Here is a 144179-nt window from a genome sequence, read left to right on the forward strand (position 1 = left end):
TTGCTTGTGTCAGATTTTATGCAGAAAACTAACACTACTATTCTGTAGCCTATTTGATGAGCCTTACTCTTTTCAATTCTAACATTTATGCCTTAGGCAAACAATTTGTACTATGAGCAATAGAATATTCAAAACTATTTCCTTACAGATTTATGTTCTGTATCCTCAATTCAATATCCTAACTCACCATACACTCCCCCAAGGTGCCACCCCATCTGAGTAAGAATCAGTATGTGCTATGACTTGCCCAAAGCTATGTTAATATCGGTATGTATGTCTTAGTCACTCAGCTGATGCAAAATATAAGCTGTGTATATATATGTATAATGACTGATTTATTTATTTTTTTTAAATTTGTGAAAGATTGATTTACCCTTTTGGCACTTCACCAGGTGAACCAGATGACTTCTTGAGGTCTCATCCAACCAGAATCATTTGGTGCTTCAATAGTTAAAATTAGTTTACCTTTGGACATTTAATCTGTCAGAATCATCCAGCTGAATGATTTTGCAATTCAATGCTGGTTTCAAATTTGGCTAAAACTGGCCAGCATTTTCAACTATTGTAAGGCATGGAGTAACAGAGGCACAAACTGACTGGTGGTGACTGTGTAATCCTTGCTTTCTCAGATCAGGCTACCACAGCATACTTAGCAATGGGCTGTGGCACTGGCACTTCAGTGTTGCTAGCCCAGGCTCTGCTTTTCATATTACCAAGGTTTACTTTCAGCATCTGTTCTACAAATCTGATCCATGCCTGGCATTACTGAAAGGAAACTTGGTAAGACTGTGATCACCTGCTAGATTTTAGCATGATGTAACATGATGTAACATACATAACACAGGCCATTTCTCATAACAGTATTGTATATTTGCTTTAAGACTGCAGTCTTGTTTTCTTTTACAGAGGAGCAGGTCATCTGCAGGAATGGTTTTATTAATGGCTTCTCATGTGCTTGTCATTAATTATCAGCTGACACCTTTTCCAGCCAGTCTTTATTCCTAGAATTGCGTCATACGACAAACACATCTTAACATTCTTTGCTGTTGATGCAAGAACTAAAGAGGTCTGAGCTGTCATTGAAGTTCCTGTTGGTAAGTTATTGTCATTGTCCTGTGGCAAATCCCTTCTGCTTAATTGTACCAAAACTATATTCTGTATGTTTATTCCTTTTGGAGATATTCTGGTTGTAATAGTTATCAAAAATACAAGATTAACTATTCAAAACAAGGGACAGAGAGATCTTTGGCTAGACAGATACAGCTGGGAGGAAAAAGTATTCAAGTATTGTTATTTGATTTAACATAGCAAGCTTATTTATACATTAACCCCTCAATTTTTGCTTATTTAAAATATCACTGATTATTTTGCAATTACCAACTGCATTCTTTTTAGTGCTTCCTGTTTTCTATAAGGCTTTAGAATAGATTGATGGACTTTAATCTGTGTTCCATCCTTTGGTCATTTTCAGCCAAGGTTTTGAATATGTTTGCTGATAGAAACCAGTATACTGAAGATTTTCACTTGTGAGTAAGTCATGTCAGCTGTAAGATACTCTGATTTTATTAGATATGTCAACGAAGTTCAACATTTCAAATAAAAAAATTCCATTGCCTCATCTTTTGTTTACCCTTGCTACAGTGAGATGCGTATCATTTCCTTCTGAGAATGGAGGTGTTTCACTGGCAACCTTGCTGGTTAACAGGAGAGTCCCCATCTGGTGCCTTTGTTCATCATCCCTTCATTTCAGTTTCCCAAATTTCATTTGGAAATTTCCTGAGGACTCTGAGTACTACCAAGTGTATCTTATAATTTTATATAGCAATGAAAACAATTTTTTTTGTTTATTTGTTTTTGTTTTGTTTTGTTTTGTTTATTTTAATTGCAGGGTCCTGTTTTTACTTTGAAGAATTGCAAAAGCTTCAATCATCATCTTTCAGTCATCAAAAGTTTAACTTCAGTGTAGGTGATTTATAATTCCTTATTACAGCTATTTGAATGTGAGTACCCACCGTCCTTCAAATCTGCACTGTTATTATGCTAATATCTTTTAGACAAGTATGTGCTTAACTTCGGTACCCTGAATTATCTCACTGACTTAAACAGAATATCTTCCATTCCAAGTAGTATGGCCAAGATTTCACGTAAGCTATTTGTCTGAACAAGTTTGCAGTCAGAGGAGGCACTAAGAAACAGAGGAGGGGTTATGGGAAAAGTCAGGTACAAAAAGGGCATAAGCATTGGGGTCACAGTTAGTGGGAAAGTTTCTGTTGGTAAACAAGTTGTCAAGAGACTGGCTTCAGTGTGATTTGACCACTAGTTTGAAGTGACCTCTTGAACAGAAATCAGGTTAGGCTATCTGGGTTACATGGGTTCAGACATTGCTATTTTTATTACAGAAACAGTAACCATGTCTGGAAAGGACCTGGACAGATCATGCCAAAGATCCCATTCTCCCAGAACATAATATACTGCCAGATGTCCCTGTCACCTCCTTTCTGAAGTGTCCAAAAATGGAGATTCCTCTTTCTTGTTCAGTGAACTATTGCAATGGCTAGTTTTCCTTGCAATGGGAAAGTGTTTTCTGGTGTCTAACTTGTTTTACCTTCTGCAGTTTCAATATTGGGTGAAGTCCTTTGGCTTTATATTGTCTAGAACATGTTATATTAGTAAAGAATAACAGATTGGGAATGGATGGATATTTAGAAGCCTGGCTTGCTTAGAGAATCTTTCCGAGATTCAAAGAAATATCAAAGAAATGGACATGCTGCCATGGCTGCTGAGACCAGAAAGGAGAGCCTTCTGAACTGAAATGGGATGACAAATCATTGTTGTAGGCCAGAACCTTGAAGGCAAGAATATGAATGATTTGAACTATAAGAGGGCACTCAGTCCTCATCTTGTCATCGCCAGAAATAGTATGTTTTCTCAGGTATCAAAAAGATTATGTCACCGGGAATAAGCAAAGACACTGGGGTCTGGCATAAAGGACTGCCTTTCAGCTCAGTAAAGGAATTAGTGTAGCAGCAGCACTTTCCTGGGGGAAGCGGCAATGACTGGGGCTCCTAAGTCAGTAGGGATGAGGAAGTAACCCAAGGAGTGTCAGCTTGTAGCAGTGAGAGGAGAAGCACTAGGAAGAAGAAAATAATGAGGAAACAATGGCACAGTGTTTATGGAGTCATTGGTGGGGGATGGAAAGATGATAGTGACATCCTGTATTAATTAGAAGCTTTAAGCCTGTTTTACTGGAACAAATGAGTCAGGAAGGTCAGAGGTATTTATTTACATGACCCACTGTATAATACTAAGTAGTTAAGGTCTGGCCATTCAGAGACAACCAAATGTATTTCAGCAAATACCCACATCTAAAAAAGCCAAGAAGTTTTAACATTTGTTAGCCACAAAGAAAAGTAAAAAAAGAACAGGGAAAATGGTTGAGTGAGATTTTAACCACATATCTTACTTCCTTCCTCATAGCTGCAGTAGTGGTTGCTGGTTTTGTTTTGTTTCTTATAAGGGAAGCTGTTGTATTTGGCAGTCTTTTAGCTGGTATTAAAGATGATAATAACTGCTCTTTTTGGATGAAGAAGAAATTAAAATGATGAGCCAGAGCTGCTGTTATTATTGTTGCAGTAAAAGCCTAAATCTGCCTCTTCAATGACAAATTAAGGCAAGCACCCACAAAAGAATAAAGGGGGGGGGAAAAAAGGCCAAGTTAGAAAGTGCACCTTCTGTTTCTGCTCCTGACTTTAATTTACAACGTTGTTGCTAGAGGAGACTGACCACAGCACACAGTAACTCCCAAGATTTGGCTAACCTTTATAAGCACTGAGCTGTTTAAAGGCATTGCTTTCCTCTGCCTCCCTGTTTTAGACTTGCATCGGTGCTGCCAAAAATAGTGATCTGGCCAGCTAAGACATAAGCTGATGGCATAGGGAGAGGAACAGAAACAAGTAGATCTACACTGGGGAAACAAAAGGGCGCAAGTGAAGAGACGTGACAGGAGGAGTGCAAGTTGTCTTCCAGCCCAGTGTTTGCTGAAGCTGGCAGAAGAGGCAGTGTCATGCACGCCCTCCCCTTAGGCACACCTCTTGTCAGGATGTTCCTTAGGGCTGATGAAAGGAGACCCAGTGGTGGGTCTATTCGTTTGTCACACAGTCTTTATGGTCCTTGGTGGGTACCTGGAGACCTTTCTAGCTTTAATCTTTTCTTTTATAAATAATACTGTTTTACATCTTGCTGCCTCTGTTCAACACTGATGTTTCCTGGCTGTCTTTTCTCAGTCTGAGCTTCTTTCAGAGCATGTGCCATTGAATATCAGATAATCTGAGATGCTGTTCCTATTACAGTTTGACAGCCATGCATTGCTCTTCAAATACCATAATTTACCACGCTACTGTCTGTGTTTTCCTTAAGGAATGATTGCACTTTTCTATGAGCTGGAATGGATACAGGGTAAACGTTAACTAGCCCTTATTAAGCATTTTCTTCCTTAACTTGGGAGGAAAACCTTATTTTGTAAGGAAAGGTTTGTTTGTTTGCTTTTAAGTTTGTTTGCTTCTTCTTTTTTAGGATGATCCAGATGATCCCAGTGTTCAAAACAGTTGGTCTGGCTGGGCTTCCACACGGCAGGTCAAACCACTGTGTTTCTCCTTATCCAGCAGCACACGTTCTCTTAACCTACACTTCATGATATCCTGCCATACAGTCTACTTTGTAGTTCCCATCTTCACCATACAATTTCAAATTAACTCTGCATCTTCTTCATACTGATAGCATTGGATATTTTTTTCATTTGGACAATCTGGGATGTAAGTTTCTGCCTCTCAGCCCAGAAGCTGGGCACACCTTTTTGCTTGCAGGCAAAAGGATTTGAAGGAATCAACAAGATTTAAAGAAAATCAGCGCCTCTCCCCCTCCCAACCCCCCTCCCCCCCCAACAACCTTTTTTTTTTTTTTTCATTTTTGGGTTCAGGAAGAATTAGTTGGTGCCTGGATAAGGGATAAATACTGTTTGGTTTGGTCTTGGAGCACCTTGAAAGAAGCAGTTTCTCCAGTTTAAACACATGCATCCATTTTACCATCACGAACTTTGTCAGCTTGAGGAGATGCAGCCTGGAAGGAAGTGGGAGGTGCAGCTGCAGAGGGACAGGAAACTGCTGGGTGGGAATCTGAAGTGATGAACTAGTTGCAGACAGACTGATGGCACAGCAGCGCACTGTAAATAACTTTGATGGACTGTCATCAATGATGCAGGTGTGAGGCAAGTCAGGAAAAAAGGAGGTTGAAAGAATGTGGGGTATACTGTGAGGCAAATGCATTCTTATGAGGATGCATCTCAACAGTTGTGAAACACTGAAATCCTTGGGCAGGACACTGTAAGTGTAAAAGATAAGTCAGACATAAAACCTTTCAGAGCACTGGAGCAAGAGGTAAGCAGTTTGATTCATTCTTTCTTACTGTTCTACTTTCTCTGCTTTTGTTTCCTTTCTAATTTGATTATTGTTTTCCTCTTTCCTCTCCAACTCCATCACTTGCGTTCTTGTTGTTTGGCCTTCTCTGGATGCCCCAAATAATACCTAACTGCAGTTTTGGATTAAGAAAACAATTTTTCTTCTACTACATTCTCCTCAGAAAACCTAATTTGACTTAAAACCCTTTTGGTTTATGACAAAAATTTATTGAAATTTTGACCCTAAAATATTTTTTTCAAAAACTTCAATTCATTTTCTCCCTTGTACATGAGTGTATGCATTATAAAGATATTTTATTTTATTACCTTCTTCCCTCTAAAATTATTACAATTTAAATCAAAGCAATAATATTTGTGCCTTTATCTTTGGCTGGCTCTGCTCTGCATACTTTTTACTTCCATTTTCTTTCATTTTGCTATTGGGACTTCTAATTGCAAGTTGTTTCTGATTCCTAGTTACAACTCCCAGTTGCTGTAAGACCTTTTGTAGCCTCTTGATTCTCATGTGGAGGAGGCACCTCTAAAAAAAGGAGCATCATTTACAACTTCTTATAAGTTCTTTCAATAACAATAGGAGGAAAATAATATTCTGAGTATATTCCAGTATTCAGCAAGTACATAGGTTTGTACCTGAACCAAAGTGGTATATGCAGTACACAGATACCCTGAAATATAATGTAATATGTGAGTCCAGTTGAATCACTATGTTATCTCTTCTTTTTTACATCTTCTTTTGTGTGGCAAGGGAAGTCATGAATATTGTGTAATTGATTTGTAATATATATGTGGTATATTTTCTTTTCCAATATGGTGATTTCATTCAGTAAGAACTTCTACTGTTCTCATTAACATTGTTGGTCTGTGCAATTTTATTTGCTTTCTAATAGATGAGACAAGGAACAAGCAGGCCGGAGAAGGACATCTGTCTGTCTGCATTCTGGAGGTATTACTTGGCTAGAGAGGGCACTAAGGAGGTTCTCTCTCATCAAAACTGAATTGCAACCCTTTTTTTTTTTTTAGACAACAGTTTTATATAAACATAAGCTGCAGACCTGGCATTGTGCAACTATCATAAATCAAGTAGCTGAAGGCATTACTTATTTCAATTTCAAAAGCATACACCCAAAACCAAGAAATTAAACTAGTTGCAGATACATTCCAGATAATCTTCTGATTTTATATTTTAGTTCCAGTTCCTGTACAGCTTCCCAAATTTTCTACCTTTATGTTGTTTTCCTGTTTTGGCGTGAATAATTTTTGAGATGAATCTTGGGATATTTCCTGTAAAAGAAGAAACTGAAAATGCAGTTAGGTGTTTTTTTAATGCAATCCAGTGCTTTTATAGAAGCAGAGCGTATTTCTCTGAGTATATTTGAATTCAAGTAACAGGAGCAAGTTTCTCTATTCTCAGTTCCAAGCCTTTTTCAGCACAGGCAGCCCCAAACCTCTTGCTTGCTCTAGTTTTTGTTCATGGTCACATTCCAGCTGCTGTTTCTCTGCTTGGGTCTTGCTTTTTTTGCTGACTTGTTTGTATCAGCAGAGTTTCTCTTCACTGCTCTGTTTGTTACACATGTATACATATGCGTGCATATACAAACGCATGCACGCACACACACTGTTCTGCATTCAAATCAATCCCATACACCCGTGTTATTTCCCACACACGGGGAGAGCCCATGGGACTGTGCAGCTCAGTGGTTGCTGCGGCCTCCGCGTGGCTCAGTCCCCAGGTGACTGATTTGCTCCTATTTTAGCCATCACCAAACAAAGGGGTCCCTCTAAATTGTTTCCTCAAATAGGCTGAATGTAAGATAATTATCATGCCCAGAAACTTCAGCTAAGTCATGCAATTGCCCACAGATCAAAGACATACTCATGGGGAATTTAGCTGATAGAGAGAGATAGATCATCCTTTATGGCTCTATCGTTATGCAGATGGCACAACTTGGCACTGAGCAATATCTGTTCCCGAAAACCAAGGTTTTCATTTTTACCAGAAAACATGTATGGTTTCTTGTGTGTGTACCTTCAGTCACTGTGTTAACAGGAATGCTTTGAACTGGTCTGTCTTTAGGAACCCATAATGCTTGTGAATGCAGGGTACACTGAAACACCATTTTAGGGGTGTGCATAGAAAACCACATAAAACACATGGGCTTACTTCTACTTTGGCACACACATTTTCTGGAAATGTCCTCTTCAGTGAGCACTAAGTTGTTTAAATTCCACCTATAGAAATGACATTTTTAGTAAAAATTTCAGCTTGACTTTTTTAGTTTTTCCATCAGGTATCTAGTGAATCTGATCAATATTGTCCTTATTTAAGTCTGAAATTTTTATTGGAATGCAGGTAGAGTGTCCAAAGATAAAACTTAGGGCCCAGACTGCCAGTGTGGTATTAGTTTGCAGAGATATAAATGTGGTTTCTGTGTTTTGAAACTGAAGTGCAGCATTACCTTGAGATTTGCTACAGGTGGTCTTGCTCTGGCAGACTCAGTTACCTTTGCTTAAAGTTTCAAAAGTCCGAAATCTCATTGTTAATTTGTGTTTGTTTGTTTGTTTCCTGCTTCAATTTTAAATTTAGAAGTGATATCTTAGACAGGAGGAAACAGTCTCAAGTTGCACCAGGGAGGGTTTAGAGTGGACATTAGGAAGAATTTATTCACAGAGAAGGTGGTCAAGCATTGGAAAAGGCTGCCCAGGGAAGTGGTGGAGTCCTCTTCCTGGAGTTATTTATTAGATGTGTGGATGCAGCACTATGGGACATGGCTTAGTGTTGGAACTTGGCAGGTCAGGCTGGTGGTTGAACTTGATGATCGTGAAGGTCCTTGCCAACCCAGATGGTTCTATGGTTCTGTGATTTTATGAACTTGTAGGTTCTTTGGTGGATCCTGTATCTGCCAGCTTTCACTTGTGACACACGTTGGAAAAGTGTGTAGAGAGTTTTCGTTCCCTGACAGAGAATACTCATCATGACTGTGTTTACCTCTTCATTTGTCTCTCAGAACAAGAAGTACTTTTGTCAGTACAGCTTACCAGTTAGTTTGAAACTATTTAGACAAGAAGTCATTTAAACAATTTTATTTCCAGGGGTTTAACAATAAGTATAAAATGCATATTAATCCTTGGAGCAGATCTTACTTCTTTTTGATAAAAAGCAGCTCAATTTATTGTCGTGAGGGTCCCAAAACTGAAGACAGTGCTCAAGGTGCGGTCTCACCAGTGCTGCATCCAAGGGGACAATCCCTTCCCTAGGCCTGCTGGCCACACCATTTCTGGGGCAGGCCAGGAGGCCGTTGGCCCTCTTGGCCAGCTGGGCCACAGCTGGCTCACATTCAGCCAGCTCTTGACCAGCATCCCCATGTCCTTTTCTGCCAAGCAACTTTCCAGCCACCTTCCCCAAGCCTGTACCACTACAAGGGGTCGTTATGTCCCAAGTGCAGCACCCAGCAGTTAGCCCTGTTGCATGCCACGCGACTGGATGCAGCCCATTGACCTAGCCTGTCCAGATCCCTCAGCAGAGTCTTCCCAGCCTTAACCAGATCAATGCTCCTGCACAGTTTGGTGTGCCATTAGTATTTCTAGGCTAAACAGATAGTGATTTAGGACAAGACTGTGGTCTAGCCTGCTTGCTTGTGTGAGAAATACAATAGGGTTTAGGATGCCTTCCTTATTCACATTTTTTCCTAGTACATGAGTGGATGCAGGTGATAGTAGCAGATGGGAAGAATAAGAGGACTATGGATGTCTGATGGTGTGGTTCCCAGCCTGTTGGTGGAAATATGTACTGTTCCAGTTGTGTAGGTTGTGTCAGGGTCACAACTGTCTTCTGCTTCACTAAAAAAATAATTCAGAAACAGGGATGGAAATGGACTTTCCCCCAAAATAAGAGAAAATTTCTAGAGACCTAGACCCTTTGGTGACATCATGGTTCATGTTCTTTTAGCAAAGTAAATTGTGCTCAGTGCAAATCTTGTCTACTTTGATCTGAGACCTCCAGGGACTTGACCTATCCTGAGCAGAGGAAGGATTTTAGAGGAAGCTTTTATGTTGTCCTGAGGTGTTTCAGCTACTGGCTCTCCTTTGGTCTGTTCCACATCTCAGTGTGGCATAGACGTCACATCCCTACTGTCCAACTATAGCAGCCCTTTACTGACTGTGGACTTCTATACAAGGAAAATTATTTCTGTAGTGGTGATTCTTCCTGGAAACACATAAACATGTTGTAGCGGCAAAGAAACATACACTACTGAGTAATGAGACTGCACTGTGGATTATCATCACTTGCTTTTCTGTTACTGCATTCAGAAAGAAAGATGTTAAATACTGATATACAAGTGAAAACACAGTGGAGAATTGGTTATGATTGGCATCTGGCTCTACAGTCATTATACTGTGGAATGGAAGGATGCAGGAATGTGAGGAAAAATAAGTAAAGAACAAAATTTTCCAGATGAATTATGGTGCTTTCTTGGAGGGAGTGTTCTCCCATCAACATTGAGGGATTCAGAATTGTTTCCATCAGTTCAAGTGCAGAAGGGTTATTTAATTGTTGAGAAGTCTCCAAATGGATCATCCTCACAGGATGCTTCAGCTGATCTATCAGCTGGCTAGTATCAGGTGTATGGGGACGTGTTCATTTTCCTAAAATAATTTCTTAGGCATCTAAGCTTTCACTGGGAAGTTTGAATATATTCTCCTGTTCTTAGCACACCTAATATAAAAAAATTATCTAAGATTTTGTTTTCATCCTTTTCTTTAGTATCCTAGAATATATTTGCTACATTTTCTGCTCTGTTCTGTCACTGCAGCTTTTAAGTCCCCAGTCACAATCAGTAACAGGCACTATCCCAAAACATATCAAAACAGTCCTGAATTCACTCACAGGACTCCCAGTGCTGCGAGGCCATTTGTACAGGCAGATATTTGTGCCAGCAGTAAGATTCTTGCAGGACTGTGTCCTTAGACAACAAGTAATATATCAAGTAGAATAAAATAAAGGAACCAGTGAAATATAAACAGTCTTACCATATATTTGTTTCTATTGTTAATATAGATAGATGGAGATGTTCATGGAATCTAAAGGACTACATTTTTGGCTACAGCATGGCAAGCTGCTTTATGTATGAGCTGTATGTAATTATATTGAAAACAAACTTTGCTTCGAGAACATTTTTGGCTCCACTCTGCAATAACACAAAGGGCCTTTGTTTTGCTCTCAGCAGAGTTATTTATGTATTACAAAGGACTTACTAAAGGGCACTTTCATCTGATGGTATTCATCCACTAACTCACATTTAAATATTGTGAGTTGTGTTCATACAGACCTAATATGATCAACTAGACAAAGATCTCTGAAACTAGAAATGGATTTGATCTATAGAATCAGACCTCAAACAGCAGTGCAGAGTGGGGTTTGAGATCCAGGGCTTTGAGTCAGCCAGAATGGAAAATGTGACAAGAGGCTTTGCATAATTCACATCAATTATAATCATCTTCAGTTGAATTGAAAATAAAGCTTTTGGTCTCTTAAATGGAAAAAAGGTCGCAGAGAAGAGAGGGACTAACTAGCTGTGGGGAAGAAAGGCGTCATGGGGTAAAATGGGTGTGTGAATATCTGCCAAAAACTTACAAGACCTTAGGAAGCTGGATAGAGGAGACTGCACTTTTCTCTGGCTCACCTAAAATTGTCATTACATTAAAGGATTACTTACAGAACTACTGCTTCCCCAGAATTATTCCTGCTTGACCAGCAGGACTTGTGAAACATCTAACTACAGCTGTCTGTTTTACTTCAAATAAAGCATGACCATGAAAAAGCTCTTTAGGGCCCCATTCAGGCCACTTGCTCTCAGTACAAACCTTTGGTTTTGCCACTGCTGAGGTATCCAGCCTTAGGAGTGCACACAGCAATTCAGAACACTGCTTCTACAAGGCTGGAAGACCCTACGGCACTGATGGAGGAGTCGTTTGTGATAGTGAAGTTAATTTTGTGAATCAGTCTGAATGTAGCTCCCATTCTTTCTTTTAATTTGGTTTCCCATCTGTGTTCAGTAGTTATTTGCCTGGCTGGATTCTTGTAAAATCAAGCACTTTATGAGAGTACAGAGCAATGAGATGCTGCAAAAAGGGACGTTATATAAATATAATCCAATTACATAAGCTTCTTCAGATGAATTGCACTTTCATTACCATAACCCTCTGCTACATCCTTGTTGTTTATTCATGCTATTAGTGGTTGAAGAGACTAGATGTTATTTCAGATGAGGAATCCCAGCCTTATTTTCTTTACTTGGTGAAGAATTTTGTTTTGAACACATGAACTGCTTGCAGGTCACATTGCTTCATTCTGTAGCTGCAAACACTAAATGTTTCTAAACGTAGGGCTTTCTGAAGAATTTCAGAATTTCTTTACTACAGCATTTCCCTCTGTGCCATTTCCAGGATCAACTATGACCTCTAGCTATAATCTAACTCAAAGTTCATTGTCATTCTATGGGAAATGACAACAAACACTGGAGGGAAGAAGGTGCATGTGCTAGGCTTAGTAATTAAGTAGACCAACAAGACATCATGATTAGTTCTGTTTACAGGCTATTCCTTGACATCATGCTATTCTTAATTTAGTTATTAACTACAAGCTGTGGATTCTAAGCAGGTCCTTACTGTTCTGAGTGATTGATGGCATTGTTCCATTGTTTCTTTTAGAAACCAGTGAGGGGCAGCAGGTTTTCACATGGAAAATATTACTGTCTTTCATGTTTAAGGAAATATGGAGCTGTGAGTATCACACACTTTATTATTTTAATGAATTCCATGCATCACCTCATTGAAGATTAATACAAATGTCACTGTATGCTCCTGTAAATGAATGTGATTTTTTGCTCTTTTGTAGAAGCTTGATGTACGTTCTATATAGCTAGGGAAAAAAAAAAAAAAAAAGTCCTAACAGATGTGTCTGAAAAGCTGTAGAGTGCCTGTAGGATTGGATTCATAAGTAAATCTATCACATGCACAGCACATATTGAGGCACTACTTTTAGAAATGAGGCCAGAATATTAGGATAAAAGAATGAGAAGAGCTTTGATTTATTAGCTGCAACTAGCTAGCTGAGTAACTGAATAGTCAATGTTAACTCAGAAATCTCTTTGTGCTTCAGAGAAATAACTGCTTGTTAACCAGACACACTATTAAAACAGGTACTGTTTCAGCCAGACTATTAAACGGAGCCATAAACAGTAAAAATGTACCTAACAGTGAACACAGCCCATTCTTGCTTCTGTTGCCTCTGCTGCAGTGGACTACATGCATGTGGTCTGTCTGTTGCCTTGATCCTAGCTACTCAGTTATGCCACAGGGAAGTGACCAGCCTGGAGGTCTGGAGCAAAGCATTTTGGTCTGCCAGCCTTTAATGCTCACCTGAGTGATAATGTGTGGCTATTAATAATCCAAGGGAATAATGATTTAAATCCATAATTTTTTTGCTTCTGTTCATGAGAACAGAATAGCTAATCCATTTAAAGAGGATTTCTCCATGGTTTCTTCATGAAGCTTTGAACCAGGGGCCAAATCCTTGTTTGGCGAGACAATTTTCTGCATACCATTTGAAAATACAGCTGGCATTTGCCATTTGGACACACTCCTATCTCCTTTCTATCCTCAGCTGAAGACAACTTTCCTGCACAGCTTTTCAGTAACATCTCGGTGTATATATACAGTAAATATTTTGGTAGAAATTACAAGTGAAAATTAAAAGTCTAAGTTGCTATGCTGTTAAACCCTGTGCAGCTGGTAATAACTCTCTCCAGAATGAATGTAAGGAATAAATAGATCATAATTCTTTACTTGTAGTCCTATGCAACCCTCTTTTCAAAGGCTTACATGACAAAACTGATGAAGTATTTTAATTTTCTAGTCAAAGGTAGATGGAGTGTGAGTTATTGTGGCCATGCTGTCACATCTTTGGAATGTTCCATATTCCCACAACTGGGAAGAAGCTGGTGGTAAGAGTCACACATATCATCTTTGTGCCACCCAAGGATTGCTTAGTTTCCAGGCAAACACAGCTAATCCAGTTTCCGTTCCTTTGTGCTTTCATATCAGTGTTAACAGAATGGAGCACATACACCTTCAGGTCCAAAAAACAAATGCAAATCATCTTTCAGGTCAGCAGTGAAAATACTAATTATCTTTGAGTCCTGTCTGCCTCATGAAACCAGCAGAACCAGTCATATTAAACATAGGTGTAGCAGTAGCAAAGTAGGGTGGAATAACAAAGATTTGTCTGTGAAAAGAATTCATAAATGAATAAAAGCATCAAGAAAGACAGTAAGAAGGTTTAAAGAATATGGCCTCCATTTGCTGCTCAGTCACAGGTCTGTCTTGCCAGGACAGCAGACAAACCTGGCAAGTTCTAGCCTTGCAGAGAGCAGTGGCTTCAGTGGATGTAGTACTGCATGCCTGTCAAGTCAGCTAATTTCTGCCCCATTGTGTGATCGATACAGTGTCGAATAGCATTTAATATTACACACAGTATCTCTTTGCCTAGGTATTCCTCATTTTACAGGACGAGCACACAGACAGAGTTAAGGGTGTCTGGTTAAATTTCTTAACTACTAAGAATTAAACTATGTAGAGAAATCTGCATTTTTAGTAATGTTTGGACTTCACAGTAATGCTAGAGGGGAGGTAAGGAGAAAGCAGTGTTTAGATATATTTTAGGTTTTACACTTGTTAACTACCTTCTATTTTCATGTTTTCTCCACTACCCTGTTTCATATAATTTAAAATATTTGTCTACATCGTATTCCGTATTACATTCTCTAACATTTCAAAATAAGAGCCAGCCTGAGCATACTTGAAGTAAAACTCCAGCTCTTTCCTCCTGGCAGGAAAATAAGAATGAAATGTTGCACAATCGGGTGCTTAGTTATCTTTGACAGTTCTTGTGAAGAAAAAAATTCCGTGTTAAGTAACAAATACAGGTGTGATTAAGTCTGTTCTGAAGTTAGATACAAATAAAATGCTCTTCTGATTTCTGTGTATAAGCCTGAGAAGCCATTTGAGATTCCCCCATCCTGTAGCCATACAGTGAGTCGCCAGGAGGCAGCATTTACACGTTTCAACAAGCCTCTGTATTTAAATTGCAATACGATGACATCTCATCACACAGAAAAAAAGTTTATGCAGGAATTAAAGGGTAAAAGCCAAGATTTTAAAAAAGCTTTAGCCGTAATAAGACATCTGTTTGATTTTTCATGAAGTTGTAGTAGTGTGATACTACTAAGAAATGCCTTTTTACAGAAAGGTATGGAGGAAAAGGTAGTATCTTCCAGCAGGCCAACTAACAATAATAAAAAAATAAATAAATGCATACAAGCCTTTTTTTGACTTCTTTTTTCATAAGTACACTGTAACTATATATAACGCATAATATACAGAAACATATAACTTTTTCTTTTTTTTTTTTTTTGGAAACAATTACATTTTACTAATGTACTGATCACTGATCAAGGAAATGAGTTGGCAAGTAGAGGCATCATCTGTATGACAACAATTATGTCCGGTTTCATGAAATGCAAAAACAATACCACAGTCTTTACTTTCAGTCCTTTGCTATTTGATCAAAATTCCTCTATTAGAGAGATTTAAAAAAATAAAATAAAAAAATAAAATAAAGGCAGCTCCAGAGATTCAGCAACTTTAATGGTATGCATCAGCAAATGCATATGGATTTAGCTTTTGCTTATCAGAGATTTAGCTTTAGATTACTCTGCAGGTAGCCTTTTACCAGTACCACTGTTTGTAACTAGCATTTTCAGAGCGACAGAATGTGTCTGATCTTTTAAAAATGTCTAAAAACTGCACCACACTCAGGATAAGTAACAGCAAGCTATTAAGAAGCCATAGCCTGAGGTTCTAAAGCATGAGGGTCCCTAAAGCTAAATGGGACCATAAAATCTTGGGGGAAGGGCTGGTACAGCTATGGCAAATCAGACTATGGAACTGTCTATGGAACCCAAGATATGAGGTTTTCATCTTTGATGGAGAGCCATCAACAAGATATGTGGGACTTGGGATAAGGTAGGTCGATCAGGGAATAAGAATGTTCTTCCTTCTACACTCCACTGCACACCTTTTGCAGAAAAGACTTCCCTTCCTTCCCAGTGTAAAAGAACACTGCTGCTTGACTCAGAAATAGTACAGTTTTTTATTCTTGATCTTCCATGTGTCAAACTGTCCTGCTTTTGTTCTTTGGCTGAAAATACACCAGCTATAAAGCTTATTAACCTGACTGCTAAAAGGCAGTGACTGGCGTACAGGGCTGAACAGGTTTGGTCTCTGGATTTGCTAGCAGATAAGTTGCAAAGTAGGGTTTATTCATTTTTCACCATTTTCCTATTGTATTTCCGCTGCCAGTTCGTCTCTTTCTTCCATTGCATCGAAATGACGACATGCAAATATTTGCAAATGAATGCTACAAAACACTCCTGAACCACCAATTGATAACTGGTAATGCCTGTAAAGCATCTTTTGCTCAATGCATATTTGCTATTGCTCTGTTAGTCATGAGATAGAATTATGCTTCTTCTCTTTATTCCAAATATACACTTCTTGAACTTGCTTTGAAATTCTTTTGTTAGCTACTACCCTCTGCTCTGAATGCCTCAAGTCTTGTTACCCAGAATTTATTTTTCTTTTCAGTTTTACGACTTTATTGGATATAGAAGCTCTGAGGTGAAGTTGACCAAAATATATTGAGTTCCATCTTCTGATTCCTGAATTTGGGATGTAATTGATTACTGTCTGTCTCAGGAGCTGTGTGTGTACAGATCACCCACTGTTGACCAAACTGATTATCATAATTCCATGGAACTGCATGTAGGTGGAGCTCTGTAACCTCTCTCTTTACAAAACTTACAGCAGAAAACATCTGTCCATAAACATGTCAATAAGTGGAATATAAAGAAAAGGCAACACAGAAGAATTTTTTCTAATAAAGTGAGATACTGAAAATATATTTTATGATAATCTGTTCATCCTATTTCAATAGTATCTATACCTGGAATAATTTAAGACATTGCAGGATGAAATTAGATTATTTATGCTTGATATTTTATCAAGTCAATAGAGTAGAACAAGACAGATATATGAACTGACTTTTTTTTAATGCTTAGTTAAAAACTGTCACTGAACCTACCATTGCAGTTGTGGATAGAATTGAAGTAGGAAGGCATGAGCCACAAACTGCTTTTGGAAGAACTTGATGGTACATAGAGATTTCTGTTTCAATAGGATTCCTATAAAACTCTCCTCCAAAAGCAAAAGGAAAAAAAAGTGTTTTCCGTGATTTTGTATCTTACTCCAGAACATCCTACTTTACAAAAGAAAGCAAGTCTTTGCTTTCCTGCAGTTTACAGATAAATCAAGCCAGCCAGCAAGATGGATGAAGAGACGTGATTGTAAAACTGAAATTTTTTAAGCCATCAAGCATTCTTTGCATGGGATTCCTGAAAAAATTTGGAGCTCACTGAAAATGTAGTTATCTTCTCTGTGGAGCACAGTGAGCTTGTAGAAAGTTTCCAAAGCTTATTTCTTGTTCAAATCCCTGTTGTCCTTACATTCATCCTAGTTAGCAAAAGTTTGTTCTTTACATAGCAAAGACTTTGTATTTTCACTTCTGGACCTAAACTTCCAAAGTTCAGGTCATTTCACTTCTGCTTCCGTGTTAAAAATACTAAGACCTAGGAAGCTCTGGTAAAAGATCTGATGGAGATGATCTCTGGGTTTGTGATGAATCACAGACACAGAAGCCACAGAGAAAGAATGGACAAACAGGGTCTCTCAATCAGAAGAGAGAAAGAAAGAATGTATATGAATCTTCAAATGTATAAAAGGCTTCAGGGAAGACAAGGGGAATAAATTCATGTCTATAATGATCTGGAAAGAAATAATGGATTAAAATTCCATCATGGTATATTCAAATTATATCAAGGAGTATTCAGATTAATCACAGAATCACAGAATGGTTGAGGTTGGAAGTGACCTCCAGAGATCATCTAGTCCAACCCCGCTGCTCAAGAAGGGTCACCAAATTAAGAACAATTTCTTAAGACAAGGGAAGTAACCATATTGGGTGAGGTTGGCACAGAGTCTCTATGGTTAGGTGCCTTTCCAAACAGTTGATACAAATGTATCCTATGAACAGCTGATCCTGCCTTAGGGTACTAAATAGAGCCTGTGGCTGCCTGAAGCCCATTTCATTTCTAATTATCAAAGTTTTCAGACAGGCTTCCTAGGGAAACAAATTTCCTAGGATTGTGCTCTTGGTCCATCTTATTTCCTTAACTAGTCATATAATAAAGCATTAGAAAGCTTTAAAAAATCTAACAGCTCCTTAACCCCTCACTCAGACGTTACACAGAAAGAAATGGGAAATAAAACTTTGTTGGCTTTTCTGCAGGATTTTTGTTTATGTTTGGTTTTTGTCTGTTTGTTTTCCTGTAGAGTTTGAGGGTTCTGTAGTGATCAATAAAGCACCTGGTCAATTTCTTTCTAAGGCCAGTTTGAGATAACAATCAAACAGGCATCATGCACCTTTACCCTTGGGCCAGGTCTCCTTTTGAATGGTTTTTAAACTCCTCAGTGTTTCTCATCATCATTACTGGTTATTAAAATTTGGTCCTTTTTAAACTGGGTATCTAAAAGTAAGTCCTTAAAATAATATTTGATTGTTATCTTAAATCTTATGGTTCTTAAATGTTCTATATTGTCAAGTCATAGAATCACAGAATCATAGAATATCCCAAGATGGAAGGGACCCACAGGGATCATCCAGTCCAACTCCTGGTTCCACACAGGTGTCCCCAGAAATTCAGACTATATGACTGAGATCACAGTCCAAACACTTCTTAAACTCTGACGGGATTGGTGCAGTGACTACGTCCCTGGGGAGCCTGTTCCAGTGTGCAACCACCCTTTCGGTGAAGAACCTCTTCCTGATGTCCAGCCTGAACTTCCCCTGTCACAGCTTGACTCCATTTCCTCAGGTCATAGAATCAGAACCATTAAGGTTGCAAAAGACCTTCAAGATCACCTGGTCCAACCATTGCTGGTCACCAGAGAGAATAGATTGGTGCCTGCCCCTCCGCTCCCCCTCATGAGGAAGCTGTAGGCTGCAATGAGGTCTCCCCTCAGCCTCCTCTTTTCCAGGCTGAACAGGTCCAGTGACCTCAGCCGCTCCTCATACGTCTTCCCCTCTGGGCCCTTCACCATCTTCGTAGTCCTTCTCTGGACACTCTCCAACAGTTTCACGTCCTTTTTGTACTGTGGTGCCCAGAACTGCACACAGTACTCGAGGTGAGGCTGCACCAGCGCAGAGTAGAGCGGGACAATCTCTCCTCTCAACCGACTAGCAATGCCGTGCTTGATGCACCCCAGGATACGGTTGGCCCTCCTGGCTGCCAGGACACACTGCTGGCTCATATTCAACTTGCTGTCAACCACAACCCCCAGATCCCTCACTGCGGGGATGCTCTCCAGCATCTCGTCACCCAGTCTGTACGTATAGCCAGGGTTGCCCCTTCTTAGGTGCAGGACCCGGCACCTGCTCTTGTTAAACTTCATGCGGTTGGTGATTGCCCAGCTCTCCAATCTGTCCAGATCTCTCTGCAAGGCCCTTCCACCCTCGACAATTCACTCACTTCAATACAAAGTTTTGCATGTTTGGGCTTTAAAAAAAAAAAAAGTCAGTCCAGCTGTTCCTATACAGTATGATGGTCAAGCTGCATCTTTTCCTACGGGAAGTTCCTAAACTGGTAATGATTGCACAAAACACTTCCTTAGCAATTGTAGCTTGTATTTTAGCCACTTCATCATGCATACATTTTTAATGCTGTGATCATTTTGGTGGTGATCAAAGAGATGGCTTTTTTGGTTCATAGATTTTGCATAGTTGCATTTTCTGCAGGGAGAACTTCCAAAAGGGTTTAGGAAGGAAAGGAGTTTAATGTAATGCACATATATGTAAATGGATGCTTTCCAAAATAGTCTACATTTAAAAATATTCACTTTCTTGATTTGTCTGCTTTTGGCTTTTAGCCAAAATTTCCAGGTCGCATTTATTTCAATCTGCTAAAGACATGGTGAAAGCAGATGACTTTCTCTAAAATTTGCATGCCAATAACAGCCTGAAAAATATATTTGAAGTTTCCCAGTAAAGTGTTGCATATTGAAATGTTTCTTGGACTTCTGAATATCAGCATGGATATAGAAATAATGAAATAATCTTATACATAAAAAGTAGCCCAACTAAGGCTTTCAATATTCTAACTTCAAGAATATTTTCATAAAGGAAGGCAGTGGCTCTAATGCAGGATGGGTGGGAATGAGATTTCAGACAGAACTCTCAATTGTGTAGTATTTCACAAAAATAAACTATGGAAATATGTCCTTCATGGTTTCCAAGCATAGAGATACCTTTCCTAAGAAAACCCTTCTCAGCAAATTTACCGCTCAATTTTTCTTTCCTTTTTTTAAACTTATATGGATGATTCTGTTACCTAACAGGGTTTTCACACCTTCTTATTGCTAATGTTCTATAGAATACTCGATTTTTAATAAAACCAAGTGTTTCAAATGAGATATCCAGAAATCAGCTGGAGCATTTGACAATGACAGTTGTTTACTTGAATTATGTTACTCTGTTTGAGTTCATATGATTTGAAGTGTGAAGATAATACAGTACTATTCCGTCATATTATTTTTAATTTATTCATTTTTTAATATATAATTTCAGAATAATCTCTTATGCCTCACAGTCTCCAAAGGAATAAAGTTTTGTGAACATGATAACTTAGGACAAAAACAATGAATTATTTACTTGTCATTTTCGCATCCTAAGTTTTCTCTGAACCTTTCTCCTGCATGTAAGAAATTCCTGCAAGATCTCATTCTTATCTTTTGATTCCATTGTAAGATATATTTTCCAATATACTTTTGTTCTCTTTAAGTAAAGTAAGTGACTACAGATAACTCTGTCTGAAGCACTGGCAGCTTGTGCATGCCTGAAGTGGCCTTCAGCAAACGCTGAGGTCTGAGAAAGCTCCTACATAATTCCAAACAGAAAACAGTCTCAAGAGTGGAAGTCCATTGATAGTCCATTTAGAGGTGGCTTTCTCCTTTATGCACAGGCCAGTTGAGCCAATTATTACTTTCCGTGTATTTCTATGTCTACCCAATAAGTGACACCTAGCTAACAGAAGCCCAATTGTTATAAGAATCCAAATCTCCTTCTAAACTATTTGACCAGAGAAAGACTTTATTATCAAAGCTTCATATATTTAATCTATAATCACATTCTCTATGCATTTTGTCTCTTTCATTACATGTTAACTGATAAATTAACAGGGTATTCATCTTCATAGATTTTCTTATGAAGCATGAGATGTTCTAACATCCTAACATTCAGACAACTGCAGTGGATTAGAACTTCTGTTTCTGGAAGAGCTCCTTCAACTGCTGTTCAGTTGTTGCTTCTTTCTGCTGCATCAGCTCCTTGGCTCCTTTGGTCACTCCCCAGCCGTCTGGCTTTGACAATGAAGGACAATATGGCCTGCCTGAGGCAGGCCTCAAATTCTCCCAGTACTCTTTTCTTGCCCTAAATAAATAAAAATAAATATAGTATTTGTTCCAGCGCCTCACAATACTAAAGGAACTGTGGCTTAAATCATTATTACAAAGGGTCATCTGACTTGCACAGGCTGATTTTGTGTTCAGATGCAGAAAGATGAATTAAAGCATGCAAAGAAATGCCACACATCTAAAAAGTATCTTTTCACCCTCAAAAGGAACACTGTAAGCCACTCACCATTAGGAGCTGTTCTACCATAGTCTGTTAGGTTTCCATCTTAACTTTCATGAATTACTTTCACATTAATTACGACCAACTCTTCATTTTAAAGGGGGTGTGTGAGAACTTCTGGGAATCTTCTGCTGCCCCTGCACCTCTTTCATTATTCCCAGATCAGATTTAATTCCTCCAAATTATTAACATAAAGAAAACCTCCGTATCAGTTAAGCCAGTCTGCTGCATGGACAAATGTAAGCCTAAGCAAGGGTTGTGTTGGTGTACTTTCCAGTTCACATATACATACCTTGCTCTGACCCAGGGTTTGGTATGCATGCTCAGACTATTGCCCCAGCTACCATGTTTCTCAGAAGCTTCTGGCAAAAATCCCCTTTCAGGAGCCAGTTCCTCAGCTATTGCTCGGATGTGGTATGGCTCAAATCCACAGCAGCCTCCAATGTAACGAATGCCTAAGTCATAGGCCTTTCTTGCATATTTTTGAACATCCCATCTACTGACAATTCTTGGCTCCAGAGCTGCAAAGACATTCATAGTTTAGGCATCCAGCACACTCCATTTCTGCAGTTTTTCAGTAAGGAATCACATTGTTGAAACACTTGCACACTGTTTGCAAAAGTGGCTGTAGATGTTTGAACTGTCTGAGCTAAAACTGATGATGCAAATTTTTGGAAGTCTAGATTTTAGGTTCTGTTAAGCATTACTGAGCTATGTTTGTTCTAAGCTTTTTTGCTCTTGCAAAACAGCACCTCACGTCCTCTGAGACTGACCAAGCCCTGGGCCTCGTGCTTGCCGTTCTGCTAGAGTTCAGAACAGGAGTATTAGAGCACTTTCAGTGTTACATTTTCAGTGACCTATCAATAAGTGGGAAACCTGATTATTGAACTCTAATCTGTGAGAGGAGAGGGTACTGGACTACCTGCAACAGCAATAAGCTTGCTTGTTATTCCTCAGGAGTGCTTACTAAATTTTTTTTTCCACGATCAGCTAGTGGCAGCCAGTTGTTTCTTAGCCCATCCCTTAATTAATTATACTCCCATCCATAAGCAGTTTGCTGCCACATGCCACTTCCTTCCTTGTGGAAAATCCTCTGTGTAGATGACACATTTCTTTTGAGCCCCTCGCCCAGTGGTGAGCAGAATGGAGGGACAACAGAGCTGAGAGGAAAGACTTGTGGAAGGAAAGCAGCAAACAGAGGATGAAAAGAACAAAGAAAAGCACACCAGAGTGGGAAAGAAGCGCAACAAGTGGCAGAATGGAAAAGAAAAGACCAAGGACTGGAAAAGGAACTTGGAGGAGTAAAAATACAGGAGGTAAATCCTCCTGCTTCTTTATGCACACCTGCAGGAAATTAACTAGCAAGGTTATGAGGGGAGAACAGTGTGATGTCAGGCCACAGAACACTCCCCTAGGCAAACAAGCTGTGGAGAGGAAGTAAGGCTCTGTCACCTCTGCATAGAGGTAGGATTCTTCTACCTACACCCTGTCCCAGAACTGCCTAGCAAGCAAGAAGCTGACAAAAAGCAGAACTGATTAAAGTCCAATGAGTAGTTAAATAGGGGTCAGAAAATAAGAAACAGAAGGAAAAAAAAGTGTTTTTCAATAAAAAGGTAGTCTCACATGGAGGGGCTGGACAGAGGAAATTAAGATAGTCTAATAGTGAGGAAAAAAAAAAAAAGCAAATGAAACTATCTTAGAAAGCTTTTCACATACATTTTGTTTGTGTTTTCACATACATTTTTGTTTGTGTTCAGTCCTGTCAATGATTTCCTTGTCTCTTATATATCATTAAAAAGCAAATGCAAAATTGATACAAAGTGATGAATGGTAAGAATGCATCATCCTTCATGCAGCTGATACATGTATAAGCAACTAAGCTCCAGGGGAACAGTATAGAATGTTTCACTGTTTTCTCCATCACCCACACTGTCAAAATCAGTCCTTTATGCATCGTAAGCATAAGGACAGCAAGAGCCTAACCTCTCGAAACATGGATAGAAAGAAACATGGATAGACCCCTCTGTACAAACTGGCTACTCATGTGGTGGAATATGATGATTAAAAGCAAACAATATTCAATGAAAAGAAGTTTCCACATACATTACACATCATGTTTTGTTGTTGTATTTTTTTACCCTCCCGAAAATTGTTTAACATTTTATTTTCCACTCCTGTCATTTTACAGAATTTATTTTCTTGGCTTTACTCAGAGTTGTATATCCCTAGCTTAACAATTTGGTTATATATGATAAAAAGAGATTGAAGTTTTCATAAACTTTGGAATGTGAAGATTGTAATCAGTTCCTAGATTTAGCCCCTCCATGTATCTAGTTATGAGATAACTGACCAGCACATTCCTTTCTAAAACACTGTCATTCCTTAACATTTGAGGGCAATTACAGTTAAAAGGAAGACACAGAAAACCGAAAAAATTGCTAATGATAAACAAATACTGCTGGCAGCTGACGCTGGAGTTTGCGAATACAACATAGACAATTCTTTTCTAGAAACTGGGGTTTTGGTCTTTACAGAGGGTATGCATACTTCAAACATCTAAATGCCTCTTCTGCACAGTCTTTCACACACACACACAAAAAAAAATGGGTTAGTTTAACAATCATTTATCAAAGTGCTTATCTGGCATCAATTGATCTGGGTATTGAAAATATTCACAGAACCAGGCTTTTCCAACTGAGTCATGAAATTTCTAAAAAATTGAGATCTCATACAGACTGCTTATACAGACAAGCCAAGAACCACAACAAACCAAATAGTGAATCCTTCAGTTCACTTGATTACTTACTGCATCTGTTCTATCTTTTTTGCTTGCAATCAGAGGAGTTATATGAAAGAATGAATAGCACAAATGAGGTCCTGACACTTTGAAATATTCCAGAATATTTTCAGAATTTAGACGCATTATTATCATCTAATGAAAGCCTCAGGCTTCATTCTTTCTTTCCTTTATTTAAAGAGAGGAAGTCAAAAAAAGAGAGAGAGAGACCAAGAGACCTTCCTAAAAATCTCATCTCTCTCTTAGTTTTTGCTACAAACTCAAGTTTCAATTGTTTCAATACGTTATGTTATAGACTGATCTTGAAAAGAAGGGTGCATGGTACTTGAAAAGAAAGGTATTTTTCTAATCAAAATAAAAATGTTTTGGCTGATTTTGTCCTCTCATCTTAGGAAGATGTGATCTTCTACATCCCAGGTGCAAATAAGCTCGAAATACAAAACTGAATGAGCCTTTCAGTCTCTGTAGAATTTCTCCTGAGCATAACAGTGGTGAATCCATCTCCAAACTGCTAACTCATTTGTTAGCTACATCTAGGAAAACATTGTTTCCAGTTTCTCTCTAATCTCAAATTAGATAGTTTGCAAGACTGAGTTGCAGTAATCATTCACCTGTACTAATGATCTATTTCCATGTATGTGCTGGACATTAAATTCTTATAAAGATAAACATTATAGGGCTTGTGGGATAGATGTCACAAACCAGAACATGGGGGAGCTCCAGTTCAAAGGTATTTGAAGTCCGGAGCTTGTCCATTTCTTTGAGCTGTTTTACAGCTGTTCTGAACAAGGCTCTATAGCATGAGGAAGAACTATACTTTTAATGGCATTTAGGTTGTGGCATCTGAACAATTTTCATTATAATTTTACTGTCATTCACATACTATGATACTGTTGAAGTACTTTCACTATGTGGATGATCTTTCACCTAACAGTACGCTGCAGTTCCTCTAAGCACAGTGCTAGACAAGATAATAGGGACTAATACTATTGTACAGGAGGATAAACTGCAGTTTCAATTTTTCTAAAAAAAAAAATAGAGAAAAAAGAAACAGCCAATAAAAAAGAGATACCCTTGTCTTACCAAATGGAAATTCGGGAAGATCAATAAATCCCTGCTTCCCACAATCAGGTGTATGGAAAGCAAGTGGTTGAGACATCAGGTGGGCTTTCAGTTTAGCAGCCTGCAAGCCCTCTTTCATCAGTTTCACAGTTTCCAGACAAGTATCTGCATCAAAATGGCAGTTGACTCCCACAATAGAAGCACCTGTGAGGAAGAAAATAATTATTCAAGTCACATCTCCCTGGGAAGGAGGGGGTGAAAGTTCTCAGCCACAGCACTCCATGCTTAGAGCCAGCCTCTGCTCTCCTGATCAGAGCATTTACATCTCAGCTGCACTCCTCTTTACCTTCCAGAGGAAACACCACAGTGAGTAACATCCACAGCCACAAATGCAATTAGCTAGCTGGTTCCTGACACAAGTTCTGCCTTTGCTTACGAATGCTAACTCCAAAGGAAAAGAGTAGCTCAGGATAGATACAGTAAAAACCTTTGTACCAACCATCATGCCGTTGATTCATGCCTTCTGTCCTTCCCCTTGTCCTCCAGAAAACATGTCCTTTGATAGGCAAAAGGACATATTTTTTCAACCCCATTCTCATCCTGGATTTGAACTGTGCTCCAGACATTTCTTAAAACATGAGTGGAGAATCAAAGGTTGCATTGGATTCTGCTTATGTTTCTTAATTCTGAGCACAGAACTTGGGGCTGATTCTGTATCCAAACTGCAATAGGTTTAGCTTTTTTCCCTATGCAATATCAGCTACCTGTGGCTTCTACTCCCAATACCACCCTGGATAATAAAGATTTAATAGCTGCACTTTTATGTGTTTTTTTTTTCTTTGTTGGTTGGTTTATTTTATTTTTTTTATTTTTTTGAAAAGACTGCTCTAGCAAAGTAAACACAGAGACTTTTTATATCTGCAGATGTAATCAGGAAGCTAATTACATGGATGGGTATCTCAAGTAAATGCGAGCCAAAGAAATTCGTTTTATACCATACTTTTAAAGGGCCGGTTAAAACACATTCTTACCAGCCTTTACCAGTTGGACAGCACACTGTCCTGGGGGCACGCCATGCATGTCCCCTTCTGGACCAATGCACATCGTAGCTGCAACTGGCTTGCCAGATTCTTTCAGGACTTCAACTGCCCAGACAGCTTCTTCAACATGCTCAAAATACTGAAAGAAATTTAAACTCGGCTAGTTTCATTTGTTGGAGATGAAGCATAAGCACATTAATCCAGACCCCAGACTCATTAGCAATACAATGACTTACACTAAGACTTCTATTGAGTTCACTGACCACACAGTTAAAAAAAAAAAAAAAAAAAAAAAAAAGGATTTTAAAGAGTTAGTTAGTGAAACTAAAAAAATAAAGGCACTCTTGCTCCAGAGTAGGAATGTCCACGTAGAGAGTTAATCAGGGACTCACTCCCAATGAGCTAGTTTCATGTAGATTAGTCACCACAGTTTGGTTGTTCAGAGTACAGGAGGAAACTGGAACTAGTTAAGATCACATTCACCTATTCTTTTTGTGCCAGTATAGAATTTGACTTGACTGAGATAGAAATTTAGGATTCAATGTCCCATTCTTGAACACTTGCAGATTTTTCTAGGCATTTACAAAGAATTCTGATACTACTAGAATAAAAGAATAGCATAAAATTTTAAAGGAGGAACCAGTATATACTTTATTCCCTGAAGTAGACTACATGTCTGAAAGTTAACACTGTACCAGTTGAAGGCATATGCTTTTTTTTTTTTTTCTGTTTAAGTCTTACCTCTGCAATTAAGAAGTCCACATTCTTCTTCATGAAGACATCTAGTTGCTTTCGAAAAACTGCTTTAACCTCTGCTTTATCCTTGCAGCTTAAGTATGATGGTGTTTGACTGACTCCTCCAGCCACTAAAGCATCACCTTCAATAGCCACTTCTTTTGCAATGTCACAAGCAGCTTCATTCACTTTCTGGCACTGTATGAATACAGATTACATCAGTTTTACCTGGTCAGAGATATGCATGGAGCACAGAAGAGGACAAAAGAATCAAAGCCCATATTGACCTCACATTCACTTAGAATTTAAAAGTATTTTTTAAATTTGATCAGGAAGATCTTCCCCCAGAAATTCCACCCAGTGAAGCAGAACCACCCTCTTTGGAATCATTCCCACATCAATATCTTCTAAGCTGTGCAGAGTATCTCAGTATTTGTAATGACCAGTGTTTTTAGCCCCTTAAAATATGAAGAATTATGATTCATCCTACTCAGAATTACTTATATCCTCTGTACAGAAACAGGCTCTAATCTTGTTATTAGCTAGAAAGAAGTATAAAAATTAGGCTTTCATACTTGTATAACAGATGTGCTTATTTTTGTTAAACAAGCAGCCCAGATAGCTGAGAGCTAGTGTCAAATATGATGATTTGAGAATAATGCTATATATTTCATACTGATATGTGCAACAGTATTAGGGTAAAAGTGATCTCTTAATTTTAAGCCACAATTGTTTCCCTAGTGTCCAGATTGTTCTAATTTCTGGCCTGGTATATCTTCACATATAAAAATATATTCTTTTCACTCTGCTGTTTGGAGAATCTTCTCTGTTTTCCAGAGGCTGAAACAAACAATATGACCAAAGGAAAGGATCAGAGAAAATTCCCAATGCCAAATTTCCTAGACTCAAAAGAACCATCTAGAAATGTTGATGCCAAAAGTGGAGCTGTGCCCTGCATCTAGTGAAGGCACCCAGCATCCTACAGCTCCTCAGTGCACAGCATTAGAAAACACCAACATTATACTTTGCTGCTGTGCCAGATTACCTTTACGCCTGAAGAGGGCAATATTGGCCACAGAGCCTTCCCTGGATTTTTGAGTTTTTACTTTACTGAAGAAATGGTGTTAAAAGATGGCAGCACGTTTTTAACAGCAGCACGAAGGAATTCCTGCCACTCCAGCCAGTAAGTCAGCTTCATCAGGGGCCCAGCTCAAATGTCCCTATGCTAACACAGGTAGCATGGGCAATACACAAGAGGAGTTAGAGACATACACATGCCTGCAGGGCTGTGACCTCACTGGCATTACGGAGACATGGTGGGAAGGCTCCCATGACAGAAGTGTTGTAATGGACGGATGCAGGCTCTTTAGGAAGGACAGGCAGGGGAGAGGAGGAGGGGGCATCGCCCTCTATGTCAATGAGAGGCTGGAGTGTGTGGAGCTCTGCCTGGGGATGGATGAGGAGCTGACAGAGCTTGTGGGTCAGCATCACAGGGAGGGCAGGGACACGGGACATTGTAGTTGGGGTCTGCTACAGGCCACCTGACCAGGAAGACCAAGCAGGTGAGGCCCTCTATAAACACACAGCATCAGCCTCACATTCACAAGCCCTGGTTCTCATGGGGGACTTCAGCCACCCTGATATCTTTTGGAGGGACAGCACAGCAGGGCATAGGCAATCCAGGATTCCAATGTGATTTCACTAAGGGCAGATGGTGCCTGACAAGTCTGGTGGCCTTCTATGGCAGGGTTACAACATTGGTGGATATGGGAAGAGCAACTGATATCATCTACCTGGACTTGTGCAAAGCATTGAACACTGTCCCCCATGATATCCTTGTCCCTAAATTGGAGAGACATGGATTTGATGGAAGGACCACTTGGTGGGTAAGGAATGGGCTGGATGGTGACACTCAAAGAGCTGCAGTCAACAGCTCAATGTCCAGGTGGAGATCAGTAATGAGTGGTGTTTCTTAGGAGTCAGTACTGGGACCTGTGCTGTTTAACATTGTCAGTGACAAGGGCAGTAGAATCAAGTGAACCCTCAGCAAGTTTGCCGGTGACACCAAGCTGAGTGGTGCAGTGGACACACTGGAGGGAAGGAATACCATCCAGATGGACCTGGGCAGGCCTGAGAGGTGGGCCTTTGCGAACCTCATGAGGTTCAACAGGGCCAAGTGCAAGGCCCTGCATCTGGGCTGAGGCAATCCCAAGCACCAACACAGGCTGGGCAGGGAATGGATGGAGAGCAGCCCTGAGAAGGACCTGGGGGTGTTGGTTGATGAGAAGCTCAACATGAGCTGGAAATGTGTGCTTGCAGCCCAGAAAGCCAGCTGCGTGCTGGGCTGCACCAAAAGTAGCATGGTCAGCAGGGCAACGGAGGTGATTCTCACGCTCTGCTCTCGTGAGACCCCACCTGGAGCCCTGCGTTCAGCTGTGGGACTCCCAGCACAAGATGGACATGGACTTAGTAGAATGAGTCCAGAGGACGGCCACAAAGATGATCAGAGGGCTGGAGCACCTCTCCTGTTAAGGCAGGCTGAGAGAGTTGGGGCTGTTCAGCCTGGAGAAGAGAAGGCTCTGGGGAGACCATAGAGCAGGCTTCAAGTACCTAAAGGGGGCCTACAGGAAAGCTGGGGAGGGACTCTTTGTCAGGCAGTGTAGGGATCGGACACGGAGTGATGTCTTTAAACTAAAAGAGGGGAGATTTAGATTAGCAATAACGAAGAAATTCTTCACCCAGAGAGTGGCGAGGCACTGGCATAGGTTGCCCAGAGAAGCTGTGGATGCCCCATCCCTGGAGGTGCTCAAGGCCAGGCTGGATGGGGCTTTGGGCAACCTGGTCTGGTGGGAGGTGTCCCTGCCCATGGCAGGGGCTTGGAACTGGGTGGTCTTTAAGGTCCCTTCCAACCCAAAACATTCTGTGATTCTGTGAACATTCCACTCGTACTAGCAAGTTGTTTTCTAGAATTCTTCACCATTTTTTGCAGTTGATTTGTCTCTCTAGGTGTTAAAGTATTTTTTCCCTAACTGATTTTTCTCCCTGTGCTCTTAGTTCTCCCCGTACTCTGTGTGTGAAAACTCCAGTAATCCAATCTCTTCAGCTGAAAAAAATATGACGTGGACATCCTCCTTCCTCTCTTCATCCTTGTACTGTTTTTTTTTTTTTTTGGTGTGTTTTTGTTTGTTTTTGCATTTAACCTTGTCTTTCTTACTGTTACTACCTCTGAAATTGCATTATCTCATACTTTGGTCATCAAATATAATCAAAACCGTTATCAAAAATGGAAAATACTCCATAATCTCTTTACTGAGCCTTTGAAATTAATTCACTTATTTCACATTACATCAAAATAGATGTAGATGTATTTTACTCACAGTTATTTTCTCAGCTACATAATTGCCTCTGTTCTCTAGTTTGTCTTCACTGGCATAAAAGGTGAATGTCTGCAGAACGTTGGATCCAGCTCTGAGGAATTCCCGGTGAAGCTGACGAACTGTAAAGAATTAAAGAGACAAAGAAGAGATGTTTGGAACGGTTATTACTATTGTTATCCTCAAATCGAATGCTTATTGAATTAATGTTACTGTAAAACAAGTGATACAGTATTTACGAGAAGAGTCTTCGTGAGAGAGTAGAAGCAGTAGTCTGCAGAACTCCTTTTCTTCACACTCTTAGAACATTCGGTAGAAGACATTCTCCTCAGTTACTCTCTGCTAAGAATGGCTGAGGATTTCTATTTAGTTCATCAGTAGATTCAGTTTTGTCTGACACCTTGCCAGTCCTTCAGACCTCCCAGTATCGCTTTATAGAACCGCATCATGGTTTGGGAGGGGGAAACAGACAACTGGCAAAGTAAAGCATAGCAAGGAATACCAGACAAAAAGATCATCAAATCTCATCCACTTTGTACTTTCTACTTTTCTTCTCCAAGCAAAACCTAGCCTCAGCTGAGACCAAAGCTCTCTGACTAAAAGAACACTTGATTAAGAGATGATTCATTGCTCCAAAAAAAGTGAATCAGAACACAGACTTAATTTGTCTCATAAGTTGTTACATGATGATTTTACTACAGAGCCAACAGTTCTTTTGAAGGAAAGGCTGGTGTTACTTTTAATGGACAAGTTTCCTACATTACAACTGTGGGAGCAGGCTCTCTTATGTCAGTTCTGACTTCATCACAGTAAGCAATGCACCACAACTGACAGCACAAGAGCAGAACAGGAGCTGTCAATTGATTTTATATATATAATATAAAAAGTATATATATATGTATTCACCCACAAAACAATTATAATTGCCAGAACACTACCAATCATGCGAAATGGAGTTGAAAGGCTCAACAGCTTATAGCAAATGCAGGAGCAATTTATTCCCTAGATATTGCATACAGACATGAAAACACTTCAGTTTCTATGGCAGATGTTTGGAAGTTTTCCAGGAGTCTTGTTTTTATCATACCTCATTGCCTACAGACAATCTGTGTCATTAGGAAAACGTGTGAATATGCCATTGAAAAATTATTGTCCTTAGCTACAACAAACACAGACTTCTACACCAGAGAAGCTCAAACAGTAGCTGCTAGAGTTAATCTCCAAACACACAATTACACATTTACTTTCAGTGAAGTACAGTGTAATGTTCCTCGCTTTTCTCTGCTAGTAGAGCATTTCATTTTCAGTTGCAGCCTTGGCTAACAACACTGTGACTTAATACAATGCTTCTTTTCCCAGCAATCAAAAAGACCTATTCAGGAACACAGATCGTAGTATGGCTACAGTTCAAAAAGCCCCTAGAATTTGCCTGAAATATCAGAATCAGATTTCAGTCTTACAACCTTTACTCAAAAATTTCAAAAATAAGTCAAAAATTTCCTAGTGCAGGGAGTATTGTTTTTTCCTGAAGCATTAAAACACAACTAAAAGGTCTGTCTCTGTATATTTCTAGTGGTCTGTAGTTTGTTTTTCCATTCTCCCCCATAAAAAAATACTGATGAAAACTAATCAAGAAGTAGGAAAAGGGGGGAAATCTACATATACTTTCACAAATGTTCTATGACATTTCCATAATAAATTGGTTTTATTTATCCACAGTGTTAGTGTGGTCTTTAAATAAAGTTGTTGCTTTCCTAGAAAAAGGCTTGGGATTTGTGTGAATAAAGACAGTGACACAGGCAAGTAAATGAAACAACCTAACACATGTAAATAAGAAACTTGATATCCCAGATTATCAGTTATGTAGATCCATTTGGGAGTCTGCTGTTCACATTTGGAGAGAAAGAATGTCCTTAAAAGTAAAGTATCAGCTTGAATCTCATTCAATCTCAGGCAAACATTTGTTGCTAGAATGCATTGTCATTATTATAAAGCCAACAAGAGTGTGCGTGACACCATCAAAAAAAAAAAAAAAACCTGTAATTTACTTCTTGTGTGACTTCTAGCATGTTACTGAAGCTGTATTTTCCACCACTATTTGAAAAATGAGGATAACAGCCACATGTAAGGCCAAATAATTGTTAATAATTTGATGCATTTTAGGAGTCAGGCATAAAACACTGAGTTTTCTTTTCAATTCACCATGAGTTGGACATTTAGCAAAAAAAATTAATCCAACAGGAGATGGGGGCAGTAAATGTATATGCCCTGTGCACAGCAGTAGCTCTGATACCCGATCTGGCTCAGAACAAATATTTAGATCTCATTTCTGAACTTGTCAGTCTTGCAGAACTTCTCCTCTCTTATGGCTTTTGATTCACATTTTTTTTTTTTTGCATGCCTTGCTGCATTTTAAGAACCTCCCTCCTTTCCCCTCTCTCCTTACAAACAGAAGAAGGCCTGGTAGTTGTATGGATTTTATACCAGCTGGCCTAGCCAGTTGTTCCTTGTGTTCTTCACACCTGCTTTCAAAGTAACATGACTCTTGAACATGCAGGAGCAAAAAGCAGTAATGGAGAGGAGGCAGCACACTGCACTAAAAGAAATTAACACATTTCCAGTTAAGGGTATATTTATAAATAGCCTATAAAGGGTTTATTAAAATGTTATAAGTGCGTTACAGACATAGCCAATATGTTCTATAAATAGTTACAAGCAAATCAATAGCAATTTAGGTGGCTGGGCTCTAATCAATGGCAACTAGTCAGGTATTTAAAGCAAATCTGTTTGCTCATCTAGCATATTGAATTCATCTAGATGTTTTCCTCACATAAAACATGTCAAAGAAAACCAAATAACAAAATTTCACTGAAAGCATGTCTTATCCTTTGAAGCACTGTCTGACAACAAGAACTCGTTTCCAGCATAAAGCAGAATCTCAGCAAGGCAAGCAATTAGTAGGACGACTGTCCAGGCTAAGCCAGCTGACATTAGCTCATAGTCAATAGACCCTTCCCAGATTGAATAGCTTTGTGATTATGTCCTGTTTATCAGATGTGGTAATTAGAACTAAAAGTGGTAACCAGTATTGTTAGAAACCAACAATTCAGTTTTGTAAAGCAAAATTACAAAGTTGCTTCCATACAGAAACTCTCACAAGTACCGAAAACGGAGACAAAATGCTCTTCTGAACACAACAAGCTTGTCTTGTTCCCCTCCACTGTAAAGAGTTATTCCATTAAATAGTGTAGACAAAGAAACTGGTGCTGCTTTATTGGAATGGTTAGGTTCTTATGAGGTTTATCATTCCTGTTTTCATAGTGGAGGCAAATACATTACTCCTTACAAATACTCCTTTCCCATTCTATTGCTTATTTGAAGCTACCATTTTCCAGAAAGAATTAATAAACAAGCTATATTTGCTTGTAACTATATAAAAATCCTAGAATGGTCAGAAAACAAACAGATGATTACCTGCCTAATTCTTTGTGACAAGATGTTGTGAATGATAAGTTTGACATCAGCTCTAGGACAGACAGGACAAGTCCATGAAAGAGCAATCAGTGAATGTTATTGAACACAAAGATACCACTTATGTGTCGAAAAGTTTCTGGGCTGCAAGTTATTGAAGACAGAGAGCATTCTAGAGAGGTATTACTCTAGAGAGGTTTGCACTACTTATTGGTCCCTTGCCAACCACTTCTAGACAATATTAGAGACAGATTATGGGGTAAAATGATTTTCTGGTGTATGCATTCTTAGGCTATTCTTAACAGTGTTTAATTCCACGTTGTCAAGCCATACTTAAAATCTGCTACAAATTCCTATATAATTATTATTTATCCAACCATTTTGCTTTCATTATAGGATTACCATTTCCCAGTAAACTGACCTGCTTCTGGGTGTTCTACTGTTGCTTCAGGAGTCCAAGGCCCAGCTTTTACATATCCCCTCTTTTCAAGGGCAAAGACAAATCCTCCATCTCCAATCACAACTTCTCCAGAATCTAAGCGCTCTAGAATACCCTGAAGAAAGCAGGAGAAAAGATTAATAATTACAGCTCTTCAGTTTCATGAGCTTCCATGACTTCATTGTCATTTCCTGTATTTACGAAGAAAATATAATTAATTGTGGGCTACCAGAAAGGTCTTTACCACAGTAATAAAAAGTAATCCATTCACTTCTTGAAGTTCTCTTGAAAAAATGGTAGATGGTCTGTTTTATAAGAACATCAGGCTTTAATATATGGATATGTATTAGGACTTCTCATTAGTCAGTTTTATTGTATTCTAAAGGCATAGTCCCCAGAGCTAGAAGTCAACGGTTCAGTTTCATCTCTATGAATATAAACCACAGTCTCAAGTTCTCCTTTAAAATATATGTGATATAAAGTGTCAGCTCATTTGCTCTTTAGCTACAAATGTCATCTTGACAGAGCCTCAGCACAAGTATCTCATGACAGAAGATGACATAACAGGCATCATAAAACAGTAAGCATGTAACATTTTCCAAGCAAATAAGACACCTCAAAATGCCTCCATTTTCTGACAGGCTGTTTTCACTGGCCTGTGTTTGCTTACCTAGACTTAGAAAACGAAAGAAAATCCTGCTTGTTTTGCACAGCCCAGAAATAATTTAAGACGCCAAACCTTACAACACCCTGTGATTAACCTTGTTTCTGCCTTGAAAACGACCCTAACACAAGGCAAGTCTTTTTGTTGTTGTAGAATGAAACACATGAGAAAAATATAGATTGGTTGTACATAATTTATATTATTTTTCATATTCCATTCATTGCTTCATTGGCTCGTTCAAATTTTCCAAAAAGCCTTAAATGAAATCTGAGGGAGTAGGACAAAGAAAAGCCGTATGGACATAGAGTTGAGTGTAGCTCGTGCACCAAGAGGATGTTTTTTTAAACAATTAGCCGCCAACCTTTAATAGACTATCTTTCTTGATAATTTCTCCTCCATTAATTCATTTATCTCATCACGTATATACAGGAAAGAAATATCTATGACTTCTCACCACCACTGCCCTTTAGGAGGGATGAGGTATGCCTTTCCAACAAGGAGCACCATGCCACCTCTGCCCGCTCCAGTACCAAGCACTGCCGTGTTTGGCTACCCTGAGGCTACAAAGACTGGCTGAAAGGGTCAGCATTTTTGACTCGTTTTGGTGCTGACATGGCAACAAAGGTATGGGGCTGGAGTGCAGGCATATGAGCCTGGCCAAGTGTTGGCTTGCAGATTTTGCTTCCCATTCTATTGCACGTTTTGGATTTGCCTAAATAGTGACCTGATTAACTCTACAGCTTCAAGTACACGAGCTTTTATTTTCATTTCAGCAGGACCCAGGAAAAACTCAACCTGCAATACTGAATCCACAAAATCAGTAATTTCCAGTGAGTCTACCAGTCATTCCTCAACAGAGGGCAACTCTCTTGTATCTGTAAGTGTCCAGAGGCTTTGTAAAAATTGTGCTTGCAATTAACTAGTTTGCAGTTATAACAGAATGCCTCAAACAGAGCCAGAGAAAAGAAGCCGAGGAACCAATGACTGAGTCTTTCCTTCCTCTGCTTGCCAAGGGACAACAGACAAAGCCTGCTTCAGAAGTTTAGCATGCAGAGTGCATGCAGGAGTGCGGAGGGAAAAATCTTGAACATACAAGAAACTTCATTCATTGCTTGTTAACTGAAGATTAAGTAATAGATACATGTTGACATAATATATGGATATTATATTTCAATGCAGTTCAACTAAGAGGGATTTTTTTTTAACAAGTCACTTCTAAGATTTAATGGCAGCTTTCCCTCACAGTTCTAGCTTTTTTAAGCTACACAGTAAATAATCTTCCTTTTTTTTTTTTTAAACACAGAGAAGCAATGTAAGCCATGATATAACAGTACGTGATATCTTAATATATAATGTAGTGCAATATATTAAACATAGCATAAGAGCACCTAATAGCAGATAAAAGGTGACATAACTATAAAGCACAAAGTACTTAATACAAATGTGCTTTTTTTTCAGTTCAAATTCTGCAAAAATATAATTCCTGTATTGAGACATCATATTATAGATCTGATATCTTCTCTTCAAACCATTTTTACTTATCCATACTGGATAAAATACCATTGGCTCAACCGACATATAGCTAGCATAAGTTTGGCATCAACTCTGTTTTGTTCTGTACAACAGAACTACAACTGTGTGCTCACACCCAATCCAGACCAAAATTATATGATCAGGCAGTCCATAATGCACAAGTCTGATATTAAATAACATGAAAAAAGGTATCTGTTAAATGCTAACCGAAGCTTTTAAGCCACCTTTTCACTGCTTCACTTCTACCATGAATGAAATTGCACCACATAGTTCATACATCTATCCGTGGAAAGAGTGCAAGTGACTGTATGAAGATATCCCCTCTGCCAGCTTTAGCAATGTAACCAAACCATGCAAGTGTAAAGCCTTCTTGCTCTACCAATGTCCTATCTTTCCATCAGTGGTGAGAAACATGCAGCTCAAAACGGCTGTTCAGATCTTCAGTGAGTCCTTCAGCTATAACTGATCTACGTGAAAGGCCCAAAGCTGAGCCTTCTTCCCATGGCCTTCTGTTCTCTGACTTGTATGTTACATATAAAAATGAATAAAAACAGTTGTGTCCTATTAATGATAACACTGTCCTTCTGAGAGGAAGGCAGAACATATGATTGCACCCACCCTCCCACTACTGGGTAGCAGTAGTGGTGCATGCCAGAGTTTGATTTAGACAATACTCAAAGTTTTATCTTAACAGGCAGAATGACTGATGCCTGAATAACTTTTTATATTGGCTTATCTTCAGCTAAAAGAGAGTGCAAAGGGCATGCATATATTGGAGACTGCACTCATGTTACAAACACTGCTGGTATTCAGTCATATAAATCAAGGGAAGAGCGATTTGGAGCTTTTAAATAGTGTTGGCAGGATGCTAGAGACAGAAACCCCATGCAATGAAGGCTTACGCTTACAACATTCATGATTTCTATGTGTTGCAAGCACAGGTTAGTTTGCATATCAAACACTATACAGCAAAAAGCTTCTGAACTTTGGTGGCTAGGCGTTCGGAGAAACCAAGATCCCAGGAGCTGCCACAGTATTAACTCCAACCCAATTTATCCGTCCACCTTATAGTGGTGTCCAAACGCTTTCAGGGGCCCGAAGGTGAACAGCCATAGCTCCTGTATAGGTATATAGGTATAACATATGGGTGTATAGGTATCCCATATGGGTATACTACGTACGTATATATGCACACCATGCCCGTGATGTAGGTTCTCGCAGTACGCCCCTACCCGCAGTCACACCGAGCCCCTCCAGCAGGGGCTGGCAGCAGCGGGGGTTTTGCAGCATAGGCTGCAAAATTAAAAATATTGAAGGAGGGAGCAGAGGAGGTGCGGGGGGGAGGGGGGGGGGGTGGAGCAGGGGTCCGGGGCTGCGCGGGGGATGCGGGGAATTACCCTCTTGCCCTGTTTCAAGCTCTTGGCGATCGGCAGCATCTTGCTCGCCCGGGGACGCCGGCTGCCCGAGTCTGTCCGACGGCTCTGCGCGGAGCAGGGGATGCTCGCAGCGAGCCGCCCGCCCTCTTATAGCCCGGGCAGGAGGTGGGCAGCGCTGCGGGCGACACCCCCGTCCCGTCCCTGCCCTGCCCGGTCCCTGACCCCTCGGGGAGCCTCCCCCTCGTCCTCCGCCCCCAGTCCCGGCGGGGGCAGCCGGCTCCGCGGCCAGGGGGGCGGTCCGGCGCCTTCCTCCTCCTCCTCCTCCTCGGGGGCCGTCCTCGGCGGGGGGCGCAGATCCGGCTGTGTGCCGGCTCCGTGTTGCGGACGAGCCGTGTGCGGGATGGGCACGCTGCTGCGGGCGGCCCTGCGGCGCCTGCCGACCCCGCGCCGCCACCGCTGCCCCCTGCCCGCGGCCGCCCCCCGGCCCCTCGGCTGCGGCGCGGGCACCCAGGGCGGGTGAGTTTGTACTTAAAATGCCATTTTGTCATGTGCATCGTCATGCATGCAGCTAGCAGCTCGGATTTCTGAGCGCAGACGGGTGAAAGATCAGTTAGTTACACATTATCGCTTTCTGCCGGAGAAGCTGAGAAAGCAAACTGCAAAAAGATGCGTAGAAGGAGGGGGAAGATAAAATTAAATGAGTGTTGATTAGCTGTCCCGAAAGGACAGGTACTGTAGTTTCACAGTATTCTGCTGCAGTAAAAGGTCTGACCTTGCCCCGCTCACCCCAAAAAAATGGCCGGTTTTAATTTGGCTGTTTATCCTGATACGTTTCCTGATCTTGGCTTGCTGCTCGGCCCTCTGTGGAAGGGACGGCCGACGGGGGGGGGGGGGGTCACACAAGATGGAAGCGAATGGGCTGCCCGGGGTAACAGCTCTGAGTTGTGCTGGCTTACAGTAGTTTTGAAACCGCGTTGTAGCAGGTGTAAGCAAGCCATTGAGAAAAACCTGTCTCCATAATGCTCTGACTTAAGCAAAGTAGAACACGTTAAGATATACAGAACTTGAAAATAAATATTAATTTTCACTGTTGGTGAACGCTGACATATCGCTTTAAAAATGTGTTAATGAGCTTTACTAAGTAGTCATTCTTAAAAGACTGTGTTGTGTTACACTCGCACTTCTGAAAAGCCAGATCTTGGCATTGTTACAGGGGTACAGGTTCTCATTTGAAACAAGACTACATATAAGGGTAAATGGGACAAATAGCAAAGATTTAAAGCTGTGAGCGGAAGCAAACTTGCTTTGCAGTTTTTATTAGTCCTGTGTATGTATAAAACCCTTTAGGAGCATTTACTTTAAAAGAAGATAAGAGTGAACAGGTTACTTTCTAAGTTAGACTCCCAAGCAGGGACCAAGTTACGTAATGATTGGAGCAATGAAGATGGACAAATGTGTAACTGTCTTTCTGAAACTGTCTGTAATTATCTTTTTTCCCAGGAAAGAAAATCCATCTCCTTCCTTGCGGAAAGACAAAGCAGACACAGTGATCATTGGAGGTGGCTGTGTCGGTGTGAGCCTAGCCTATCACTTGGCTAAGGCTGGCTTGAAGGATGTCATTCTGCTGGAAAAATCTGAGCTCACTGCAGGATCTACTTGGCATGCAGTAAGGAACATTTTGTTAATCTCTCAGATTAACAACAGTTTATCTAACGGTGGTGGAAGTTTCATTACCCTTATATTCCCTGGCTTTCCAGAGATTGTCTTGATTATTTTATAGATGCAAACTTTAGCACTGAGCTCTGTATAGACCTGCTGTGTGAGTTTTGAAAAGTTGGTTCAGCTATCCATAGTATACTTTCCTCATTTGTAGAAGTTGGGACAAATATTGTATTTTGAAATTACTGGAAGATAACTGTTAATATTATTATATGTTTTTGGCAGCTAAGTGGACTTAGACTTTAAAATTTAGTTCAGCTTGGATTTTTTTTAAAAACAAGTTATAATGTCATAAGTAATCTAGTTTATACTGCAGACTTTATCACTGGAAGTGGTTATAATACCATGCAAAAAAAAACAGAAATTTGTAAATTGGCATTATTTTATGCTTAATTGTTTTTTATATATGCATTATCCTGAAAGAGAGGTGATTAAGGACCATCATCAATGTCCAGTTCTTAGAGAACATCATTGTCTCAGAAATTGTTTCTTATTAGAGACAAGAGCTTTCTTTCCTACCATTGTTGACACTGCAAAAAGTCTTGGAGGAGCAAAGCCGACAATTGTACACTGTTGTTTTGTAAGGCTGACTGTTTGTCTATAGTCTAAGGAAAAGAACTAAAAAGACATACATGTAATAATGACAGCTGGGGACACCTCCTATAATAATGCTAATCACATGGATATAGTGGTGCATAGCATGCATGTATGTAACTACATATTTTGTATGTGTCAATGTCTGGAGTAGGTAGTGTAATGAAATAAAATAAAGCTTGCCACAATAATAGATGCTTTTTCCATTCATTTCCATCTACGCTCACATGGAGTTAGGAGAAAGTGATCCCTGTGTGTAGTAATAAAAGCGCATATAAAAGCAACAGCTTGCTGTCTCTGGGACAACTCTGTTAATACAATAGAGCATTTATGCAGTGCTTACAACTAGAATATCTGAGCAACTTTTAGGAATAAAGTAAGGAGGATGACTCACATTGTGTTCCATTTATATTCTTACACTCTTTCTAGAGGAGAAAGCCTCAAGTTTGAATATTATAGGGCAGATACTTTGTGGTTTTGGAGCCTTAAAAGAGGATGTTAGTAAAAAATATTAAAAAAAATAATAACTGCCTGAAATGTATAAGCATGTTTATTGTACTTGCTTTTCAACAAACAAAACAGAAGAAAACACGCTGTATCAAGTTGGGAAAAACAAAATCAGTAATTTCACTTCTTTCAGACAATCATACCTCAGCTGATGCAGTTCAGAATGCAGCATGGTATATACTAAGTGTCAGATCATGCATCTTGTGTAATGAATCATAATTATGGAATGTTCAGAGAAATAATTTGACTTAAACATAAAAGAGTCACAGACTGGGTTCTATCTACCCAATGCATATACAGAACAATATGTGTGTAAAAAAATAATCAAAATCCCCTCATTTAATATGAAACCAAAATTGTGAATGGGGGAATTTGTTTCTAATGTTTTGTCGATATGCTCTCTCACTCTAGCTTATTGCTCCTAACTATGTAAAAGCAACCTCTCCTTCATTATTTTTGCCCGTTCAGTTTTAGTGAACGCAGTGATGGAGCACCATGTGAGGAACTCTGTTGTAAAGACAGGGAGGAACCACAGTAGAGAAGATGCCTGTACCAGGCTACTCAGAGGGCTGCCTTGTAGTACCTGCTGCAGCAGTGTGGGGTGATGAACACAGAAAGACACCTAGTTATGAGACAGGTTAAAAATGGATAACTATTAAATAAAATACATGGTATGCTAATGCTCTTCATTGAATTCCATATTAGAGTGGTGTGTCTGAAGATGAAAAAATTGTTGTCTGTTTCACATGATGAAAAAGATCAGAATTGTGACTGTCAATTCTTTATTGCAGTAGGTACTGTGCATTTATCAGTGGTCTCTTCACAGGGATATAATACTAGGTACAGACGAAAATTACACATACAGTTCGCTTGTCGTATAGCACATAGTATATTGCCTGCGGCCACACAGTTTGAAAAAGCCTGGTTCAGATATTGCTGTACTGTACCAGATTTTCCCTCTTTCACAGTCCAGTAAGTCCTGCCAGCACCCAGGATCACATTTTATATAGATCATATTCTTGTTAGTGTTGCTGTTAAAACTTCCACTTCTGAGGTCTGAGATGAATTTCTCTGACTCTCATTTTATTGAAATGAAAACAGGACAGAAACCATGCACATTTTTGTATTAGCTATGAGAATAACGAGAAATAATGAGCAGATATAAATAAGAAAGTAAGTGCTGCTCATTTTTTATGCCATCTAACCATGACAAAGTAGTGATTATTATATGTATGTAAACTAGGTCAGGACTTAGACTTCATGAACTTGCAGGGTTCTAGTATACTGCGAGTCAAATCATTTGCAATCTCACTGACGTTCTAAGGACTGAACAATGCATATATAACTCACTCAGCAAATAGTTTGTTTTTTTTGTGTAGTTATTTTTCGACAAGGTGTTTTCTAAGAAAATGTGTAATGTATCATTATTATGTAATACTGTTTCACGCAACATTCAGTTGATTTTGCTGCTGATGGTTAATAAATCACAACACAAGACAAGCAAAAACTTGTTAAGGCTCATTCAGACTTGAAATAAGACTGAATGTAGGTAGTATCAGTGTTAATGTCATTTCCTCCAGAAAGCTAGTTTAATAGTAAAGTAAATATAAAATCTGAAACAGATTGGAATAGAAGGAAAAGAACACATGAAAATTTCAAAATATAAAAAATTTCATCTATAAAAATGCTTTAAAGTCTTTGTCAATTTTCATAGCATAGTGGCCATTCTACAGAAAATTATTTCCCCAGCTCAAGTTCATATACAACAACAACATCTGTCTCACAAAAATAGAGCAAAATCAAGGGCAAATCTTCTTCATACAAAAGAACAGTCCATCCTGAAATTCAGGACAAGAGGTGGATGTCCTGGGAGGCTAACTAGGCTAAACAGAAAGCTCATGGCAGAGTTAGAGGAATTGGAAGCAGGAAGAAGCTGCAAAGAGGTAATTTAGAAAAACTGCATGGGCATGCAAAGGGAATGTTAGAATAGCTAAAGCCCAACTGGAGTTAAGACTCACAAGGAACAACAAGCCAACAAGGCCTTCTGCTGCTACATCAGCAGTAAAATGCTGAACAAGGAAAATGTGGGACTGCTGCTGAATGAGGTGGTGATTCAGCCACAGTGGACACTGATAAGGCTGAAGTACTCAATGCCTTCTTTGCCAGTTTTCACTGACAAAGTTTCACACACCTCTGTGCTTAGAAGAAGAGTTCAAGGAGTAGAGGAACTACCAGCAGTGGACAGGTATCATCAAGTCGGGGGTTAGGAGCACTTGACTCACAAACACGTTGGAGCAGATGGGCTGAATCTAAGAATGCTGCTGATGGCATTGCAAGGCTGCTGTTTTATCATTTTTGAAATACTGTGGAGCTGGGGAATACCCATCTTTACAAAAATCCAAAGGGATGATCAGCAGAGCTAAAGGCCAGCTAGCCTTTCTTTGGTTCCTGGAAAAATCATGGAGTGAATTTCAGATCATATCTGAGCTCATAAAGAAGAAAGTAATTTGGAACAGTTGGCATAGATTTGCCAAGCATAAAAAATACCTGACCAAACACAGTTGCTTTCTATGTTAAAATTGACTGAATTTGTGGACAAGGGGAGAGCAGCTGATGTCACTTACCTGGACTTCAGCAATACTTGAGACACTGTCTCCCATAATATTCATGTGTTTAACTTAAGATGTTATGGTCTGTATGGTGGGAGAGCTAGATAGGTAAAAAAAAATTCTGCTTGGATGTTTGGGCTCAGAGAGTAGTGGTTAATGGATCTTACCCCACCCAAATGTTGGAAACATGTGGAGCGTCACAGGGGTCTGTCCTTGGACCCATCTTGTTTAATATTCTTATCAATAATCTGGAGAAGGTGACAAAGTGCATGCTTGTCAAGTTCACAGTTGACACCAAACTGTGGGAACCAGTCAGTGCAGCAGAAGGCAGAGTTGCCATGTTGAGGGACCCAGACAGACTGGAGGGATGGAATGAGGAAAACTTCATGAAATTTAACAAGGACAAATGCAAAGTATCGGAATATTTATCCATAGAGATAGTGCAGTCACTGTCCTTGGAGATTTTCCAGATTGGAGAAAACCCGGGGCAACCTGGTTTGATCTCGTAGCTGACCCTGCTTAAAGCATGAGCATAGATATGGACCTCAAGAAGTCCCCATTCAGTCTAAATTATTCTGTGTTTCTATTACTTTAATTTTGATATAGTCCAGTCAGGTTATATTTGTCTCCTAATTACACTTCTGAAATCAGAAACATTCTTCATGAGAAGCCAAAGTGCACTAAATGTATTTAGAATTTTTTTTCTTTATTTAAAAAAATATCAGAGATTTGATTTAATTATTGCAATTAAATGCACTTGAATTTATATGGTTTTATAGCCAACTTGTAGGTGATTAATGCTTCTTTTGGTTGAGATGACTTCACTAACAGTGGTTGCTAAAATGGAATTTCCTTACATCTGGAAAATATATTGCTACATTTGGAAAAATAACAAAAGATCAACCAGAAAATGTTTACATAAATGAAAGAGGACAGTAGAAATAATATGTGGTGGCATGATTTCCAGGCACAAGTGAATGAATTACCCATAGATTATTGTAAATGGCTGAAGAAATGTGAATACTTCAATGCCTAATTTATTTCTTTATTCTTTATACATAGCAAAAAGGCCTTTGGGACTTATTTTTTTAGAAAACAAGCAACTTTAAATTACGAATTCTTTACTGAAGCAGCCTTGGGTTTTAGTTTGAGGAAAATAAAATACAAGTGTTCACAACAGCATAAAACCACATGTAACAAATGAGGTCAAATGCACACATTGTCAAATATCCAGTCTCTGGATGATATGATGATGATACAATATGATAATAAGAAAAGGACAAAAAATATTTTTTCCAGATTATTTTTCTATCTCAGGGACTTCCTGAATCCAAGGGGCTTGCTTTGCATTTAATGTTGCCCTCAGTGGATATTTTTTTCTCCTCCAGATTTTCATGATCACCTTTTAAACTTAAAACATTTAGGTAATGAACAATACTAAACATACTGAGGGAACCAGAGCTAAATTTATGAATAAAATACCATCACAAATGAAAAATATGTCATTTCACTCATTTGGTATGCTATGATATTGTATATAAACTTTAAGGTATCAGGAAGATAAAATCCACATGAAGAAAAGTAGGAAAAACTTTGACACCATGCATAAAACTGTGCAGTCACTAATGCCAGACACTTATACTCTGAAGAGATTGAGTATTTGTCATCTCAGGCAGTGAGTGACTTAGGAATTTTTTTTTATTTTATTTTTTTTGGAGGGCCATGGCATTTGAGTGGAAACAGCTTGCTAAGTGCAATTTGAAGCTAATTTTATCTGAAGGAAAAAATGGGTCTAAAATGTGAAGGTGCAACTAGAAAGATGAGCCACAACAGGCTATTGTTTCAGAAAATGAGAATGTGTAATGCATACAATATATGTTGTTAATTATAGAGAAGAGTATTGTTAATTACAGAGAAGAGTAATGTTTAATAGGTTCTTAGCAAAATTAAACTAGATTGAATCAGAACCTATATTTATAGACCACTAAATCTTACTTTTTTTGTTCATATATATACATTTATTAAGTTAGCTTTAAAAGTTAGGGCCTTAAAATTACGTATTTGTTGCACAGAGCCGATTTGACGAGTGAAAATCAAGGGTAGTTTATGTATATGCTTAGTAGGCAACTTAGAAGGAAACTATCAAAATTCTACTGTGTGTTACTTTTCACCTTTAGATTCTCTGCTTTTTTTATCTCACAATGGCAGTGAACTCAAAGGTGAACTCGGGTGTCTAGTTCCCTTAACTGTTTTCAAAAATCTTGTACTGTACATTTGTTCTATTACATCTATGTAAGTAAATGAAGCTATTATATATAAATTGGGTTCTTAATTAAAACAAACATTAGGTATGAATAAGCTTTTTTTTAGTTAGCAAACTTGTCTCTCTATAAAAATATTTAAATCAATGTAGTTACTTAGCCTGAAAATCTAATGTAATTTTTCAGTGCTGTTATCTCATTTCGAAGAAGGGCTTTAGTGAGATGTCAAATTCTGGAGATATGAAGACATGTAACCTAACTTTTGTAAGACTTAAACTCTTAAATTAAGTCTGTAAGAATTAAACTTCCTTCAAGTGCTTAATATCTGCACTTATGAATGTCATTATATTGATGAAGCTGTCCGTAGTATTGGGAGGTGAATAGTTTCCTTAAATACAGAAGTCTGTAGTAGCTTCTTGATATTACAGTTGCATGAACCCAAAAGGGCTCATCCGCTTTCTAAAATCAAGCCTAGCAAAATAATGTGCAAAATTCATACACTAGTTTCTTAAGCTACTTCAGCAATTGCAGAGGCTGCAGTTGATCGAGGACTAAGTTGCGTGTCTCTTCCAAAAGATTTGGAACAGACAACTGCATAATTTAAGGAAGAAAGGAAACCATAGGAGAGGACAACTGCAAGAGTATCATGAGCTGACAGATTTGATGAGAAAAGACAGGTGGAAAAACATATGCAGAGAGAAGAATGCCATAAGTAGGGAAAGAATTTTGCTTTTATTTTTGTAGCACTTGGCTCTATACATGTGTTGCTTTTCCTTATAGTATCTCAACGGTTCACTTTTGAATGACAGTTGGAAGGTGGGAAAGACAACACTCTGTTTCTAATTGTATTTTTGTGTTCTTATTTCTTATTTGAGGCTGGTTTAACTACCTACTTTCATCCTGGAATAAACTTGAAGAAAATCCATGCTTACAGCATCAAACTCTATGAAAAGCTGGAAGAAGAGACTGGGCAGGTAATCTCCTTAACTTTCTAAGTATTAATTCAAATCAATCTTACGAATAGTCTCATAAAAGAGTTGACAGGGTGTATGTGTTTGTTCAGGGTTATCATAAGGCTTTCCTTATATTGAAATATATTCTGCCTGCATAACTATACTGAAGTCTTGTGTTTAATCAGTAAATGTTTTAGATAGTTTCTCAGATCTCTTTAAAGTTTAAGAAGATTGTTTTCATCAAACATCTCAGAAGTTCAGCAGACTGAGAGTCTGCAACTTTATCTTGCTCTAGGAGTTAAAATAGCATCAAGGATCTGGAATGAATGGATTGATTATGATACATTCCTGCTTTAAACTTGTCTGCTTATAATTTCATATGATATGATGGTCTGTACTTGAGAAGATTGCTGTAATTCTTCCCATCCCCTTCAGAGACATGTTTTTATTTAGTGATTTAGGGAATGGGTATGCAGAGAAACACAGGAGTTGTCTTCCTTATCTGGCAACATTCAGCCACATAGATTTCATTTACTATGCTCTGCTTGCTTCAGACTGCAGCAGAACCTCCATGATTCTTGCAGTACTAACTTGATAATTGTCACAATGTGCTTTTTTCTTCATTCTGCTGCTCTTAACTACAGCAAGATAAAACACTGCAGCAAATTATCATTGTGAGTTCTGATAAAAGACTTATACAACCCTATTAATGTCCTGTTAATTAACAGAGAAAAGATAAAATACATTATGTATACCTGAAAGTGAGCATTCAGTGTTTAGCTGTATAAGGATTTCTGCTTTATCAAAAAGACAAAAAAGGAGGGGGGTTGTTCATTTTGTCAATAGAGATGCTTCGTCTGTTAAGTTTATTCTGCTGCCTCTCAATAGCAAATTATGTAGGTGATAAACTTTAATACAAATTATTACATATTTATTTTCAGACGTATCTGATTATAGGTTTGAAAGTGAGTTCATAAATTCAGATATTAATCAAATCTTAATAAAATTATGACATTCAATAAAAACTTTTTACAATTCTTTTGAAGATAGCATGTATTTACTTGGGAAGCCAATTAACTCTAGGAGTTTTCATCTCAGTCCTGCTCCTCCAAGGGCACCTAACTTACACTGAGTCTTTTTCCAGTCATTTTAATGGCAAAATTCCTGTGGACTTCCCATAGCGTAGGAGCATGCATTTAGGGAGATAAGTAAAAGTTCTTACAGTATTTCATTTTTTCTCTTTGTTTTAGGCTGTGGGGTTTCATCAGCCTGGCAGCATCAGAATTGCTTCAACCCCTACTAGGGTAGATGAATTCAAATACCAAATGACTCGAGCTGGTTGGCACCCAACAGAGCAGTACCTAATTACTCCTGAGAAAGTACAAGAGCTGTTCCCCTTATTGAACATGGACATGGTAAAAAAAATAATTTTATGGAACAACTTCCATTGCATTTAAATGTTGGTCTACCAGGTATTTAGATTCTGTTCCATTTATACAAATGGTATGAAAAATTCTCGTATTTCAGTGGAAAATTATATAAACTAAAATCACTTGTGCATTTTAGTGAATACTGTATGCTATAATATTAAGGCACTGAAAACTTTTAATTACATCTGAGAACTGAGGAATTTTGCTTCCTTAGGACCACTGTTAAGTTGTTAGCTGTAGCCTTTATAATGTGCTTTGTTTTCAAAATTTGTTTTGATTTGACTCCTTAAGGTTTACTCAAGAAATACATCACATTCAAGAAATAAATCATTTTTGAAACAAAATTAGTTGACTTTGATAAATTTTAGTTTCTTCCATTTTGTGTGATTTTACCTCCACATAGGTTTTAGCTGGCCTGTATAACCCTGGAGATGGTCATATTGATCCCTACTCTCTCACAATGGCCTTGGCTGCAGGAGCCAGAAAATATGGTGCCCAACTGAATTACCCAGTACAAGTGACTAATCTGAACCCCCAATCAGATGGGACATGGGAAGTTGAAACTCCACTTGGAGTAATTCAAGCAAAGAGAATTGTGAACACTGCAGGTAGGATTTAATATCATCAATTGCATACTATTCTGATTTACAAACTGGGTGACACTGAGGATCTGTGCAGATTTGTGTGGTTTACAGGAGTAAGTATACGTTTTTGAATATTTGGTTTGTGGTAAAATATACTCCGTGCTTATTACTTTATAGTATTGTGAAAACTTAGCTCTTCAGATAAATGTCCTTGACTAGGCATTAATAATATTACTTTCTGGCTTGTCTCCAGCAGTTACTAGTTAGGCTGTCTTGTTAGATTTCAGAAGCAGAATAGACCCTTACTTGTCTGCAGTAAGTGGTGTAGAAGAGACAGGTTACTGGCTGTGAATGTGGTCCTCTAAAATATTACGAGCTACTTAGGAAGGGATATGGGATGTACAAATGAACTAGAAATATCCTCACTGTTTTTGTTGTTGTTGTTGTTGTTGTTGTTTTTTTCAGAGACTGAGGATTTGCAGCCAATAAGATAACTTTGCCTATTTCAGTATTATCTTCTCTAAGAATTAACTCTCCACATATCATTGAAAGAGCAGATTTTTGTTATTTGATTAGAATTTTAAACATACATTTTGTTTAATAATACATTTTTCCACATAATAAAAATTTCCTAACTCAAAGGAACTTGTATTTACATATGCGGTCTTATTCCTCATTTTGTTAAAGAAGCTAAACTGATGTTTCTGCCTCAGAAATCTTTCCAACAGGATTTGATTTTGTTTTCCCAAATGAGTTGGTAGGTCTAGGAAGCAGTATTCAAACCAAACTTCACTTATTTTTATGCTGCTTTATACAAATTACAGAAAATCACAGTACTGGTGAGACCATTGGCACCTCCCACATGGAGTGTGCCTAATGGTTCCTAGCAGAAGACTTTCTGTTTTCAGTTGTTTGAATATTTGCTGAATATTTACCATTTGGATAAAATTTTTGCAGACACTGACAGCCTCAAACTGAATTGTATCTGTGTTTTTGAAATAGTCTTTCATACATCCCATCCCAGTGAATAATCAGGTCTCAGCTGGGAGGTGTGATGACTCCAGGAGACTTTTTCTGAACTTAGAACTGGGATATATAATCCTTTTAATTCCTTTCTACATATGTGCAGTGGAAAAACAAAACAAAAAAGCATGTCTCTAATGCAAGGCAGATAAAATGAAGAAGTTGAGTGAGAGAGGTACTGTTCTTGTTGGTGGTAGAATAACCATGGCTGGTAGTTGGAAATATGAGAGAGTTGGACTGGAAGGAGAATAGAGTGGGAGAGTGCTGGGAAAGTGCTTGGGAAAGATGCCGGGAGGTGGCTGGGAGCACTGGCAGCAAGTGGAGAGCTTAAGTGCTAGAGGACTTACTGAATAAGGAAGCTCAGACTGGGAAGGACTGTGGTGATAGCAACCGTGGGGATGACACTGTGGAGGAAGATAGCTGAAAAGGATCTGACGTTTCATTATGGGAACGGGAGCTTTTCTGGACAAAAAGATTAGGAAGGATATTTGAGGACTGGTTGTGGGTGAAACTGGAACTGGAAAATTGAGGCTTTCTGAGCTGTCTGAGGATGGAAGACTGTCAGACAAGCAAGGGAAAGGTGAATGTGAGTGGATTGGAAGGAAGATAAGGCACATGGGACAGGATTTGACAAAAGAGGAAAGCTGACTTGCACATGGAGAGAGACAACTAGATGAAAAAGTATTGTAAAAGAGTGATTGAAAAAGAGCTTGAGACTGAGATAAAAAGCAGGTACAGGAAAAGCAGGGTTGGGGGAGAGAGAAGATTGGCACAGAGAGAAGTTTGGAGGGAATGGGATAAAAAGGTTGTGCTCTGGACAGAAAAATGGTATGTACTGGGTGACCTTTCTTTCCATGTCTGGAATGCAGAGAGCCCTGTGTTAGATCATTTTAGGCTTTCAGTAAAGACTGTGAAACACACTGAAAAGTGTGCTTTCTCATCATATACCTCCCACGTACATGTGATCACCTGCTATGGCTATCAGCCTTGCTAAAATAGCAGGGGTCTGAAAAGTTCACCTTGAGGTTCTCTGCACACTCATGAGCTGTCATGATGTCAATGTAGTGCAACATAACAACATTTTGGAGAGAAAGAGGACTAGGTAAGGAGTTCAGTATGCTTGTTAGAAAGCAAGCAATGACACAGACCGGGAAACCAAAAAAATAATTTTATTTAGACCAAAAAGTCAAGCACTTAGAAGATGAAAGACATCAATATTTAGATTACGTATGGACTCACAGTTTATGGCTTTTGGACATGAATTATGGGACAGCATTCAGACAAAAAATCACAAGCTCTCTTACTAATAGGATACTTGTGTCATTTGTTACACAGGATGGATTTATTAGTCTGGAAACAATTCAAGATTATGGCATGGAGAGGCAGGGTTTTCTTCTGGCATTTAGACCTCTTATTTAGGCCTCAAACTTGTAGGTACTTATTATTCCAAAATACTGACTCTACATCATATGCACAAAGTGTCACAGATGTAATTTATGTATTTATTTATTTATTTTTGTAGTGTAGTTGTCTTTCTTTGGCTTATGTATCAAGTAGACACTAGGCAGAGTTTTTCAGTAATTGCTTTTCAAAGTCTATTTGTAACGATCAGAATGAGCCCTTATGAAATTTTCATAGTGCTTTTTTTTTTTTTTTTTTTTGATTTAATAACTTATTAAACTAACAATACATGGCTAACTGTTCAGCCAAAATGAACATTTGAAGCACATGTTGCTTAACATTCTGGCTAGGGATGTGAAATTAATACCGTATAACCAATATATTTTATAAATGTTCCCTCAGCTAACATTCATTCTTCTTCTCAGCCTTGCCTCATTCCACTACAGATCATGACTGGTATAATTCAGAGCTCATATTTTAGGCTCATGTTGCAATATGAGTAGAGAAGAATATATCAGAAGGCTCTCCACATTCTCTCTTCCTCCCTCATCCCCCAACCGACATCTGCAGTGGAACTGGAACAAACTAGTTTCAACCAATCTTTAGCTGTTCCTTATGTGAGATTTCCATTTTGGAAGAAAGCAGATGCCTAATAAATAATCCCTGACATAAATTAACTGGTATTGAGCCAGCTAGAGTGTTTTTCAGCCTATTTATAATATAAAGATTGATTAAATTCTGCAAAACAAAAAGTGAATGTAGTTTATTTATACAATATGCACGTGCATACGTATGCACACGTGCAGGCCTGTACACAATTCATATACAACCATTTATATATATGTAGTGATGGAATATTTTCTCTTCTTTTAAAACACAAGAGATAGTCAGATTACATAGTTCAACAGTTATGCTCAGTAATACCACCAGTAAATATTTCAGCATCAGATGTTTGCAATCTCTACAATTCTATCTTTATAAATGTCCTTGAGATATAATTCATGCTTTAATTTATCTCTTCTGTGTGATAGGACTTGACATCTGCTTCCAATTAGAATTTTGTTTTAGAGAACATATTCTTTCTTTTGTCATTTTTGAGTTTGTAATGGCTTTTGCACATGGTTCAAAAACTTTAAAAAAAGAAACTATGATATATTTCATTTAGTAAATGCCAGCTGTTGTTATTCTAACCAATTAAATGAGCATTTAGCTTATGTATGAATATATATTTTTTAGAATTATGGCATTTAAATTTGATTTTGAGCACGCCTAAAGTATTTGCTTTTAATTCAACAGCAGTTTAAAATCAGCTGTGTTTGTGATATACTTCTGGAAACTTAATGGTTAAGAAACTTGATATTATTTTGGAAGAAAAAAAATAAGTTTCAAAGATCTAAAATTGTCTGCCATTTTTATTTTCTCTGAGGAGCTTGAATATTTTTACTTTAATGTTTTCCCACTAATTCTGTTTTAACATGTAAGAAAAATAGTGAAATTATTCAGAGTGCATTTCTGGAGTATTATTTCTTTTCCAAATATCTCTTTTGAGTCTAAAAAATTTTGGCAGAAAAACAGTGTATGATACTAAATTTTGTGGATTTTTTTGCTACTTCACCTTCTTTTCTCCTGTATGGATCATTAACTGACCTTACCTTAAAGTAGTCTTCTTTGGAGGTGACATGGAAATACACAAATCAAAAGAAGTTCCCTAAACAGTAATTATAGTTGACTAGTCAATGGCCTGGACTTGGTAGAAGCGGGACACTGTACATGAATGGCTAGCAAATGAGAGTAAATACATTCATTGCATTCATACATTCTTTTTTTTTTTTTTTCTTAATGGTCAACTCCAGGTCCCCTTAGCCTATGCTTAAATTCAAATGTGTATTTGTCATGTTTAATTAAGGAAGCCCTTGAAGATGTGCTAGAAATTCAACTTCATTAGCATTTTTTGATTGTTCTGTATATAAGGGAGCATAAATCAGGTTTCAGTAGTTTTAAGAGATTTTTTGAATCACTGTATGCTGCATGATCTTCCCTCAGCTAATTTGACCAACATAACAACTATTCTGTCAGTGAGTCTCCTCCAAGTATTGAGGATTCAGTTAAGAAGCAAAGTCTTATATATGATAAATGCAGTACAACTGTTTTTTACCATTTACTGGGCAGGGGCTTTTAATTAACCAAGTCTCTCTGTCATGATTCTTGGTTTCATTCTCCCTTGCTTTGCCTGTCTGTTAGCAATTGTCAGCTGATTTACCACAGAAAACCTTGTCCTTGGATTATTATTTTTTTTATATATGTGGGTGTTAGCCCCAGAGGCTCGCTTGTGTGCAGGGAATACACAGACACACAGACACAGATTTCTAGGTTGGAAGAGACCTCAAGATCATCGAGTCCAACCTCCGACCTAACACTAAGTACTCCGCTAAACCATATCGCTAAGCTCTACATCTAAACGTCTTTTAAAGACCTCCAGGGATGGTGACTCCACCACCTCTCTGGGCAGCCCGTTCCAATGCTTAATAACCCTTTCGGTAAAGAAGTACTTCCTAACATCCAACCTAAAACTCCCCTGTCGCAACTTTCGCCCATTCCCCCTCGTCCTGTCACCAGGCACGTGGGAGAACAGACCAACCCCCACCTCACTACAGCCTCCTTTAAGGTACCTGTAGAGAGCGATAAGGTCGCCCCTGAGCCTCCTCTTCTCCAGGCTGAACAAGCCCAGCTCCCTCAGCCGCTCCTCGTAAGACTTGTTCTCCAGACCCCTCACCAGCTTGGTCGCCCTTCTCTGGACTCGCTCGAGCACCTCCATGTCCTTCCTGTAGTGAGGGGCCCAAAACTGAACACAGTACTCGAGGTGCGGCCTCACCAGAGCCGAGTACAGGGGCACAATCACTTCCCTAGACCTGCTGGCCACACTGCTTCTTATACAGGCCAGGATGCTGTTGGCCTTCTTGGCCACCTGAGCACACTGCTGGCTCATATTCAGCCGACTATCAACCAATACTCCCAGGTCCTTCTCGGCCAGGCAGCTTTCCAACCACTCATCTCCCAGCCTGTAGCTCTGCTTGGGGTTGTTGCGCCCCAGGTGCAGGACCCAGCACTTGGCCTTGTTGAACCTCATCCAGTTGACCTCAGCCCATCGGTCCAGCCTATCCAGATCCTCCTGCAGAGCCTTCCAGCCCTCGAGCAGATCGACACACGCACTTAGCTTGGTGTCATCTGCAAACTTACTGAGGGTGCACTGGACGCCCTCATCCAGATCATCGATAAAGATATTAAAGAGGACCGGCCCCAGTACCGAGCCCTGGGGGACACCACTAGTGACCAGCCTCCAACCAGATTTGACTCCATTCACCACAGCTCTCTGGGCCCGGCTATCCAGCCAGTTTCTAACCCAGCGAAGCGTACGCCAGTCCAAGCCCCGAGCAGCCAGTTTCTTGAGGAGAATGTTGTGGGGAATGGTGTCAAAAGCCTTACTGAGGTCAAGGTAAACCACATCCACAGCCCTTCCCTCATCCACCAAGCGTGTCACTTTGTCATAGAAGGAGATCAGGTTCGTCAAGCAGGACCTGCCTTTCATAAACCCATGCTGACTGGGCCTGATCGCCTGCTTGCCCTGCAAGTGCCGCGTGATGACCCTCAAGATAATCTGCTCCATGAGCTTTCCTGGCACTGAGGTCAAACTGACAGGCCTATAGTTCCCCGGGTCTGCCCTCCGGCCCTTCTTATAGATGGGCGTCACATTGGCTAGCCACCAGTCAACTGGGACCTCCCCCGATAGCCAGGACTGCCAATAAATGATGGAAAGCGGCTCGGCCAGCTCCTCCGCCAGTTCTTTCAGTACCCTCGGGTGCATCCCATCCGGCCCCATCGACTTGCGCACATCCAAGCTCCTTAGCAGGTCGCCAACCATTTCCTCATGAATAGCGAAGGCCACATCCTGCTCCCCATCCCCTTCCACCAGCTCAGGGCACTGGGTATCCAGAGAACAACCGGTATTGCCGCTAAAGACTGAGGCAAAGGCGGCATTAAGCACCTCAGCCTTTTCCTCATCCTTAGTAACTAGGTTTCCCCTCGCATCCAGTAAAGGATGGAGATTCTCCTTAGTCCTCCGTTTCGCGTTGATATATTTGTAAAAGGATTTTTTGTTGTCATTAATGGCAGTAGCCAGGTTGAGCTCCAGATGAGTTTTGGCCTTTCTAATTTTCTCCCTGCACAGCCTCGCTACATCCTTGTAGTCCTCCTCAGTGGCCCGCCCTTTTTTCCAAAGATTATAAACCCTCTTTTTTCTGCTAAGCACAAGCCGCAACTCTCTGTTGAGCCAGGCCGGTCTTCTTCCACGCCGGCTTGTCTTTGGGCACGTGGGGACAGACCACTCCTGTGCCGTTAAGATTTCCTTCTTGAGGAGCGCCCAGCCTTCCTGGACTCCTCTGCCCTTCAGAACCACCTCCCAAGGGACTCGGCCAACCAGCGTCCTGAGCAGCTCAAAGTCAGCCCTCCGGAAGTCCAATACAGCAGTTTTACTGGTCCCCTTCCTGACCTCGCCAAGAATAGAGAACTCTACCATTTCGTGGTCATTAGCTCCAAGCCAGCACAGCCCAACTCATCTTTTCCAATCACTCTGGCGTTAGGCCATGCCAGAGATGAGAGGCTGTATTCCCAAGTCAATGTCAGCTAGCAGCACTGTCTGGGTACTCTCTGTGGGAGAAGGTGCCTGGAGTGGTAACAGGGCTGGTAGGGCATGGGCCTTGCCAGCCGGGGCTCTGTTCTAAATGGCATGAGGGAGGGAGTTGGGCAGTCATTTGGCATTTGGCATCCACCCAGAGTCCAGATTTACAGACTGCTTTGTGGGGAAGAGGCACAGGCAGCCATAGTGACAAATCCAGCCTGCAGACAGGGCAGGTCGAGAGCAGGTCTGGTGACAGTAACCAGGGTCAGACACTGCCCAGTGATCAACAGGCAGGTCCACGGTGATGAGTCTGGGGTGAGGCCAAGCTGGGAAGTAGTCCACGGATCAGGGTCTGGATCAATGAGGTCCATGGCCAGGCACGGGCATGGTTGTGACAGAGCTGTAAACAAGCACTCCTCCGATGAAACCAGCTCAGACTGGTACTGATGTCCCTGAGCTGAGCAGAAATGGGGCTTCAGGCCCCATGGGGAGGTGTGTGGGTGAAAGTCCCAATGGGGCTGCTCAGGACTGTTGAGACCTGTTAGTGCCCTCAGGGCCCTGAGAGCTAAAATTTAGCCAGTTCTTGGAAAAGGTAGAATTGAAGAGAGAGGTAGGAATATCTGGGTCTGAAGCCAAGTAAGCAGCAAAAAGGAAAAAAAATTGCATGTTAAGCTGGGCATCCTTGTGTGTAGGTCCCAGGAGAAGAGGCAGCTGTGTTAAGTGGGAAACCTTGCTGGAGATAGTTTTTCATGAAGTTGGGAGTTAGCCGATTACACAGGAACCCGGCTGAACTGCCTCCTTTTCCTGGGTGGCATACAGCATGTAGCCTTTTCTTTGAAAGGCCCTCCTACCTCTTCCTCATCTTCCATATTGCCTTCTCCCAACCCTTACTCCTGACCCCACAGATTCCCCTGAAATTCCTGCTCTGTTGGATTTACCCCCTTCATTCCTACTTCTGAGACCTACATTCCTTCTTACAAAGAATCAGGAGAGTGATGTTAAAGAGTATTCCAATCTCTAAGAGCAGCTGCCATCACAGTCAATTGTATCTGCTGGATTCTCTCATCTATACACTCCAATCTCACAGCAGACTTGAGCCATGATGCAAAGCCCTAACTAATAAGCCTGGCAGAGATAAATAGCTTCTACTCCTTGGCTTTGACACTGATACATCACTAAGTGAATACGTCTTACCAGGTGCAACCAGCTAGTCTGGAAGGACTTTAACAGAGAAGAATTAGTCCTTCTTTAATGTATGCTTAGGAGTTTACATGAAAGACCTTGAGCAGGCTTCAGGGGCAGGGAAATTGGTTCTTACTGTTTCTGATCACAGCCTGTATCAGAACTTTTAATTGGACACCTATGGGAGAGTGTGCTTACTACTTGCCAATAGGAACATCATAGTGAATTGATTAATACATGAAAGGCATAAGTAATACAAGTTACGTGATGCATGTGAAAAAGGAGGGAAACGAATTTTGGGGATTAACCAGCTGAAAGTACTGCCTTGCTGTGTTAGCACTTGACTACAGTTTGGGAAATCACACTAGCTCTTTTGGTTGATAGTAAGAGCCTAGGATAACACCTATAGATGAACTAATTTATTCTGCTTGTGTTTTTGATTTTTGGGCATTGCGGTCCTAGTTTACTGAAATGAACTGTGGGGTTTGTGGAACTGATCATTAAATTCCTTTCTGAACTTTTAAAACCCTAATTCATATTTTTCCAGTTACATTTTTGAATAACTGTGAACTAGAGTAATTTATGGTAGCATAATTAGGAACAAGAGCATGAAATTATGGAGTGAAAATGATGCTGGATAGTATGAAAAATAATTTTAAAAGTGAAAGTGTGTAAAAAAATTCTTTGTCACATTCCACAAAGCACAGTGCTTCTTGAAAATGTTTTACTGTTATTTTCCATTAATTGAAAGGAAAATCTTTGAATGTTAGTGTGTTGTTTGTTGTCTTCTGTAGGCTTCTGGGCTCGTGAAATAGGCCAGATGATTGGCCTGGAGCACCCTCTTATACCTGTCCACCATCAGTACGTTGTGACATCAACCATCCCTGAAGTGAAAGCCCTAAGAAGAGAATTACCTGTGATTCGTGACTTAGAAGGATCATATTACCTAAGACAGGAAAGAGATGGTCTTTTATTTGGTCCGTATGAAAGTGAAAAGAAGATGAAGCTGCAGGACTCTTGGGTAACAAATGGAGTGCCACCAGGTAATTAAGTACATTAAATCTTCAAACTTGATAAGCACTATCTTATATCTTAATATGTATAAATCCCACCATGTCACATTGCCTTATATATTGGAAAATAGAAAACATGTGCAATGCAGGATTGCAGTGCAAAACTTTTTTCAAAGAGTAGCTGTGACCTCTAATGTTCCAAGTAAATAGAAATAAAAAAGTAATATAAAAAAGGTTATTTGAAATAGGCACAAAGTATACATCTACAACATAGTATTATCTTACTCTTTGAACAGTTATCAGTGTGTAGTGATTAAATCCAGTCACTAAATATATGTTTTTGCATTTGAATAGGTTTTAATTTTTTTTAAGCTACAGTTCTCTCCAACATACTGGCAAGGGCTTTGAATTTTTCGCTGTTCCCTTGGAGACAATGTAGTTGTCAAAAAGGAACACAGATACAGCAAAGGAATGGCTTAGACAAAATGCCGTGCTCAGATATAAGTACAAATGAGCTGTAGGTATGTATAGAATTTTTGTACAGAAAAATACCAACCTTGACATACTGACGATTATAAAAATAAGTACTGTGCTATACCTAGGCTCCAGTTTTACATTCAATTTTTCACAGAAATTCATCTTAAGTGAATGGTCATGATGTTGAAAAAGAAAAACCAACCAACCAAAAACAAAAAACAAGCAAAAAAACCCAACAACAACAGAAAGTGTTTCTTAAGGAAGAACAAATTAATTAATATTGTTGGGCTGTGGATTGCACTGTCTTAGCTTAGTAAGCTTTTTGTCTCCACTAGTGTCAAGTCCTTCTACAGAGTCATGTTCAGTAATTCTTAGAGCACAGGCTGAAGGATGAAATGTATCCAGGAATTCACAAAGTGCCATGGAAGAAATAAGCTGACACAGGCAATATCTTTGTTTCCCTCCTCAAATTGTTGCCATATTGAGAAAAATAAATGGGTCTTGTTAACACAGATGAAGTTTCTGTGTTTCTCCACTTCCTTTCTACTTCATTGTTGAATTTGTGTGACCTTAGGGTTAAACAAATATGTGTAAAAGACAGTGTAACTGCAGTGACAGTAAACTTGATCCTGCAAGTAACTAAGGTTTTATGCACATCGTTTTTCTTAGGTAGGATAGTATATGCTTGAACATACTAACTGATAAATTCGGTATAAATTTTATGTATTTAGATTGCATAACTGTGATTAAAATGTAAGTATTTTCAGTGTATTTAACAAGTATATAATGAGTCAAATATTTGTGCAGGTTTTGGAAAAGAACTTTTTGAGTCTGATTTAGACAGAATAATGGAACACATTGAGGCTGCTATGGAAATGGTCCCAGTTCTGAAGCAAGCAGACATCATAAACACAATTGCAGGTCCTATCACCTATTCTCCAGACATTCTTCCTATGGTGGGACCACATCAGGGTGTAAGAAATTACTGGGTAGCTATTGGTTTTGGGTGAGTAAATTTCTTTGTGAGAACTTTTGTCTGTCTTATTATTAAAATGATAGCTAGCTTGAACTTTGCAAAATTTTTATGGATTTTCTTTTTCTTTTTCTTTTTCTTTTTCTTTTTCTTTTTCTTTTTCTTTTTCTTTTTCTTTTTCTTTTTCTTTTTCTTTTTCTTTTTCTTTTTCTTTTTCTTTTTCCTTTTCCTTTTCTTTTTCTTTTTCTTTTTCTTTTTTTTGTACCTATATAAAATATGATTGGAAATAATCTTAATAACCACTACCCACATGTTGTGAACTTATCCTTCTCTCTTTCTTCTTTTTCATAACTCTCACAATTCTTTCAATTTGTTTCCTCCTTTTATTGTGGAGGCTAATATCTGTGACACTTTATGAAGCAGCAAGAAGTGGGTAGGACTTGGTAATGTCTGTGGAGCAAGCTGAAGCCATGAAAGTGCTGGTCTTTGCAGTACACTTTCCAGTTCATTTTATGCATCACTTTCAATTACATTGTGTTCAATACTTTTTTGGTATGCAGAAAATGGTGTCACTGAAGTTGTGGCAGGAATAATTGTTACAGGAAGAACTTCTAATCAGAAGTAATAACTTTCGGGTGAAGAGTTGAAAGCATGCTAAGCATAGAGGACTGCAGGCACACTGGGTGACTTACTGCTCTAGGGATACAGTCCTAGTTCTGACTGTTGGAGATTGAGCAGAGAAATGATGTTGCTGGGTGTTGGAAGAAAGCAAATGAAGAGGTTAATGTGACGAGGTTAGTGTGACAACAAGAATGGGTGTTTTTCTGGTGTTGTTTATTCTCTCCTGCCCACTATGACATTTATTTTGAGTGTGATTTGCATCTTATATACTCTGGCTCCACTGAAGTCAGCGGTAAAGCTCCTACTGACTTTTCTTTAATTGTCTCAGTTTGCCTGTTGTCTCAAGATGGATAGAATGAACTGAATGCAATTCTAGGCACATGTTATTGAACATGTTCTGTTTACATTGCTTTTCCAATTGCCTAATTTGCCGTTCAAAATCCAGCTAAGTTTTTCCAGTTTTCTTTTAGTGCAAACCAAACAAACCCTCAGATCGTAAGATAAGGCAGTATTACTAACATGCTTTCCGAGGCCCTCAAAATAAAAGGGTTTGGTAATTTTGCAATGATTCATTGTGAAAGGTGTTCACCTTTGCTGCTTGGATTGAAAAAAAGAACCAACAAAATTGTTATCTTTTAGTAACATTTGCAGAACTTATAGTTACAAAAGTGGTTTGCCTAGTCCTAGTTCACCAGAAAGACTGTTTAAGTTCATTACCGTGTTGCCAGACTTTGGAGCCCGTTTTCCTTCATTTGGCATCAATAGGAGCAGAGTCAAAGTTTCGTGTAGGAATAACCAGAGACCCGTGTTATATGCTTAAGTTTCTTAAAACAACTTATTTCAGGAATTTGATTAATCTCTAAATGTGTAGACACAGGTCACAATTATGTTGCTGTCATTGGATTGTTTTGTCTGCTTTTCAGGGACTTTTGACTCTGTTCTGTGCTTCTGGGTCACTGCAGTGTTTCTGCCAGTGTTGTAATTTTCTGTGTGCATTAGCAAATCCTTATCTCACAGTCAGCTAGCAGGGACATTGTGACAGAGGACTTAGTGCTGTTAGTTTAGAGGATTTTTATTATCTAAAATTAGCAGCATGCTAGACATTTTAATGTGCAAAGAGGTTAATAAGTATAGTTAGCAGGGCATGTAGCACTGTTTATTATCAAGGTTGCTCAATGCTTCCCATTTAAGTCTGTTTTTGGTTACTTATAGCTTTGAAAGTGTTAACAATAAGCTGGATTTTTTTTTTCTGACCATATTTGGTGTCAAAGCAGTGTAATCTTTCAAAAGAATGAGATTATTGGAAGATATGCCATTTTGCCATGTTCAGTTTTTTGGGGGAAGTCTTTCTTTTGAAGAACTCTAACCTCCTCATTTGCTGAGAATGAACTTCATGTTTGGCAGAAGTGACCTTTCTCCTAAAGACATGCCTTTCTGCCATTCTTCACAAAATCTATCTGCAAGGCCCATTCACAAGCCTTCAGAGAAGTTACAGCTCATAAACACTTGACAGAGATTCACTGTCTTCATGAGTTCTATCTACAGTAGTATTCTAATGCCAGAGACTGAATAGTTTTCCTGCAGAAATGGGGTAGGAAAATGGCTGAACAAAGTCACTAGAAAAGGGACCATGGTGTGCAGGGACTTAGATTTCCTAGGAAAAAAGGAGTGGAGTGAAAAGTTTCAGGAGCCAAAAATTGGTGAGAAGCAATATATCACAAACCAGTAAGGCACAAGAACAAGAAAGGGACAGTGGGGAAGACCACAGAGCAAAGCAAGGCTGGCATGGATTGAAAGGAGAGAAGAGCAGAGGGCAGTTCGTGTTCACTAAAGCACAATTTCTTGAAATCTTCATATGAAGACAGAGACTCCTAAGCTGTACCACTCTTTACAGCTGTAACATCCCATCCCACCCCATCCTATCCCATCCCTGCAAACCATGTACGTCATTCCTTCTTAGAAGAATAGCAGTGGATATATTAATACTATCAGCTCTCCTTATCTGAGCTGATGAAGGATTTGGGCACCCTGGGTAATCAGTAACATTTCTGATGATGTAGGCCCAATGGGGAGCACACACAGAATCAACTAAATGAGCAGAGACAATGCTGAAAAGCTCTGCAAAATGTGGAGACCAGTCAGACAAGGTGCACTGCTCCACCTGACCTAGCAAATCCACATTGCAGGGCTGCCTCCTGGTCTGTCTTGTTCCCAAGGTTACCCTGCCATCAACACAGTCTTCAAATAAACCTAAAGATTTCCAGTGCATTTGGTCTGTTTCCATCCACAGTCATGCAATGGTCTCTGTGCTTCTGGCTGTAGTGAATGGTGCAGAGAGACTTGAGCTGGCTAAAACTTCTGGAGCTGGTCCTGAAGGCATCATAGCTATGCTCACAAAACTTGCACACATGAATTGCCCAAGTGAGTCTAACTAAATTAACACCAGAAATGGCTAGCTCTTCTGTAGTACTTATAGAGTGGCAGTTGACAAGCAGTTATCCTTTCTATATCAACTGGGGTGAGAATCTGAAGATTTCTGCTGAATGTCCTAAAGGATTATGTTTTGCAGAACTGCTTCATGCACTCAACTACTTGATATTAGTTTTATTAAACAAACAAACAAACAAAAAGATAAAAAAACTACTGTATCAAACCAGTATCATGAACATTATGATGTCAGGTATTCTACAGTTAGGAAGTGCCAGGACTAAGTGCCAGGACCAATTCTTCTTACACATATGCATTAGGATTAAATGATTACATCCTATTTTTTTCATAAGATCTTGGGCTGTTTAATTCAGGGCCTAGAATTCAGAATGCAGAGCTGATGAGCACCAGCTCAAGTTTTGGCATGGACTGTTCAGTGTGAGTCTCTGTGATTTAATTTCTGCATGCTAATCTAAATTTGATTTTCCATTGGCTTCATATTTCTTCAAGGATTTTTCTGTTCTGCTCATTGGAGGATGTCACAAATAACTAATAATTAATTTTCACGTGACAGAAGGATATTTAGGCACTTTTTTAGACACGGTAAACTAATTCATGGATATAATAACATCAAAAGTTTTAAATCTTTTGTTATTAATAATTATTTGTCATTAACCATTTCAATGTATAATCTTAAATGCCTGTAATTCAGCATTACATAGTGCTGTTTGGTTGCATGTATACTGAGTGGTGACATACACATATTGCAGTACTGAAGTTCCTTGTCTACCAGTTGTCCAGTTCAGCTACCTGGTAGAAGCATGTTTCACACATAGAGTTCTCCTTTTGGGCATCAAGATGTTGAGCATTTTGAAAGGTCAAATTATGTACAAAATACTTAAATAAGAAAACCTTTGATCTATCATTTCATAACTTTTGAGTACTTACCTTTGCTGTCTGGTATGGTTCCTTTAATACAAGTTTCTAACAAGAGACCTCCTCTACTGCCTGATGCTTCACACACTTACTAGGTAGAAACAGGACAGGCTTTTGCTACAGACTAGTAGCAGAACATTCCTACTTGTGTATTATTTTAGCATTAATGTTCTGGAACCAGTTCACTCTCTCGTAGCAGAGAACAGAGAAGGCAAATCAAGTAAGAAAAGGCAGCTCTCCATTCTGGCACCGCTGCAAAATTCTCCTAGTTTCACCCTCAGTTCCACTACATTCTCTGATTTTCAGTGGAGCAATATAGAAGTCCTTCTGTTACTTCAGTTTCTTTAAAGCTGCTTGGTAATGTTGTCTCCTGATTTTTGGTGCTGTTGTTCTTGCCACTGTAATGTAAATCTTCACCATAGCTGCTATAATGTCTCAGTATGGTTTTCAATTCTGAGCCTTGTTTAATTGAATCTAATCAACAAAGAAGAGGTACTTTATGTCTAGAAAGTTTATTTATGGATATCAGAAGTTAGACAACTTTCTTTAGTATTAACTGTTAACATTCCTGGAAAAGATGATTAAATTCTGAACTTCAGACATAGTAAGAGCTTTCTATAATCTTTAGCACCATAACTGCCATACTTTAGTGGACTTCTGATACTGACAGTGGTGAAGTAGAAGTATCTGTCAATAACACATATAATCTTGGAAAACAAGACAAAATAGAACAAACCAAAAAAGAGGGGGGAGGGGAGGGAATAGGAGATGTATTAGTAATATAAGCTAGTATTGATTAAAAAAAAAAAAAGAAAAAGACATAGCACTTGAGGACTTTTTCTGTTTTTAAGGTATGGCATTATACACGCTGGGGGCATAGGAAAGTACCTGAGTGACTGGATCCTTGAGGGGGAACCTCCATTTGACCTGATAGAATTAGACCCTAATCGCTATGGAAAGTGGACCACCACAGAATACACAGCAGCCAAAGCAAGAGAATCTTATGGTTTTAATAACATTGGTAAGAAGATATTTTCTGAATTGTGTTTATATCCTGCAAATGAATTCCAGCAAAGCCTGCCTCTAGATTTCTCTGCTTACATACATGTTTTTTATGCATTCTGTTCTGGTAACGTATTTATTTTTCTTCCCTAGTTGGTTACCCTAAAGAGGAAAGATTTGCTGGGAGACCAACAGAGAGAGCCGGTGCCCTCTATGATTTGCTGAAGTCAAAATGTTCCATGGGCTTTCATGCAGGATGGGAGCAACCCCACTGGTTTTACAAACCTGGAGATGAGATTGGATATAAGTAAATGAAATATTACTTTTTTTTTTTTTTCCCCTAAGAAATTGTCAGCAAGGGCAAGCTGAGTTAAACTTAATGGAAAGCTTACATTTATCATTCATTTCTGCTAAAAGATGTCTGTTCGGTAGATCTGTTATTGTTTTTTCCATATTTTAGAATCCATTTCATTCTGATAATGCAGACATTGCAAAACACAGATCGAGTTAACTTGTAGGTGTTCTAGAGATGGGGTGTTAGAAAGCAGCCTACCTCAAGAAAGAGATAGAAAAAAATGTTCAAAAATCTATCAAAAGAGATTTTTTTTTTTCTATCAAAAGAGATAGAAAAAAAAATAAATCTGCACTTTCTCCCTTGGTGCAGTGTAATGTTTTCATGAAAAAGCTCATTCCTGTCTGTATAATTATCAGGAAAGGAGTTCAGTCTTCCTTGCTATTTTATTTTTTTTTTCTGTGCCTGCCTACCTGCTTACATAAGGGAGCATGCTGCAAATGTTTTCCCCAGGGCTACTGTAGTCCCAATCTAAACGAGGCTCATAAAGGAATAAGGAGACACACTCTGCTGTTGAGGTATAAAGCCTTTGACACCTTAAAATCAAATAAATGATTCAGCAACAAAGTATGCTGTAAATTTACACATGACAGACTACTACTTCTTCCAACATTTGAACAGTTGACAGTTTATTACAAAGTGGTTGATAAAATATCAACCCATATCTTTTCTGTTGTTAGAGGATTTAATAATTAAGCTATATTAGTCCAAGGAAAATATTGTGTAAGCTACCTACAATTAGGAGAGTTGAATCTTTTGAATGATTTTTAAATTGAAGAAACTGAAGACTACATTTTGCTGAAAAGAGCACAAAATGGCCAAATTGTGTTTTATGTCTATAAATGCTCTGTTTCAGACCCAGTTTTCGTCGCACAAATTGGTTTGACCCAGTGGGTCGTGAGTATAAACAGGTTATGGAAAAAGTTGGTGTAATTGACCTGTCACCATTTGGCAAGTTTAAAGTAAAAGGCACTGATTCTGTTAAGCTGCTGGATCACCTATTTGCAAATGTTGTTCCAAAGGTAAATGGGATGATGATAACTGTTTTAATGTAGGATTTAGACAAAAAAAGATCTGTTTCAGAAATGGAAAATGAGACGTAATGTTGTCATAATATCTTTCAGATACCAAGCACTCAGGTCCTTTGGAGAAATTCCTGTGTCAGGAGGTACATTTTACTCAGTTAAGAGCACAAACACTGGAGTTTGTACTAAAATAGTCCCAAGAAAAGTACCTTTTGACACAAATCATTGAGTCATAGAGTTGCTGATGCTCAAGGGACCTCATTCTCATCATCTTGTCCAACCTAAAGCAGGTCGCCTAGACCTGATTGCTTAGGACTATGTCCAGATGTTTTTTTTGAATATCCCTAAGGATGGAGACTCCAAAACATCCCTGGGAAACTCATTCCAGTGCTTCGTCACCTTGACGTTAAAAAAGTGTTTTCTTAGGTTCAGACAGAACTTCCTGTGTTTCAGATCTTGATATGAAGAGGACCATAGGAATGATACATGGAATTATTTTACAATGGTACTACCATGCAACTCCCATACAAGAATAACTCCCATGCTAAGACTAGCATGGGAACTGCCTGCCTAAGACTGTGCCACATTATGGCAACTTTAAGTAGCAGAGGACAGCAGTGGGATGTGCTCTTGCCTGACCATAGAGGGATTTTGTATTCTTCCTGGATGGCCAAAGGAACATTTTTTTTAAAATGTGCTCATGCTTATTTTTTACTCCCCTCATACTTACTCTGTTTTATAGCTACCTGTCTAGAGCAGGCAGGGTTGCAAATATTCAGCATTTTCATCTTTCAGACTCACACCTGTCCTTTCTTCACAAGTCTGACTCTGCTCAAAGATCCTCAGAGTATGATCCTGTTCCCAAAAATGGCACACTGACAACATAACTCAGGTTTCTGATTCTTGGTCCTCAGTTCAGTTCTCAGTTTGTTTTTTTTACATATATATATATTATATATGTTATATGTATATTTATACTTATATATATAAAGTACCTGCCACCATATTGATAAACACTCTTTGGAACCACTCTAACGGCAGGGATGAGAACAGGAGTTGGCCTGTAGTACCTCAGCACTTCTGTTTCAAAACAATTAAAACAAAACAAAACAAAACAAAACAAAAACAAACAAACAAAAAAAAACACAAAATAACAACAACAAAAAAACAACAAGGTCTTGCTACCAGCCTGGTTGGCTGGCTAATGTTTAATAGTGCTACTCCATCAGGTTTGGAGGGAGACCTATTGTGAATGGCAACAGTTCACTGTGTCTCTTCCAACTGTACTGCAGAACAGTGCAAGAGTCAGAGAAGGGCAGTGGGATGTAAAGGCTCAGACCCATTACCAGTCAGGTAGCGCTCCACGAGTCCCTTTTGTTTTCCTGCTTTGTCAAACACTCTCACAGAATGTCTAGCTTCGGAGATACACCTCCAGCCAGCAGATTGTTCCTTTCTGAAGTGGGATTCTGTCATTTTAGCACAGGTTTTTTTTTTTTCTTTCCTTTTTCTTTTTTTTTTTTTTTTTCCCTGTATATTATGGTTTTATCTGCTTCAGACACCAGAGGAAGTAAGTATAGGGAAACATTAAGTACACTGAAACTACAGTCATGGAGGTAGATATCTTATAAGTCAGAGCCAAAAGAATGGAAAGGCTATACACAAGAATGGTGTCCCATAGGTTTGGCAGAAAAGAGAACCTGAACTGCCATATAGTCATATATTTTACTGTATTCATTTTGTGATAGCAATATAGATTGATGTTTGTCTTTTCTATAGTTTGGATTAGAGGCGAGGTGACTGTGTCATCAGCTGGCATGGATAACACTTGCTGAATATATTTATGTGTTGCAGGGAAAGCAAGATTAAACAGGAAACCATGAAGACATATTGAGTGCTTTCTATGGAATTTAATAAGTGTTGCTGAAGCTAAAAAGAAAGACAGCAAACACAATGAACAGCTTAGGAGCCCACTTAAATATCCAGCTTTCACAACAGTTGATTATTTAAGCTGTCTGATTTCTGGTGCCATTCATGCTTGTCTGCATCATAAAATAGTGCAGTGAAATTACTGGGAATACTCTTCTATCACAAGCAGATTGGGTGTGACTAGCATCAGACTGTGAAGATTTGACTATGCACCTGTAGTGTAACAACAACTGTGTTTATGTAGCATGACCTTGCAAAGGAATGTTAGTATCTGCAATATTTTTTACTTTTTCCACTCATTGGCTGGAATCTGTCCACTGGTTGGGTGATTGACAAGGTTCTTATGGAAGCAGAATGAGTTGAAAGAAATTAAATTCTGTCTCTGGAATCAGACCAGAACAACAGCTATGGTGCATTCACATTTCTGTTTGTATGGATAGTATCTGTATGAATATGCATACATGTTGTAGCCACAGCTAAGTAGCTGTTGAAATTTTGCCTTTAGAGATCACATTTCTACACAGTATCTGATCAAAATGTACAGAGATGTAGATTAATAGTCAACAACTGCATAAAATATGAAAAATGTGCATAAATCAGGACCACAAAAGCATAACCCAGCTCAATATCTTTTTTTTCTTTAAGTAAGGAGCAAAGGATATGTTATACTTTTTGTATCTGAAAATGTTAATCACATGATTGAAAAAGATTATTCATGACAATAACAAGTAGAATTTTTTATTCTGATGATCAGCAAACAAACTGAAATTGATTTTGTTTGCACTGAAAATCTGTTATTGAGAATGTCTTGTCTAATACACAATTAACAAATATTTATGAAGGTCTTGATTTATCTCATTTCAAATTTTTCATTTTTGCTATGAAGAAAAATATGAAATTTCCATTGTAAATCTTAAACTTGGCCAATTGTGTATGTAACCTCTCCTATTAAGGCACAGCAGAACAAACATATAAAGTTATTGTTTCAAGTAAATGTATATTTCTATATATTTTATAATGTTTAAGAATTCAAAGGTTTTAATTTGCATCCTTAATAATTAAAAATTGTCTTCTGTAGGTTGGTACCACAAATATAAGCCATATGTTAACACCAAGAGGAAAAGTTTATGCTGAGCTAACAGTCTCTCAACTGTATCCAGGAGAATTTATGCTTGTAACTGGCTCAGGGTCAGAACTCCATGATCTGAGGTGAGTTTATTTTTGATACAGTAAGTACATAGTGCCCTACAGTCACATTAATATAGAAACCTTTTTTATTAAGTGCCAAATTCTTAATTATTACTCAATAATCCTTGCACTAGGTTCAAGAGAATTCTACTTATTCATTGATCTTGGTTTCTTAGAAACTCAGTCAAGTTGAATCCTGAAATATAAGCAGTTGAATACTGGATTAATTGTTGGTGTAAAAGGTGGATAGGATAATTTACTGATAGTAATATGTAATATACTCTAGTGTGAGTAGTTCTTGTTTTGTTATTGAGCTTGTTTGTATTTGTCATTGTATGGTGGAACACATCAAGGTTGTTCCTTTCTAGTGTTTTCTCTTATGTAAAAAAGAAAATTGCCTTTTAACATGGTTGACCCTAGAGACAATGACCTGGCCAGCAGAGATGGGTAATAAAGTCTTCCTGATACTGTGATAATGTCTTCTGCTTTGGGCTCTGGGGTCACAAAGCAAAATAAAAGAAAGAAAGGAGCTAGAAGCAGTTGCAGGTTGACTTATCTTCATTTGCTTTTTCAATTACATGCACATTGGAAGTAACATTTCTAAGGCTATTAGTGGCTGTACACACATACTGAAAAAAAAAATTTCTTATGGGAGATTGATGACAAATCAGTTCTTCAAAATGAATCAATACATAAAAGGCTGGAATTTGCTACCCTAACACATGACGGATAATACACTGCTTCATAACAGTCCCGTGGGAACCATTGGCACATTCAGGAACCAAATGCAAGTAAAAAAGGGTAGGCCTACTGTATTTACTTTTAAAGAATTTCTACCATCCTGTTTGGTACTCCTCTGGTCCTGAGATCTTTAAACACTTTTTAACAAATCAGTAACTTATATTATTTTAAATACACTCCTTTTATTTATTTTGTGAGATTCCTGAAAGACAGTGCCCAGATGATGCATTTGATTAAAGCAAGACTCAAAACTAAACTTTCTGGCAATACTGTAAATACTATATTCAAGAAGCAACAATCCCATTTGTACATTTCTGTTAACACAGAAATTTATCTTGAGGTTTCTTATGTTAGATGTATTTGTATATTTTAGTATGTCGAGTTTTATTAACACATTCTGAATCCAAAGGCAGATCTCTGTTCAGTCTTAGGATATCACTTCTTTTTTCTTATCTTGGAAATAGAAAAGAAGTAGTCAGCATGGATTCATCAAGAAGTCATGCTTGTCCAACCTGATAAGTTTCCATGATGGAATGGCTAGCCTAGTAGATGAGGGGAGAGCAGTGGATATTGTCCACTTGGACTTCAGTAAGGCCTTTTACAATGTCCCCCCTAAGATCCTTGTAGACAAGTTGTTGATGTACGAGCTAGATGGGCAGACAGGGAGGTGGATTGAAAACTGTCTGAATGCCTGAGCCCAGAGGGTGGTGGTCAGTGGTGCAAAGTCTAGTTGGAGGCCAGTAACCAGTGGCGTACCAGGGGTCAATGCTGGGTCCAGTCTTGTATAACATCTTCTTCATTAATGATCTGAATGATGGGGCAGAGTATACCCGCTGCAAGTTTGCAGACGACATAAAGCTGTAGGAGTGACTGATACGCCAGAGTGTTGTACTGCCATCCAGAGGGACCTCAGCAGTCTGATGAAATGGGCTGGCAGGAGCCTCATGATGTTCAACAAGAAGTGCAGAGCCCTGCACCTGAGGAGGAACAACCTCTTGCAGTAATAAATGCTGGGGGCCAGCCACCTGGAAAACAGCTTGGCAGAAAAGGCCCAGGGGTCCTGGTGGACACCGAGGTGAACATGAGCCTATAGTGTGCCTTACAGACACAGGTGACCCAGAGAGGTTGTGGAGTCTGCTTCCATGGGGATATGTAAAAGCTGCCTGGACATGGTCCTGGTAAACTTGTTCTGGGTGTCCCTGCTGAGGCAGGGATTGGACCAGATGACCCCCAGAGGTCCCTTCCACTCTCAACCATTCTGGGACTTTGGTATTCCACCGATTTAAATTCTGAACTTTCCTTACTGTACCACAGACATCAGAGTTCCTATACCAGTTATCCCAACAGAAGATGAACAGTAACAAAAAACAAACAAACAAACAAACAAAAAACATTTTTAATGTTTATATGAATCAGTCATTTTTAATGTATAAAGCTAACATCACTGTTGTGTTTTACATGCAGATGGATAGAAGAGGAGGTAGTGAGAGGTGGATACAAAGTTGAAATAGAAAACGTGACAGATGAGATGGGAGTACTTGGTGTAGCGGGTCCATATGCACGACAGGTCCTCCAGAAGTTGACAGCTGAGGATCTGAGTGACGTTTCATTTAAGTTTCTCCAGTCTAAACATTTGAAACTCTCTGATATTGCTGTTACTGCCATTAGGATATCATACACAGGTAAGTGATAGAGAAGAAAGACAGAATAAAGAAGGAAAGAGGTCAAAAAATATAACTAAAAATAGATTGAAAAATACATCTCAATATGTATTCATAGGTAGTAGGTTCACCACACTTTATTTTTAAACGTGTGAGGAAATGCAGTACATTGATTTTTCAGATGTGTTCTGGTCATGGTCTGTTCCAAATTTTCCAAGACCTTTTTCTCTAGAATACCCTATGGTGTAAATATTTATTTTACAGAACAAAAGGCCAGTTCTGATAACCTCTGTGGTATTTGCTGCAAAACCAACGTCAGGAATTGTTTTTGGATTACCGTATATTATTGTTTGTCAAGTGCTTTGAAAATGTAACACTGAAGTGCTGAGTATTTGTTTTTCTCGGTTACTTTTTATTTCTTTTTATGTCCATCTCTACTGCAATGAACTGAATTCAGAGCATTCTGAAGCAGCTGAAGTGTAGTAAATATGACGAAACATGCTCACTTTATTATTTACACTCAGTTACATTTGCTGTTCATTTGCCAACTCATCATCTGCTTGTAATGCCTTTAAACTTAATCGCTAATTGACTTCATTACATGACCTTTCCTTACCAGTTATGTTTTATTGTCTGCTTCTCCCCCTCCCCCTTCTATGTTGATTTCAGTTACAGTTTAAATTAGAATAATAGTGCCTCTGCTTAAGATCTAGGGCATGAATCCTCTTTTGGTTCCTGCAGGGAATTTGGCTTTCTATATGATTGCAAAATTGACCCTCTAATGTGAATTAACACAGCAGTGATCCCCACTTTTACCAGTGAAGAGACTGCATTTATTAGGATTGTTTCATTGTTGAGTTGATTAAACTGCTAGTCTTGTTTGTCAAACAGGTGAATTGGGCTGGGAGCTGTATCATAGAAAAGAAGACTCTGTAGCTCTTTACAGTGCAATCATGGAAGCTGGCCAGAAAGAGGGAATTGACAACTTTGGAACATATGCTCTGAATGCTTTAAGGCTAGAAAAGGGCTTCCGAGCCTGGGGGGCAGAGGTCAGGAAATAAAACTTTTTTAATTATTCTCTCTTTTTATTTTCTTTATTTCATTATGACTATACAGCTTATAGTTAGACTTAACAAAGATAGTATTTGTTCCAGTTTCTAAGTTTAGCATGAAAATAAAATTTACTTTGAACAGGAAAAACCTGTTATTCTGAACAGTGTCTTTTCTAAATAAAGATAACTACTACAAACATTTAATTACTGGTAAAGAGACACTTATGCTGATTCACTGATGTTTTTATATCTTGTGCAAAATTATGAGGGTTTTGCTGAGCTCTAGTCTTCTAAAATCAAAGGTTTGGCTGATAGGTTCTGAAAATGTTTTATTTTTGTAGTAACTATGTCATGAGAGGCCAATTATTTTTGCTTCATAATGTGTTTGGAACTTTTTTCATTTCCCATTAGATTCTTTATGCTGAATTTGCTCATTCACAGTAAAGAACTACTCAGGGGAGCTAGAGAATTTGTGGAAAACCATTATAATTTCCACTTATCTGATTTTTTTTCTAATTCTTTGGAAAGGAAAGAACTCACGAAGGTGAAATGCTGGGCATTTGGGAATCCTTTCCCTTTGTCCATGTATAACTACTTTCATTCTTGCTGCCTAACAAACCATATGTCCCTCTTCCCCTTGATGGGAAGGTGATAAAAATAGCTGGCATTGTATTTTATTTTCATCTCCAGCTAAGGCATTTTGGTGTGTTACAGTTAATGTTTATACCTCAGTTATTCAGGCTTCTGCAGGTTCCAAAGTCTTGTTTCTTATTGAAGTGTGTATTACTTTGCATACTGAAAGTTAAGTGAATGATTTACAAATCTGTGCTTTATATTAAGGATAATAGCAGATATTCTGCTTCAGATCACATATAGGAAGTTTATGGTGTATTCAAATGGAGGCTGCACATCAGTAGTGTAGATGACATTGACCCAGGAGTAAAAAGAAGAATGCATATAATAATAATAATAATAATAATAATAATAATAATAATGAAAGTAAAACCTGTGACAGTACCTCATATATAGATGGCTTTTTCTTTTCTTTTTTCTTTTTTTTTTTTTAACAGATGAACTGTGACACAAATCCCTTGGAAGCTGGATTGGAATATTTTGTAAAGCTAAACAAGGTATATGTCCTATGATTTTTAAAGTGTTCCATTATGTACAAGGTTATTCCTTTAAGTGTATGAAAAGAAAAATGTAATTATCTGTAGAATAGAATAGGTATTAGAAAAGGAACTGACTATTTTCACATTATTCGAGAATAATTATGAAGTATCTTAAATACGTGTATATTTACGTGCTTCTTGGTAACAAAATTATATCTTAGACCAGAAATTTGGAAGTAGTAAATTTAAGTAATAAATTTAATTTAATTTAAATCTGTATCAAAATAACTCTTTGAGTGTGGTTTATTTTTCTAGAGAAATTTATTATGTGCTTTTGCAAGCATATATTGTTCATATAAAAGCTGAACAAGCCTGTTCATATTATGAAAACGTTTTACTTGCTTAGTCTTGTTAAAGGAGCTTTCTGTAGCACCTTTATCTCTGCCTATCATTTTGGTAGAGGAATCACTGAAAAAAAACAATGGATTTTTCAGAAGAACTGCTGACTGACAACTCAGATTTGAGTCAAATATAAGTTCGCATTTTGGTAAAAAATTGTAGTTCTTGATAGAATTTCTGAAGTGATCCTCCATTACAAATTGTTCCTGTCTGATTTGAATTTCAGAGAATGAGACTAGTTGAATTTAAATGTGTGATAAAAGTGAAAACTTATTATCCTATCTCCCTTTATTAGCAACTCCATTTTCATATGATATTAATATTTTAGGAAATCAAGCTCTATTGCAATCTAATAGATAGAGAAATTGCTTGTAATTTTCTTTTCTAGTCCAAATAAAAAAACAAACCATGTGTCCAAACTCTGTCAAAAAGAAGAATTTTCGATAAAATGCTCTGAAACCTTTGCTGTGCAGCTCTAATGCCATTTGTTGCTACCAGCTAGCTTAATGACTCACACAGCTGTTACCTGCACAGTAGATGAGAAGTTTCTAACCTAAAAACCAGGTCCTAGGTATTTCACATTAGGTGCCCTGAATTAGGGGATAGTTGTGATTTAATCTTTAGCTTTGGATTTTCATCTGTAAAATAGAGAATGTGCCAATGTTTTTACATAAGGGAGAGTAAGAGAAAAAGTAGTTATTCTGAAGTATTCATTCTTTATAATGATTTAATGTAATACAGGGACAAATTATATTCTTATTTACATTTTCCTTATACCTGAAAAGAATAATAAATCAGATAATATATGACACTTGATAATTTTTATTATGTCATATGGAGGCACTGTGGAACTGATAAAAAGAATCCCAAACGTTAAGTTACAGCTCCAAATAAGCTATAAATCTTTATCTTTGGGTAGGCAAGAGTTACAGACTCAAGTTAAACATAAAATGGTGCTTTTGCCTATAAGCGAGGAGTGTACTGGTTATAAAAGGAGTGAACACAGGAATATGCTTTTATTCTCAAACTGTTGAACCTCTCTGTACGTGTTAAGTCATGATTGCTTTAATGCAGGATTGATAAAATATCCATTTTTGCCCCAGTCTAACATCAGTGTGTTCTCTAGCATGAAATACAACTTCTGAAGTTATTCCTGCCCAACTATGGAGCTCATCCACTGGAATGGATGACAGTGGCCCTTCCTACATGTAGTTGAGCTATAGCTGTCTCCATTGGGTTGTGTAATTTTGCCCTGGTCAGAGGAAGTGTCATATGCAAAGGAAATACGGAGCCTTGTGTGTAAGGATAATGTTTTATTTAACCATCAAGGACTTTCCCATCTTGAGGAAAGCATTAGCAGAGAGATGCAATGGAAAATAATGTTATTGCTACTTGTTTTTCTTTGCACTTCCATTTGATATGCCTGTTTTTATTTGGTTGTTTGTTTGGTTGTTTTGTTTTGTGTTGTTTTAAGTATAGGTAGGAAAGCAGCCATAGGCAGGGGAAGTTCATATGCCAAAATGCCCATGCAGAACATGCAAAGGCACTAATGTGCATGAAGCAATTCTTTCTTTACTGCTCTGTACTCTTCTCTGCATGGCTACTCACGGTAGACAAATACATGTGAAGTGAACCTCTAGCACAGATGCAGATGCCTAAACATTTGCCAGTGTTTTTGAACTAATGTGAAGAAGGAAATAATCAATGCTTATTTATTGACTCAGAGAAGAGGGCAGTTGTGACTGCATGTTGACACTGTGGAGGTACCTGAGTTAACTCAGATATTGGAAGCAGTCTAAACACTGTAGCATGAAGCGCCATGTGAGATTGTTTACTCTGCTTCTTGGCAGCTTGGGGTTGTGAGTCCCATTTTTAGTTACAATTCTCTGCCTCTGGTTTGGTGTCCATTCGTCATGGCATAGACCTCTCATTATCACTTGCTCCTATTGTCAAGTAAACTTTTTTTTAAGAAGTCCATGAGATAAGCAACAAATTCTTCTGTTTGCATTCTTGGTGTGCAGGAAATTTCTGGCAGGGATTTTTCCTTTAACCATTCACCCCCAACTGGAGAGAGGGATTATTTCTGTGTAAATTAAAACCAAAATAAACTATTCAGCTAGTTATTAGAGAATGCTTCTTACTGTGCAACAAGTAGCTGAAATAGCTCACAAAATGGGCAGAAAGACTTAACTTCAATATGCGTGAATCTTGAGTGGTACATCATGGAACAGCTCATAAACAGATTAAAGTGAATGAACCACCAAATGCCAATGAAGGTAATACGATCAGAATTATTTTAATTTCCACAAAAGGACATTCAAACGTCTGGCAAATAAATATGAAGAGATGTAAATTCCCCATAAAATTCTTGTATTTCTCTGTGTTTAAATATCTTAGCGTATACATCATCTTCAGGCACATATAGACTAGTAATTTTATTTGTGATGAGTAGCAGGAAAAAAATCTTCAAAACTTGATTTTTTTTTCATCACAATCTATTATAGCATAACAGCAAGTAAACCTGTTTCCTCAAGATTTCTGTGGCAAGTTTCATTTTATCAATAAGACTAGAGAGATGGTATTGTTCTATATATCTTCCTCTGGCTTCTGCTTAGTATTCCTTCTTTCTTCTGATGGTGTTAGCTGCTTGCTCAGATGAGCAGGATGGCCTGTGATTAGATCCTATGGTAGTAGGATTTCCAATTTAGTGGGCACATCATCTTCATAAATTCTTAAGAAAATCTTCCATTTCAGGGGTGGGATTTTTTTTTTTAATACCTGTTATCTTTTTATTCATCTGGTTTTACTAAATGTTCTTTGTTAGATAGCCTCACTCACTAATATTCCTTCTCATGAATAAGCACAGCTACTAAATATTCCATAGGGTCCTAATTGACTTTGTGGCAGGAATTTCACAGGATATCTTTAGAAAAGAAAAAGTTGCAACACTTTTTGCTTCAGATACCAGGCTACCATTTTAGTTCCACCTGACATTTGAACTTTGTATTGTTCAGGTAGTCAGAGCTATATTTTATATGGTTCAGGTGGTATATCACCTCTAAATGCTTTTTATTTCTCAAAATCATGGTTTGAATGTAACTCTTTTGTCAAATACCGTAGAAAAGATAAGCAATTACCATATGTTAATTCCAGAGTCTCATGCTTTGTTTACCTTGCTGTATGTATAAAATTTCGTGTGTAAAATTAAAGAGACCTCCCAGTCCTGAAGGTACTATAGTCTCCCTGGGCAGTTTAGTCTAATAATTCACCATCCTTATGTTAGAAAATATTTTCTTACCATACTTTAAAGTTCTGACCAATTATTATGTTCACTACTGACATACAGAAAAAAAATTACTTCCTTCGTCTTTTCAGAAGATGCTTGTGTCTTCAAAATCTGCGAACATGTGCATTTGCAGCTTTCTCAAGTGGCTGATTGTTAGTAGCTTATTCTTAAAACAGCCTGATTTTCTACTGAGCATAGAGGACCCAATAAACTTCATGTTAGAGTGAAAAACAAGGAACTCTTTCAGAACGATTTTCCACGTGAATCCAGTAGTGGCAACAATCTTTAGGAGTATACTGCTACAAAATCCCATATTTAACTGGTTTTTGTTTGTTCTTGTTTTGTTTTGTTTTGTTTTTGTTTTTATTACTTGCTATACTATGTACAAGACTGCCATCTCTCGGGCACTGTCTGCAGCAACAGCCCACTGGGAGGGAAATGCAGCAGATGATGGAAAAACCCTTTGGATTCTGTTCTAATGTACTCTTCCAGGCTTCATTGTGAGAGGTTAGCTAATATTTAGTATTTGATTCCACTAGTAGGAATACCTTTATCAGAGACAGTGTTTCTGTATTGAATTCCTGTTTATTTACTGGGGCAATTTATTTGTTCGGTGTTGTGCCCCATCCTCTTTAATATCTTTATTGATGTTTTGGATGAGGGAATTGAATGCACCCCCAGTAAGTTTGCAGACGACACCAAGATGGGGGGAAGTGTCGATCTGCTGGAGGGTAGGAAGGCCCTGCAGAGGGACCTGGGCAGGTTGGGTCGATGGGCAGAGGCCGATGAGATGAGGTTCAACATGGCTAAGTGCTAGGTCCTGGTGAAGGCCTGGTGAAGGGCCTGAAACACAAGTCCTATGGCGAGCAGCTGAGGGAACTGGGGTTGTTTAGTCTGGAGAAGTGGAGGCTCAGGGGAGACCTTATTGCTCTCTACAACTACCTGAAAGGAAGGTATGGGGAGCTGGGGGTCGGCCTCTTCTCGCAGATAACTAGTGATAGGAGTAGAGGGAATGGCCTCAAGTTGCACCAGGGGAGGTTCAGGTTGGAAATGAGGAGACATTTCTTCTCAGAAAGAGCAGTCAGGCATTGGAATGGGTTGCCCAGGGAGGTGGTGGAGTCACCATCCCTGGGGGTGTTTAAGGAACGGTTGGACGTGGTGCTTAGTCACATGGTTTAGTGGGTGACAATGGCAGTAGGGTGATGGTTGGACTAGATGATCTTGGAATTCTTTTCCAACCGTAATGGTTCTGTGATTCACCATTTCTTTTTTTTTTAATGTGTTCTTTCCAGATTACACATTACCCACAATCTCTCTCCCTTTGCTTTTTGTTTTCTTAGGCCCACTATACCAGCGCTTCCTTCCTTCCTTTCTTTCAATTTCTTTAGCCTTCTGCTTCATTTCGGCTTCTTTCCCTGTTGACTTCTCACTATTTCTGTCTCATCTCTACCAAGCCTGCACAGTGACTGCCTGCATTTAGATGTCAAACAATGCTTCTAAGATAACAAGTGTCTATCTTTTCTAACTTTTACATTGGATTTCTATGGTGGCTTTTATGTTTGCACCTACTGGACATGTGAGCGTTTAATTGCTTCCTTATTTTTTATGAATAGAAGTTGAGTGACATGTCCCGCAGAATGCAGATGGTGAATGACTGTAAATCAAAGATACAGTTCTTGAACATTGACCTAGGTTCCAGCACAACTATACATGACTTTTTATCCCATGGGAAACTAAGACAAACAGCTTTAAATTGTGCCTCCACCATTTTATTCCTTTGTCAAGTTCAAGTAGCAAGTTCAGTCTTACATGTTCACGCCCTTCTCTTTACAGTTGTTTTGTCTCCCTCCTTTCCACTCTGCCAGAACTGCCCCTCAGTTGTGTCAGTCCAACTCATTGTGTTACCACAGTTTAAAGTGGTGTGTTCTGCTCTCTTAAAGCACAGAACAATGAATATTTTTAGGAAAAAAAGTTATTTTCATCATTTTACAAGTGCAGTTTTGAGAAAGAACAACAGAAGAGTTGAACTGGCAGAAAGCAAGATGTACATGCTGGCTCTGATTCTCTGCAGCATTGAAGCATACATAGTCATTTATATCATCATGAGTGTAAAATGCTGTTGTTATGATCTGGTACTACTTTCTGACTCTACACTTAGATCACGTAGCTTGTAGCACTGTTAAGCAGTGTTATGAGATCAAAACCTTTCACCTGCAGGAAACTCATAGGTTTCAGAGGGTTGGAGGCAAGGAGTGAAAAGGGGTTACCAGAAAAACAACCTCTTTTAGCCATTTGCATGTTTCCAATTTTTAATTGAATTTTGTTTTATTTAAACAACCACTGACTTTAAAATGGGAACCATATTTGGAAGATCATAGCAAGTGATTGATTTTTATCTTCTTGTTTCTTCTTGCAGTATAAAGCATACAATGCAGTCTCGATTTTTGGAATGCCTGATATTTGCTGACTGAGTGTGCGGGGAGCACAGCTCCAGCCCTTCAGTGCTGGACCGGCCAACCTGTTACAGCTTCTGTTAATTCCCCTTTATTGTCAATGTCTGTCCATCCTTCCCTTTCTCTGACTCGCATCCCTCCTGTTCAGACTGGAATGAACATAGCAGTGATTACTGACCCCACTCCACAACCTGGAATAAGGCTATGTTTTGTGTCAACTCTTCTCCAAGCAAGAAAAGGAGAGAGGGGAGAAGAAAGAGATTTTACTTAAGAAGGGATAATGTGGCTGGGGAAAGGCAGAAGGATATGAAAAAGAATAGAGTGACAGTTAAGAGGTACTAGATCCAGTGTATTTGAGGACAATTTTTTTTTTCTTTCCTCTCTCTCTTTCACTCTATATGCCTATAACATTTATTCAACGTACCTTTCCACCTAAATCCTGTCCGTATTCAAATTAAGATTTAGGTGTGGAATACTCTATATAATACTCTATCATATTCTGTTACTACTTCATCTGGTGTACAGAGGGTCATGAAAACAGAAGATTTATCCCACTAATTTACACAGAGCATGAAATACAGTGGAAAAATATCTGCAGTGATTTTGTTATCTGTATAAAATTCACTCCTAGGTCACTCCCACTGTGTTCATTGGATCACATACCACAATAGACAACCACTGAGCTAGGAACTGTGAGCCAAAATAATTCAACCTTTCATCAGCAGTTTATTTAATACCAGTTTCTTAGAGCTGGTCATTTGCATACAAGAAGGACTTAGATTGAATGAAAGATGCAGTGATGCAGATGCCATACATACTGACTGTCCATAAATCCCTCTGAAAACTGTTTTGTGTAGTGTAAACTGCAGCTCTGGTTTGCTGCAGAAAATAAAATTATCAGATATTTGCTACCTGTGGAGTAAAATGATCCTCAGTTGTCACCCTGTGATACCATTTGGAGTGATACCCTGAAATAATTCAAGAGCATCCAAGTAAAAATAATTAATTTCAAAATATTGCATTAATGCTGTCTCCAGTGTGTTGTAATGCAATGGTTATAGCAGATTGCAGCAGCTGTTGGTGCTGCCTAACTCATTTGGGTGGCTTTGTGTACATAATTTGGCTTCAAGCCCACATTCATAAGCAGGATACCAAATAAATTACAATACTTTGTTATTAAAAGATATTTGCATATCTTTCCTTCCAATTAATGTTGAAGGGATATGACATTTGTCTTCCTAGAAACCCACACTTAATTCTATTAAGCTGCACAATTTAAAAAAGAAAATTGAAAGTTTTATAGGTAATTTATATTTTTTGCATCCCATAAGCAACAAGAGATTTTAATGAAGAATTAGAAATAGTATCTGTATGCCTTGCAAATCAAGCACATTTGAAACACATTTGAATTAAATTAAACTTTTCAGGATATAACACTGTGCCTCAAATCACCTAATTGGTTAATGTCTCCTAATGTCTTTTTTTTTTAAAAAAAAAAAAAAAGTGTTTTTATTTTGTGCTAGTAAACACTTGGTAACTGTTACAATATGAAAGCCTGATGAGGAGAAGGGTAAGGCAAAAATATCTCTTTGATATGGTAATAGATGAGGTAATCTATGGGCTTCCTGAAGCTATATGCTATTTGAAAATCTTAACTGATTTGTCTTTGTGATACAATTTTCTCTTAATACCAGTACATAAAGTAAAAATCACAGCCCTTCTTTTTTGCTTCTATCTGTCAAAATGCACTCAAAAATCATACAGCTAAGTCATAAACATTGTCAGTTTCTCGCTTCTAAGAAGTGTTTTTACTTACCGTGAAAAACACTACATCTGCCCCATCTTAATGTTTTGGGAACTCATGCCAAGATAATGAAAATTCTTCTGTATTTTAGGTTTAGTTTAATGAGACTCTCGTTATTCTAAGTAGTAAAAGTTTTGTATTGTTTCTCCATGTCAAGTGATTATATAGGAACAATAGGAGCTCATTTATATTTGACACTTGACGTTGGAATTGTTTGGTGTTTCCCTTTGTTTCTGTTCTTTGTTTCTGTTGTTTTCTTCTTTCTTCCTTTTTCTTTTTCTTTTTTTTTCTTTTTCTTTTCTTTTTCTTTTTCAGAATATTTCTATTAGTGATTTATGCTGTTTTGAATGGGATTTCATCTTGCATTACGTTTAGTGTGAAAACCTAAAAGAAATAGAAACAGACTGACTATTTTTCTTCTAGAAACAGGAAGCAGTTACCAAGAATAGACACTATGAGTTTGAATGAGTCAATTTCCAAAATGCTGTTTGAATTGGAATGAACAACCTCATGCACACACACATACACATACACTTGCTCATAAATCAAAAATGAATAATGGTGGAAATGTGGTCAGTACAATTGATGTGGATACCCACAAACTGTAGAATAAGAAGACTGATTTAGTTGTATTCATATAGCTGTAATTTCTTAAGAGGTTGTTTTAAATGTTTTTAAGGTGTGTGTGTGTGTGTATACATATATATATATATATATATACATTCAGAGATGTATATTATATATACACGTGTCCAGTCATAGATTTTTAGCTATGTTTATATAATGCTCATATAAGTGTATGTTCGTGTATGTATATACACATACATTTATATACTCATTTTTGCAGACTGTGTGGATGTGGGTGTGTATGTATTTTGCAGAGTCTGAATTCTAGGTTACCTCTGGGTTATTTTTGCAGGCCTGAATTCTAAAAAGACATGAAAATTTTTAAACTCTAAGGAATATGAATCCACACAGAACAAGCCCATTATATGAAAGCCCCCAGATCTATCTCCAGGTAGCATAAGGACTACACAGTGATCTGGGTCAAAAGCCTGGCCCAGCAGAAATTAACTGGACAAGAATTTCATTTTGTTATCTGTAATGAATAGGCAAAGAATATTCCAGAAATACATAGATTCTAAAACCGGCAAGCTGCTTAGAATTTTCCGTAATTGTTTCTATATCTAAAAGGTAATTAACAACTTAAAGTCAAATTTATTTATTTGTTTATTTTTTGCTGTCACCATCAAGATTCCAAGTAGGTTAACAGGAGTTAACTGTCATCTATACAGTTAATCTCAAATGACCCATTAAAGCAGCACTTCATATGCTACCAGGTCATATTCAAGGCTCTGATTATGATTGCTGCATTAACCTTCATAGAAAATATTTTTCCATTTGTAAATGGGAAATTACAGAGGTAAAAATTAACCAGAAATTTTGAATTAAAAAAAGAAAACACACACAAAAAACCATGAAAATGATACATGTTTTAATGGGCTTTCATCTCTCTCTACATCCGTGCATTTACAAGTAACTGAATACTCCACAAAAAAGAAGCCATGCTGTCAGTACAGAACCATGTCAATGCTATGTGATACCACATTCCCAAAGTTGTGGGTTACAATTCTTTTTGGTTTTGGAAAACTGGAGAGTGACTCAATAGAGGAAAAGGGCATAAATTAGAAGAATTTAATTATTTTAATTAATTAATCTAGCAAAATAATACAGTCAGAAGCTAGTTCTGAGAGTCCTGTATGACACCACTCTGACATTACTAAGAGGCCTAAGGATGGGGATTTAAAGACATTCCTACCGCCATTTTAGATGCCTTAATGTGCTAGCCATAACATCCACACTGGGTTGGTAAATAGGATGTGAGACTGAAGGGAGACCTATCCTCTCCTGGTTCAGCAGGTGGAGGCCCTAGGTCACATGCCATTTTATTTGAATACTTGTGTTTAGTTCCACAGTTAGATTCCTTGAGACTAAATACCAAGTGCTACATTGGCACGTTCAGGAAGGGGTTGATTCAGTGCTAGCTTCACCTGTAGTGTATTTGCTTCTTAGGTATCTCTCTGTCTCATGAAAAGCATTTTAGTCTGTGTGTCATGCTGTGGTATACCATCTCATTTGTGTTTCTACTTGTAGGTTATTCTTGTCATAAATATTCCTGTGTAACACAAAAGCAATTCTATGAAAAGTGACAAGGAACTACCCAGTAGCTACTTACTGTCTGATTTGAGATCCTTGCTTTCTATTTTTCCAACGCATCTTGAGAGTTCTCAAGTCAATCCTCACAGTCCTGTCTTTTTCTGATCTGGATTGTATTTCATGCTGCCTTTCCCCAAAACGGGGCATCAGCCTTTATCTTCAGTTGATCCACAATGATTTTCAGTCTAACTTGTCCTTAGTTGGTTCGTGACATCAGCTGTTTTGTACAATTGCTTGCATAGTCCAATCTTCCAAAATTCATCAGTGCATTAATAGTTCCGTCAGAGCCTATACACAGACATATGTGAACTTGAACAAGACGTACCTAGGAGATGAGGAGGAATGGAAACAGGTCCCCGCTCGACGTCACAGGCAACGCCCCCCCTAGCGGCCCTGCCTCCCCAGGTGCCAATGCACAATAGGTTTGAGGCCCTGGAGCTTGAGAGACTGGTGGGTGAGGATGAGGTGAACAGTCTACTCAGGAAGATGCCTAGGGCGAAGAAGTCGACTCCACGCCTCAGGACTGCCTCCACTAAAAAAGAAAGAAGAGTGATTGTTGTAGGCGACTCCCTTCTCAGGGGAACAGAGGGCCCTATTTGTCGACCTGACCCTACCCGTAGGGAAGTCTGCTGCCTCCTTGGCGCCAGGGTCAGGGACATTGCCAGAAAGCTTCCCAACCTGGTTCGCCCCTCCGACTACTATCCTCTTTTGATAGTCCAGGCTGGCAGAGATGATATTGAAGAGAGAAGCCTGAAGGCTATCAAACGGGACTTTAGGGGACTGGGACGATTAGTAGATGGAGTGGGACACAGGTCATGCTTTCCTCCATCCCTACAGTGGCGGGGAGGGGTACAGAGAAGACTCGGAAAGACCACCTGATAAACAGGTGGCTCAGAGGCTGGTGCCAACACAGAAATTTTGTGGGTTTTTTGACCATGGGACACTTTACTCGGCACCCGGCCTGCTAACTGCAGGTGGGTCCCACCTGTCTCGAAGGGGAAAACAGACACTAGCACAGGAGCTGGCAGGGCTCATTGAGAGGGCTTTAAACTAGGTAGGAAGAGGGACAGGGAGGGATTAAGGCTTGTTAGAGGTGTGCCAGGGAGAACAATGTCAGTGCCGGGGGAGCAGGCAATGGCCCAGCTGAAGTGCATCTACACTAATGCGCGCAGCATAGGCAACAAACAAGAGGAGCTGGAAGCCATTGTGCAGCAGGCTAGCTATGACGTGGTTGCCATCATGGAAATGTGGTGAGACTACTCCCATGACTGGAGTGCTGCAATGTCTGCCTATAGGCTCTTCAGAAGGGACAGGCAGCACAGAAGGGGTGGTGGTGTGGCTCTCTATATTAGAGGGTGTTTTGATGTTGTGGAACTCGAGACTGAGACTGGGAATGATAAGGTTGAGTCCCTATGGGTTAGGATCGGCAGGAAGGCCAACAAGGCAAGCATCCTGGTGGGGGTCTGTTACAGACTGCCAAACCAGGATGAGGAGACGGATGAGGAATTCTACAGGCAGCTGGCAAAAGTTCCAAAATCATCAGCTCTTGTCCTCATGGGGGACTTCAACTTCCCAGACATATCCTGGAAATGCAATACAGCTCAGAGAAAGCAGTCTAGCAGGTGTCTGGAGAGTGTGGAAGATAGTTTCCTGATGCAGCTGGTTAGTGAGCCTACCAGGGGAGGTGCCTCACTGGACCTTCTGTTCACAAACAGAGAAGGACCGGTGGGAGATGTGGTGGTTGGGAGCTGTCTTGGGCAGAGCGACCACGAAATGGTAGAGTTCTCTATTTTTGGTGAAGTCGGGAGGGGGACCAGTAAAACCGCTGTCTTGGACTTCCGGAGGGCTGACTTTGAGCTGTTCAGGACACTGGTTGGCAGAGTCCCTTGGGAGGCAGTTCTGAAGGGCAGAGGAGTCCAGGAAGGCTGGGCGCTCCTCAAGAAGGAAATCTTAATGGCTCGGGAGTGGTCTGTCCCCACGTACCCAAAGATGAGCCGGCGTGGAAGAAGACCGGCCTGGCTGAACAGAGAGTTGTGGCTAGAGCTTAGGAAAAAAAAGAGGGTTTATGATCTTTGGAAAAGAGGGCAGGCCACTCAGAAGGATTATAAGGATGTTGTAAGGATGTGTAGGGACAAAATTAGAAAGGCCAAAACTCATCTGGAGCTCAATCTGGCTACTGCTGTTAAAAGCAACAGAAAATGTTTTTATAAATACATTAACACGAAAAGGAGGACTAAGGAGAATCTCCATCCTTTACTGGATGCGGGGGGAAACTTAGTGACCAGAGATGAGGAAAAGGCTGAGGTGCGTAATGCCTTCTTTGCCTCAGTCTTTAGCGGCAAGACCAGTTGTTCTCTAGATACCCAGTACCCTGAGCTGGTGGAAGGGGATGGGGAGCAGACTATGCCCCTCACAATCCACGAGGAAGTGGTTGGTGACCTGCTACAGCACTTAGATGTATGCAAGTCCATGGGGCCGGATGGGATCCACCCGAGGGTGCTGAGGGAACTGGCGGAAGAGCTGGCCGAGCCGCTTTCCATCATTTATCGGCAGTCCTGGCTATCAGGGAAGGTCCCAGTCGACTGGTGGCTAGCAAATGTGATGCCCATCTACAAGAAGGGCCGGAAGGTAGACCCAGGAAACTATAGGCCTGTTAGTTCGACGTCAGCGCCAGGGAAGCCCATGGAGCAGATTATCTTGAGTGTCATCATACGGCACTTGCAGGGTAAGCAGGCGATCAGGCCCAGTCAGCATGGGTTTCTGAAAGGCAGGTCCTGCTTGACGAACCTGATCTCCTTCTATGACAAAGCGACGCACTTAGTGGATGAGGGAAAAGCTGTGGATGTGGTCTACCTTGACTTCAGTAAGGCTTTCGACACCATTTCCCACAGCATTCTCCTCGAGAAACTGGCTGCTCTTGGCTTGGACTGGCGTACGCTTCATTGGATTGGAAACTAGATGGGTAGCCAGGCGCAAAGAGTCGTGGTGAATGGAGTTAAATCCAGTTGGAGGTTGGTCACTAGTGGCGTCCCCCAGGGCTCAGTACTAGGGCCAGTTCTCTTTAATATCTTTATCGATGATCTAGATGAGGGCATCGAGTGCACCCTCAGTAAGTTTGCAGACCACACCAAGGTAGGTGCATGTGTCGATCTGCTCGAGGGCAGGAAGGCTCTGTAGGAGGATCTGGATAGGCTGGACCGATGGGCTGAGGCCAACTGTATGAAACTCAACAAGGCCAAGTGCCAGGTCCTGCACCTGGGGCGCAACAACCCCAAGCAGAGCTACAGGCTGGGAGATGAGTGGTTGGAAAGCAGCCTGGCAGAGAAGGACCTGGGAGTATTGGTTGATAGTCAGCTGAGTATGAGCCAGCAGTGTGCTCAGGTGGCCAAGAAGGCCAACAGCATCCTGGCTTGCATAAGAAACAGTGTGGCCAGCAGGTCTAGGGAAGTGATTGTCCCCCTGCATTCGGCTCTGGTGAGGCCACACCTCAAGTACTGTGTTCAGTTTTGGGCCCCTCGCTTCAAGAAGGACATGGAGGTGCTCGAGAGAGTCCAGAGAAGGGCAACGAAGCTGGTGAGGGGTCTGGAGAACAAGTCTTACGAGGAGCGGCTGAGGGAGCTGGGATCGTTCAGCCTGGAGAAGAGGAGGCTCAGGGGTGACCTTATCGCACTCTACAGGTACCTTAAAGGAGGCTGTAGTGAGGTGGGGGTTGGTCTGTTCTCCCACGTGCCTGGTGACAGGACGAGGGGGAATGGGCTAAAGTTGCGCCAGGGGAGGTTTAGCTTGGATATTAAGAAAAACTTCTTCACCAAAAGTGTTGTTAGGCATTGGAATGGGCTGCCCAGGGAAGCGGTTGATTCACCATCCGTGGAGGTCTCTAAAAGATGTTTAGATGTAGAGTTTAGTGATATGGTTTAGTGGAGGACTTGTTAGTGTTAGGTCAGAGGTTGGACTAGGTGATCTTGGAGGTCTCTTCCAACCTAGATGATTCTGTGATTCTGTACAGTAATAAGAACATGTTCTAACTGTGTAATACTGTATTCCAAGTACAATATGTTGTACTTGTAGTTCTGTTATTACTGCAAAATAATGATTCAGTGCTGATGCATAAGGAGTGACAATGACAAACTCCCAGAGTACAGCACTTTAGATCTATTTATTTCGAATTTCTCTCCATAAGCAGAGCACTAACTACAAATGTATTTCAAATATAGTGCTAGGATGGACCTAAGTGGTATAATTCTCTGCAGAAGTTAAAGAACATTACCAGAAATTGCATTTTATCTTCAACGATATTTCACTTCCTTCTCTTAAGCACTCATCAAATGACTAAAAATCCTGCTTCAGATGTACAGGAACTGTCACACTGACCTAGGACCATGTGCCTTAAAATAGCTTTCACTATTACTCATCTTCTCAGCAAAGGCTGTAAAACTAGATGAACTTGTAACTGCTATTATTTTTCTTGCCCACAGGCCAGGATGATGTGGGTCTGACAAATTAGTTGAATGCAAGTCTTTTGTTCTGTCTGATCTATGCCTTTAAATTAAACAATAATGAGGAAAAAAAAAAAAGGCAGAATTTGTAACACACTATTCCTCATATTTCCTGCACAGATCCAGTCTAATTACTGTTTCATCCTCTGTCTGAACTGTCAGCATCATTGAAAGGGGCTTTCTTTTGGCTCTTGAAGCATTCTGTCCAGGACCACCAATTTTCTAACAACTCTTCTTTCTATAGCTTGTTTTTTGAATTTGCTCCCAGCCAACCAAGTAAGGAAGTTGAGTTACATCTAAGACCTAGGAGACAGCAGTGTGAGGCAAGTCAGTTTCACAGCTACTGGTAGGCAAAACAAGCTCATGTCTGCGATCCTAGCTGTGGAATCAGGCTAGCTCAGCCAGCTCAACATCATCACATGCAATGAATACTGTCATATATATCCTTCAGGATTCTGAGCTGTACAGATGGCAACCCCAGTACTTGTCACACATTTATGCAGTCTGCTGCTAGAAACGTACTTGTATCTTGTTAGGCAAGATGGAAAAGGGAACTCCAAATGACAGTATTATTCTGTACCTAATGTTCTTTATTATCCCATAAAATGGTGCCTATGGGGAAAAAAAACATAGCTTAAAACAAGAACATGGAGAAAGCTGCCAGCTCTGCACCCTGACATTGACACACCAAAGCAAACTAGTACCAAGTTACTGCTGTGGTTGCTCATAGCATTGAAAAGGATGAATGTCCACAGAGGGAAGCCAAGGCTGTAGGATATTGGTATTGGAATCCCATTTTTTTTAATAGAAACTGAAATGAAACTCTTTGTGAGTCTTCTGGCTCACAACTTTAACTGGGCACGCATCTTGCTACGTATGTGTTCCTACTGCATTTGAAATTATGAATACTGAAAAGACTAAGCTCTAGAAAAACTAATATACTCAATAAAATTACCAAGATACAATAAATATATCAGTATAAAGTATCAAGATACATCAAAACTTTTATTTAACCTGCATTTCATACAGAATACTTAAATACTAGGAAAACAAATGGGCACAAACATATAATTTTCTCTCTAACCTTTTTGCATAACCTGACTAACCTAAATATCATTATTATCTGCTATTTTTTCAGCCAGCAGACTTTATAGGGAAGCAAACACTGAAGCAGATTAAAGAAAAGGGGCTCAAACGACGACTGGTATATCTCACCCTGCAAACAGATGATGTTGATCCAGAGGGAAATGAAAGTGTGTGGCATAATGGCAAGGTAAGGAGTATAGATCATGTTACAAGAAACTAAAGTTAATTCCCCATGAACAGAATCTAACTTTGTGTTTCAAGTGTGAATATAGTATTTTTCTTTTACTGGCACAAAACATTTTGAAGGTATGATACCATTTTCCAAATGTCAAGCAGGAAGCAAAGACTAACAGTAAATTTCTGTAGTGAAAATGTGGAATACCAGTGTAGAAACTGGAGTTAGACTAAAGTATTATGTCATCTATTAAGTCACCTTGCAAGTTCACCATTGTCCTAATATAATTTCTGTAATTTGCTTAGAAGAAGAAAAACAAAATAAAACAAAAATGCAGTGAAGTTTAGGCCACTGCACTTCAGCTCATACTACATGTTGAAACACTTATCAGTAGTTAAATTACTGTATATAATTTATGTATATATATGACATTGTGTGTGTGTATGTATATATGTACAGGTTTTGTTCTCAGTTAAAACTTAACTGAATACAATAGGAATAGACTTTTTTCAGGGAGCAAAACCTGTCCAGTTTAAGTTGAAGCCACCCACTGAGAATGTCACAAACTGCATGATGCACTTGAAACTTACTTCATATGTATTGTGTATAATCCAAAATTAGTATCTGAGGTGTATAGCTTTTTTAAAAAAACAAAGATAAAAAAAAGTTCATGCATGTCAAAAATAAGCATTAAACTTTTTTTTTTCTTTCCTTTTTTTTTTTTATTATTTTTTCCTTCCAGGTTATTGGCAACACCACATCTGGAAGTTTCAGTTACAGTGCCCAGCAAAGTCTGGCTTTTGCATATGTTCCCATAGAACTCAGCAAAGTTGGACAGAAATTGGAAGTTGAACTTTTAGGGAAAAATTACTCAGCAACTATTATACAAGAGCCACTGGTGCTGACTGAACCAACAAGAATGCGCCTTCAGAGAAAGGGTGAAAGTCCCAAAATATAAACACAGATGAGGATACAGGAAATTTTGCAGTAGGAGATAGTTCCATTTATATGCATGAAATTCAGAGAATCAAATTACTCAGGTTCATTAATTGCTGAACACAAGATCCTCATTTCCATTCATCAGTGAGAAATTTGATTGTGTTGCCCCCTTGCTTCCTTGTATGGGTTGTTCACATCAGAGATTTGAGCACAGTTAATGAACCAGCATATGCTGACCCTTCTCAGTAACACTTGTGAGCAAGAAGTGGCTGGGAGTGAGTAAGATCCTTGATTCAGCTTGCTCACAGACTAGCAGATCTAAATTAATGTAGGGGAGAAAGTTGTTCTTGGTATTGGCCAATAGCAAATGCTCCCTAAAGAATTGAAATATATCCAATCCATCATTAAAAAATAATAAAGGCAATATTAAAGGCAAACTGAACTGCTGTTTTATTTTCTCAGTATATCTTCCTAGTGGAAATTCTTGCAGGTCAAAATCTAGTGCTTTCTAATCAAACAGCTGCAAGTCTGTTCTTCATTATTTTATACAGGTTAGCTAGTAGATTACATGTAATATTCTACAACACAAAAGATGTTATTGCTCAGTGTTTGAAAAGAATTTAAAGTACTGTCTCATGGATTTACTGGTCTAAATCTGAAGACTTAACAGTGACACTGAAGAACTTCTGTTCCTCCTTTTCCTGTTAATTATAGATGGAACAGTAGTTAGAACCATATGTTTTCAGACAAAAATATTAACAATGGAAAAATTCAATTAAATCCACAGCGGAGGAGCTTTTTTCAGTGTTAAATACTTGATAGCCCATAAAAGCATGATTGGAATAAACTAAACAATGGAAACACACTGGAATATTAAAACACACTTCTGAATTCCATAATATGTTCAACAATTCTTTTGAATCACAATACAACAATTTCTGACTTACAAAGAGCAACACTCAACTTTATGCTATAGATTAAACTTTTTAGAAAAGTTTTTATAAGAATAGAAACAATGTGCAAAATGTACTGTTTTTTCCAAATAAGTTGTGCATCTAAATCGTTAGAAAAGAAGTAAAAGTATAAATAGAATATATCAGGAGAAACACAGTTTGAATAATGAACACTGACTCTTGCTGAAGTCTTAGTGCAAGCTAACATTACATTGTGCTGCTCTGAATCTCTTTTACAAAGAAGGTCAAAATCAAACACAAGATTTGGCAGGTTTGCTTGTAGTACTATCTTGAGTGAAAATCCCATTCAGAAATTATTCTCTGTTTTGCTTCCCTAAGTGGTTTAATTCTTCTTTGCTGAACCAATCAGAGGTGTTACTTTTTCTAAAGGTGATATTATTCTTAATGAGGCATTTGGCTACTATGTATCTGTGATCATTTAAGGAACCTAAAATACTGCACAATGTGATACTATTTTACTTAGAATATGGTGTAGGAGAGCAATTCTTAGGAACATAACTTTGAATTTGTCTATTTCCCAAGAATATGCAAATTCACTAGACTTGATACCTGGGAGTGTACGATAACAGCTATCAGAACACAGGTTCTCACATATATGTTCCTAATTAGCTTTGCTATGCCAAAACACTGTTTCATTTATGCCTTCCACAACCCAGACATGAAGTTAGAATCAGTTATGTAACTATGAGAATATAGGATCTGGAGAGGAGGCCCAAACACTGATTCCCTTGTGGGCTGCTCAGTGACAGCTTTTGTCACCTGGGTCTCACCCAGCTTGAGCCTTAGCCAGTTAAGGTTCAGTTAGCTGCAAGATTTAGGGAAGCAGACAAAAACTGTGGACTGCTGTTTCTGGGACAAGGCAACACAAAAAGTTCCTTTACTGCTGCCAACTTGTAAGGCCAAAACAACTCCATGTTCTTCACAAAAGGATTATCTGAGAGATTGCTGCACTCTTTTCTCTCTTAAAAATGGCTGTGCTTTCTAGTTAACAGTGCATTCAGGAGTAGAGATAATTTAACCAGTTTATAAGCAAATATGGTTAAGTATTAAAAGCATTGTAGCTATTGTAGCACAGTTATATCTCTGACTGTGCTTCCTAGTTTACCCTGCTGCTTTTTTACAGTCTGATACCCAAACCAGCTTACTAGTTATTTATTAGGGTAGTTCATCACTGCAGCACATCGCAGCACGGCTAAATTGTAAAGGGAATAAGCTTTCCAAATCATGCCCATGGAGACCACCACACATAAAAGTCAATCTTTCATAGTCAAAAAATGAAAAAAGTAAAAATAAAAATGAAGAAATGGATGAGGGAGCTTGATGGCTTTTGTGTTTTCCTGTTACTGCTTCCTTTCATTGGATGTCGTGATATGGTGTTGCATAAACTTCTGATGTCGACATACAGCAAGGGAAAGTGAATAAGAACAGGACTGTTTAAGTAGTACATCCATGTTTTAAGAGGACTTCCAGCCAGTCAAACTGAAATACCAGGGTGGAAAGGCTGGCAGAAATATCTTTTGAGTCTCTCAAGTCACCCACATTAACAGAGAAGTTTGTAATGAGGTGAAAAAATGACAGTTGATCATCTAGGAAATCTTGTGAAATACACAAATTTCTGTGCATGGAGAGATTAGGACATCTCAGAATGCAGGTTTCTCAAACACGTGCTATGTCATTGTCCTTTATTCTCCTCCCAGCCTCAGAGTACCCAAGAGTAACTGTTACTGCTGTCACTTGAATCTTTGGTCCAGGTTCCCACATTGTGCCATGTTCATATCCTGTGTGGAATGATAAAGCAACATAGAGGCCATCATTCTGTCACTTTAATGATTGCATTAATCATAGAACTCAAAATTGAAATTTTTCAAACCCAAATTCAGAAAAGGTTGACAGAAACAGAGGGGACTGAACACCAGCCATTTTCATGGTTTATTCTTTTGATTCAAGAGAATACTCTGATATAAATAGTATTTTCTGTTTGGGAATCTATATCCTTCAAATAGTAATAAGAAAAATAAAAGAAAAAAGAAGACAGCAGCAATATCCAGACTGTGACTGCTGCAGTATCTGCTGTGAATGTTTTAGATGGTCTGACATAATGTATTAACTCTGGCAGCTCAGACAATCAGGTTAGCCCATTCTGGTTGAGCAGGACAAACAGCAAAAATTTTTGACATATAAAGTATGTAAATAAATAAAGTAAATAAAAATTTTTTTTGACATATCCTCTATAAGGGGATGTGAGTTCAGCTGTGCTTGAACACCATCTTACATTTTAAAACATATGATGTAAATAAGTTATGATGAATAAATAAGTAAATAAGTTATGATGAATTTTATAGCAAAATTTGCATCCAACATTTCTGTTTTTACCAGCGCTGCATAGATTTTAAAAGTAATTGTTCTGAATGAACAAGAGTTGCTTCCATGTGAATTTGCTAAAATTTGAATGGAGTTTTACTTAGAATGAGGACATGGAAGTTAGCAAAATATACAATTCTGTGAGACGACTGTGAATAGTGATGGGATCTGAACTAAAAACAAGGTAAGTCAGAATATTCCAGCCTTATGAACAGTATGAATCACATCTCAACAAAGAAAATATAACTCACAGTCACATATCAGCTTGTCAGCAACCTTGGAATTTTCTTCAGGGAAAAAAGATGTTAGGAAAATGTTGTTACTTCTTGTAGCAGTGTCCTTTTTTAACTAGGGGCTCACTTGCCTCCTTAGCAATAAAGAAAGAAATTTGGTTATCTTATTTGTTTAATTTTATTAATTTTCATCCAACTCCTAAAACTGGGGTGAACAAAAGCATGCAGGAACAGTCCCCTTCCAGAACCTTAAACACATCAGTGCTCAGTCCCAGAAATTGACTCAGGGAGAAAATAAACAAGGTATAATATGCAGAATAAAATTACAAAAAGACAGCAATAATAATTGTTTCTATGTAAAGAAAAAGAACTTAGAGATCTTGGTATAAGGGAACCAGTGGTAACTTGACTTAATAGCACCCATTCATTCTTCATTGTTCTTTATGAGAGAAAAAATTAACAATGAAATTAGATTTTTCATTTAATGCATCTCTTCCCTCTAAATTCTGTTTTCTTTCTCTTTCTTTTACATCATATAAAATTCCTTTTTGCCTGGATTTCCTTGGCACTTTGCATTACCTGCCAGATACACCTTCTTCTTATCAACGCTTTCCTCATCTGCTTTCCTGCTTTCTTTTCATTATGGATTTTCCTCTCCTGTGTATGGAGTTTCAGTTCCAATCTCTTTTTGTCATTTGATTTGGAAATGCCTCTGTGGCACAACCTGTTTCTTCTACCTGGAGAAAGACCTGGAGAAAGACCAGGTCTGGAGAAAGACCTGGAAGTGGGGTAGAGAGCAAGTAATATCTGTTTAGACAGGTATCAGGACCACTAATAATCAATACTGCTTCAGAGATGAAAATTTAAGGTTAAACTGACTCCTCGAGGGAACATGAATGAATGTGTTACTAATTATTGTAGAAAAAAAAAATGTGTCATCACTCATCTTTGTTACTGTTTTCAAACCAACAGGGAATCCTTTGGAGTTTATAGAATACCTGGTAACTTCATAGGCTTATCCACTAGATTTAATTCAGAGGAGCGAGAACCTACTTTCTGCAGAGACCAGTGAATCAGAAAGAAAATAAGCAATAGTGCTTGATACTTTTTTTTTTTTCACTGATAAATAGTATTTTCAGTGTGTATTTTTCTTTCACCAGTTACCAAATTGCTCTATGAAGTTGGGATGACATATATGTACCATTCCAGCTAAGTATCAAAGATGTGTTTATTTGATTTTTAACTGGACACTGAAATATTTATGTATTCCATGGATGAACAAAATTGATCATAGCTGACAGTTCTGTCCATCCACAGTCTTAGCTTTTACACCAAGACTTTTAAGTAGGTTAGCAGTTGTCTACAGTGTTGCTTTAGAACAATACAAGGTTTGAAGAAACAGCCCTGTTGACATAGCTGTTATTTCTGCCTCTTGGTTTCTTCACTTCCTTCCTACACTCTAACAGTCATAGACAACATTTTACAGCCGGAGGTGGATCTAGACTTCTCAACCACATGACCAAAATTAGGAGAAAAAAGCACTGTGTCACTCATGGCTTTGCAGAAGGAGTGGGCAGGGGAGGGAGGGCAGTAGCTAACGGTGGCAGAGGCCGTGCTCTTTCTCCTACAGGAATATTTGCCATCTCGCACACCTCAGCTGCCTCTCCAGTGACGGTGGCAGCTTGTCTTTCCAGGTCTGTGGCACCGTTTGGCAAGCAGCGAGGCCATGGCTGCGTTGCGGCTGCCGCACCTTGTTTAAAGCACTGCATAACCTCTGTGGGTAGTACTGGACGAGCTGCAACAGCCTCATGTAGGCAGGGAGAATTAACGGTCCCGTTCTTTGCACCAGCATATACCGTGTCCTCTACTAGTGAAAGCTGCAATGCGGGCTTGCAGGCAGATCCATGGTTCAACCTGGGAAAGCCTCCATGGTTTAAAACGGATGTTTATCGCAGGAATTACAGGAAGATGAAATCGGAAGGCAACATTGCTGAGATGGTTACTCAGCTGACACAGACCACAAGCGCACACCCTGTTTTTTAACCTCATCTGACAAATGAACCAACCTAAAGCTACTCGGCACTTGCCCACAGCGGGCACCCCACCACGACTTTTCCCTCATGCCAGCACACGAGACAGGCAGGGAGGCCGGGGGCGGGCCTGTGCCGGGCCGCGGCGCTCCCCTCGCCTCAGCCCGGCCCCGGGGCGGCGCCGCGGCTCCCTCAGCGGCCCAGTTCCTGCTCCGGCGGCCGGCCGGGGGATGGCGGGGCGGGCGGGCGTCCCGCCGCGGCTCTGCCTGCTGTGGTGCGCCCTGCGCTTGGCGGCGGCGGCGGCTCGGCGTGCGGCCCCGCACCTGGTGCTGGTGTTGGCCGACGACCTGGGCTGGGGCGACGTGGGCTGGCACGGCTCGGCCATCCGGACGCCGCGGCTGGACGCGCTGGGTGCGGGCGGCGTGCGGCTGGAGCGGTACTACACGCAGCCGCTCTGCACGCCCTCCCGCAGCCAGCTGCTCAGCGGCCGCTACCAGGTAGGGACGGGCTGTGCCCCGCTCTGTGGAAATAAACCCGTCCGCGTCCCGCTGAGCTGTGGGCTGCGAGCTGGGAAATGCAGGGGCGGGGTAGTGCAAGGTGCCGGGTTAAAAGGCACCGCAGGGCGCCGGGACAAACCGCCCTGGCGCGGTCCCCTTCTCTTAGGTGCTTCTGAGCAGAGTGGGCACGCACAAGATCCAGCCAGAGGCAGCGCTGCGTGCTCAGTTTGTGCTATTTATTTTCCCGTGCAGTGTTTAAATGCGTCCTGTACACCTGTACACCTCTACATCCTCCTTCACATGGTGCCCCATGCTCCCATGACAGAGTGCCCACAGGCTGATCCTTAGCCTGGGTGCCCAGCTTCCTACTCATGCGCATGATTCCCCGCCCCCCCCCACCCCCCTTTTTTTTTTTCCTCCCACAGGTTTAAGAATTGAACTTCATAATTTTGCTATACTTTTTTTTTTTTTTTTCCCTTTCATTTTCATTGCAGCTTTAGCAAAAACGGGAAAAAAATTAGCAAGAACAAAATGGAGGAACTTGCAAAGGATTAAATGTGTTTCAGGAACTTCCCCTTTCTCTCAAAACGTTCTGCAACTGTATTTATCAAAGAAAGTGCTCAGAATGAAATTAACTGTTAGTTAATTCCACCACTACCTCGTGGTGTAGCTGAGCGATTGCTCTAGGGGGGGCTTACCTTTTGCTCTGTTTCCAAACTTGAAGAGCCAATAAGGAACAGAAGGATGTAATTTTTCTTTTTTTACCAGTACTTTTTTTTTTTTTTTAAATTACTTACACTATTTCTTCATATTGACCTATTCTAGAATGCAGTTCATACTGTTAACTTGCTTCTCTAGAAATAGGTCAGTGTCAACTGGACTTTGCAGCATCTGATCTGAGTGGAAATTAGAAATGCTCATAGTTCAGTCTTGATTTATGTTCATTATACGCATCTGACTTGATAATTCAATGTCATGTTGACCTTAGTAAAAATGAGTAAAATAATATTAGAAAATTGAAGAAAATTTTCTATAAAATTGAGCAGACATTCTGTTCAGGAAAAAACTGTGTAACAAGTGTGCGGGGTTTTGTTTTATACAATGATATGGTGAACATGATGAAAAATTACTCAAAGATTTAAGAATGTAACCTACATCTGGAGCTGGAATTCCGATAGTCATCGTGCAGTCTGTGAGGAAAAAAGAGCAAAGCTGTTGGTTTTTGAAAGTTGTGGATTTGTTTTACTATTTTCCTTTTTTTTTTTTTTTTTTTTTTTTCTCTCTAGAGACTGTGGAAGAAATTGCAATGCTTTCCTAGCTTGTATCTTTCACTATATTAATAATACTTTTCTAATGCTGCATTAAAAAAAAAAAAATCCAGCTCCATTTTCAAAGAAAATTAGCAACTAGTACACCCACCACTGTGTACTAGTCTACTAGTCTAGTCTACTTACCCATGCACTTTAAGTCAGGGCTTACTTGGTTTAAAAGTGAGTTCAAATGGTTGCTACCATGATGATTTCAAATTAATCATTTAGCTTGCTACACTGAAGTGCTTAGTGGCATTATGGAATCTGATGTCTTGCTGTCTAGGGAGGTGTTGGAGATTTTGTGCTTTGACAGAGGCAGATTACTAGAAATACTTAGTAAACAAACAAGATGTTTAAACTGGTATGTGTGTGTTTTCCCTCCTAGGTTTAGGGTGGTGGGACTTTTTTTTTGTTTGTCTGTGGTGGTTTTTTTAGTAGGAGATATGGGAGTTGACAAAAGTCAGCTTGTAGTACATAGTAACTGAAGAGGTTTCTTGCATCAAGCAAAATATACTACTCAGACTGTTATTACCAGTCATACGTTTGTGAAGAGATACAAAGTTCACCACTTGTTAAGTGTAGAAACCTGGGTGGGACAGTCAGAGGTCAGATCTAGTCAGTGTCTAAAACTTGCCTTATTTCCAATATCCAATTTTTATTTTATTTTATTTTATTTGTAAAAGTGCTCAACACTCACTTTGAGGATGTAAATAAATACATACCTATGTTTATGTAATACCTATTTGGAGCAGTACTGCAAAAATAGCTTTCCTAGCCTTTGCCACCTTTTCCTCCAGTAACTGTTCTCTGATAAAGGCAAAAGCTCTGTAGCTGTAACTGCATTGCACATTTTTATCCATCTGCATTCTATTTAAATTTTTGCATTCAGGAAGACTGTAATAGTAGTTGTTATATGTTAGGCTTTTAGATGAAAATACAAAAGGCTTGATTATTTATTTATTTATTTATTTTTATTGCGCTTGAATTATGCCTGGGAAGATCCTCTTGTTAACACTAGCAGTACTATTTCATGGTCTTCCTCCATACAGCCCTGACCTCCATCTTTGGCTTCCTGAACTTCGGTGGTGCTACATCAGTGAAACCACCAGGCCCTAAACCTAATGCTACCCTGCTGTGTAATATTGTTTCTTTTTGGACCTGGTTATGTGTTACTGCATTGTAACTAATACCTCTTCCTTTCTTTTCCCCGCTAGATCCATACAGGTTTACAACACCAAATAATCTGGCCGTGCCAGCCCAGCTGTCTACCACTAGATGAGAAACTCCTACCAGAGCTACTTAAAGATGCAGGATACGTTACTCACATGGTGGGGAAGTGGCATTTAGGGATGTACAGGAAAGAATGCCTTCCAACACGCAGAGGATTTGATACTTACTTTGGTAATGGTTAAATTTAACATGGGCAATGTAGTGTTAAAAATGATGAGAAAACTGCTTGATTCTTCCAAGAAGAGCAGATATACTGTGAGTGCATAAGTAATTCTTAAGCACGCATATTTGCAGTGCATAACTGTTAAAAATCAGTTAGTGCCTTAAATGCATGCCCAAGCCTTATGATTTATTGAAGGAAATATTGTAATTATTGAGTGCCTCCAGAGAAAGCATTTCTCTTTAAAGATCTGCATTTAATTTTGTTCTATGATGGTTAGAAGATTTAAGGTATAGTGATTAGTTTCATTTTAAAAGTGTCTCTAAACTGTACTTTTTAGGTTAGACAGTAGACCTCGCATGCTCTGCAAATAATATTAAACTGCTAATAAGCTGATATATTTAAAAGGGAGAGAAATAAACATCGCACCATAGTGTCTTCATGCTTTGTAAATAGAATATCACTGGTTTTCCACTTCTTCTGGCAAGGAAAGTGGTGTGAGAGCCTTTATAAAAACAGCGTACAAAATGTAGCTGTTACAGGAACTCACAAGCTATGAAATCAAGCACTTAAATTGAAAAAAGAAAAAGAAAAGAAAGGAAAAGATAATGGCAGAATTAAATTGTCTGTGTGTATGTATTACAAAGCAACTTGCAACTACATATTACATATTTTTCCTCTCACAAAAGCTCCAGTCCAAGTATTGATTGGATGTTTAATAGTTTTGTGCAAGTATCCCATGTGAATGAGAATATTTGCCCACAATAATATTTATTTCCCCACTGTAATATTTATTTTAATATAATGACATTATATTATAATATTTATTTCCCCATTATGCGAATCAGGTTATCAATAATACACCTCATACCATTTGATACTGAATACAAGGTTGTTAACTTCCACTTGGTTAGTTTTAAAATACTTTCATTGAATGGAGAGTTTCAAAACAGATTGTCTTCAAAATAACTCCGTAAGCTGTTGACAGTAATGCTGCCCAGTTCTACAATAGGGAACCTAAGATACAGAAACTTCAGCTATGCTTGCTGAAGCCCACACTCCTCTTGTGTAATGTTAGGTACCTAAATAAAGAGCCTGTTTGTGCTATGTTCCCTTATAGATACTGGTGATTCAAATTCTAGGTGGAAAGAACTATTCCCTTAGATTGTCTCTTTTGACTCTTCAGAGAGCTTGGGATATGGTTTTACAACTGAATTAAGGTAGTAAATATGGATCATAACACGATGGACTACTGTTTGAATCTATATGCCTGTTGGTTGTCTGCTTCCATCCCTTCACAGGAGCTTGTCTTATTCTGGATGGCATAGATGTATATATAGGCTTATGCTCCTAGGAATGAGCAGGCTTTTAATACCAGGACTAAGGCTGGCTCTAGGCATAGTCATTCGGTGCCCAGCATGACACCAAGGAAATTATTTTTCAATGGATGTGGTAGTTTAATATCCTATTATGTTCATATAGTTCCAGTAGGAGTCGCCTTTAGCAAGTTTTTTTTTTTTTTTTTTTTTTTTTTCCGAGTAATGGTATGTGAAGCTGCTGTATAAAAGTTCAAGTCAAGTTCCTCAATTTTGAATTGTTGGTCTCAGTTTTAATTTGATTTTGCAGAACTTCAGATTTTTCTTTTTTTTCCAGATTTGGTTGATTTTTTTTTCAGGGTACTAGAAGATAAATCTGAAATTTGATTTTAGATGTAATAATTACTGAGATTCAAATGATTTCGAAGAGTTTTGTTTCTGATCAATAAAAAACAACAGCACTCAATGCTTAACAGGGTAGCCCTTGATAGAAGAAAATTTATACCTCTAGAATTTATACATAGGCTGTTTCTTTTGGGTATCTTTAAATAGTAGTATCTTCTTCTCACCAGTTGGGGTCAGCAGAGGATCAGAAATTACTTTACAGCTAAAAAAACGAAACACTTCATACTTGGATGCATTTTAATAAATGTTAAAAAACAAACAGACACACACACAAGCGATTCCTAACAAAACAAATTCCAAGCTTTCTAATAGAGAGAAAAGTCTTATGTGGAAAAAGCAAGTATACAAAATCAAACCAGATAAAAATTATAGTAGTACAGGAATAGGTCATTCCTTTGCTATCAGTGTATTAGTTTAATACTAAGGCCTTTGATATAAAGTTATCCCTATATAGTGTCATTACACTGCTTTCAAACTGTTTCGTGTGCTTTGAAATTACTATTTGTAGTAGCGATAAAAAGTCTGTGTGTTAAATGTTGAGATACTTATCCCTATGAAGTGATGTCACTACTGATTATCAAGTATTGGATGGGTGTCTCAGCTCAAAATGCCTCCCCCCCCCCCAAAAAAAAAATGCTTCTGTTTCTATGATGTTGTGTTAATCTGTTTACTTGTCATCTTTTCCTGTTCTAGGCTATCTTCTGGGGAGTGAGGATTATTATTCTCATGATCACTGCGTGCTCATCAAAGCAAAGAATGTAACACGCTGTGCTCTGGACTTCCGAGATGGAGAAGAAGTTGCAACTGGATTTAAAAACATGTATTCCACTAATTTATTTACAGAAAGAGCTATAGATCTTATAGCCAATCATAAAACTGAGAAGGTAGAGTCAGCATCTCTTACTTTATTTGAGAATTTTAACACTGAAAAATGTTTATAAAAATGTTAATGAAGTATTAATGCAGAGACCTACATTTGGGCTGTAAATGTGGGCTTTTCAGCAGGGTACACAGAGCTAAATGTGAAAAGTAGCACTGATAAAACTTGCCTTGTCTCCCTGTCAGGATGAGTTTTGGCTGCATAACCCTGGCCTACTACCCTTCTCCATTTGATTTTTAACAATAGAATTAATGAATTTACAGAAATGATTTAGCATGTAACTTGCTCACCTAAAAGGGGAGTAAAAAGCTTAGCAGGAGAATTTTCATTAAAAAACAACAACAAAAAACCTTTAGCTGTATTATGAAGAAAAGATACACTTGCTGTTTTCCCACAGTTTTGCCTAAGTCCTTCATCAAAGTTTTATTAGTTTGTGCTTAGGGATTAGAAGAGGCAGTCATAGAATTGTAGAATGTCCTGAGTTGGAAGAGACCCACTAGGATGATTGGGTCTAACTCCTTGCTCCACACTGAACCAATCAAAAATCAGACCCCCTGTCTGAGAGCATTGTCCAAACGCTTCTTGAACTCCATCAGGCTCGCTGTCATGACCACTGCCCTGGGGAGCCTGTCCCAGTGCCCGACCACCCTCTGGGTGCAGAACCTTTCCCTAACACCCAGCCTGACCCTCCCCTGTCCCAGCTCCATGCCGTTCCCTCGGGTCCTGTCGCTGTCCCCAGAGAGCAGAGCTCAGCGCCTGCCCCTCCGCTCCCCTCGTGAGGGAGCTGCAGGCCGCCATGAGGCCTCCCCTCAGCCTGCTCTGCTCTGGGCTGAGCAAACCAAGGGACCTCAGCTGCTCTTCATACTTCTTGCCCTCTAGACCCTTCACCACCTTTGTAGCCCTCCTTTGGACACTCTCTAATAGTTTTGTGTCCTTTTTATACTGTGGTGCCCAAAACTGCACATAGCACTTGAGGTGAGGCTGCACCAGCATGGAGAAGAGCAAGACAATCCCTTCCCTTGACTGGCTAGCAATGCCATCCCTGATATACCCAAAGGTAAGGTTGGCCCTCCTGGGTGCCAGGGCACACTGCTGGCTCATGCTGAAGTTGCTGTCAGCCAGAACCCCCAGATCCCTTTCTGCCGGGCTGTTTGCCAGCCTCTTATCCCCTAGATTGTACAAATAGCCAGGGTTGCACCTTCCCAGGTGCAGCATCTAGCACTTGCTCTTGTTAAACTTCATGTGGCTGGGGATTGCCCAGCCCTCTAATTTGTCAAGATCTCTGTGCAAGACCTCTCCACCCTCACGGGAGTCAAAAGTTCTGCCTAACTTATCTGCAAACTTACTTAGTATGAATTTGAGTCCTGCATTCAGGTCATTTTTGAAAACACTGAAGAGAAAATGTAAAATTCTCTAAAATGTAAACCTGGCTCTAAAATGTAACCCTGAGGAACCCTACTAGTGACTGGTCACCAGCCTGATGTAGCCCCATTTACTACAACATTTTGAGCCCGGTTCATCAGCTAATTGCTTTCCGTTGTATTATATTCTTGTCTAGTCGTATGCTGAATATTTTGTCCTGAAGAATACTGAGAGAAACTGTTGAAAGCTTTGCTGAAATCCAGAAAGACCATGTCTACTGGTTTCGATTGTCCAACTAGATGGGTAATCTTTTCGTAAAAGGAAATGAAGTTAGTTAAACAGAACGTTCCCCTTGTAAATGTGTTTTGGCTATGACCAATGGCTGCATTTTTTTTTCAAGTGCTTTCCAACAACTCCCAGAGTAATCTTGTCCATAATTTTACCAGATACTAAAGTGGGAAGTTGAATAAAATTCTGTAGCTGTTAATTAATCAGGACTGCTTTTCATACAGTAACTTTTTTGTTTGGTACTTTATGTTCAACTAACTTATTTTCTGTCCTTCCGCCCCAGCCCCTCTTTCTCTACCTTGCTTTTCAGTCTGTCCATGAACCTCTTGAGGTCCCTGAAGAATACATGAAACCCTATTCCTCCATTAAAGATGAGAAGAGGCGCCATTATGCGGGAATGGTGACTCTTATGGATGAAGCTGTAGGAAATCTTACTGATGCTCTGAAAAGATATGGTCTTTGGGATAACACTGTTCTTGTTTTCTCTACTGGTAAGTTTGTTTGAATATTCTTTTAGTAATACTTTGATACAGTGTCTAACAAGCTGAATGCAGACACATCTGGCCCCTCTGTCTTTCCTCAATATATTTTGTAACTACTGTCTGTCTTATGGCTGTCTTATGTATGACTAAACAACTCTGAAGCAGTATCAGAGGAAATGGAGGATACTCCTATCAAAGTAGGAACAATGTTGTGAAAGCAGAGGAGTGAAGTGAAGTTGGAGGCATCTTAATAGGCATGAGGTCACTGAATATCTATCAGAATTGAATCCTTACTGAGAGAATGTTGTATGTCATATTCATATGTCCTGATATGTAGCTACCTGTCCTGATAGGTAGCTGTCTGCTCAGTCTATAAATTGCCACCTGTTGCAGGAGGCACAAACTACCAGACAGCAAGCACTTTGAAGACAAAACTCTTTCTTTCTCCTACTTTTATATAATGTGTAATTTTTGCAGTTTCTTCCTTGAAATATTTCACTGGCACATTACTCCCATGAAGCAGAGGTCTATTAATAAAAAAGCTTAATATGTGATGATACAGTCTAGGTTGCCAAATTACAGGCTAAGATTCTGTATGTATTAGCATATGATCTAGTTTCTAGATTATTAGGAGAATACAAATAATGGATTATAAAACTCTTTTCTTTGTTTCCAAACTTGGAATGAAGTGGAACCTTTCTGAAATACAGACACTTGGCAGGGTTTCAGGAAAATAGATAATATTGTTTGGTTGGCAGTGGGAAGTCACCTTTCAGTGCTTAAAATTGCTTGTTTGTCCAGGCTTTACACATCGGGGCTGTCAAAATGGCAAATTCATTTTCTTTGAACACTATGTAGAAAAACAAAGCAAGCAAGCAACTGAAAACCACCTCCCTCCCAAAAGAAATTCAAATGCAAAAACCCAAACTCAAGTTTTGATTAAAATGAAGTGGCATATTTTGAGTTTATCAGCTGCTTTGTATAGCACTTGAAATCTTGGAACAACATTTTAAGTCCAAGCCTGTTTGCCTTGTAGTGGTTCATTTGTGTCCTTTGGTTCATTAGGTTTTGTCTCTAATAGAATTCAATAACTTTTTTGTACCTGTTTTTTTTACAACGTTTTCATATTTAGAACCAGAAATAAACAGCAAAGCCATATGGAAAATGACAGCAATGCTTATTCCATGTGGAAAAAATCTGCTCTTTGCTCATGGGGTCCTGACAGAGTGTTTTCAGTAATGTTTTTTCAGTACATTATGGAATAAAACTAAAGACATCTGAGCTGGAAGTTCAGAGAATGACTGAATTAGAGAGGTATATTTATTTATTGTTTATAAAACATTTTCTTCCAAACAGAGTATGCCCTGCTTTTAACAGTAGTTATCATACAGTCAATTACAGGTACATTTCAACAAGAGTCAGACAGTCAGGAGAATCCAGTATCTGTCCTGTCTAATGGGACTTGTCTTGACTTAATAGATGTTTTAAACTGCCAGGAATGGAATTTAATATGATTGAAATGTAAGGAAATTGGGCCTAGATCAAGGAGATTGCAGGCAGTGATTCATTTTTTCCATTGTTCTTTCCTCAGTTCACACAACTGTTCTTTATAGGCATAAAACATTGCATGCATTAAAGACCGAGCTTCCAAAACAACAAATGTTGAAACCATTAAGTATCGGAAAAAAAAGGCGTGAAATCTATTCAGCTTTTCTATATTCTGTCTATCACTTTTGCAGATGGTGTGTTTTAAAATGGGCATCAGAAAGTGGTTGAAAAGAAACTTGAGAGGGTCTGCAGTTGGGTGTCTTGTGCAGAGAATTATGCTATGTGAGATCTCTGCAAGTTATCTGCACAGCTTGCAAGTTTTCTATAACTGGGAGCGTTAGTGTGCATTGGTACTTATGGTATGGTGTTGCCTAAAGTAATGATTTTGGGAGTTTGGTCTGCAGTCTGGCTTGAGATAGTTTTTTTGTAGTAAAACCAATGCTCCCGTGTGTCCTAACTGTAGGACATGCCCCTAACTCTTTTTTCATACACATTTTTTTCTGGTATACTTCTTAAACGTATTTTTTCAGCTCTCCAGGGCCTACCCAATGCTCTTGTGGAACCTGTAGACCCTCCTCTTGTTCAATATGACAAAAGAAACACATTTTCCTATATGATTAGGAATTCTCTTAAAAATATTTCTTCCTCTCTTGCAGAGTTAAGAATCAGTAGGGTCATTTTAAGGGTTTGAATGAAGTCTACAAGGGAGAATTTAGAGAAGGATAAATAGTATCGATAATTTTATTGAACCATGGCTGCATGTCTCTTCTGCATAGTAGTTAAAGACACAGGACTATAAAAGCACCCACTGTTTTGTTATAAAGCAATGCAGTTTGATAAGTGTTGTTGGAGAACTGTAGAGGAAAAAGAAGTGAAGACCCTACTTTTGCAGTACATTTTACTAGATTTATTACTTTTCCCCTCTAGTTGTGACCAATATTCACATTTGGATGTTTGCGTCTTACTACTTAAAATCCACAGAAAAAATATAGAAATTACAGTAATAATTTGCTATTGTTTGCTGTGCCACATAGCATTGCAACAAACATACAGTCTTCATTGATTCCTTCACTGTTAAGTATCAAACCCAAAATGAAAGATGTCTGTTTAGTGGATGCTAGTATGACACAATCTAGTTCTAGACTAGAACGTGACTTACTTTTTGCTCTGCCAATGTATTTCTTTTTGTTAAACTCTTGAGTGTTTCTTCCTATTAGTATATGTAATTGCTAAACCAAGATTCACTTGAAAACATGCCAGTTGGCAAATGGAACTATTGCACATTTTAAAAGGGCTTTGTAAATTGTGTAGAACTCCAGTTCCACTTTAAAAGAAATAAAAAGCCTGACAGAAATACTTGGCCAAGAATGAGGTACTCTGGTCATTAGTGAAGTCTCACCACGCCTCAGAAGTGTATCATGTAAATCAACATCTCAGGTGTCTTTTTGAACAGATTCATAAGCTATTTCTGCAGGTAAATAAAAGGGTGGGAGGAGGATAGTATGATAGTATGTGATCTTATATTTATGTATCAAGTAATAGATACAAGCAACTTCTAGACTGGTGCAATACAAAATAGAATTTGCTTTAAAAGAGCACATTTTACCCTGCAGATACAAGTACTTATACACTAATGGAATCAGTGGTGAAAATACAGTCACGGTCTAAGCAAAACAAGTAAAAATGGATGTTGCAGTGCCTTGGGTATCCATGGTTTTTTATTAATTTGAAATAAATAAATAAATAAACAAGAGATAGGGTTTGTTTTACTTTTTGGAAACACAAAAGAATATACCTAGAACTTTCCTGAAGAGGACCTTAATTTAAAATAACCAAAGGTTATAAGAAGCATACAAATTTAGCTTAGCACTGTTAAAACTGGCTTGTAGTCCAAGTTTTGCTTCAAATGTAAACCTGTATTTGAGGTAAGAAGTTGGGATTTGCTGTGTATAGCACGTGTTTATAGTTTTTGCAATATACGACGAGTGATTTGAGTAGAAACTCTCCAGCATTAGAACACAGGAATCTGATTTCTGATTTAAGTTCTGTATTAGAGCAAATATCCCTTGTCTTATTTAACTTTCAGCTTTTAAATATTCTAAACAATTTTGAAGCAAACCCCCTTACCACTGTTTCTTCCAATATGTCTGACAATTCTTAAAGGGGAGTTAGCACTGCAGTGTCTGGTAGTTGCCATGAGAGGGCTTTGAACAGTAAAATATGTAAATTTTTTTCTCTTCAAACCTTGGTTACATTACTAAGAGGAAACTACATAAATCCTTTCCATAATGGAGCATGTGACAGTGATGGCTGTTTTCACTCCAAAAGATGGTCTTTTTATTGTTTTAGAATTGTGATTAATAGAAGCACAAATTGTCTTGGACATACGTACTGATGTTTGTATAGTCTCTCTCATATACTCCTTTATTTTTTCCCAAAAACTTTATATTATCTTTCCCTAATAAAGAATTCTTTAGTCGATTTTATTTTATTTTGAGCGTTTTGTGCTTTTTGTCTGATAAAATTTGTGTTTTTTTGCCTGTGTCTATATTCTACTTTGGTAGAAATCAGGGATCTGACTTCCACTGGACTTTCCTTGAGGGCTATTTTTATCCATATCTTTGTTCCTGAGTGAAATTCTGCTCATTCTCTTTAGTAGGTAAGGGACTTGAGAGAGACTTTTAATTCTAGATTATCCAAAACAACTAAAGGACAGATTGGTTAGAACAGTTATTATCTGATTGTGTTGTTAGAGGTGCTAACTTTGAAGGTTGTGTATCAGACAGAATTTTTAGTAAGTCTGCTCAATTATAGATCTGAAGAAGTGCTTTAATCTCTCCTGTCAAGAAATTCTGAAAGGTTCAGTGTACTGCCAACAAGGAAAGTACCAGAGTATCTGCTTTTTTCCTAAAGAGGAAGTAAGCACATATATCTTGGTTGCAATTACCTTCAATGAAACAAGTTATTAGAGTTTGTGTACTTGCAAATATTACTTTTATATCTTGAGTATTTAAGCTTGTTATTATACAGATAAGAGGTGCATCTTGTCACTGTACTTGCACTGATCACAGGTATTGCATGCCAGTGATAAATAATGAAAGGTGCATGTGTCTGGTGTTTCATATTCCAGTATTGGCTTTTGTTCTTTTTACTTAAACTTTTTCCACATTAGATTATGGGAGGTAAGAATAAATGTTTTTGGAAATAATAGAGTTTCTTCTTTCTAGTGCTGTGTTACACAGCCCATCTAGATTGATGCCCTAAGATGCAGATAATAGCAATGACTCATCGAGATGATTTTGTAAGAATATGTTATCAAAAGCAGAAACGTTGTCATATGACAAATCAATCTCAAAATGAAAAATGGGAAGGTGTTGATAGTCAAGAAATATAATGATTTTGGTTTCCTATTCTGAAGACATGTGAAAAACTAAAATGTTTTGTAGAAAATGTTTATTTACATTTGCTTTCTTATAACATTGAATTCCCCCCCCCTCTTTTTTCCTTGCAAAACCTAACATTCCAAAATTGAGTTCCTGAACAGAGAATGACCTTGTCCCAGAGATATTCACTTCTTATTATGCTTTGCATTTTAAATTCCACCATAAGTGGAAAACTGAATTTTTCTTCCTGTTTTGAGCAAATGTCAGTACTTAAAATGAAGTTCACTGGTAAATAAACCTCAGAAATTAATTTTGCCGGTGTCGCAAGCTGGCCATTTTTGATTAAAACTTTAACTGAGGCATGCTAACAGTTATTCTAGCTTTTTTTTTTTTTTCTTGGTCTGAGGGGTAGTAAAGAATGTTGAAAACAGCTTATTTACATGTTAATGACATGTAATAATTTCACATAGCTGTTGAAATGTTGTGTTGAACTGTGTTTACTATTAAACTATATTAATTTGTTCTGTATGATAGTGTAAAAGAAGCCATTATACTGTGTATCAGAATCTTCTACATACAATTCAATGATTTGGTTCAGTGCTCTGTCATTCATTGGGAAGAGTCCAAAGTTTTCTTAATTATGGCTTGTTTCACTTGCCTACTGCAGACATATGAAAAGTTTGTCAGGTTATTCATGGTAGTTTTACATTAAAATTTGCCTTTGTATTTCTCTTGTATTTAGTGATGGTGAATGCTGGTGTAGACCTTACACAGCAGGGTCTGTAACTCTGAGGCCTGTTTAATTGCTGAGGCTGCTTAAAGTAAAGGCAGTTGCCTGAAGCTTTCTGCACTAGGATCCTATTGCTGTACTGGGAAAGAGATGGGATAAAAAAAAGGAAAAAGAATAGAATGAAAAAGGCCATTGTGCATGCAGCTGTTACAAGACTAAGTTTGTATCTATTAGAATCTTCTATAAATTAAATTCATTTTTTCCACAAGATCAATTTTTTATTTATTTATTTATTTTTTTCTGCATTAGAACAGTCAGGAGAGTAAACAGACAATTCTGGTAAGTTTAAAGAAAAAAAAAGTTGATTTATCTGAACACAACTCAGTAAAAACACGGTGCTCTGATGCATCAGAGGTATTATGTTCCCTTGATGGAAAATAAAAGCCTTATGGGTGTATTTAAAGCATGACAAAAATTACATGAGCAGAATTTTATAGGAGAAGGTGTGGTTTTCTGTTCCTACTGTGCTTCCAACAGAAAGACTTTCAGTAGTTCTTCCATCACACACACACACAAAAAAATCTATATTAAGTGCTGAAAATAGAATAATGCATCATCAGTCATAAGACACTTTTTTGAGTGGCTTTTCTCCTGCATATATTGACCCTTCCAGGTTACTCTTTCTGTATCATAGTGAAGTATACAACAGATGTTTTTTCATCAGCTGATCTTAACTAAATGACTGTGGTTTGTTTCATTGAAAATGTATGTTTCATACTAGCCGTCAGAGTTAATGTGCTTACATTTTTATCACACTTGCAGCACAATTGGAAAATGTAGCAACAAATGGATCTTTCAAATTCATTATGGGGAAGCAGGGAAGAACATGAGTTCAAATTAAGGGCAAAGTTATTCTCTAATTCCTGCTGTGAGTAGCTTATCCGCAGTGTAGATCTCTGCTGTGTATGCTGTACTTTTTTTTTTTTAAACAAAACCTCAATGGGAGTTCCGTACTTGGAACATATACAGAATAAGCATTATTCATGCTGTGAAGATCAGAGGGGAGAAATTTTCCCCAAATGTGATCCTTTACTGCCATTATTGACAGTACTCTCTGTTTAACTCTGAGTCACAATCATGAGCTTAAATCACACAAAGGAAAGGCTCTGAAGTCCTGGTTTGTGACCTACACTTTCAGCAAGAATGTTGAAGGTCAAAAATGAGATGCATTTACAGAGCTGTGTGTGAAGCTGTCTAGTGCTTACTCATATTGTGTCTGGCACTAGTAAATGCTATTTAATTCCCATTTGTATATACTGAATTCGCCAACAAAATATTAAAAGTTTTATTTTCCTTAAAGAAGCAAAACCAAACAACTAGCTGCCTGCTTATATCACTGATACTAGTGACTGATGGTAGTGTTACATCCAAGCCATGTACAAGAATTCTGCATGCACGAGTTTGTTCATCAGGGCAAAGGCAAGAAAACTATGGGGATATGGGTTTTTATCCCATCCCATTCTCTGTTTGTCACAATGTCTACTTTTTGTTTAACTTGTCTAAGGTTTTCTGCCTGTTTTGTTATTCCAGTTGCTTATTCTTAGGTGCAAAATTCAGAAATTAGCTTTGTAGAAATATTGTAGGTTGCATGAGTCGCTCTGTTGACTCAATGTTTTCAACAGCAATGAGACACTAGCGTGGTCAAACTGGCTTCTTAAACTTTAAAAGTTACGTATGAAATAATTTCACAGTTAACTTTTAATAGACTTTCCAGTTCTGCTTCAGTGTGGATGGACCCTTACACTGGCCTCCATATGGTTCTGATTAGGTATAAGACTATGATTGCTCATAAAGCCCCAGTCCTTCAAAGGAACACAATAAATAACATTTAACAGGTGTTTACAGAATTAAACTGTGGATGAATTGGGTATTCTGTCTTCTGCTATAGTTGTTACTCCTGTTAAAGTCTAGTTGTTGTGGATTAAAATAACCTATATGGTCACTGGTACTCAAAGATGAATTGCATTTGATTTTTTTAATGCAATTAATATTAAAAAAAATCAAAAACTCAGTATTGCAAAGCAAATACAGAATTACACAAAGGAGGAGAAGAAAAGCAACATCTTCAGTAATCCAGTTTTGTGGATCATATTGTTCTGGATGGTTGTTAAGCTGCCCCTGGTTTATTTTCCTGTTTAGTAAATGTTCTATTAAAAGAATTGTGTTGCCTGGCTGATGATGGCAAAGTGATGGGATCACATTAGATACTGTGAGATGCAGGATTAGAAGAGAAGTCTGTTTCTGTTTTTGCTGTTTACAGTTCATTGTAAAATCTCGTAATGCAGTAGCACAACAAGAAAAGAAAAAAAGCCTTCAAAATATGCCAGTTTGTGTTCCTTTTTAAGCTTTCATCATTCAGAGCTTGGTTGTTGCACAGTGGAAATATATCAGAAATTTTAGAGGGAAGGAATTTACTCCTTCCTTATTTTACTAGGACTTGGTGGGTACAGCTATCCCTGATTGCCCTGCTTGTCTTAGAGGTGAGCAAGTGGTGAACTGTCTTTTACTTTCTATGGGGACTATATCCTAGTACATCACCACAGATGATGGAAAAAGATTAGAAAAACTTTGGGTAAGTTAGTTTTCTCTGTTTTTCCTGATGATTCTTCCTTGCACAACCTTAAATATTTCTTCCTTGTCGTGTAAGTTGTTTTAGATGATGGCCATGAATTTACTAATACATTGGGTACCATTATATAATCAAGTACTATTAAATTTACTAAATATTACAATATAACCAGATGTATGCCATTTTTCTGATCAACTGGTCTCATAACCAAGATTAGCCAAAGAGATAGTCTTTTGTACGTTGCTCTTACTCTTTTTAGAACTTACTTTTCTTATATAACCAACTTTTCAATTTTGAATATGCAGGGAAAAGAGGAATAGTGTTTTATGTCACTAGGAATCACTCACCATAGTGGATCTATACTAAATCTGTCACTTAAAGCACTGATTTATTTATTTATTTATTTATTTTTGTATCTGCTGTTATTGTGTTTTCTTATATAGCTTGATTTTATATTGTAGATCATATGAAAACAGTGATGGAAATACTTTTTGAAGGAATACTGAGATACAAAATTATAAATCATGATTTAATAGAACAAATGCTAAGTTTGAAATTTTGTACACATAGGTGTTCAGATTTCCTTTGTAACTGATTAATGTTGTTTGAAACAGCACAAAACCATCTCACAGAAAGCTATCATGTGTGTTTAGAAATGCTGCTTGTCCAAGAGACTTACTCTGTCAGTCATGGACACCCCTTGCTTTATGAATCAATATAGAAATATAAGGAAAACCCATCACTAATTTAGGAAGGAAGCATACAATACTGTCTGCTCTGGATTAAGCATTTGGAAGAAGCTGCAGATGTTGTAAGATGGCCCAAGTCAAGTGTTACCTGAAAAAGATTATTTGAATCCCTGCTGAGTTCTGAATCTGTTTTCTTCCTTTGCATTTTCTTTTTTTTTTTTTTTTCATACCTCTATGTTCACATGGAGTATGGCTTGGTTAGTACATCTGTTTTGTGTACTTGTGAATATTCCAGAATTAAAGTGTGCTCCAAATAATGTGTGAGTAAAGGCTAAACTCTACAGAAAAAAATAGAGCTTCCATATAAAAACTCAGCACGACTGTCTTTTTTATTCTTCTCTCTCTTCCACTTTCCAACATTCTATGTTATTCCTATGCATACGACATAATAGACTTGCACAAGGTTTCACTCTAGCATGTGTTAAAGCAGTAAGATTTTCCCTCTTCTTTAATTCATAGGTGAGTATAAACAGCAGAATTTACTTAGAACCTCAGAATACAGATGTGCTGAATGCCTAGGAAATTGTGCATTTTACAGATTTCAAGTGTAAAAAAAAATCTATCATGCATAAACAGTAGTTTTTGTAAATTACAATTATTTTAATAAGATACTGTATCAGTTAAGAATTGGTTGACTTTAAAAATGGAAGGAAAGTTTAGTATCAATTTTTTGCTCCTTCCTGTAGATTTTCTTGATCATCCATTTCTCTAAGAAACGTTTAAAAGGGATTTAGACTTTTCATGCCATGAAATACAAATCTTTCTCTGGGGGCTTTGAAAAGACTCCCCCCTTTGGTGAGAGAAAGAATTTGCTCTTTTCTTTGAAGCATACGTAGTCACTAGGATTTTTTTTCTGGACTAAGTGGTTTCATCTGTATGACATTTCAGATTGATTATTGAGTAGGATAGAAGAGAAGGATTGATTCCAGTCACTGATTATCAATATACAACATGCAAAATACTGGAAAATGTGACTTTTGTCCTGCTGAAATATCTGTGCTGTCTCCTGAAAGAAAAAGATAATCATATTTATGTAGCGGGATAGGATAAGAATTTTTAAAGTGTGAAAATCTCAGCTTTCTTCTGTGTTTTTGATTGCCTAGAAGAAATACATTTTTGATAATTCAGGACTGTGGCTTTCCAGGCTGGAAACATTGTTGCATGCATAAGAATCATCACATAGGTAAAATGCAGAGTAGACTGTAGAAGAAAAGATGAGATACTATTTTAAAGTCCTCTGATTTGAAACCGATTAAAGAAATCAGGTTGGTAAATAGCAAGAGATAAAAATGTGCAGAGGGAAAGATGAGCTTTAATTTTATGAGATGGAAAAGAGATCATGGATATATTTACGAAAATGTGATTGGATGAATGCACATTGAGAACAAGAAAAACAAACAAACAAACAAAAAAACCACTAGGTTATAGTAAGAGTTCCTGAGAGATGATTTAAAAAAAAACCAAAAGTGGAAGACACACTCATTCTCTCCCTCACTTCTTCAAAATGTTGAGGGAAGCAAGCTTTAGAACATACCTGGATGCTCAAGCAGAAGTAGCATGAAATAAAGATGTCACCCATGGTCAATCTAGATTTTTGGCAGGATTTTACCACATTAAATTGCAGCAGTGAATAGCAGGTGCAGAGGGGATATTGTAACACAGATAAGGAAGTCATCTTGGACCATGATGAAACAATCTGACAGAAGAAAACAAGATCCTTGGGACTGAGCACTGATTTAGAGATGAGGGTCAAAAATAGAGCCTTCCCAGCTGTTGGGTAGAAGGGAAGACTGAAGTGACATGAGTGTCTGCGGTTACCCAGAAAAAAAGATAATTATATACATGGTGTATGTAAAAACATACACCAAGGGAACCTTTGAATGTCAATTGTAATGGAAAATGGTAAGGAAAAGTAGAGAAATAAACAGCAGCAATGCTGATAGTCTAGGGGAGAGCACAGTGCATCCAGCATCTACTGGCAATCTACAGTATTTAGACAGATAAAAACAGAGAGAGTTTCAAAGTAGCTGCGTACCTTAGTCATGGATATTAAGATTTGGCTATGGATGAGTACCAAATCCTGTAAGCATCTGATATAAAATTGGCTTGGAGACCCAATACCTCAGTGTATGTTTTGGATTTTTAGCTCTTCATACTAATGTTTGAACTAACAAGCTCATTTTCCCTGCTATCATGAGGACCCTTTGTATTTCAGCTCCTTACAGCTCAGTCTTAATCTTTTATCTGCTTTTTCTATACATTCCTACTAAAGTTCTTCACACCATTTGCAAATTTTTGCATCTCTAGAGACTGTAATGTGCCTTCAATGACTGGAATATCTGTCTCCTACTGTACATCATCTCTCCATCTTCAAATTTCTCTTTAAGCAGGAAGAAACAGCCACACTTACTATACCTGAACTTTGAGCAATGCTGCCATGTAAACTGTTGCCTGTGTCGGTTCTTGTGTTTGACCTCTAATTGCATTTGCTCATGTCAAAGTATAGCCAGAGCTTTGTGTACATTGAAGTGAATTAACCCTGAATTTCCATTAAGATTATAGTGTTGCTTGAACTTGGTTGGGAAGAAACAGCAGCAGTAATTTCACTTGTATTTTAAAGTAAATGGCTTTAACCAACTACATATAAAAAGAACCAATTCAGCAACTGCAGTATATGCTTTTCCTTATTAACTCCTTGAGGTCTACATAATTAGGCTATGCAAAAGATTACTGATCAATGCAGAGGACTGCATGTATTGGAGCACTGCACTGCATTTGATACCTTGCAAGAAGATATTTTAACAAATTAAAAGTGAAATAGTTGAAATATGTTGATATCTGATATACAAAATCTGATGACAGTTTTAATAATTGTCTTGTTCAGTCTGCCTTTCTGTTTGCAGTGCAACATTGCAACACGTTTTGAAATCAAATAAACATTTGTTATAAGAGGATCTTTAGAATGGCATCCTGTGCATGCTTTTCTGTCAAGTCCAGATTTTTATAATAGTATTCTTCTATTACTGTTCTCTTGGAGGAAAATACAAAAAAGAGGTTTCCATTTTTTTTTCTTCACAGAAAGCTGTGGCTGCAAATGATACAAAATTGTATCTTTCTACTTGAATGTATTGCATGTTATGCTCCATAAATGTGGCATCAAGCTTTATACCAGTGCATTTGATTGACTGAAAAAGCAAAGCCTTTTTTAAGAGAGTTTGTTTAATAATTACGCTTAACCAACAACAAATGATTCACATTGACTAGGAGACGTAAACTAGTGCCAGTCAACAGTTACTATTACCGGAAGTCAAGAACAACAGAAAGCAAAAATAAAAAAATGCATGCCTCAGGAACAGCTGTGTAGATAATGATGCCAATGAGTGAGACAGAATTAGGGGCTTCTTCTGCCCACAGGTCTCTTTTTCTGCCTATAAGTGTTTTTCTGCCCACTGTGCTTTCACAGTTGATTGCCCCTGAGGTATTTCAGCTGCATTCAGGAAATGCATGTGGCTGCATTGTAAATGCAACTTAAATGTAAAATAAATGTAAACTTAATTTTTTCTTCATTATCTGTCTTTCTTATTTGTTAAAGTAGCATGGTGACCAAGCCCTTTCCTCCCGCTAGCTTGATTGCACTTAGCAAAAGCCAAGGTAGCTTTTGGACCATTGGTGAATGGGCAGTAGACATTGCCTTGGACATTGCTGAATGTACCTATATAAGACCAATGTATTTTCCACCTTGTCAGTGAGTGCTGAATAATCTTACGTGTTTCATTTCATTTCATTGTCATCTCTAGGAGAATGGAAGTATACAGGAGACAAAATGGTTACCACAGATCACAAAGTAATTAACTTTTTTTTTTCCTTGAAGTTTAAGACTAGTGTTATAAAGATTTTTCTCAACTTTATAATTCTGTTCCGTTATGTGGTTGGGAGAATTGTCAGATGGAATTTCAATTTTTGTGGTTTATGTGTTTGGTTTGAGCCTAGGGACAAATACACTTATGAAGGTACTTGCTGCCCTTTTTTCATATGTCCAGTGTGGCAGGTAATAACAAAAGAGTTCTGTTTCATTTTTATGTTCATAGGACAGCAGATGTGTATTTCTTTTTGCTTGTGAACTGTGCCAGGATTTCTTGGGTATAGCTATAGCCCCAAGTGATTAAGAACTCAAGTCACTCCTCTCAAGGAAAAGTGATGTGAAAAACAGATGCAAATGTGTCCAATTGCATGAATCAAGTCATAGTTTGTAATGTGTAAGAGCAGTGCATGTGTCTGCACTTAATATTAAAAAGGAAAAAAAAAAAAGACATCTGGCTCATAGCAGATGAAATATAAAAACCACAGACACATAGGCAGAGTTGTGCTATTGCTAGACAAGCGAGGAACAACTGAAATGCTCATGACACTGAATTGTGGCCCTGACACTCCTGTTGTTATGGGTGAACTTCTTAATTCCCTGTTTTGGTTGTGGCTGTTCCTGGGCTGGCTGGGGAGTTCCGACACTGACCAGTTAACATTGGCTGCAGGAATTGTTATTGGAATGGCTGACAGCTGTCTGCCAGCCTGTCTGCACAGCCTTCCTGTGCTCGCTGCTGCTCGGCTGCACACTGCTATTGTTCATCTGGAGCCTTTCTCTTAAAATCTTTCCCAGCTGTATCCTGATACGCTAAACCACTTAAATTAACTCCAGATTGCTCTGTTTATTTTGTGTGAGATAAGTGACAAAGTGCAATCCTAGCAGTCCTCCTCAAGTAAACACAGAGGAAAAAGGGGGTACAGGATATTATGATGGAAGAAGCAGATTCTGGACACAAGCATGAGGCTTTAATGTATGTAGATTAGTTCATTTATCTCTCCTGTTTGCATGTAGTTGTAAGTTTTGGCAGCTCCTTATCCCTGTAAGTGATTTTTTTCTTTTCCCTTTTTAAAGAAAAAAAAAAGTGCTAGGTCAAAGTAGTATTCCTGCCCACCCCCATCCATCCCCCCTCTCCCTTCCCCCCTGCCCCACCACCACCAAAAAAAAAGAGGAATTAGGAGAAAAGTGAAACAATGATCCTCTAAGGCTGGCAGTCTTCCCTGCAATCCGTGCACATCTTAAAGCTCTTGCTCCATCTGAAGTCAGGGAAATCTGTTGCACATGACTGATCAGCCATAGATGCAAAATCAGTTTTAGGCTGTCTCCTGTCCTCACATGTTAGAGTTTGTTCATCTTCTCTTACCTTACAGCTGCAACTTAAAGCACAAAACCATCAGGCCCGAGGTCAGGCATTTTCCATACATCTGGAAGTATAGATGCATTAGTTTTGGCTGATTGGAGCTTATACAGGCTGTCTGTAAGTACAGTAACAGTTGCTGGACTTCCTGCTTTTTTCCTCCAAAAGCTGCTATAAATGTGTCCTAATTAGATCCATTACGTTGTTTGGATAACAGCACTAGAGTTGTTGTAAGAAAGTTCACACTGCTTCCAGAAGCAGAGGAAAAAAACAAATATATTCCAAATAAACTTCCGAATGCTTTTACTGAATAAAAACACCTAGATGTTGCCAGCTATTGGACAGTTTCTGGCACCTACAAGTCTTAATGCTTGGAATTTGGTGCTTCCTAGCATACTCCCAGTCATTTATCAGCCCTATCTAGTCCTTCTTTTATGGAGGCGTGTCTGTCTACCGTATGAACATCTCTCTCCTACTTGGTAGGAAGAGAGGGGTGTGCACTTGAAAATAAAATGTGAATTTAAACATTCTTCTAAGTTAAATTACCCCCTGATTTTAAATGAAAAGAGAGAGCATATGGGAAGGTCTCCATTGTTCCTTTTAGCAAAGAGAAACAACTTTATTTCTTCTCTTGTCTTCACAAAGCAATTTGTTAATCAAAAGCAAGAAACTGTAGTAAGTACTATGAATTAATATTGACCATATTTCCCCTTCAAACATTTTGTGCACGTATTTCATGCTAGATTATGTGCAGGTGATGGCTTTAGTGTGTCAGCAGACTTTAGTTGCAGGAGTAGCAGGCGCTTAAAAGATCCCCTTTTCTCTTTATTTTAAAGATGCTTTAATTTGATAATGTATTGAACTGTCCAAGACTGCATTATAAAATTAAACAGTTGTGTTGTTGGTTTTTTTTTTTTTTCCTGGTCTGTACTCACTTTTAAAATACTGCATGGCTTTAGACAAGCCTTTCAAACAGAGCTTGGCATGGTTTATATATTAGACAGATGTGTGCTAGATCAGCTTACTGCAGGGGCCCATGAGGAGAAATTTAAGGGTATGGGAGTTTTCTCTTACAGCTTCAGAAAATTCAGCGGTTGAAAAATGTAGGAGGTTAAGCACAGGTGAAAAATAGAAAAAAAAATCTTCAGCATCTGAATGCTGGTTTTGAAAAGTACTGCACATACAGCAAGAGTATTTGACTAGTATTTTGTAACAGTTTTCAGGAAAGAAGGAGATCTAGATGTCTGTTACTGAGAGCCAGAAATGTTAGGCTAGATCTTCTCTTTATAGACTCTAATTACACCAGTACTTGATAAATGATTAGAGGTGAATACACTTGTGATATCTAATTACATCTATAATATTCTTGATGCTTAAATTTTCTCTTACTTTGCCCTTAATGTAGGTACATTACTGAAAATGCTTTCTTTGTGCTCGATTTCGAATAGGATAATAAAGCGGTTACATAGTCAGAAGACTTTCTTGGCACACATCACTTGATTTTTTTTTTTAATTTTTTTTATTGACTCCTTATCGAATACTTTGTTAAAATGTTGGTTGGTTATTTTTTGCTCTGTGTATGAGTAAGTATATATGCATACAGGTCTGTTAAACGTTTGGATGGCTACTCTAAAAAGTAAATGCATTTTTCCAACTGGATATGTATTTAAATTTAACAACATTCTGATCATAAAATATTTTGCATGTTCATATTTTTGAGTTATCAAATAGTTTTATTCTTTTGTTACTTATTGCTAAAATTTATTTTTGCAGAACTTGTTGTACTGAGACATACAGTACTAAACAGTCCAGAAATGCTTGTCTAGCACACTGTTGTACTGAAAGTTTTTATGTGTGTTTGATTGTGTTTTTGTTCTTGTTTGTTTGTTTTCTGTTAAGACTGTTACATTTCTTAAAGGAAATAACTTATTACATGCTGTACTTTGCAGAATTGTCATTATAAACATTTTCCATATTGTTGAATCACTTTTTGTTCTACAAATGCCAAAAACAATTGTTAAGCTAATGATAATTAGAATTACTAGGGTACATATCTAGGAATGCCATTCTGCCTTTGTAACTGAGGTTGTGTAATATGTATCACAAATTTAAACTCTCTGGTTTTATCATTTTATGAGAATGGAAGGTTTAGAACAAATAGAAGTCAAAGACAATTTATGTAAAGCCTGAGTATTTTTATGAGGCTCATGGTTTAAAACAATATGTACTCAAAATGTAGTCAGGAAGGGTGGGTGGTTTTTGGTGTGTTTTTTTGTTGTTGTTTATTTGGTTGGTTTGTTGGGTGGTTGGTTGGTTTTGTTTTTTTGTTTGTTTGTTTTTACTTTTGGTAAGGAGGGTTATGAGTAGCTCCTTGCTTTGAGTAAGAAAACACTGTTGAAAAGAAATACTGGAATTGAAACTGCTTAATAACAGCACCTAATACAACCCTGTATGAGTCTATGGAGAATTCTCTGCAACACTTCTTCAGGGAGCTTGTCTAGAACAATTTGCCAGGCACATGAACAGGACCGCAAGGTTTAGCTCAACTGTGGTCATAACAAGAAAGCAGCAACATGAAGAGTCACAAACAAGACAAAAAAGGGTGCTCTATTAAAAAAAAAAAAAAAAAAAAGTTACTTTGCTGTAGAATCATAGAATCATTCACGTTGTCTAAGACCTCTAAGATCATCTAGTCCAACCTTTATTGTAGTACTGACAAGTCCACCCCTAAACCATGCTCCTAAGTTCTAAATCGACAGGTTTCTTGAAGACCTCCAGGGACGGTAACTCAGCCACTTCCCTGAGTAGCCTGTTCCAATGCCACACAACCCTTTCAGTAAAGAAATTTTTCCTAATATCCAACCTAAACCTCTCCTGGCGCAAATTGAGGCCATTTCCCCTTGTCTTATCACTTGGTGCTTGGGAGAAGAGACCAATCCCTACCTTGCTACGGCCTCCTTTAAGGTACTTGTAGAACACGATAAGGTCTCCCCTGAGCCTCCCTTTCTCCAAGCTAAACAACCCCAGCTCCCACAGCAGCTCCTTGAAAGGCTTGTTCTCTAAACCCTTCACCAACATCGTAGCCCTTCTCTGGACACTGGACACTGATACAAGCCAGGATGCTGTTGGCCTTCTTGGCCACCTGAGCACATTTCTGGCTCACATTCATATGGCTATCAAACAATGCCCCCAGGTCCTTTTCTGCCAGGCAGCTTTCCAGCCACTCTTCCCCCAGCCTGTAAAGTTGCATGAGGTAATTGTGCCTCAAGTGCAGAACCCAGCACTTAGCCTTCTTGAACCTCATACTGTTGGCCTAGGCCCATCAGTCCAGCTCATCCAGCTCCCTCTGCACAGCCCTCCTATCCTCAAGCAGATCAGCACTCGCTCCTACCCTGGTGTCTTCTGTGAACTTACTGAGGGTGCACTTGATCCCCTTGTCCAGATCGTTGATAAAGATAGTTGAAACAAGATCTAGTCTGTTGGTGGAAAAATGTGTTGCTATACAACAAGGCACGTTGTTGCTTTTGAATAATACACAAAACAAAGAAAAATTATTTTCTGTATCATTTACAATTTTTAATTTAGTCACTTAAGTCCTACAGAAAAACTGACAAAGGATAAGGGAAATCTTTAAAAGTGAAGACCAGTTCCTAGTTTATTTGCACCTCTATTCTAGAGTATTAATTTGAGGCAACACCATTAGCAGAAGCTGCTAAGACAGTGTGTGCAGGTAGTAAAAGTCACAGAAGGGAAATCATTTGGACCACTGGGCCATATGCAGAAAAAAGTTCTTGGGCTGATCATGCTAAAGTGTGCTTTGGAAGATGTTCTTACGGTGTTTTCACACCATCCAAAAATAAAACAAAGATCTTTTCATAGTTTTTTAAGTAGGCTTTTAATTTCACCCCATAGGCAATAATGATTTCTGTGCACATGACTAGGGGAGAGTAAGCTTTTTTCCTTAAAACAAAACAAAGTCCCCAAACTGGCATTATGTATTATTACAAAATTGCTTCCATTTGAACTCCTTTCTCAACCATTACTTTCGAACCCATTGATATGTGAAGTCTTGGTAAACCAATTAATGTTATTAATATTGCATCTGAATTCAATAGCAACTGGTAAATTAACTTTGCAAGGAATGCACAATGAGATTTATGATCCTGGGAAGACCCTTGGTCAGGGTTTGTTCTGATGTCACCACTCTCGCCATTTTCAATTTTTCCATTGTCTGAGGATGGATAAATAATGAATGAAGTTTTTCACGTGGTTCTTATTATCTGTTGCCTATGTAGATTGTCTTCATGGTATGAAGTAGGCTGTTGCTGCAATTGCAGACTAATTCAATGAAAAAGTGAGTCAATGCAAAGACTGGAATCCATACATGCTTCATTAGTTATTGCTCTCAGAATTGTTTTTTCCTGTTCCTTATTATCAAGCTGTTCTTCAAAGAGGTTATATTCATTAAGCTGTTTACTGGTTGCATACATCCCACACCACCGCATATATATAGTGCACTAGTCAGAATGTTTGGCAGCTGGCAACTCTTCAGAGGAGAGTTTGGGAGAAACAGAATGGCCCCTCTGTTTAGTTTTGTTTATTGATTCCTTAAAGAACTCCTGCAAAACATCTTTGACAGTTTACAAATTACAGATTTAACAAATTAAATTCTTTCTCATGTATATGACAGTGAATATTAATGACAAAAGCAGATGTTTGTGAAGAGAAAACATTGGAATTCATTTTTAAAGGTATAGTCAAGATGCAAAAACTTTGTTGTGTTTTATTTTGCTTATGGTTTATATTTTTTAAAAAAATCCTATTCATTAGCTTTACAAAACCCACAATATTTTGAAAGCTGTCTTCTGTCGTACAAAGATTTTTTTCAATATAGATTATATTCTCTGATTTTCTATGTGAGAAATATGTTCTGTTTTCATCTAAAATCTTTTGGGAATAAGGTACAATGGATTTTTGTTGTTTCAACTTGGTGTGTTAAAGTGTTTTAATGTGAACACCATTGTATTGACTTTAAAAGGGGGGAGAAAGTGATTAGGTGTAAGTAGGAGTATGAGGGAAAAAAGTAAAAACAGTCCTATGTGAAATGATTTTTTTTTCTTGAGGCAAATTTGGGTAGTTGCTAGGCTTAAAAGAAAAATATATATTTTTTTTTTCCAGCTATTTTCATCAAAATGGATGGCAGAAATTCTCCAAGACTTAAAATGTATTCAGGATGTTGGAGTACTGTGTAAAATTATTTCTAAAGCAAAAGCAATTTCATCTGGAGAGCTTTATATCAATCTTTTTTATCAGAACACATGTCCCAGGGATATATTCTTCTGGAAAAACTAACAAAATGTGTTGTTGCTTGTTGCTTTTGGTTTGGGGGCATCATGTTGGTTTGGGGCATTTTAGACCTACTGATTTTGTTAGTCAGTTCAATTGAGATTGTTTGATGTGGCAATTCTTTTGGAAGAGGAATTCAGATCCTGTCAGATTCCTGTCTTTGGATACTGAAGGACAACACAAAATTAAAAGACAGTTGTGCTATTCACAAGAGACATACACATTGGCAGGGAGTGATACTAGAGATGTGCATGGCTTTTATACCCAGGGGCTCTAACTTTTGTCCAATTCCTGGTCCTCAGAAGTATCTACTGCCCTATTATGTATGTCACTACATGGTTCTCTCAGATCTAACAGTTGCAGGCTCTCTCACCAGTACTTAGAGCTCTCAATACATTTCCTTTTCTTTTTACGGTTTTTGCTTTCTCTTACTCAGCAGGAATGACATCGCTTCCCAAATCAGTGCAGCACTGGTGTTTTTTACTAGTTTATACAGATCTCTCCATAGTCAGCAAGGCTGAAGTTAATTCAAGGGTGCACTACTTTGATCAAACCAACCTTTAAAAGTAGCTAGGATTCTTTTTTTTTTGTGTGTGTGTGTGTGTGTGTTGTTGTTGTTGTTTGTTTTGTTTTGTTTCTGACCTTGTTTTGCCATTTATGCTGGCAAATATGCCAGCGTAAATGGTTCTGTTTTTGCCATTTACGCTGGCAAATATGCCTCGAATTTCAGCTTACAGAAGAAAATCCTGTCAGAATGAAAAAGAACATCTCAGGTACCCTTTTCTTAAAATAACACAGAATGATGGGATTGATAAAAATACCAAGAGAAAATAAAAGTAGCTAAACACCTATCAAACCAAGCCAAACCAAGCCAACAACAAAGCTCATTAAAAATGTATGATGCTTCCATTTAAGAAAACAAACAAAACTGAATAAATTAGTTAGGTAATGCTTATGCCAAGTACCATCATTTCTAATTATAGCCTTATTCTCTCCCCTTTCATCCTTTCTTTATGAACAGGAGCTGGTTTGTTTTATGATTTTTGTAATGCACATAATATGTTGTGGGTACTACTGAAGTCTAAATTATACAGATATAATTACAAAAATGATTCTTACGGATAGGAAAAATATGCTCACTACATTTTCCAGACTATTTTGCTATTATATTTAATGAAATTCTACTTGTTGTTTGTCTCCAGGAAAGAGACAATTGAAGTATCATGCTTGGGGGAGGCTTGTGTTTTCAGCTGAAGTAGCAAGGCTGAAGTTTTAATAATAAGAAATGTTACAAATCAGGGCCTCTAGCCGTAGGTACCTTGATTCCAAAAGCTTGCTCTGGAGACTGCTGAGGTAATGTGTTACGATGAGTCATGGAGAGAAACAGTTGCAAAAATGGTTGATAAATCATTGAGGAAGTGTTGTTTTGAAGTGGGTTTATAATTGGATATGGTTCTGGTGTAGAACATGAAGCAACAATGGTCCTATTTGTCTGTTACCTAAGTGGATATTGCCTGTGTTGTAAATAACTGGAATTTTCCATATGGACTTCTGAGTGTGTTGCAAGTTCAAGATACTTTGCTAAAACAACATGAAGAGTTAGTAAGGAGTGGCTTATTTGGAAGAATACGAGAATGTCTGTATGGCCACAGACAGAAGATCCATCTAAACATGCATCCCCTCACTGCAGCAATATCTGGTAGCATGTTCCTAGGAAAGTGTTAGAACTTGTCATCTCTGTCCTTCACCAAAAACTTTGTGAAATTTTTTCTAATCTTCAGCAGCTTGTGGCTGAAGAAATTCCTGAGACAGAGAATCTGTCTTAGTGTCTTAGAATGAAATAGTTATTTCATTTAATCAATTATATTGATCAATGATATCAATGATATTTTAATCTTGAACTTCTCCATTGGCTTTCTGCAAACTTTGTGCAATAGCATCAATGAATAAATTATCAGTAAGATAGCATCCACAGGTGTTATCTTAGAGGAAGGATGTTTGTATTGGGGCTGCCCCTTGAGTACTGTGTTCAGTTTTTGGCCCCTCACTACAAGAAGGACATTGAGGCCCTGGAGCGTGTCCAGAGAAGGGCTACAAAGCTGGTGAAGGGCCTGAAACACAAGTCCTATGGTGAGCAGCTGAGGGAACTGGGGTTGTTTAGTCTGGAGAAGTGGAGGCTCAGGGGAGACCTTATTGCTCTCTACAACTACCTGAAAGGAAGGTGTGGGGAGCTGGGGGTTGGCCTCTTCTCGCAGATAACTAGTGATAGGACTAGAGGGAATGGCCTCAAGTTGCACCAGGGGAGGTTTAGGCTGGAAATGAGGAGACATTTCTTCTCAGAAAGAGCAGTCAGGCATTGGAACGGGTTGGCCAGGGAACTGGTAGCATCACTGTCCCTGGGGGTGTTTAAGGAAAGGCTGGACATGGTGCTTAGGGACATAGTTTAGTGGGTGACATTAGTAGTAGGGGGCTGGTTGGATCAGATGGTCTTTTCCAACCGTAATGATTCTGCGTGGTTACACAATACCTATCCATTTTGTGTCCTGCTGTCTAGACATACCCTAGTAGGTAAGACCACCTAGAACTCCAGTTACAGTCCTGTAGTGTTTTTTCATGCCTTTCTTTCTCCAAAATCTACATCTCATGAAGTCAGTGGCTTCTTTTTTATTCCCTTCCCCTGCCTTTATTATCTACTATTTGGCTTAGTATTTCATCAATACAGACTTGACTATGATCTTTTAGTATGATGAAACTTTCTACTCTTTAATGTATTGTTGATACTTGAAGTCCTAGATAGTATTTCAAACCATACAGAAATAGATATATCTAACTTTGAAAAATGATATTATTTATGTATAAACTGTAGGTGACGCATCAACTCTGTTTTGCTTAACTAGAAAGTAAACTTCAAGAATCAAAACAGAAACCATCCTTTTCCTTCCTTCAAAACTTTCTTGATAACTAGGTAGAGAACTGAAGCAGAAAATAATTCTTGAATATGAATTGCTTAGGGAGAGGGAAGTAGTAAGTTAGAAATGTGAAAACAAGTGGGGTGGATCTTGTTTCAAGTGTTGTTGTTGTTTTTCCATTTACATATCAGGTAAGCTATCAAAACAAGAAAATATTTTTGTTGTTTCCCCCCCCCCCCCCCCCTTTTTTGTTTCAATCTTATTGTACTACATCTGACATTGCATATGTCTTTACTTGTGGATATATGTTAGATAGAATCCTTGTCTCAGGAATTTTATTGCATAATGAAACTGGCATAATCTGAATGTCTAAACTACAGATAGTAATGTCTCAGAAAAAAAAAAAAGTACAATAAAGATTTGACTGTAAACCAGGAAAGGTACACTTTTCTCTCTCCATTCTTCAGTAAGACATTCTACTTCTATAATTTCCTTGATACTTTGTTGTTGATATGCCAGTTTCTATAATCCTGAATACTAGCATTAAACAGCTAGAGAAAGTAAGTACCCTGTCATACAAAGAAAATACTTAACATACTTAAGATTCGATTCCACAGTATGTCCTAAGTTCTAAAATTGTGTAGCTACTGATACCTTTTACTGTAATACCACCAAAGTTTAAGAGCTACTAAAAGCTCTGTTCCCTGAGTATTCCCAACAGGAATTCCTGTTTACACTAAGAGTAAAAGGAACCGTTGAACTGATGTCTTCTTTATCTCTGACAACTGTTTAAATTCTCAGATCTCATCTTTGTGGGAGAATTATTGGTAGCTAGTATTTGGTTGCATGTATTTCATACTGTAAACAGTAAAACTCTTGATTTATTTATTTTTTAACCCAAGAGTGCAAGCAGCCCTGCTGGAAGATAACTGGGCCATAGAGCACTGCACTTTCCAGATCATGCAATTTTTTCCTCACGTGTTTCATTTAGTTTAGGCTTCTACCTGTGAAAATCTTCCACTACATTATTCATTAGTAGAACAAAAAGAGTTTCTCAGTAGAAGGATGTTCACAGTAGGGATTTACACTGATGCTTAATTAATAAAACAGAAGGGAGATCATTTGGCTGTGTTGCAGTTACAGTAAAGTTCTTCTGTAATCTGTTGGACATGAACTTCCTGTTTTTTACCTCACATTCCAGCTTTTTAGTCAGAAAGTGCTTCAAATAGAAACTTGACAGATTTTACTGAATGTCAGTTCAATGACTACTATGGAAAGTAATTTTAAACTTACTAAAATACAGAAAAATCATGCTTACAAGGATTGCTATCAATTACTCTTCTGAAATCATTAAAGCAGGTATGAACAAGAACAGCTATACAATACAATAGTAGTAAAAGTAACTTCAAAGTGTCATGAATCCTGTTAATTTTAGGAATCTGGATGTTTTTCTAAGTGTAGAAGATTGATCAGGAAAGAGTTTAAAAGGTTACATGAGCTATCTCTAATTCATGTAGATACGTCTGAGTTACTGTAGTCAAAGTTCAACTTTTTCTATAACCATCTTGCATTTTGTTCTCACCAAACACAATAGATGCAGCATATTTCCAAATTATTTCAACTATTTCAAGTACTCTCAACTCAAGTTTTCTCCCTTTGCCTGTGAAATCATCTGTTTTGTGTGACATCAAACAAAAAAAAAAAGAGAAAATTAGTTCTTAACTATGAATACATTTATTGTCCTGATACTGGAATAACAGTTTTCCATTTAAAGTATAACTGCTTCAGAAAACAGAACAATAGTGTAGTCTGAGTACTGATGATGATAGCAACTCTTCCTATGGTCTTGAAAGTAGTTGGAATTAATTTTTTTTTTAAGTCCATAGCTCTGGAAGCTTTGGATGTCTAATGATCAACGGTTGTTGTTAACAATACCTTTCTAAATCATTGCTTTGTAGTATGGTATCATTTTTGCCCAGTAATAACTTTTCATTAAGGTAATTTGTAAAACTTTTGCAAGAATTAACTCAGTTTGTAACACATTCTGAATATGTGGTACATTGTATTAACACCTAAGAGCTCTATGCAAGTACTTGCATGTCATATCTACATTGTGAAAATATTTTTTTCACATGGGTGAATAAATGTTGTGGGGAGGATTGTTCTGTTTCTTTCTTACCACTGATTCCTTACAATTACTTGTTTTTCAGATAATGGAGGACAGACTATGGCAGGTGGAAATAACTGGCCACTCAGAGGAAGAAAATGGACCCTCTGGGAAGGAGGAGTGAGAGGAGTAGGCTTTGTTGCAAGTCCTTTACTGAAACAAAAAGGTGTAGAAAGTCATGAACTAATACATATCTCTGACTGGCTGCCAACACTGGTGCACCTTGCTGGAGGACATACCAATGGCACTAAGCCTTTGGATGGCTTTGATGTTTGGAAAACTATCAGGTAACTTGCATGTCAAATCACTGAGTCAGAATTCTGGTATGAGAAGAATTTATTCAGACCAGAGAACAGAGCTGGAATTGGAGGGAAAATATTACGTTTGCTTCCCTAAAGAGGGGAAGATAAATGTGCTGTTAACTTTGCTGTCCATGAAAGAATTATCAAGATTGCAAATTAATCCTTGTCCCAGATACAAAGCCTCCATAATGCGTTAGCTTGTGTGTGTTGAATTTATAAATGTGTATGCAACATTGCATAAACATAGTATACTTTGTCAAGAATTCTCTATCATCCAGAAGTATGCTAACTGATTTTGCACTGTGTGGAGTGTATGTTAGTAAATTATATGGATCCAGCCCTCCTTTCTACAGAGGCAAATTGGCCGTCTCTGCAGTATGCTTCTGGAATTGTATGTGTGGGAAATCTATGCATACATTAAACTAATTGAATATGGATTCCACTTTGATTCAGCAAGATTTTTTACATCGGTGTAGAATCTGCCAGGCTGGCCTGAAGTATGAGCATTTGGATGGGTCCTTAGCATGGTGTCCAGTGCCTCAGAAAGCTTTTGAGGCTGGGTGCAATGGTAGACCTGACTTGGTTCCTGGGTTTGTGATGTTGTGCCTGATTTAAGCAAGTGCAATGCAGAAATGCTTAAATGGCTGTAAAGAAGGCAGCTTAGCTCCAGCTGGATTGGCACTGAGATCATGAATACCTAATGAATTTTACTGGGCTCAGTCTGACTCTGTATACTTCTTGTGCTGTCTGTATTAAATGGGATATCCCAGACCCCATTAGTTCAGATAATGGAGAGTCTTCTGTGCATTAAAGGAAAAATGAGTTAAATCCCATACATTTTTCCTCTGGAGAAACATAATAAAAATGGTATCACAAATGTTAGATATTGGACTTGGGGCTCTGGGCACATCTGAGTATGTGCTTATTACTGGTGCACTAGGCTCACCAGAGTAAATTGAATGTAAAAGAATAAATGAAATAGGCATTAACTGGTAAAGGTGATTTTTGACTGGAACAAACTATCAAAAGGAACTCTGATTTTGCCCCTTTGTGCTATTTTCAGTCAAAACTTACATTCAATCAGTCCTTCATCTTTCAAAGCTGTTCTTTTATTTTAATGTTCTTTTATTCTACTAAAATGGATTATAAAGCCCTTAAAACCTGAGTTTCTGAAGAATTTTAAACTTCTGTGGCGAAGCTTGGTTTTGCAAAAGTTGTCTGGTTACGTTGGTTTAAATTCCTTTCTTTCTTCCTTTTCTGTGCTACATGTATTGTATTAAGTGATGGGACTAAATTTCATTGTCTATGTTCTTAGAAGTTGTTTAATTTTATTTGGTCTTTGAATATAGTTTTAAATTACATGAGAATTATTTACCATGGAAAGTTTAATACTGCTAAACAGAACAAAAGAACTAGCAATTCTATTTTGTAAATGTTGTTCATCTGCAATTTAGTGTTTTGTTTCCTTTGATAGTTTTTGTTCTGTTTTTATAGCAGTCAGCCAGTATTATGGATCATTACTTGTAAGGGTACTTACTTCTTTGTATACTATGTGTTATATAGCCTTTTGTCCTTTTCTCAGGCTTCCCACTCCAGCTTGCAGCACAAATCTTATTTATGTAGCAGTTGCTGAAACCACTGCAATTGTCTACATAGTTAATTAAGATAAACTAACGCAGATTTCAAGTATTTTAGCATTGTAGACCATGAATTATATCAGTTGAAAAAAAATTTTTAATTGTTTGTACATTTAGTATGATTACTTGTTTTGAAAGTGCCTTGCTTGATTTATTCCTTAGTGCTGTCTGTTCATGAGGAGCTATGTGGTAGCTTTCTGTCCTAGCTGGAGTTTGCAGAGATCTTGTGGTCTTGTGCCCAGGTATACTGTATGGCTCTCTTCTAAGTGGAAGAAGATAAGGATGTGTATAAATGAGGCCGGGGCCATTAGCTGCCAGGAAGAAATGGAGTCTTCTGTCCAGCCAGAGATAGCAAGATATTTTACATGCTGACACTACCGTGGGAAAATAGCATCAGCAAGATTGTGGGGTACTGCTAAATTGCAGACTAACTTTTCTTCCAGGTGCCAGCAGAATTTCCACCTACTTTGGATTCACTTTTACACAGGCATTCTTTGTTATGGACTAATCTTCTTAGGTCTGTTTACCTCAGTATTAAAACTATACGTGGGGAAGAACAGGTACAGCTGCATGTCCCCTGCACACTTGTGTCACTTGAATCTTATCTCTTCTTGTAGGATCTGAATGCAGAGTTTACTAGCACTAGCCAGAAAATAGGTGACCTCAGATGTTTGTAGTTGTGCCAACTGGGGTGCCTTTGTCCAAAGGGGAAAGTCAGTTTTTGTGAATTGTTAGGCTGCTGTTTGTCTGACCTGCAGCATAAATGTCAAATTTCACATGATTTTCCCACATAATCAGGAGAAATGAGTGTACTAAATTTCATGATCATAACTCAAAAGGTCACTTGAATATTGGATAGCAAACAACGAAGGAACAATGCCCTTTTGGTGACATCTGATGGAAAGTTCAAATATGTTGCTACTCTAGGACCAGGTAGCTCATAATGAGTGAAATTATAATTTGCTAAGATTCTACCTCATTTGAAAAATGGAAATTAATAGTGTATCACCACCTTACATGTTTTCTGTTTTTTTTTTCCTGCCCAGTATTTTACAAGTAGCTGCATATGCTTTTTTTTTTTTTATGTATATAATCTTTAATCCTAAATCTACTGTTTTATAAGTGTATAATCAAGGGGGAAAAGATTATAAATTGGGAATATTTATTTAGCATAAGGATATATGGAACAATGCAAATATTCTCAGAAGACACAAAAGTAATGGATCCATTCCAGAATATGGTCTTTGTTAATAAATCAGTGATCATTTTTCAAAGGACCTGTTCTTAACATGATATTCATATAAGTAAACATATTTCTGAAAATAAACATATAAGAATATGTCGCATGTTTATATAGATCATAATATAAAAATGTAGACATTAAATATGAATTCCAAAACCCTAAAACAAAATAAACTTTTATAATGATTTTAAAGTGATTAACATGCTGACCTAGTAATGTAGCAAGACTGTATCACTGCGGTCATAGAATCATGGAATGTTTTGGGGTTGGAAGGATCTCTAAAGACCATGTAATTCTACCCCCTTGCCACAGGCAGGGATGCCTCTCTGGCAAGCACCAGGTTGCTCAAAGCCCCATCCAAGCTGGCCTTGAACAACTTCCAGGCATGGGGCACCCACAGCTTCTCTGGGCAACCTGTGCCAGTGCCTCACAACCCTCTGAGTAAAGAATTTCTTCCTTATGTCTAGTCTAAATCTACCCTCTTTTAGTTTAAAGCCATCTCCCCTTGTCCTATCACTCCACTCCCTGAACAAGAGTCCCTCTCCAGCTTTCCGGTAGGCCTTCTTTAGGTACTGGAAGGCCCTGTAGGTACTGGGAGACCTAATAGAAGTAGAATATGATTTTACTTAAACAGAAACTGAAACAGAACAGGTTTCACTCACCCTGTCGTGGTCTGACACACAATCACCAAAAGGTGTGTGTCTAAGAAGTTGGCCCAGTGGCCAGGCACCAAGACAGGGGTTCTTAAGCCATCCGTCTCGCAGCTGGGCCCCAGAATGCTTGTGCCCAGGGTCTGTTGCAGTGGTGCAGAGGTCAAAGAACGCAAGCAATGAAATTCTTCTCACATTTATGTTCTTTGTTTGGTGACCACGCACAGGTTTTGGTTATGCCTTTTTGTCCCCTCATTGGTGCTGTTAGTCCTGTCCCACCCCTGTGAGTCATCAGAAGGCATCACTATTCTTTATCTCCAGATATCCGTGTCCTGGGAAAGTGGCCTCCAACTTGGGATCTTGGATGACCTGCTAATCTGGGTGTCATCAATACAGGCCATTCTGAGAGCCTGCACTGTGGGTTTCCTGCTGTTGTCTCCATATGCAGATATTCCCAGCCTTTTTCTATTCGTACCAATCTTGGCCTTTCTGTTGCAATTCTTTAGAGTAAAAGAAACTAGGACATCAAAAAAGCTCTTCCATGCAAACTGTTCAAACATAATTTTGAACCAGTAGTTCCTAGACTTGATCTTCCTCCAAGTGCCTTTGAAATGAAATTTCAATTCCCTTTAATGTCTCCAGCTTCTTTTTGAAAATGACTTAGTATAGTATCACTGTAACCACACATTTTTGGACATCCATCAGACCATTCCAAAATTCACAGAGGGCAGCCACCTGGGATTCCTCGTACCACTTCAGCTTGCTGCCATGGTTCTCAGCTTTCATCACATTCAGCTCCTGATGCCCTCCCATTCCCACCCGCTACAGAGTAGAGTGCTACAGTGTGGGCAATATACTTTTATTTTAACTCTCCGCTCTAAAACTTAAGTCCCAAATATAAACATCCTACATAAATCACAGTACATTCCACTTATCTATTATCTTAAATTATCACCCATCACACCACAATATAGCTGGAACCTCTAAAACCATGTAAGTATTAGAAATGATATCTAAAATTTGGTAGTAATATCACTAATCTATTTTACAGAAAAGAGTAATTGAGAATATCAAGAGTGATTAATGGAAAACAATACTAAAATGCAACTAATCAAGGAATCTAAACTGCACTGCATGTTTCCAAGCAAGTATCTCAAAAGGCATTTGCATTTCTAAGAAACATCTGTTTTCCAGATGCTTGCTACTTTATTGAAATAGAGATATGAGGCAAAATAATTTTTCTTATGTAGAAATTTGCCTTGGTTGATACATTGTTTTGATATATTTTGTTTTTCAACACTGAATATCTACTAAGTCTATGCTCAAAAGAATGGTTTAGTTTTGCATTAACAAAAAAATGGAAAACTATGGCGCTGATTATGCTAAAGTACATGAAGCAGTATGGTAGCCACTGAGAGATTCAGGATAAAATGCAGTTAAAAAAAATAGTATTTCTCCAAAGCTTGTTAGCAAGTGAAAGCTTTCAAGTTTTACTTAGACATCTTGCCTGCTAAGTTACATTTTTTAAATTTTTGTGATGTTGGCCATATCAGATTTGATTGGATGAAATAAAGTAAGATCAACTTGAATTCTTATGTACTAAATGGCTATGTTAACTTGAGGAACTAAATACCTGTTTGGAAAAATTATCATTTCTAATTTTGGTGTAAATTACTGCTCACAAAAGAGCAAGTGAAAGCTTAGAGTAATTATTGCCAGCACATCTGAAATATAATTATTTTAGAAAAGTGTATACAGAAATGACCTAGAGAAATATAAGGTATTGCAAATGCTTTTGCTAAGTGACACTGTGGGAGGTAAACGTATTTACCCTGAAAAACCTTGTCTTCCTTCCCAAGGAAGCCTTCTGCCTATTTAACAACAACAGAAGTGAAAGACCACAGGTAAATGTTTGTGCAAGTTCACTGAAGAGTAATAGACCTTTCTGTATGTTTTTAAAAAGCAGAAAATAGACTGACATTCTCAGCATAAACTAGCTGATTCTACTACCATCTCTGAATTTAGTCCAATGTGTTCCAATCAATATGTTCTTACATCAAGCAATTTTTGGAAAGCAGTACCTTTTAACTACTTAAATAGATATTCAGTCAATATGGTGGAATAATTCCCAGACAAAAGAAAAACTTCCTTATTCTTAGAGGGAGGAACAATATTGTAGCCTAAAAATAGATAATTTTTAGATATGGTTTCACTGAAAACTGCTAAAATAGAAATGTAAGGTATCCTACAGAATCTTACTATTTTCTTATTCTAGTTTCATCAGCTAGAATATATTCCTGATGCATAATATCCTTGGCAGGGCAGCAGGGGACACTAAGGTCAGCTGCGGAGCTCTGCAAATGGGAACTAGGACAGAGTTTAGGCATAGAGAAAGGGAACTCTGCTGCAAGGTTGAATTCTCTACTTCTTTTCTTCAGGACTTTTTTCTGACTTCCTGATGTCCTTTTCTATCAGCCAGCCACTTTCTTTAATGTGCAGTGCTGCCTTCTTCTCTCTGGCTATTGTTTTGTGAATAATATGTAGTGATTATAAACCTCCATTTTTGTGTGCAACAGAATTACGGAAATAACACCAAAACTGAACAAGCAGTTCATTACCAGTTAATGGTACTACGGAACTTATTGTGGTAAAACCACAAGCCTCAGGTAGTATATCTCATGGCTGTATGTAAATGGTATTACCAAGTTACTAATATTAATATTCTATCCTAGAAAATAATGCATTCAATATAAATGACCACTGTAACATGAAAAACTTAAATGAATTCAAGTATAATTTTTAACTTTTGTTCTACCTGCTATGCAAAAAGAGTCATAGCCACATTTACTGTACAGCATCCAACCTACAGATTAAAAGCCATACAAGGAAACTACCTATAGCAATATGATAGTAACAATAGTTGGCTCTAGTAGTGTCAGTATTCTCAGTTCTGACTTTTTGAAGCCTAATCTCATAGTGTGTGAATATTGGATGTATAAATAGGAGAAGCACATAGAAGTAAGGTACTTTTTTGTTCTGTAAATTACACTGGTGGAAGATACTAGACTACTTAGCAGAGTTCTAGTGTTTGACTTCCTTTGACAGAATACTGGAAAAATTGGAAAGATGAGAATATCTGTCCAAGCAGTCACTACAGAGTCACTTGCATACTTTAAATTCACATCCTACTTTAACGTGTCTAATTGGTTCATGTTATTGTTACCTATTAACGCGTGGGAAAAGGCAAGTTTGACCGTAGCTGTAAATGGACCATCTAGAGGCAGTAGTACAGGTCTATTAGATTTTGTTAAGGCTGGGCACTCCATAGTTTGGAGTGGTTAGTTAGGAGAGTGACCGCCAATTAACCTATAGGTTAATTATTGTACTTTGTATTAATTGCAAGGTTGTATGATCTAAGTAATTTTAATCTTTCATCTGATCCTTCTTATTAATTTTATATTTAATCAAAATGTATAAAATCCAGAAATGGTTTTAGAAATAGAATAGAACAATATTAATTTTAATCAGTTAATATTGAAACTTCTAAATTATGTGTAAATATTGTTTAATTCTAAAGTACTTCTACAAAAATTATACACTAAAATAACAGCCATTTTTGGCTTTTATTAGAAGCCATTAAGTTTTATGTTAGCTGTTTTTTATTCTTAATGCTAAGTGATTTAGTGGCCTAGGCTGACTTTTTAGAGTATTACAATGAAGGTCATTAACAAAAAGAGAACAATATAAATTATTTGGAAGTTTCTGAAATTGTATGTTTAAATTAACTGTTAAATAATACAATATTGTTTTGTCATGATGGAGTCAATGTTCTTTCTTTTGCACATGTTGCCTTTTATAAGGAATGAATTTATTTTACTGACTTTCTTTTAATACTGGGATATATTTAATTCAGAAAGTTTATTGATAAGTTAGGAGACTGATTCTGTACCATCCCTGTGTAGTCAATAGAAAGATAGATGATTTTTTTTAAGAAGGTATTTCAGGGTATCTGAATAAACTTTGTGACGTCACTGCAAAAGAAAGAGCTTTTTTTTTTTTTTTTTCTTTTTTTGAGGGGTAGCCAATTCCCGTAATGTTTTTTGAGGCAGCCAGCCAAAATGCTTTCAGCACTGTAGAGTGACGATTCTTGTTTAGGTATGCAGAGAGCAGGACAAGTCTAAGATGCCAACTTAACACTGTTAAATTTGATTTTTAAAGTTAGTAATAATTAACCCCCCCTTTTTTTTTTTTTTTTTTTCATTTTGGTAAGACCAGCTCTGTGCTCTGTGAAATTGTGAATAATCCCAGTAAGCGAAGTCAGGGAAATCCCAGCAGCGAAGTCAGGGAAAACAGGTAGGGGCAAAAGCTGTTGCTACTGGGCTGGAAAATAACATTCAGGTTAAAATTGTTAGCAATTAGTTTATGGATATGAATTCTATATTAGGATGTCAAACAAACAACAAAAAAAAACAACAATAACAAAAAAAAACCTTGCAGAATCCTAACGATTTGTAGAAGGAAATTAATATTTCCTTTTGAAATTTCTCCTAGTGAAGGAAGACCTTCCCCCAGAGTGGAACTGCTTCATAACATTGACCCCATGTTTGTGGATGATTACCCATGTGAGTATGCTACTGATAAAGACTTGTTAAATGTACAGTTTATCTTCCTAATTCTCCTTGTTTTTCTTAAGTAAATTATTTCCTTCTAGGTGAAACAAAATAAAGTAGGATGCCTTCTACTTTTAGGTAAAGAGTTTAGCTCTAAAATACTGAAACATTACTGAAACATTAGAGTACCCCAGGTAGTCTAAATCCTTACTGAATTATGACTGATGCTCACTTCCCATTCTGCAGAGCTCTGAAGCACTGCTGAGTAATGAATAAAGTACTTTGGGACATAGAATTGTTGAGGAGCAGCCATTTGCCTGAGGTGTGCAGGGAGGCACACAGCCAAAACAAACCACCAAATCCTGTCTTCAGTGTTCCAGGTTGGCAGGTAGCTCCCAATGAGCTGCTCAGCCTGGCATATCTTGATACGTTTATTCAATATGATTGTATTATTGACCTTGCAAATGGAAAACCTGAGTTTGTGAGAATATTAGAAGTTCCAAGCTTTGTGATTGCTTTTGTTCCATAATCATACAAGTTGGATCTTTAGTGACATAATCACATGAATTAGAGCTCAACTTTGCCAATTCCATAGCTCTTTAAAAACCGTCTGTTTTATGATTCAACATTACTAGTTTGCTAAGGACTACAAACTTTTCAAGCAAAGATTTTTTCATGCACAACATTGGAACAGATCCTTTCTAGTGTTTTTATAGCATTTCTGTATTTCATTAAATAAAGAAGTAAATCCAGGCATAGGAATTAGTGGTACAGTACGGACAGTGATCTGTTACTTGCATGACAGATACAAGTTGTGCTGTGGTAACAGGAAGGAAAGTGGTAAGGTGTCCTTCTGCAATGCACATCTGGTTCTATGATGTTTTTCTGAGAAGGAGAAACATTGTGCACATCTAATGTTGGCTGTACAACACTGCCTGTAGATAATTCCTATATACTGATGGAATTAAGGCGTAGCTACAACAATTTCCCTTCAAAGAATCCTCAATGAGTTGTAGCATTCCTGTACAATGTTATGCCCTGATGTGGTATTCTGAAGCATACTTCAGAGACCATCTTTTCCATGTGGGAGCTGCTATTATTGAGCACAGCTGAGGAATTTGAATAGCCAACTTCCTGGTTTAAACAGAGGGGGGATGAGAAGAGGAAGTTTTCAGGAGCCTAAGCTCAGGAAATACATCCATGGATTGTTTACATGAAGCCACACCGTGATGATTCTTTACTGTACACTACTTCTAGTGTGTCCTCGCTATATGTGTGCATGTGTGTTGTGTGGGATTTGGGCAGGAAACTGGGCAGGTGGGCAGAAGGTGTAGTAAGGGAAACTTTATTCTGGAGGAGACGTGACTTTTAACCATCATGAATGGAGGTATATGTACCTGTAAACTCCTAGTATTTTTATATACCTTTAAAACTATAGTAATGAAAACCAAAAATCTAAATCTTTACCTGCAAGTCCTTATGCACTGTATATGGTTTTCCTTTCTCTTCTCAGTGAAGGTCTTTTACTTTGGCAAGATACTTTGTGCCACCTGTTTCACCTTCTCCCTTAATAGCACTTTTGGTCAAGAACAGGCAGAGATGACCTCTAAATTAGTATACATTACATTTTTCCTAATTTTGATTTCATAATACCATTCTTAAAAAATATGAATGTAGATAATTGTATTACTGATACATTTGACAAAATACATCCCTGTTATACGTGACAAAACATATATAAAACTTTACTTTTTCACATCACCATTCTTTTTATTAACATACAATTTGTATTGTAACAGAACATATCAATTTATAGTCCAGTGCTGGGGGAAAAGAATTCATCTTTTCTTGTACTTGAATTGTTACAATGTGCTCAATTTCTTAACTGGAATTAGGAATAGTTTTGTGCTTTGTAGGGTGAATCATGGTGTTCATGATTCTGTTTTTGACTAGGATAGTGAAACTATGCTTAGTCATACAAGGATTAAAATAACTATGTTGAACTCTGAGTTGTTAGGAATAACTATATGTATGTAACTCAGCCTATTCATAAAATGTCTGGGTTTTATTTGTACAAATTGGTTAACTAGTTGAGATTCAAGATCCAGAGTAATGATATTAGCATCTCCATTATGGATAGATGAGGGAGACTCAAAGGTCAATATATACAGGTCTTTCATACTTTTGGCAATATAGCTCTCTGCATGTTTTTAAAGAGCATTTTAAAATTAATTGCACATACATAGTCTTCTTAACACCAAGGTGATAAAACGTATGTCATTCTTAAGTGTTGCTCTTTCCTTGACTGATCGTTATTTCCTTGCCCTAACTTTTTTTGAGATCAAAATATTCTTTTGCCTACAGTGCTAACATGTATCCAAGTTTGTTTTGCTTGGTTCTTTCTCACCTCCTATGCCGAGTATTATGACAGTAGTCTTTGGCCTTCTTTGTGCCCACCTTGCCCTTGTTCAAGTCCACTTAAAATATCATTTCACCTAAATCATCCTTCTGGTTCTTGCATCAGATGAAGTATTTACATCATGCTAATATTTTATTTTATTTTTTTGTAGAAATTGAAGTAGAAAGTAAAATAATGACTAGAAGATATAGACTAGCTAAACCTTTGGACCTGCAGAGTACTGTGGAAGAGGAAGTTAAATCTCAAGTTACTAATAAACATAATCAAAAAAATTTCAGGAGGTTGGGGATAATCAAGAGAGTTCTGATTATTGCTGTAGTTATGCACACATAGGGAACTAAGTTATTGTTCTATTGTGCTCATTGCTTGTTCAGTGCTCCTGAATCCTTGACTGCTTTTGCATATAATGTATGCATTCTTTCAGTATATATTATGTAATGGATTCATCTATCTTCATCTCCGAATAAACTGATAGTATCTATATTTTACTAGCATGAGTCATGGGATGTCTCATGTAATTCATAGATTTTTTGACTGAAATAGGAAAACTGAATTTTGTTCTGTTCAGATTTTTGATGCCAAAATAAGCATTTTTTTTTCAGGGAAGAATTTGTGCAGAAGAAAATTAATTTACTGTTAACTCAAGTGTTACAACAAGGTATTCAACAGAATATTTAATCTAAGGTTGGGAATACTATCTTAATTACAGAGCTAACTAAATCTTTGCTGCTGTGGTCTGTTAGACTAACCTTGACTACTCATGGAGTAGTATCATACAGCTTCTCAAATTCTTAGGCTGGGTGCTGGTACCGAACATCTTGCCATCAGCCATGGTTGCTGTAGCAGCTCTGATGAATCTACTGATCAGTATCTTCCTGTCTTTTCTCAGGAGCTTGTGTCTGGTAGTAAATACAATAGCCCTAAATTAGTCTTGTATCATAGTACTGTACTTCACTCCCGTTGTTAATATTAAACAACACGAGAGAAAAAATACTGTAATCTAGTTTGTCTGCAGTTCCATTTTACAAAACAATGCTGACAGGTCTTATTTTACTGTTTCTTTCAAGTAATCACCTTCTGTCTCTGAGGGCAGACTTTCTTCATTCAAATATAAACCTCTGGAGTGGTCTAAAACATATTGCAGTGTTTTAGACTGTAATTTCTCATTTGTCATCCTCAGTGTTAAAAAGAGTTTCTGTTCCTGACTGCAGACTTTGCCTTCAGGCTACATCTGACCTGTGGCAGCCCAGTGGAATGATCAGGGTTAAAAATAATCTTTTCTCTCTGGACTGATCTGTTTTACAAAGTGGACCTTAAAAACTGGTGTTTTAACAGGAGGTGGAGTGAAAAACTGGGGTAGAATCTCCAAAAACTAGTACTGGTAGGGTATGAGGGTGTTGTGGTCTTTGTAGTGAGGCCAGTGTGGTGGTGATTCATTGCCAAAATGGACAGCCTGTCTCTCTTTTTCTTCCATCATTTTCTGCTTCACTTGTGCTGGATCTGGAAATCACACGGCAACAAGATGAGTCTTCTGCCAGATCAGCCTTCAAGCTGTCTTGGGGCATGGGTGGGGTGGAAGAGGAGGAAAGATTTGTACCAAACCAGCCAGCTGAATCAACTTCCCCTGTAGCTGTATGACTAGGAGCAGATAGGAGCATGTGGTTGGTGGCAGATGGAGGCAGTGGCCACAGGACATGGCCACTAGATCAGCTCAGGCCACCGTGGAACCTCAGCCAGAGGCAGTAGTTTCATGGAGCTTAAGCTAGCTTAGCTTGATGCTGCCTACCAAAGACGAAATCCTGTCTCCCAGGGCTGCCTATTAGCCCTCCTCTCTCTCTTGGATGACAAAAACCACTCATATAACCATACTATGTATGAACCAAATCACGACACTGATACAGATTTTACTAACCATTTTTCTTTTTTTCTTGGATATTTAATCAAATGCTCACTTTGGCACAAAGGAAGGGGCAAGAAGGAATTTCCAGGGACAGGTGAGACTGATTCTGTTGGTAGCGCTGAAATTAAACTCTGAGGTTTCTGTTTCATAATAACAGATGAAGTGATTCAGCAAGTTTCTGTTGGGGAAATACTTAACTTTCTCCCTTCCCCTTTCCCAGCCACATGATTCTGATGCTTGATTTGTATCTCTTCTGTTACTTGTCAGGTACCTCCACAGACTGATTTAACTTGCTAACCTGGGGTGGGGAACAGATGGTTTTCTTCTGTCAGTTGGGTTGAACTGGCTCACTCAAGGTCCTGACGGTTGCCAGAGCAAGGCGGGGGTGAGGATGGCTGTGCTGTTGGAAGTGGAGAGGCGGAGGGAGAGCCAACCCTCCTAGTGCTGGCTGGCTGCTTCTGAAGCCAGAGCCCCAGGGGAAAAGCATGTGGGCCGCACCCTCTGGTTGGACCTGGCTATGCTAAACCAGTCTGGTGAGCTCTGCAGATGGAGATGGACCTGGGCTCCTCCCGGCAATTGCTCTTTTCTCTGCTTGCTAAAAGCCATTATTTTTGTCTTTCTCTCTGGTTGTTTCTTTATCTCCCTCTTGATTTTATTTTCTTTAATGATGAATACATGTCTCAATCACTTGGTCTCAGTATAGGCTTATAATTTATTAGAGTTTGCAATTCTATAAAAGCAGGTCATTGGTATGAAAGACCTACAGTCTTCCAGATTTCTGTCTGAAACAGTCACATTTTCTGTTAAGAGTTTGGTAGGAAATTAAGAAAATTAAAAACAGAAAGCTAGAATCATGCTGAAACAGTATCATTTTCTCTGTAATGTACAGGTTATGAAAACTCAGATAAAATGTGTAAGGTAACTGAAAAGTTGCAAAAATCAAAACCTGATTTACATTTGTTGGATGGAAAAAAAAAAAAGTTTTGCCCCATTTTTGTGACTTCGTCTTTAAAGAAAAAAAGGCCAAGTTGTTGATGGTTTGGCAGCTGTAAGGGTGACGTCAGCTCTTCCATTGTGAAAGATCTGCTTTCTTTTAGACAGTCTTATGGCATTTCATCAAGTTTTGGTGATTCAGCTAAATTAAAAACCAACTGGATTTAAATCTAAATTCCCCTAACTGCTAAACCAAACATATTTCTGACCACACCATTGTTGCTAGATGGTCTGTCTTGAAGCAGTATTGAAACTTTATATCCCACAGAAGGCAATTTTATTTTGAGAGTCAGAGCTAAATGACATGGTGAAAGAAAACGTACCCTTTATTTCAGAGTTGTTAATCAGTATCTGTCAGTACATACTGTATTACTTTTTAATCTGACCTGCTAAATTTATAAATTAATTTAGTGAATTGTACAAAATCTTGAAAATGACAAGGAGAATCACTTTCTCTTAAAAGAATAATCTGAATTTCTTTAAATTTCAAAGATGTATTCAAAATAAATATGTTGTTGGGTGGGGCTGTTTCAGGCTGAAAAAACTTTGCCTTCATTTAAAATTCCAGGCTTAACCATAAACTAAAACTTCAAAGGCATAATAAAACTGCATGCTACTAATTGTAGTTAATTTATTTTGAAGATATCTATTCATAGAGGCAGACATCCAAGACAGAGAACTTGTAAAAACATTTTGTGATTTTTCTCCAAGCTTTGATTAATTTTCTCAATGCAAATAAGACTTTACATTGCTCTCCTTGACATTTGTAAAAAGGCATTACCTCATATATTGCACTATTAATTGCCAAAATAAATGATTGCTTATAAGGGGCTAAATCTGCTCTGTGCAGAATGAACATATGATTTATTACAACAGAGAAACCATTTTGTTTCTGGGACTGATGTATCATTCATGGGCATTAAAATAGCATTATAATGGCTACAGCATTATATATTATATCCATACATATACCAAAATGATTCATCTTGATTAAGGAATAGACATGCTATGCTCCTTTAGGCCCCATTTATTACTTATTGTGCCCAGGTGAAAGATGATTCCTAGGACTTAGCAGGCCAGAAGTGATTTCTTTCCCAGTTTTATTACTGACAATCTAGCTGCTTTAGAATTACTGGAAAATAAATAAATAAATAAAAAATCCCTCGTAATAGAGTTATTCAGTAGCAGCTGAAGTATACAATAGACATAGGTATGCATACCTGCATGTGCTCTTTGGGCTATGAAGAGTATAAAAGTGCTCCAAGTCTGTTGCAGGCTAAGACCCGGAATCCACTCCTGGAGAATCAAAATGTGAAGAAAAGCTGCTGGTATTATTACATGACTGAGCTTACATCATGACAGCTGGAATGGGAAAGTGATCAAGAATGGGGAAAAAGATACATTGTTTGCTTCTCTGAATTTCCATCTCTCTGCAAAATTAAATAGTCCGTGTGCTGACCATCTGGAATCTGTCATCTCATTAAAAGTAAATCATAAATTCAAATGACTCCATGTATATACATAAGGCAGGAGTTGCCAATAAGTGACCTTGGAGCTGTGTATGGCACTCAACCACTTCACGTGGTGCTTTCATGCTTGTCTGACAGTTTGGGATAGAACTCAACTCCACTCCCTGATGGGAGGCCGATAGTTCTAGACAGCTCTGCTGCTGTTCAGATCAGGGACATGTAGTGTTTGGCTGTTGCCTATCTGAAGTTTCTGGAGATGTAGCTTTTGCGGGGATATAGCTTGGGAAGCTTGGTCTATGGTTATACATTACTTTGGCTCTTAGCCCTCCTGCATCTGAATGTGAGCCATCCATCATACTATTCAATACTAAGTATAAGGTTATTGCACTTTTGGTGAATTTCATGCTTATCCCCATGTTTCCTTTGGGATGTAGATAATCTCTTTTAGAATTTAGAAATTGTAAGTTACTTGATAAAGTTTCCAATGCCAGTACCATGACTGGAATTCAGAAATCCCTTGTTACTGCTTCTTTTTTATGCTTCATTATATCCTATACCTACTTGAACATAACACTAGCTACATTATGTAGCTCTTGATATAAATGGATTGCATTTTTCAAATGAAA

At 38.3% G+C, this 144179-nt stretch overlaps 3 protein-coding genes and 1 long non-coding RNA gene across 6 annotated transcripts in view; 3 read left to right on the top strand and 1 right to left on the bottom strand.

The window, feature by feature from the left end:
* Nucleotides 1–5290: 5290 nt before the first annotated feature.
* On the top strand, nucleotides 5291–16486 carry LOC118251474 (uncharacterized). 2 transcript variants are annotated; one of them, XR_004779827.2, is made up of 5 exons: nucleotides 5291–5432; nucleotides 6361–6416; nucleotides 12182–12253; nucleotides 15893–15985; nucleotides 16178–16486. It is a non-coding gene; the product is annotated as an uncharacterized LOC118251474 (long non-coding RNA). The 2 variants fall into 2 exon arrangements; XR_004779826.2 differs by lacking the exon at nucleotides 15893–15985.
* A 2836-nt stretch (nucleotides 16487–19322) lies between these two features.
* Nucleotides 19323–38006, bottom strand: LOC118251473 (betaine--homocysteine S-methyltransferase 1). Its single transcript, XM_035553602.2, has 8 exons — nucleotides 37848–38006; nucleotides 34236–34368; nucleotides 30347–30465; nucleotides 26976–27167; nucleotides 26226–26373; nucleotides 25216–25398; nucleotides 21628–21856; nucleotides 19323–21131 (listed from the first exon to the last, which is right to left on the bottom strand). The coding sequence occupies exons 1-8, from the start codon at nucleotides 37884–37886 to the stop codon at nucleotides 20957–20959; spliced, it is 1218 nt and encodes a 405-aa protein (XP_035409495.1). The 5' UTR covers nucleotides 37887–38006; the 3' UTR covers nucleotides 19323–20956.
* An 84-nt stretch (nucleotides 38007–38090) lies between these two features.
* DMGDH (dimethylglycine dehydrogenase) lies at nucleotides 38091–90562 on the top strand. Its single transcript, XM_035553642.1, has 16 exons — nucleotides 38091–38342; nucleotides 39327–39492; nucleotides 46392–46490; nucleotides 47720–47884; nucleotides 48303–48507; nucleotides 57559–57807; nucleotides 59062–59260; nucleotides 64063–64232; nucleotides 64367–64520; nucleotides 65422–65587; nucleotides 68595–68725; nucleotides 70910–71127; nucleotides 71998–72155; nucleotides 73229–73288; nucleotides 89064–89198; nucleotides 89929–90562. The coding sequence occupies exons 1-16, from the start codon at nucleotides 38227–38229 to the stop codon at nucleotides 90142–90144; spliced, it is 2607 nt and encodes an 868-aa protein (XP_035409535.1). The 5' UTR covers nucleotides 38091–38226; the 3' UTR covers nucleotides 90145–90562.
* A 5328-nt stretch (nucleotides 90563–95890) lies between these two features.
* The window catches only part of ARSB (arylsulfatase B), a 64264-nt gene continuing 15975 nt past the window's right edge, over nucleotides 95891–144179 (top strand). Inside the window, exons 1-6 of one of the 2 annotated variants that reach the window (XM_035553557.2) lie at nucleotides 95891–96220; nucleotides 98745–98931; nucleotides 101335–101525; nucleotides 103455–103662; nucleotides 128374–128617; nucleotides 136714–136784. In XM_035553557.2, coding sequence (XP_035409450.1) covers nucleotides 95954–96220; nucleotides 98745–98931; nucleotides 101335–101525; nucleotides 103455–103662; nucleotides 128374–128617; nucleotides 136714–136784 — 1168 coding nt within the window. In that variant the 5' untranslated portion in view covers nucleotides 95891–95953. The remainder of the gene's footprint in view (nucleotides 96221–98744; nucleotides 98932–101334; nucleotides 101526–103454; nucleotides 103663–128373; nucleotides 128618–136713; nucleotides 136785–144179) is intronic. The other variant, XM_035553559.2, reaches the window with a different exon arrangement.

Source organism: Cygnus atratus, chromosome Z (genome assembly GCF_013377495.2).
Source record: "Cygnus atratus isolate AKBS03 ecotype Queensland, Australia chromosome Z, CAtr_DNAZoo_HiC_assembly, whole genome shotgun sequence".
Taxonomy (NCBI): Eukaryota; Metazoa; Chordata; class Aves; order Anseriformes; family Anatidae; genus Cygnus; species Cygnus atratus.

What these genes read in the sequence shown, in the direction of transcription:
- DMGDH (XM_035553642.1), top strand. Translation starts at nt 38,227, where the DNA reads ATGGGCACGCTGCTGCGGGCGGCCCTGCGGCGCCTGCCGACCCCGCGC. An exon ending in GGAGATGAGATTGGATATAA is followed by an intron (nt 64,521 to 65,421) that starts GTAAATGAAATA and finishes GCTCTGTTTCAG; the next exon opens with ACCCAGTTTTCGTCGCACAA. An exon ending in CATTAGGATATCATACACAG is followed by an intron (nt 71,128 to 71,997) that starts GTAAGTGATAGA and finishes TTTGTCAAACAG; the next exon opens with GTGAATTGGGCTGGGAGCTG.
- LOC118251473 (XM_035553602.2), bottom strand. Translation starts at nt 37,886, where the DNA reads ATGCTGCCGATCGCCAAGAGCTTGAAACAGGGCAAGAGG. An exon ending in ATGTAGCTGAGAAAATAACT is followed by an intron (nt 27,168 to 30,346) that starts GTGAGTAAAATA and finishes GTATTCATACAG; the next exon opens with TGCCAGAAAGTGAATGAAGC. An exon ending in AAACCCTGGGTCAGAGCAAG is followed by an intron (nt 21,132 to 21,627) that starts GTATGTATATGT and finishes TTATTTATTTAG; the next exon opens with GGCAAGAAAAGAGTACTGGG.